We start from the raw sequence: 144179 nt of genomic DNA on the forward strand, positions 1-144179 counted from the left end.
CCATTATGCCCTTGCTTAAAACCCCTCCATGGCTCTCCATTGTGTTCAAGATTGAATCCAAACTCTTAACCTGGTTTCCAAAATCCTTCTCAGTCTAACCCCAACCCAGTTTCCCAGGCTCATGTCTCCTTTCTTTGCCTCATGTCCTTTGCTCTCCTTGTCACTTAAGCCTCCTAACTGATCCCTGAAAGGGCCAGGTCGTTTCATGGACACCCACACCCCCTCCCCTGCCACCCTCCTCTTCTCAGCCTAGGAAAAACCCTTTCCATCCCTCTGGAGTCAGCTGTCCGTCATCCTCTACCAGGCAGAGCACATCTAGCTCTTCTCTGCGTTTTCTTAGGACCGTGCCACGCTTCCCTTCTCATTCTGCACATCACCTCACTCGGCAGGGCACAGATCTCCTCTGTTAGAGCATGAACTGCTTGAGGCGGTGGCTGTGTTGTCTTTGTCTCCTGCAGTCTCTGGCGTAGCGCCTGGTACGTGGTGGATACTTCCAAGGGTTGAATGGATGAATGATGTTAAGCAGAGTAAGCTTGTGCATCACCTTAAAGAGGAATCTTCTAACCAACGCTAGGATCATCTGTAATTTCCAGCACCGACTCAGACCAGTTGTTAGTGTCTCCCCTAAATGCTTTGTTTTGAAGCAGTCTAAGGTTGCTTCTCACAAAAGAAAGAAGAGTCAGGATGTTTCAGTTATTTATTGCAGTACAACAAATCACCCTCAAATTTAGAAATCTAAAACAATGATAGTTATTTATTTTGCTCGTGAATTTGAAGTTGCAGCAGGACTTGGTGGAAACGGCTTGTGTCTGCATCATGTGGCATCGACTGGGCAGACCCGCTGGAATATCCACTTCCAAGATGGCGCACTCCCATGGCTGGCAAGCTGGTGCTAGCTGGCTGTCAGCCAGGAACTCTGCTGGCACTGTTGGCTGGAGCCCTGGTTCCTCTCCACATGGGCATCTCACAGGGCTTCTGGGGCTTTCTTGCAGGTGATGGCTGGGTTCCAAGAGTGCTTCAGGAGGCCTGGGTGGAAGCCACTTCTGCTGCCTTGAACTGATCAAGCAAGTTACTCAGGCCAGCCCAGATCCAAGGGGAGGGGAATTAGATTCCACCTTTCAACGGGAGGAGTAGCAAAAAAATTTTCCTGGGCATAAAAGAGGATGGGGATGTCACAAATAATGGCATATTTTCCAATTTTATTCTAGCCAAAAGAAGTAATTCCACAGTGGGATAACATGGATGCTCTTGGGATTGCAGAAATACAAAAGCACTAGATCCAAATTGCTGGATATGGCAGTTGGAACAAGCTCCCTGGTAGTCAGCCACCCACCAGGACGGGTGTTCAAACACGGGTTGGCAACTGCTTCGTAGAGATGTTGTAGAGGGAAGTCAGGCTTCCAGTGAGGAGTGGGATTGGATTGAGGCAAAAGAAATGTATTTAGTTATATTTGTTAGTTTGCTGTGATTAGCTATTGTCACACCATCAGCCTGGCGTTCCCAGCTACAATCATCAGACTCTGGGATTGAGCAGAGGCTGGATGATGATGATGATGGTGGTGGTAGTGGTGTTGGTGATGATGGTGATGGCGATGGTGATCATGGTAATGATGATGATGGTGATGGTGATGGTGTTGATGGTGATGGTGATGATAATGGTGATGGTGGTGGTGATGATGATAATGACAGTGGTAATAGGTACTACATGTACGGTGTTCACTGTTTGCAGGCACTGTTCTATGTACTCTCTCTATATTAACTCTTTTAATCCTTCAAATGGCCCTATAAATTAGGGATTACTACTATGTCCCTTTTGCAGCTGAAGAAACTGAGGTAGATAAGGGTTACATAACTGATCCAAAGTTGCTCAGCCAGTAGGTGATGGAGCTGGCTGGCCATCTGGTAGGTGTGCTGGGAAGACTTCCTGCCCAGTATAGACCGTTTGCCCCATGGTCCCTGGTTTTCATTCACGGTCCTGCTCCCGTCTCCTTTTTGTGGAGGCCCCCGCAGCGTGTATCTGGCCTTCTGAATGCAGAAGTGCTTAGGGACTAGCCGGCATGGTGAGTTTTGCAGGCATCCCTGTGGAACTTTCCATTAAGACAGCTGGTTCCACTTGTACAAGCCCAGCCTTCACCCTAAGCATCGAACGGTTAACTGCACAGAGATCAAGGAATTTGGCACCAGAGGGAGAATTTGCATTAAGATCTTGCCCCATGTATCAACCTGAAATCCTGAAACCCCAATGTCAACTTAAAACAACACATTTAAAAAAAAATACGTTTAAAACCAACTTTACTGAGGTTTCATTTGCACACAGTAACATGTACCCACTTAAAGCATACGGTTTGATGAGTTTTCGCAAACGTATGAACCTGTGTAAACACAACCACAATCAAGATTTTGAACATTTCCGTCACCCCCAAATGTCCTGTGCTCCATCCCAGGCCTCAGGCAACAGCTGCTCTGGTTTCTTTTCACTCGTTCTAGAATCTCATGTAAGTGAATCACTGCACGTGCTGTCCTCTGTGTGTGGTCACCCTGGTGCATCACAGCGACTTTGAGACTCACCCGCGTTGTGGAGTGGAGTGTACCAGAGTTCGTTCCTTTGTTACTGCTGTGAAGTGTTCCAGTGTATGTTCTAGTGCATGGGCTCGCTCACCTGCTCGTGGACATTTGGGTTGGAAACAGCAGATTTTGAAGAGACACACAGAAGGCAGTTCTAGGTATAGGGGATGGAGATTACAGAAAATGACCTTTCTGGGAGTCTGTTCTAAGACGGGATGGGTTGCCTTGGGAGGCAGTGAGCACCCCAGCTCCGAAGGTGGAAAATGACCAGAGGAATATAATAAGAGAAAATTTCAGCATCTGATAAAGAGCTGACTCTTTAAAATCCTTCCTGGGCAGGTGGCGGGTGAGGTTGTCGCTGAGCTGCGTACTGGTTTCAGGGTGTAACTCCGAACCCTCTGGCGTACGTTTTCCACACAGCTGGTAGCCTCGCTCTACCTGGAGCATGATCTTAAAGCAACTGAAACCTCCCACGAGCATCCCAGAGCTCCCTGGGCATGGCCAGGTCCTCTAATGACCTTGCCCTTGTCACGTGCAGCCTCCTTGCCCAGCGGGAAGGTCTCGTGTCTTCCTCCACAACACCTCCTGCTCTTTCAAGCCAAGTTCAAGGGCTTCCTCCCCTGCGGATACTTCTGTTATTACCCCAGTCAGAGCAAGACCTCCACTGTGCGCATCCCACATTTGGCCCATGTCTGCGCGTTAACACCTGTGACATGTACTTATCCTTATGTTTCCAGCTCTCTCTCACAAAACCATAGACAGTGACTATCTCTTATTCAGCCCCAGATCCTGACTTCCTGGCACTTTGTAGGGACTTCCTCAATGATTTTAAATGAATGACCCTAACAGACCGCAACAGGGTTAGGGTTTCACTGCTATCAGGTAACTTCTGCTTGAGGTTATCTGTCTCTCTTCAGAGAATGTAACTTTTTTTTTAATCTCTACTTGATATGCCTTCCTTAAGCAATAATGTAGTGCCACTTATATCTAGAACTCTTTGATTCTCAAACTTGAGCACTCATCAGAATTCCCTGCGGGGCTTGTTAAGACGCAGACTTCAGTGAGCCTGAGCCTGTAAGCGTGGGATGGGGCTCGAGAATGTTCACTTCCCACAAGTTCCCAGGAGACACTGCCGTGGCTGGGGCCCACGCGGAGAACCGCTGTTGGAGACTTCACGTACCAGGATGCAACCCTCACGCTGCCTTTGAGAGCTTCCCTTGTTTCTTTTGTTTTTAGAATCTGCAGAACGTATGTGCTGTATTTCAGTCCACCAATGTATGGTTCGAATTCTGTTTTTGAATAATAACTCTTGGAAACAGAAACGTATCTTGTTGTGAAAATGTTACCCCCATCCAACGAATGCCTACCTCCACAGCACTGGAATTGCACTCTGAGCTCTTTGTTTGCTCAAAACAGCATTAAGTGATTTGATTTACTCTCTGGCAGCCCAGAGAGGAGGAAGAGGCTCTGACAGTCAGACAACCAGTGAGCATGCGCGCAGTGGGCTTTCCAGTGTGCTCGGAGTAAGTGGAGGGATTTCTTTTGGGGAATGTACTTTATCTAGAATGTAGAAGGTATATGAAATATGAATGAATATAAAGCTTGCTGTTAAAAAATTCCTTTTCATGAGCTGCGACATAGATAAATTGTAGATTTAAATGAGAGGAACCTCAGACTCCAGGCAGCTGGTGAGGGAAGAAGATGGGAAGAAGGAAATGATTTTCGAATATCCTTGACTAGCGGCCTTTCTCTGAGCGGGTGCTGATAGCTTTTCTTCTGGAATACGCTGCTGCTCTCCCTGGTGAAGATGGTGAAGAATGGAGGGTGGAGGAGATACAGACAGATGAGTTTGCTTAAAAGGGATGGGAAGTTCATGCAGGGATTAGACAATCCAAAGTATGGGATCCCTTCAGCCACTCAGCACTGAGTCAAAATTCCCTAATCTGGGGAAAACTCAGGCCCTTACCAAACCAGTTTCCCAGTGTTGCAGGCCACTGTCTTTCTTAGCCTTAACCTTATGGGTCTATATGCCAAAACATTACAAATACATTTCATTAAAGACGAGGCTGGCCAGTCCCCCCAGCAGTACCAGATAATGCGCACTTGCTCTTCAGGTCCCCAAACAGTTAGGACCAGTGTCCCTACATGAATGATACTCCCTGGAGATGTGCAGCACAGAGATACCAATGATCTTGGACTCAGTCAGTCAGTCAGCCAAGGGACTAGGAAGCCAATATAATGGTCTTTGTTCCTGAGCTTGTTTTTCGTCAAATCTCATTTGCTGGAAAGAAACAGAAACCTATTGTGCTAGCTCATGGAAAAGGATTACATAAAGGTATAATAGGCAATGTCTTTGACATCTGGTCACGGAAGTGAAATATAGCTAGGGAAAGGACTGCCATGTTCAGTTGCATAAGCTGTGCACTGCACAATCCTAAAGGCCTGCGATGTGCATGGTGACCTCTGGGATTACGCAACGTGCCGGCATTGAATATAGAGATCTGGAGAGCCAGGGACTGAGGCCTTCTTCTCCATCTATCATATTTAGGGTGGTCGCTCTCATTTCTGCTCACCTATGTATGTTTGCCCCATTCCTCTTTCTCAGCCATCTTCTGTGTATTCCTCCTGTGTGTGGCCCACATGGCTGCCCTTCACATTCGCTCTCTACTTGGTGACTTTGCCATCCCAGTACCTGCTACTGACAGTCAAATGTCTCTGCCTCTTATTTCAAATTCTTGGGAGGGAGGATTTGATTGGCCCTTGACATTGCCTGATTTGTAGACCTTATGTCAGGTATCCACCGCACTTCCGGTTCACTTGGCTGTACCCAGTGGAGAGTAGATGGGATGGAGGTGGGGGTACCTTAGGCCTCTGGGAATAACACCTGTTTAGGGCGTCAGGAGTTTTGGGTGAAGCAAGATCCCCTGAGAAGCAGGCAGAGGTGGGGCAGGCTCTCCAAAGTGTGTGTAACACAGGCCTGGTCCAAGGTGCTCCTCGAACTGACTCTGCTTTGCCTTTGGGTCCTGGGTGGCTCCCATTCTCTCCTGGGGGACCACGGGGTGTTCCTGAAGCTGCTCCTGGTCTTGCCTTCCTGGCCTGGTCTCCTGCTGTGTCTCTGAACTTGCTGACATCGGACGTGCCTTCTCCCCCTCGGAGCTCCAGCTCCTGGCAGGCTCCGCACGGTGGCCTGTTGTCTCAGCTCTTCCGGCTCCCTGTCTCGAAGCACAAGGCACCATATCCCCCGTGCTGGTGTTTGTGTAGCACCTGGATGGAACAAATGCTCCAACCAAGTGGTTATGCAAGAGTTAAATTGGCATCTGCTGCAGATTTTAACACTTCAGTGCAGGACTTTTTATCTTCCTCCCAAACCTGCTCCTTCTGCAGCTGCTCTCATTCACTTAATGGCAACTCAGTACTCGCAGCTGCTCAGTCTAAAAACCCCCGGAGTCCTCCTCCTCTCTCTCTGCTTGCACCACATCTGACCACTCAGTGACGGCAGGACTCGGCTGCACCCTTACGGCATGCAGTAGTCCTCCCTTATCCACCAGGGATGTGTTCCAAGGCCCGGTGGATGCCTGAAACCTTGGACAGTAACAAACCATATACATACACTATGCTTTTTCCTACATACCCATGATAAAGTTTAATTTATAAATTAGGTACAGTAAGAGATCAACAAAAATAACTAATGATAAAATAGAACAATTATAACAATCTACTATCATACAAGCTATGTGAGAGTGGTTTTTCTCTTTCTCTAAAAATATCTTATTGCACTGGGCTCACCCTTCTTCTTGTGATAATGTGGGGAGATAAAACGCCCACATGGTGAGATGCAGCGAGGTGAATGATGTCGGTATCACGACGCAGTGTTAGGCTGACATTGACCTTGAATACAACCACTGCGACACTGTGACAGTCGATTTTGATAACCAAACCTTCAGCCACTAAGTGACCAATGGAAAGGTGGTGTAGATAGCATGGATATGCTAGATAAAGGGATAATTCACATCCCACGTGGACAAAGCATGAGATTTTATCATGCTACTCAGAATGGTGCGCAATTTAAAACTTATGAAATGTTTTTTTCCATTTAATACTTTCAGACGTCGGTCGGCTTCAGATAACTAAACCACAGAAAGCAAAACCGCGGATAAGGGGGGGACTACTGTATCCCGAATCCAGCCACTTCTCACCACACACGCTGCTACCACCCTGGTGCAAGCCACACTCTTCTTTTGCCTGGGTTATTGCAGTAGCCTCCTAACTATGCTGCTGTTTCTATGACTGTGCCCTTCCTTTCATCCTTAACGTGCAGCGGCATGTGTGTAGAGGTAAACATGTAGGTCAGACCGTGTCCTCAAAACCCTGCAAGAGTCCCCTTTCATCAGAGTCCACACAATGGCCTTCAAATTCCTGCAGAATTTGGACTAAGATCTCTCTGCATTTTCCTCGTCCACTCTCCTCACTCTCTTCTGGCCATCGTGGCTCCCCGGTGGCCCCCAAACACTGCAGGCACACCCCCCTCTCCGCCTGTCCCTCTGCCTGGAATTCTCTCCCTCCCAAAGCTAACGGTTCACTGACTCAACATCTGCAGGCCTTCCCTGGATGGCACCGCGCCCACCTCCCCTCGTCACCTTCTGTGGCTGTGCTCCTTTTCCTGAGCACCTTCTAACACCCTATGCCGTTTACTTACATATTTTATTTAGTCTCTGTCTCTCCTACCAGAAAGCCAGCTTCAGGAAGGCGGCACTTTTGCGTATTTGGTGTTCTTAGCACCGAGAGCACTGCCTGGCACTGAAAAATACGTGTTGAAGGAATGAGTCTAGAAAATCTAGAAACATGAATAAGTGCATCTGGAAACGCATGACTCTCCTAACACAATAATGAAATTTACTTATGGAGAAAACATCAGACACAAACATATATTACACGTACATGTCAACATCTGTTGTTTTCTTAATTCTTTTTTAATTTTTTTCCCTTGGGCAGAAAGCTTGAATGCAGACTGAGTTCCAGGCTGGGTAGTGGCCACACTCCTTGTTCCTCTAAGCCTGGCTGCCCTGCCAGGGAACCCGACTCGGCAGAGAGGGTCCCGGCCGCCGCTCTCTCGCAGGGCGGGGGAAACCCCTGCTGACCGAGAGAGGACACAGAGTTTCGCTCCAGGCTGCAGCCGAAGGAAGGGGCTTTTTCCTTTGAGGACCCCGGCTTCCTGGTGGCTTGGCCTCCGTGCCTAGAAGACTCGCATGGGACACAGGTCCAAGCTGCCGCTCGCAGGCAGAGCCTGATCCCCCGAGAGGCACGAAAAGCTGTCCCCAGCCCAGACTGAAGTTTGCAGAGGGTGGAGTGCCCGACTGTCGCCGGCAGATGGCACTGTGGTTGTTTCCAAGAGGGAGCTGAGGCCTTGGAAACGCAGCTCCAAATGGCAGGAACAGCTGCGCTGCAAACCCTGCGGGGAGCGTTAGGAAATGTTAACCCCTGATGGTGGGGAAGCCGGGACTGGAGGGATCGTGGCCGTGGAGGCCGGGCCTGGGGAAGAGGAGCCAGCAAGGAACGAGGAAAGGGCACTGCAGGGCCCCCCAGCGGCCGGGGCTGGCATTCTTCTCTGGCGCTCCGGGGGCTTCGCTGGCCTGGGCTTTCTGAGCAGGACGGCGGCCCTCGTGGGGGGGGGGGTCGGTTTTCCAGAGTCTGATTCACCCTGGGAGAAATGGCAGTGGCGGCGGGAGCGGTGTGAGTGTGCGATTTGCCGCTTTCTCCGTCTGCATCCACTTGGGGCGGTTATTTGAAGTGTGTGCTTCCTCCGCCCTTGAGAGCCAAGACCCAGCCTTGCTCATCTTTCAGTTTTCCACGGTGCCTGGCGCGCACAAGCCCTCCAAAACAGTTGTTGGATAAATACGTGATTGATTGAGGGGATGAATGCATCTTGGATTTGGGATGGGGAAGAGATTTTTTTTTTCAAGAGAAAAAACAAAAACAAAAACAAAATTCAAGAGTCTTCCTACATTTCCTTCCAGATTACAGTTGCCGTGACGGGTATCACCAAAATATCAGCCCTAGACTGTTTGCAAAGGGCTGTCCCCCAGGTGTCCCTGTCTGTCCGTCTGTCCACCCCTTCTCTCCTAATTTCCTCACATCCTTACTTCTCTCTCCCCTCTAGCAACTCTTCTCTGCCACATTCCTTCTCGAATTAGGATGCGCTAATCCCAACTAGATGCGGGCATTTGAGGGCATCACTTCATATCACCTGAGCGATGCTGCAGCCATCACGGCGCTTAACCCTCCCCTGGGCTCTTTCGGGAAGACAGTATTGGGGCAGAGTGTATTCAAATGACCACACCAATACACACTCCATCCCACGCTCTTCTCACAGTGTGACGTTGACAGTCCTCCACTGAGCGGTGGGGTCTATGTTCCCTCCCCTTGAAGCTGGGTGGACTTTTTAATGGCAGAATCAATAGAATATTGCAAAAGGGAGGCAGTGTGACTTCTGAGGCTGGGTCATCCAACGCAGTAAAGCTTCTCTCTCCCTCTGTTTCTCTCTCTCTCTCTTTCTCTGGGCACGTGTTTTAGTAACCCCGAGAAGCCTGGATGCAGAAGAGGTCACAAGGAGAGACCACACAGGGACAGAGAGATCTGCCGGAGGAGCCCCAGCTGTTCAGCTCCAGCTGTTTGATCTTCCAGCTGGGGCCTCAGACAGTACAGGACAGGACTAGTCATCCCCCATGCTCTGTCTTAATTCTTAACCCACAGCATCTGTGAGCATAACAGATGGGTGTCGGATGCTGCTAAGTTTTGGGGTGATTCATAATGCAGCATAGTAGCTGCAACACTTTATTATCCTCTCCCTGCTGTAGGTGAGAAAACTGAGGTCTTATGAGCAGTTGAGCTGGCTCTGGGACCCTGCTCTTCCAGCCCAGCTGTCTTCCAGAATCCCAGGCGCCTCCTGACGTTGGCTTTAACTGCCAGGCTGGCACTGAAGAAAGACAATGGTGGATCCCATTTGAGGTCGCTCGAGGGTGGGGGACATCTTTGGTTTTGTGTATACATCAGCAAAGCAGGAATGCAGGGTTTGGGGTCTATCTGGGCTTTAGTGGACGGGAGTGGCACTTATAGTTCAGGGTTACTGGCCCAGGGCAACTTCCAATTACTGTTCTGAGACTAGTGACCTCATGAGCCTCGGCCAGTGCCAGGACCCCTGAAAGCTGCCCACCCAGTCCTGCAAACCTGCCAGGGGCCAGCTCACAAGGAGTCCTGGTCTCATCACAACTATAATGCAGGCGTTAATTGATGCTGTTATCTTCTCCGTGGGTCATATCTGAGAGTGCAGCCAAGAGGCCACAGGAGCAGGGAAAACCGAACAAACCACAACATAGCCTCTACTTTATTAGTCGCCCTGTAAAAAACATCATTGCTATCTATTCATCTTGGCCATTAACACCCCTTCCAAGAGCCTCCCTGAGACCAACTAATAATCTTGTGGTGTGGCAGTCTCGACATGGTCTTGTCAGTGGATGTTCTCATCAGAGCCAAGTTCAGGGGTGATCAGCGCTTCCTGGTCAGAGGGCCACAGCCTCTCAGTGGGTCTGGATGACAAGTTGGTGGGTGCCCCTTCTCTGAGACAAATAGTGAAGTCCCAGTTTGGGCTTGGGGGTTGTTGTCAAGGACACTTTCCATGGCAACACTGGGATCCTGATTCTGTATGTCAATTGCGGCATTCTTGGGCACCAGACATCATGGGCAGACTTCACAAACCCCACAGCCACTGAGAGCTCCGTGGCAATGAATCCTGTGGCACAGGTTTCTGGAAAAACCCCCTTTCCTAAGTCCCTTGCGGACCCCAATCATGGAGTATCAGACAAGAGGATGTTAGGATATATAGAGCGGTAATGTAATTCTGGCAACTACAGATACAGTGGTGCCTTGCAGGTAGCCGTGACCTTGTTTGTGTGGTCATAGCAACGTGGTTGTCACTTATGGAGGCCATGATGCCTGTGACTTATGTTGACTGTGACGCTGAGCTGTTTGGAAGCCCTCGTGTTGTTTGGGTGTGCAGTCATTGTAATGTTGGGTTTCATGGCAGCTGTGATGTTGTGTCCTAACAACATCACTGGTGGGCTCTGATAACATTTCTGATAACATTTCTTGGGAAATGTTATGCTGTTGTACTCTGGGTTAGCAGCATTAGGGCAGCCATCCCAGTTCTGTTCTGGACTGTTCCACCCACTGCTGCTTGGACATTAAGGTTCATTCCAATTGGTGGGGATCTTGTTAAGTTGTAGGTTCTGACTCAGGAGGTCCAGTGCAGGGTGGGAGATTCTGCATTTCCACCAAGCTCCTGGTGAAGCCAAGGCTGTTAGTTTACAGACCCCACTCTGCGAAGCAAGGCTTGTCCAGACCAGTGCTACCCAAGAGAACTTTCTGCAATGATAGAAATACTTACTCCATTTCTGCACGGTGCAATATGGCAGCCACTTGCCATGTGGGGCTGATGAGCACTGAGGAATTGACTTCCAAGTTTTGTTTACTTTCTACTAATTTGAATTTAAATAGCCACACACAGTGGCCATCGTATTGGGTAGCACAGCTCACAGTGGTTCTCAAACTTGAGCGGATATCAGAGTGACCTGGAAGGCGATTGCTAAAACACAGATTCCTGGGCTCCATCCTCAGCATGTCACCTGGTAATCTCCCCCATCCCTGAACACCCCTGAGTACTGGCTCCAGCGGGACAAAATCATGTTTGATCTGCACTTACCTCTAACAACAGGGTATGCACTGGAGTCGTAGAGGATGACTTCCTGGGAGGTTCACGAGGGACCATTATTTGGAAACAAAACAGAGGGAGTGCTGATTTATGGCTGGTCTCTGTAAACTCATAGACACAAAGGATCCTAGAAGGAAAGGGCCTTAGAGACCATCTGGTCTGCATTTCCAGTTTACGGACTGGGAAGCTGAGGCCCAGACAAGAGCAGTAGACTGTGAATGGTACCACCTACCCGCAGCATAGAACTTGGGTTTGCAGATTCCGAGCCCAGGGTGGGCGGTGGGCGCCTCCACTCTACTCTGCCTCTGTGCTGGGGCTGGGGGTGGGGGGAGACAGGAGCTGAGGCTCAGACTTTGCAAGTGTCACATGCAGAGAGCAAGGACCCTCTTCAGGGATGAGACAGGACCTCTGATCCCAACTCTTCACCCGAAAAGAGGAGGCTTCCCTGGAGGCCATCCTGGGTCCAGAGGCTACAGTCCTGTGATTTTTTTCTGTCTTTCCTACCTCTGTGGGTGATTTGATTGATATTTAGCAGCTCTGGTTAAAAAAGAAAAAAGAAAACACAAAGATATGGAAGAAGATGAAAACTATTGATAGAAATGCTCTTTGGAGGACCTTACATACGTGTCTCAGTAATCCATAGTGTCCCTGTTCCCTGTGCTGATCACGCGAGGACAGGCATACCATGGCGACATAAAATTGCTGCCATTTATCAAACACCTGCTGTGTACCAGACACTGGATCAAGTCCTTTATATTCCCGAGCTCGTTAAAACTTCACAAAAAGCCTACGAGGTAGATGTTATTATTACGTTTTTTTTTAAGATGGGGAAACGAAAGCCTGGAGTGATTAAATAAGCAGTTGAGGTCACGCAGCTGGTGAACGGAAGGATGCATGCCTCAGCATAGTCTGCTTCATGCCAAATTCTGGGTGTTTTTCCTTGTGCCAAGAGGGTGTAACCTGGGAGGTGCTGGGAGCTTCTCATCCCAATTTTGTGGGGCTGGTGCTTCTCTGCAGTGCTGCTTAGCACCCAGGGAGGAAGGCAAGACACCCGAAGACTGAACCTCAGCCTGGCCCTGAGCCAATGAGCCAGGTGTGGCGTATGTTGGAAGGATTTGGTTGTAAGTAACAGAAAACTGAATTAAAAGAAAAACAACAGTTAACGGCTCATGACCCCGGAAAGTTCAAGGGAGATGAACATGGTCTTCAGGTACGGTGGGATCCAGGCTTTCACTGACTAGTCGTCAGGAATTTCTTTTTCACTTCCTGGTTCTTTTCCTCTGGGTGGTTTTCATTCTCTGGCAGACTCTCCCTGTGTGTTGGCAAGGATGGCCTCCAACAGCTATGGGCCAACATTGTCCTTAACACATTAACTGCCACGAGAGTTCTATGTAATCCATTCTAGTTTTGACCCTGGGACCATGCGAAGTTTATATAAAATTTTAGTTGTTGATGTTCTTATTGTTATAATAAATATTGACAATTTAATTCTAAAAACCTGGATTAAATGAATAGAACTCAATACATTTTGTTTTTCTATTTATGTCTACCTTTAAATTACGCTCAAAGTTTTTATTCTATTTTCATAATAAAACATTGTGGCCCCAAGGAAAAGTTTTTGTTTTTTGTTTTTTGTACGTGGCAGTCAATGTGTTAAAGCTGGGGGATCCCAGTGAAAAGGGAGCATCTTTCCTCCTCCAATGGCTCCAGCCAAAGTCCCAGGGTTGACTCCCATTGATTCAGCTTGGTTCATGTGACCCTCTGCCAACCAATCACTGCAGCAAGGGGGATGGAGTAGTCTAATTAGATAAACTCAAGTCTCATAACTACTCCTGAAGATGAGGATGGGCCCTGTCCCATCTGGGTATTTCTATACCCAGATATATATTCTTCTGACATATGCTATTATCAGAAGATAGCATAATTTTGAAAAAAGACCCTAAGTCTGCCATCTGCTAAGCTGGTCTACACAGTAAATTGCAGGCACCTTCCCTGCTGGTGTAGTCTGAAGTTTGGCTGTTCTATGCACTGTGCTAATTCTGGATTGTTTCTTGGACATAGGCTCCCCATTTAACCTTTGTTATGGACTGCATCTTTGTGTTCCCCCAAATTTCCCCCCAAAGCCCTAAGTCCTGGCATTTGGAGGTGCGGCCTTTGGGAGGTAATTAGGTTTAGACGAGGCCATGAGGGTGGGGCCCTCATTGTGGGATAGTGTCCTTATAAGAAGAGGAAGAGACCAGAGCCCTCTCTGTCTCTGCCACGTGAGGACACAATGAGAAGGTGGCTGTCTGCAAGCCAGGAAGAGAGCCCTCACCCAAACCCAACCGTGCTGGCATCCTAATCTTGAACTTCTCAGCCTCCAGAACTGTGGGAAATAAATGTCTGCTGTTTCAGCCACCAAGTCCGGTAATTTATAAATTGTGCAGTCTTTGATATTTTGTTGTGGCAACCCGAGCTGACTAAGACAAGTCCCCTAACTACATTGTGCCTCCTCTGGGTGCCGACAGCAGCCTCACCCCATGGAGTTTAAGCTCTCTTCGCCCCATGGAGCTGGTCACATGGACAGCTGGCTCCTGGTGGGGTGGAGGGTGTCCTAACCGCCTTGGCTTACTGGCTCCTCCTTGAGGTGCCCTCAGTGGCTCTCTCGTGCCCTGCAGCCCTCCCAAGTCCCCACTATGCCCTGCATCTTTCTAGCAAGTGAGACCACTTCCAGCCACACAGGATCAGGGAGACATTCATTTAAGAAACTTGACCTTCACATTTCAAAGTGCCTGGGTAATATCTGGTTTGTTGAATATGGCTCTGTGTTGTTCAGAAGCAGGAAGTGGCTACCCTGCTCTGGGAGATCCGGAACTTGGCAATCCATTCATCTGTTCATTTGTTTGCTTGTTTTCCCAAGCAGGGATTATCCCTGGGCCCTACCAGCCTGCCAGATGGCATGGCCCCACTGGGGACAAGCCAGACTGCTTGACGATCTTTTGGATCCTAGCTCTCAAGCTGCTCCGCTACTGGGACCAAGCTCTCTTGTGAGGTTCCTGAACCCTGGGCCTGCCCTAATCCCCACCGACACCATGACTTTCTTGCTTCTCCCCTCTGATCAGTGTGGCCTCGGTCCCGTGTGCCCTGCTGACAAACTGCCCTGATTTATGGTAGGGTTTATTAGCCCCTGGGAGATGCAAAAGGACTGAAGACTTGCCCAGGGGAAGACTGCAGAGAGAGCATAGCAGGCCCCTGGCTCGGCAGTCTCCGTAGGAAGAAAGGAAGAGGTAGGAAAACATCAGGTGAGTTAGGATGGGAGAAGAGGTTAATTGGAAATCTTACAAATATGTGTATTGTTTGTATTTAAGCACTTTTACTGAAAGGAAGAGGCCTTCAGTAAATGCACCTACACCTCCAGCACTTTGCCTCTCCCCTGGTGCGTAGATGGATGTGCTTGGGTGTCTTCAGCCAGTCATGTAAAACGTCTCCTCCGTGCCAGGCGTGACACTGCATGCGTTTCACCCTATTGGTTTTAGTTCTCGTCATCACTTTATCCAAATGGTTTGAGCAACCACTAAAGTGCCAGAGGTGAGGTTTGAAGTCAGATCTCCCTGATTCCCAAGCCAAAGACATCATTTTCGCAAACACCATGGAAGAGGAGGCTCTCAAATGATCTGGCACAAGGAAGGCTTGGGGGGGGTTGCGTCAGCCACTGAGCATGACAGGTGAAGGAAGCACTTAGGCGGAGGCACAGAGGACAGGTGAGATGGGACCCTCGTGGTGGGTGCTGCTGCAGTGGGTGGGTGCTCGGGCCTGTGGTCAGGGAGATTTGATTTGATACAACGGTCTAAAGAGCCCAGGAAGGTTCTTGAAAAGTGAGTGCTGGGTCGGAAATGCCATTTGAGAAAGATTATTTGTCATTTGCTATTGGGCGCAAGACAGTGCTCAAGGAAAGGAGGGGTAGGGAGGTGCGTTCAGAGGAAATTCTGCGTGCTGCCTTGATTGTCGTATACATTGGCCCTTGCTGACCACGGGGAAGGGAGAGAGGCTTCGTCCTCCGGAGAGGCCTGGAAGCCCCGCAGACAGTGTGTTTCTCTCTCCCCCGACCCAGGGTCACACAGCTGCTTTGATTTCTCCTGGAAAATGGAGAAAAGTCCCTCCAGGCCTGGCTACCACTTCTGCACGAGTATTTATGAGCTGCGAGACTTCAGATCATAAGGCTCCCATATTTTGCTTTTGAAAAAAGCCAATAACTTAAGAAAATGTTTTCTCCATAAGAGAAACTTCAAAGATCCTAGAAAATAGCACACTAAAAATTATTGAAAGGCGGCATCGCACACATCTTGAATATGGTCATGAAAGAATGTGCCGAAGCCAGGCAGACCCCTGCGCGGTTTAGGGATGACTTTGTTTCTCTTCATCACTTGCGATCAAGTCGGGGACTGGAGCCGTTAAGCATTTGGCCGCGGCCATCTGTGGGGCAGGCTTGCCAAGCGGATACTTTTTCATCCAGAGGAGAAGGCTTACAGCGGCAGGGAGTATTGTAAACATCTCCTCACTTAAAAAAACAAAAATCTCCCTGCTGCTGAGGGGCAAGGTGTCCTCGATCCTCTGAACCGAGCACAGGGAGCTATTTAGGGTAATTATGCTGCAGTGCAGAGAGTTGACATCCCAAGAGCCTGGGCCTGCAGTTCCTAGTTGGGTTGAGTTTGGCCAAGTTATTTGAAATTGCTGAGCCTCAGTTTTGTCATCCATTCGTTGGGATAATATTTGCCCCGTCTGTTTCATGGTTGAGAAGATCAAATGAGATTATGTTTAAGTGTGTGTATGTGTGTGTGTGTGTGTGTGTGTGTGTGTGTACCTACACATTCCTGCTTTAAAGAGAGGGGATTTCTGCTTTCCCTATGTATTTACGCCCTCCCAAGAAAAAGGAGAGGTTTGTCTCCTGGGTCAGTGCTTGGCAGCCGTGGGTGGAGGTTTACCAGCAAGGCCATGAGTGCTGAGTGGGCACTCTCTGCTCCAGCCCCACCAGCCTGCCTGATGGATCCGGTGGCCCTAGTGGACATCATCACACAGCCGGCTGTGGGCAGCCCTGGGTGTGTGGTCTGCAGGCCACAGCACAACCACGGGCAAGCCTCATTGTGATGGTCCCCAGGTGAAAGGTAGAAGCCTCCACTCTGCCCCTGTGTTACGGAGGGGACTGGGCATTTGCCCAGCGTGAATCCAGCAGCTATCTTTGTCTCCCAATAGGCTGGTGATCTCTGGGTGGGGAAGACCAGTGAGTCTCCAGACAGGAAAATGCTAGAAGGATAGAACACGTTTTTCAGAGATTATTATTGACCAATATTGAAGACCAACTACTGGCAAGATTGAGAACCGTGCAAAGTATGTCACTGGTTTGTGGCCGCCTCTTCCTGCACTCACATTTTCTACCTCGCTCCACTGCACTGAAACTCTGTTTTCCAGAAAGACCCTGATACCAGTCATCTATACTTTAAAGAAAATGTGGGCTCAGGCATCGTCTGTCCCCGGTGGATTTGCATTTGAAGCTCAATGCTTATTATGGAAAGAAAGCTTCAATCATCTGTTAGAAAGATTTTATTGAGAAGGGACTACAGGGAGGGATTCTCTGATGCCTCTGATATTCTGCCCCCTAAATTGCCCTCTCTGCTTCTTAAATGGAAAAGCAACCCAGTCTACTGGCCCCAAGAACACAGGGGCCTGATCCTGACACCCCTTTTGGGACCCACTTAAAGCCCTTTTGAAGACCTGTCTCTGCTCTTAATTTTAAGGAAGGGGCAACAGCTGACAGTTGCAGAGTCTCTCTAAGTGAGTCTTTAGAGAATCATTCATGTGACCCACTGACCTTCAAACATGAATATCATGGCTGCACAAAAGCCCCTAAATAGTTGAAAAGTGAAAAAAAGAAAAGATATAATTAGTTTATCCATCATTGTTTCTTCAAGGAAAATGGAGCATAGACCTTGTTGAAACAACCAGTTTAACAGAAATACCCTGAATTTACTGTGCCAGGTCCTGGGCTGAGTATTGCGTTTCAGTCTGATGTTCATTCTTTGAAGTGGGTACTAGTATCATATTCATTTTTCAGATAAAGGGACTAAGAGGTTAGAAAGATAAGTCACTTGCCTGAGCTCACTCTGTTTGTAAGAAGTCAGGGGTGGGCTGCAGATTCAGGTCTGTCTGATGCTAAAGACTATGTTTTTGATCAGCCATCAATGGGGTTCTTCTCTAGCTTTGCTGATGTGTCAGTTAGGAAGATGTTTACCTGTGCGTGAATCAACTGCAGTGGCTTAACCGAGCAAGAGTATATTTCCCCCACATAACCAGAAGTTCACAGGAGGGACATTCAATGCTGGTTCAGGACCTTCTCTCATTCTCTTCCATCATCCTTAGCATATGTCTTCCATCTTCAGGGTCACAGCGTGGCTGCTGCACTTCACTGCTTTGCACCTGCATTCCAGGTAGGAAGAAGGAGGAAGAGAAAAGGAATTTTTCTTCCTGGGCTTTGTCTTTTCAACCTGGAGGGGATGATTTCCCTAGTAAATTTCTCTTTATATTCTCCTTGTCCAATACTATGTCATGGTGTCATTCCTAACTGAAAAGATTGCATATTTTAGCTTTCTCACCTCTAAAATGAGAGAAAGGCAAGAAACACAGGGCTGAGAATAGTTAGGGAAGAAAATCTACAGTTTCTGCTCAGCTTGCAACTTGTATGCTCTGCTCCAAAGGTTACTGGTAGGCATGGCTGGGGCAGTGCCAACATTTTCCCTAGAGGGAAAATTTCTTTACATAAACATGTTGTACCAAACCCTCTGCTTTCTTTAGCCCCTCCCAGGTGGCAACATTTGTGCTTTTACTTGTAGGTTCAGCCCTGCAGTTGCCTGAGTCAGGCTTAGAGCACCAGAGGGTAGACTCTGGCACTGGTCTTATTAGAGTTCAAGGTTTCATGTAGCTTCTCAAGTTTAGTCATTTCTGACTTCTCGTTCATGGCAGCCCAGCTAGGACCACTGATTTATTTGACTGTGGGAGTCAAATTATCCTCCCTGGGGCTTGTCAGCTATTGTGGTCACCCTGCAAAGATGAGATGGATCCACCTACTCCCAAAATTTGGCTCAGATAATGTCAAGACTGATGATCCTACATGTGCACTAAGAGAGTATGAAAGGATTTATTACTCACATAATGAGGCTTTCCTGGGGAAGCAGGGTCTGCTCCTGAGCTGGTCTGACCATGGCATGAGAGAGCAGGGAAAGAAGACTGATGTGAGGTCTTACGGTGGTGTCATAGTCAGCCCAGGCAGCCATAATAGAATACCATAGACTGTGTGGCTTAAACAACCAAAATTTATTTCTCATAGTTCTGGAGGTTGGGAAGTCCAAGATCAGGGTGCCAGCATGGCCAGGTTCTGGTGAGGGCTCTCTTCCTGGCTTGCAGACAGCCACCTTCTTGCTGTGTCCTCACGTGGTGGAGAGAGAGAACAAGCCCTCTGTTGTCTTCTTACAAAGATACTAATCCCATCATGGGGACCACATCCTCAGGACCTCATTTAAATGTAATTATCTCCCAAAGGCCCCATCTCCAAATACCATCATATTGAGGGGGGGTTAGAGCTTCAACATGTGGATTCTGGGGGGAACATGATTCGTCCATAGCAGGTGGCGCAGTGGTGGGGGCTAGGGTGAGTTCCCATGCACACGCGAGCGAAGGCTTGTGTGATTTAAACTTTCCACCTGTGCCAAATCGGAGGGTGCCCAGGCTTTTTTAGCATTGTGCCCAGAGGTGGGCAGTTGGGGAAGGAGGAGTAGGAGGTCTTGAAAGCTCTCAGCAGCAGAATGTCAGCACTGACAGTGGAGTCAACTCTTTTACCCCAGCCTCTCCCTTGGGCTTCCCTCGTGTACCTGGGCTGTGGCCTGTGGCCTGATGCCTGGGGCTGTGAAGTTGCTCCCTCCTGAGTTGGAGCATCACCTGCTGCTTCGCGGTATCCTGCCCCCTGCACGGGTTTCCTTGGATCCCTGTGCACTCTGTTCACCGTGGCCCCGGACCCTGTCTACAGGACCCGGCTAACTCTCCCAGGGCCGGCTGGTCTACAGCTGGTCGACTTGACTCTTCTCCTTTACTGCAAGCCGTGTTGCTGAGATCCGAAGCGTAACACAGAACCATGCAGTCACAGCTGTTGGGGTGAATGCCTGCACGAAGGACTATAGTCATGAGATAATGTGCCACATCTGTGACTTTCAGCCCTGGCCTCTCCACAAGACCTACAGCTGTTTATGTCCAGAGAGAAATGAAAACACTTCATTACTGTCATCCTCATCCTCATCCAAGATTTCCTGGGCATCTCTTGGTGGCCCTAATCCATAGCGTAGAGTCTGGACACTCAAGGATACGGGGCGGGGGGGCCCTCCCTGAGGGGACTTACGGTCAGATTTCAAGGCAGGATTTACATATGGAAAGGCACGTGGGAGAGAGTGGGACATAGGTTCCACGTAAATGGTACAAGGCAATGATTTTTGAGAGATCATTGAGCATTGGCAGAATGAGGGAGGCTCCGTGGGGGAGATGGCATGTGAGCCACGCTGGGGGGTGAGGTGTGGCTAAGTGTGGGGGTGTGGGAGCCATGAGATGTCCCTTTCCTTACACGCGTGCTTCTGTCAGTGACCATGGAGGCGGATTTGACAGCGTGAGCCTGTAATATTCGGAATTCTCTAGAATGATTCTGAGCTTATGAGAACCACCAGGAAGGGCAGAGAAGAGGCCAAGACTACTGATCCTACTGTGCGCACGTCCCCAACGTCTCCAAACATCTTCCTTAGCAGAAAGATGTGAATGACTTCTCAGATCCTCATTCCAAAATGCATAATGCACAAGTAAGTGTTTCACAAACTTAAAATAAACGTTAGTTATTCCTCTTGGTTTTCACATAAACTATTAGTTTTAGGCAAGTCCTTCTCTGGGGCTCAGTTTACCCATTTGCCTCATGGGTAAGTGGCTATACCAGTGTCAGTAACCAATCATTATATCTCACTGCAAATTGACAAGGCATTTCTCCACGTACAACCTTATTTCTTGACTCATTGTAACTCTATGGTGCATTCTACTTTCCACATTTTATGGAAAATAGAGAAAAATGAGGTTCAGCGAAATTGAGTACTTTTTCTAATATGGTATATACGAGTATAAGTAAGAGTCAGAACCTGAACTCGGATCTTTTGGTACTTCTTGGAATCTTGTTGCCTCTCAAACTACAAAACAAGGATTCGAACAATGCAAGCAAAGTGCATCCCAAACCAAAAGCAAACTGAAACCCTTCAGTGCTATTAATTGGGACAACTACCTGAAAATTCCTCGATAATAAAGTGCTCTGCAAAGGTGGAGGGGTATTATTACCTTGCTTTGTTTTGCACTAACTCAGCACAGGCAGGAGCGCTCTGCTGAGGAGAGCGGGCACCAGGCTCCAGGAAAGTCTTCTCATTTTCAAGGTGACGAATTCTCATTTCCAGCCTCTCGTTGGATAGAACATCTCCACCCTCTGGATGCTGGGTCTTCTGCCAGCTGGAGGAGCCTTGGCAGGGTCTTTGTATGTTGCTATGTTTTTGGATAAACACGCATGTGTGTGTGCACACACGTGGTCCTGTCTCTCATTGCTGTTGCCGTATTGGCCTCCAAGTCCTTCTCGGTCGCATTACAAGAAGGTAAGCTGGAACTCTTGATAAAGGAGCTCTGTGCAGTGATGACAAGAATTGATTTCCAATTTCCTACAGAATGAGTCTATCATTGCTAGTGACTCAGGCAATTTAGCTCATATTCCAGGCCTGTCTGGGGGTTATAGATCACACTGACAGCTTCCCAGTCATGCAGGAGCTGGATTTCGACAAGATGAAGAGGGGGACATTTTCAAAGAGTCTTGCATTGGGGGTGGCCAGAAGGGAATGGCCGGCCCAGGGCTTCAGGCCTCGTGAGTGTCGTGTTGAGAGCAGACATGCCTTTGCCATGCTGGGCAAGCCGGCTCCTGGTCACTCTTCCAGTGGCTGCCAGGACAGCCCTTCTCCCCGCCCCACAAACTGTCCCGCTCTGCCCAGCATGAGAACATTCAATCCCCAGCCAAACGGTACCAGGGATCAATTTCCATTAGTTTCCTCCTTACAAAATACTCTTAGGGGGCACCTGTGCAGGGGAAACAAGTGTTTCAGTAAGCGTGATGTAAACAAGGCTGCTGGCCTGGCAGATGGCGCGTGGGAGAACTAAGTTGGTTTTGTTTTTGTTTTTCTCATAGGTTTTCCCACTTTCTGGCTGTGTGACCTTGGGCACATGGTTTGAGCTGACCTTCAGTTGACTCCTCTGTTCATGAAGGTGATCATATTACTTATGAGGTGGCTAGAGGGAGGAGATTAGATGAAATAATTTGCAAGGGCTCAAAATTAGTTCAATCAGAATCTCTTTTGTTGTTGAATTCTTCCCTCCATCAAATGACAGACACTGAGCCCTTGCTTTGCACCTGCCTCGCATCAGGCCTCGCTGAGGTGACAGAGGTGTCTTAGTCCATTGGTCCCACTGTGACAAAATAGCACAGACTGGGTAATGTAGGAAGAACGGAAATTGATTTCTCACAGTTCGGGAGGCCGGGATGTCCAGAGTCAAGATGCTGGCAGGGTTAGTCTGGTGAGGGCTGCTCTCCGCGTCCAGGATGGCACCTTGTCGCTGCATCCTCTGACAGGGAGGAACATTGTGTCCTTGTATGATGGAAGGGACGGAGGGGCAAGAGAGCGCTCACTTCAGCCTTGAGTCTTTTTATAAGGGTGCTAATCCCACTGGCGAGGGCAGGGCCCTTGTGACTTAATCACTTCCCCAAAAGGCCCCACCTCTTAGCACCAAAGTGGGGGATTAAGCTTCAACACGTGGATATTGGAGGGGACACACTCAAGCCATGGAGAGAAGTGATGGAGAGACAAAGGCTGCACACAGACAATTCAGGGTGCATAATGGTGCTTCCCTGCGACCTGGTTGGCTGGACGCTGCCTCCAGGGTCCCATGGCCCTATCCCCGTGCTGCCTCGTGTTCTGTTGCACTGCTCTGTGCTCTGCCGGTTGGGTCTGGACCAAGCAGTCTGTGGAAAGAGGGAGGACTATTTCTCATTGATCTTGCACCCATGGCATCTGGCACACGGTGGTTCTCCATCTGTGTGTGCTCATCTGCCATTGAGGGTGGTTCGCAGGCCTGAGGCGGGGAGGGGGGTGGCCAAACCAATTCTAGAATTCCTGGCTACCTTCGCTGCTCCCTGAGCTTCCCAACTTGGTGAGACTCTAATTTCTCACCCAGGCAAGGCCTTGGTGTTACACCCAAGGTTGAAGAGACTCAAGAGGTCTTAAGCCTCTTTCTTCTATGTTTGGACTTTTGCTGTCAGCCCAGTTCTGCTTTGGGAGGAAAAGGCAATGCACCCCAGCGGTCCCCACTGGAGTGGCAGTTGTTTGACATCACATCTGTGCACAGGTCCTATTTATCGTCCCTATTGGGTGTACACATTTCGGCTCACATCACTTTACCACCAAGGTAGCCCTTGAGATCTGACGCCCTGGTCAGTGCCTGCCTTCATCGTGCCTGGAACAGTCTTAATTTCTATGGTTTGTTTCTTTGTCTGCAAAATAAAGATAATAATTCCTGACAGGCTGTGATCCTGAACTAAGCCTAATTCATTCAGTCCTCACAACAACCCTAGGAGGTGGGCCCATCACTCTCGCTAGTCCACAGCTGCGGAAACTGAGGCACGGAGCCGGGAAGTAACTTGCCCAGGGTCACGTGAGAGTGGTAGAGCAGAGGTTTAAACTCAGGCTCTGTGGAAACAGTGTCTGTTCTTAAACGTTACACTGTATCCTACATGAGGGGTAGGTGTATGTGGATGGTTTTCTATGTGGTGGGCTAAATGCAACCCCCAGAAATTGACTTATCATCACTCTGCTTTTATTAGGACTTAATGCATACCCATTACCAAAGTCTTTTTTATTGATACACGATTGTACATATTTATGGGATACGTATGGTATTTTGATACACAATGTGTAATGATCAAATCACGGTAATGAGGATATCCATCGCCTCAAACATTGATCATTTCTTTGTGTTGGGGAATGTTCCAAATCTTCTCTTTTAGCTATTTTGAAATATACAATCAATCATTGTTAACTATAGTCACCCTGTTGTGCTATCAAACACTGGGACTTATTCCTTCTGTGTTTTTGCACCTGTTAACCAACCCCTGTCATCCCCAGCCTCCGGTAGCCACCGTTCTACTCTCTGCCTCCAAAATATCCACTTTTTTAGCTCCCACATATGAGCGAGAACATGTGATGATCAAAGTCAATGACAGCACAAGTAACGGCTGGAGACCCAGCAATTGAGCACACATATGCGCATGTACAAGTGTGAATGTGTACACATACACATATGCACACACACATGCACACAAGCACACATGTGTATGCACACATGCACGACAAAAGGACAAAGTCAAGAAGCCACCCAAAGCAGGGTTAATGACACAGCTCTGCAGAAAAGACACACTGGTTTCTCCCTAGACGTTAAGCCAACAAAATTATCGTGTGGAAACCCTTGTCAAACTACTTCCCAAAGGGAGGCCCTGCATGACGGAGGCAACAGGAAGCTGATTGTCCACACGTGTCTTGAGAACTGCCTACGGGCTGGGCTCTGTGCTGGGCCCCTTCACATACGTTATACTGTGTGAATGTCCACGATACCATTATTCCCGCTTTATAGTGGGAGAGACTGAGGCACAGGCGGCTCTCTTTAGGTCCTAGAGCTAGCAAGGGACAGGGGCAGGATCAAACACACACCACCGGAGTCCAATCCACTACTGACGTCACTTCCCATGTGTGCTCTGTGGATTCTTATTTTGACAAATTGGCCCCCGGCATTAATCTGCCATGTTTCACGTGAGTGTGGCGGGCGGGCCGATCCATTGCCTGATTTCCCTTCGAAGAACAAGGTCCCGATGAAGGCTCCGGCCTCAGCTCCCATTCTCCTGTGAGGAGCCCCAGTCGGGCTCCCTGCACAGCCAGCTCCGCTCCGACCTGCTCCTTCCCCGCCCCATTCCAGACGCTGCCAGTCACGTGGCTGTCATTCATCACTTCTGGGGATGGAACAGCAATATAATTGCTCCCTCTACACCTGTCAGGTAAGGCTGCATTAGGCAGCGTGTTTGAGGTTGTTTTTAGTTCTGATCAAAATGATTGAAACAGATGTACCTCGTGGGTCTTACTAAACGGCAGGGAGAATTACTCATCAGACATCTGACTTTGTTCCGCAAATTCTTTGTATGCAGACGATGCCGCCTTTCCCCCTTAAATAAACAAGTGTTTAGTTGGCTGATCAATAGTGAAGATTGGGCTGGCTGGAGAGAATCCATTTCATCACAGACACACAATGGCGATGGCCTATTGTGATCTTCTCCTGATACAGGTTTTACAAGTAATTGCTCCTTTTGACGGAGAGAAACAGTATCTGCTTCTCATTCATCCACTTACTTATTCATTTATTCAATAAATATTGACTGGGCGCCTATCATACCGTGTGGCAGGTCCAGGGTAAGGTGCTACAAATGTTCCAGTGGTGAATCTGATGCTCCGGGAAGCCCACAGTCTGGAGGGAGGGGAGAAATAAATTTCCAAACAATTGCAGCTCTTGAAGCTACAGTGGTAGTGTGGAGTGTTGTCGAAGAAAGAACATCAAGTTTGTTGGTTGACAGATCTACGTATTAATCTTGGCACTGGTGCCTACTAATTGTGCGACCTTGGGCAGTGACTTTACTTTTTAAAGCCTCAGTTTCTCTTCCGTAAAATGGGAGTAATACATACAGCACAGATTACTGCCTAATGTAAGTGAAGTGCCCAGTCTAGGAGCTGACGTAACAAAACAGGCACTCAACAAGAGGTGGTCTGTGTGTCTTTGTCCTTCCATCAGAATTTACAGGAAACACAGAAGAGCATCTCACTTAGATAGATTAACCATAGGCGGGGTGACCTATATATTGCCACAGCCTGCCACAACAAACCGATCCGTAAAGCCAAAGACGGTTCTGAGGCTCCTCTCTCTCTGTAGTGTGGCCAGAAATCCTTCTAGGCAATTGCCTGAAGATGTTTTCTCCCAGGGCTGACTGTTCATCTGTTTCCCTTGGGAAGTCTGCCCAGCGTCCTGCCTTCCCACGGGGAGGCGTCATTTGCAGGAATGGTTGGTTTGACAGTAGACTCCCTAGGAAACGCATCTTTAAATCCTGTGCCTACAGCCTGGGTCACAATCACTCAGGCTCCCAGGAGATCCCTTTCATTCCCTAACCCAGACCCAAACAGATGGCACCAGGGAGAGAGAGAGAGAGAGAGAGAGAGAGAGAGAGAGAGAGAGAGAGAGAAAGAGAGAGAGAGAGAGAGATATCTTTGAAGTAGGAGGCACTTGGACTAATGGCATAATTACTCCACAGAACCGTTTGAGAAGTAATTACAGGCTATTGTTAGGATCCTCCAGCATTTTTTTAAATAGGTAATAAGACTTTGCTTTGAGTAAGCGATTAGGGAGAGAAAAAGGCAATACTATGTGTGCACATTTAAAAAGGAGAGAACCAATCTGCCCTCTCCCAACTCCCTAATACAACACCAGAAACTTCACAGAAACCCCCCCCATGGGCCTGAGTGGGCATCGCTGTATTCTCAGCCCGGCGTGGAACGTTTCTGGTATGAAAACGCCATTTTGAGAAACACTGGCTGCGGAGCAATCTGCTGGGAAATGCATTTCTCCCGAGGACGGGAGGACTGGAAGCCGCGCTGTTAACGTCATGAAGCCGGGAGTCTTCCACGCAGGAAGAGCTCTCGCCGGCACTTCGGGCCACAGCTGGGGTTCCTCGACTCCTGCCCACCTCCTAGGATGTCCATGGGGTCCCGTCCCTTGTCGTGGCCCTGACAGTCCGCTTGTACCCAGCCCGCTGCCTCTGCTGGAGAGGGGCCTGGGGCAAGCTAATGGAGATACATATTACAATATTAACTTTTTAAATATCGTATTAGCTCTCCATTAGGGTGAACAAGGTACGTAGAAGAGCCATAACAGAGCATTAGTCTCTGCCTACATACACTTAGCACGCTGATTCTGTCCAGGTGACATCCTCAGAGCCGACTCCAGGGACACATGGGAGGGGGAGGCGGAGGCCGGAAGCGCTCTTTCTAGATGGAAATTCAGTCTGAAGGTGCAGGTGATGGAGGAGAGCGAGTGTGGAAGGGCTGAGACCTGGGTGAGGGGGTGGATCCATCCGGGTCCTTCCTGATGTGGGCCCTGGATCCCAGAGGAAGCCTGGCACAAGGGCCACTAGCAATTGGGACTAATTGTAGCTCCTGTTTCCTGAGTTTCCAGAAAGGACAAGCCCCTCACATACATTCTCATGGAATCCTCATCTCAGTGGCAAAGGAACAGGGAGCCAGAGAGGGGAGGAATTTGCCCAGGGTCTCCCTACCTCTTAAGACAGAACTTCTGCCTGGGGAGGGCCAGCGACGTAGGCTTGCACGGGGAAAGCCTGAAGTCCTGTAGTCTTGCTGAGTCCAGACCCGGGTGCGGGCGGGGCAATCTGCAAATTCCTGGGAAGCGTTAGGGTGGAAAGCTCACTAGGTGCTCACAGCACAGGCGGAGAAAGATTTCTCATGCAGAGATTAGGATATATAAAAGTAAAAAGTTTATTTTATCTTAGAGGAGAGAGAGAGAGAGAGTGAAAGAGGGAGGGGGAGGTGGCGGGGAAGAGAGCACAGAGACGGTGCGGCAGATTTTAAGTGCAACAAAGAGAAAAAAAAATAGTGATGGCCCTCAGCTGTCAGGTGATAACAAAAGGCAGCAGGATGTCAAAGTCCAAGTGTTGGTTTCCTGCCTTTCTTCAGAGACGGGATTATCACAGGAGATGTGACTCTGTCCTGGAGGTATGGTCCAGGCCTGGAGCTCGTACCCTGCTGTCCACTCAGGAACTCCTTAGAGTGTAAAAAAGCAGATTCTTAAATAAACCATTTTGAAAGAGAGAGATTTACTCTCTTTTGCTTCCTTTCAGCTCTTTTCAGAAGTTGTGCAGAACAGAACTCCTGCAGGGCGCCTGTTAGTGAGAGAGCTCATAGGATTGATCTTTGACCGTTATGGGGGAAATTGTGGGATTAAGTACTTCCTGCTATTTTCGCAAGGCAGCCCCTTTCAGGAAGGGCTTTGGGAGCATCTTCCTTTGGCTCTGTCCGCGGCTGGCCTTCGTGGCTGTGTGGCTCACTAGCCGCAGACGTGGACTCTTCACCAGAGCAGCACGGTCACTTCCTGTGAAAACAGAAGGTGCTGTGGACAAGGCTGGTGGCTGGTCAGGATCTTACTCTGGGTCACAGGCGCCTCTATTAAAAGAGGAAGCTCTGCCAGCGTCTGGCTTCTGGATAGCTGAGCTGAAGGTGTCACTGCATGTGAATTAAGCATGTCGTCTCTGGCCTTAGGCTGCCTGGGATTTGAATCTACTTAGTTGTGATATTTTGATCAAGCTAAGCTCTCTAAGACTCAATGTTCATCTGTAAAATGGGCCCAATTTGGGGGGATTAATGAGACAATCCAGGTGATATACCTGGCACAGTGCCCATATATTATGCTCAGAAACATCAGCTGCTATTCTAAGGATAATTATTGTTATTGAGAGCTGGGCCTCTGGAATGAGACCCATCAGGGTTTAACTATTGGCTCTTCTACTTATTGGTCATGTGATCTCGGAGTCATCATCACCTCCCCAAGGTTCAAGTTTCCTTATCTGTAAAATGGGCACAATAGGCGTGGCTACTTCATAGAGTCAAGAAGATTAAGTGTGTGAATCCATTTAACGTGTTCGGCACGTAGTATATTTATTATTTTTTATCTCTGTGTTCAGCTATAAGTTTCTCATACCTAGAGGAGGTAACTGTCCTTTGGTGCTAAAACAGGAAGGCGTTCAGACCTATTTAAGGCCTGTTGGACAGAGAGTAGCTTTTTAAGCTAGCATGTGGCAGGACATGTGTCCTAGATCTGCTGACTGCAACGCTGGGGCTTTTCTGCCTGGCGCTCCTCCTTGGGCCAGGTGTTGGGGGACCCTTGTGAAGACAGTGACGGCCTGTTTTGTTGCACGGCCATGGTGGGTGTGGCTCCAACATCAGCTCCTTCAGGACTGGAGCGGGGCTGGGGGGATCAGGGAGGGGCCTGTTCCTTGAAGCAGCACTCATGTGTTAGAGGGGAGAAGGTGATGAAGCCTCTTGAGGAAGGGGCGGGAGTCTGAATTCAACGCAGCAGACCACAGAGAGATGCAGAAAGTTTCCGAGGTGGAATGACTTCCTGGGAGTATTTTTTTTAGAAGGCTGACCTGGTGGCTGTTGGAGGTGTGGGCAGGACATGACGTCTGGAAGCAGCTGCATTGGCTTGTGCACACCAGGGTTGAGTGTGCAATCTGGTGCCAAGCAGAGCCACCCTCAGCCTCTCGTCTGACTTAAGCATCGGGCAGATTATGCAGTCTGCATTGTGTTGCCAAGCGGTGCAGTCACTTAACCATGACCTACAGATTGAGTCACCTATTGTGCTGAGTAATGAGGCATTCTCAGAGGCTTTTGTGCAAGCAAGTAGAATATTTACCCAGGTCCCAGGGAACCTGGGGACACCTTGGGAGCATGAGATGGCTTTGAAGTGGAGTCAAATGAAATCCTTAAGCCTCTGAGTAGGATGGATCTGTTCAGAATCACAGCCTGTCGATCTTGAGGGCAGAATATTTTCAGTGCGAATAAATTTTCAGCAAGATGACTTGACGGGTGAGCCTGCCGGGACACAGGGCTCTTTCTCAGCCTCATTTTCTAGGGCAGGGTGCACAGGGCAAGACCAAGCAGCGAGGGAAAGTGGCTGGAAAGCAGGGGGCCTGGGTCCAGGGACCTGCAGGGTCACAGTCCCACCGTGAGACGTTGGGGAAGCCTCAATCCACCGACAATGAGCCCATGTTAGGCTTTCATGCACTAGCTTATTTAGTCCTTGAGCCACCCTGGGAAATAATTTGCTGATGGAGAAATCAAGACTCCGAGAGGGGAATTCACTGGCTGAGGTCACACTGTGCTGGGCGCTGTGCTGTGTGACCCAGACCCCTTCCTTGAAGACGCTATTGCCCGGCTGCTGGGAGAGCTTCAGCAGAGAGCCCCGCTGGCTACCTCCAGGGATACGCCGCATCAGAGAGCCTCCTCGGCCAAAGTCACACCCTGCCCTGGTGACCCACATCCAGGACTGATTAAGTTGGGGGTGTAAGGGCTGAGCCATCTCATCCCACTTGGAGCACCTCTGAAAGCCGTTCTAGCTTCGGATGATTGGCCTATCGGTCCCGGCACCTGCCTCAGAGCTCGACTCCTCCCAGCCTCTATTGCTTCCTTCCTTGCTCTTACAGGGGTCCATGTGCAAAGCAGACACCCTGCTACTCCCTTAAAAATCTCCTGCACACTACACTCCATCTCAGAGTCTGCTTCCTGGGAACCCAACCTGTGACAATGCAGTGAGAAAATGCTAAAGGCTGGAGTCCGTTATTCCCTCTCTTGGCCCTGGTTTCTTCATTTGCAAAATGCAAATGATAGATCAGTGGTTCTCAAAGTATGGCCTGTGGACCCCCAAGGGTGCCTGAGACACTGTCAGGACATCCAGGAGGTCCAAACAATTTTCGGGAGAATACTAAGACGTTGTTTGCTGTGCTCACTGAGTTGATATTTGCACTAATGGTGTAAACAGTGGAGCCTTAGCAGTGGCATCAAACTGTGCTAGTCTCATCATGTTCTTTACCACTATGTACTTGTAGTTTTTTTTTTTTTAAGCCAGTTTCACTTAAGAATGTCCTTGATAAAGCAGTAGAAGTTATTGATTTTATTAAATCTCAGCCCTTGAGTACACTTGTTTGTACTATTCCACGCGTCCAAATGCAGACCGAGGTGCGGTGGTTGCCCCGAGAAGCGGCTCAGGTGCGATTGTTGGAGGCGTAAGCTGAACTAGTTGCTTTTTCCATGGGACACATTTTTAATTGAAAGAACAAGTGACAGACAAGCTATGGCACACACTTCCTTGGAAACGAACAAAGTGAGCCTGTCACTGCAAGTCAAACAACTCACAATATTCATTACCGATGATAAAATTCAAGCTTTTAAGTGAATATTAGAAGTTTGGAAAAATTGTATCTGCTGCCATCAGCTTGACAGCTTCCCAATACTTAACTACTCTTCTGAGATCAGTGGTGATTTTAACAAGTAAGATATTTTAGATACTGCATCATAAAATATGTCAACATTTGGAAGACCTGTGTCACTCAGTGAACTAACATATTCCAAAGGACCAAAGTATGAGGTTACAAGCTCATGTGCCAATAAAAGATCCATTCAAAGTGCAGGTAGATCAATGGGTGTTAATGTAACTGAGGATACAGCATTTGTATGTTTCAGATTCCACTTTGCATCTAACCTTTTAAAAACTATCTTATGTTGTATTTTGGAGTCCTATCAAAGAATATCCACAATTATCTACAAAGGCTATTATTAAAATGTCCCTGCTTTTTCCAACTATATTTTTGTGTGAGGCTGGATTTTCTTTACATATTTTGACCAAAACGACACGTCTCAAGACTGAATGCAGAAGCAAGTGTCAGAATGCAGGTGTCTTATATCAAACCTGATAATACAGAGATTTACAAAAACGTAAGGCAATGCCGCTCTTCTTACTACATTTGTTTTGAAAATACTTGCATTTTAAATAAAAATATATTATTAATGTGAGTACATAATCGATTGGTTATTCTTATCTTAAATAAATAAATATTTAACGATATTCAGAGCATAATTTCTAATATGGGAAATATCAGTAGATAGACATACGTCCTCCTCGAGGTCTGTATTAGTTTTCTATTGCTGCTGTAACGAATGACCATAGTCTAGTGACTTAGAACAACACAAATATATTCTTTTAAAGTTCTGTAGGTTAGATGGCAGACATGGGTTTCCCTGGGCTGAAAATCAAGGAGCGGAGAGAGCTGGATTCCTTCCTGAGGATCCGGGGGAGAATCTGTTTCCTTGCTTTTCTCTGGCTTCTATAGGTCACCTACATTCTTTGGTTCATGGCGCCTTCCTCCTTTTCCAAAGTCAGCAACGTTGCATTTCTCTGACCATTTTCCTGCCGTCACAACTTCCTCTCTGACCCTAGCTGGGAGAGAGTCTCCTCTTTTAAGGATTCGTGTGATTAGATTGGGCTCACCTGGATAATCCAAGATACTCTCCCCATTTCCGTACCCTGAAGCACATGTACAACTTCCCTTTGACATGTAAGGTAACATATCCACAGGCTCAGGCCGCAAGGGTGTGGACATCTTTGAAGGGTCATTACCTAGAGCCCTTAGTTTTGATTATAACTTTGGTTAAGGTTTTCAGGAGAAGTGCATCAGTAGCAGAATTTTCTGTGGTATAACCTATCTCAGACTATCTTTTTTTGCCTTGACTCTTAAACAGCATCTGGACTAGGACTAGGGTTAGGGTTAGGGTTACAAACGTCCTCTCTAGACATTGCTTTGTTTCTTCTATGTTTGTTTTGAAAGACTCTGGGGTCAGCTGAATTTTGATTCTTTTGTAAGCGGCCTGTTGTTATACTTCAATTTTTGCGTAGTTTAGTAGCATTTTTCTCCAACCTTGTTATTGAAAAATGTCACTAAAATATATCTACTTTGTCTCTTTTCATAACTTGACTTAAATCAGTGAGTCTTTTTGGTTTGCACACTCAGATGTTTTATTCCAGCCCAAGAAAATTGTCTCCTACTAAATCATTGATTTTTGCTTTTCCTCTATTTATTCTGGTTTCTTCTTTAGGAATATTGCTAAACTAAAGATCAGATATTGGACTGTTAGCCTACATGTGTATCAGCTTCTCTCATTATATTCATGTCTTTGTATTTCCTCTCACCTCCTTCAATTGTACTGCATTTCCCTATTTCATCCTCTTTACCACTAGTCTATTTTCTCCCCATTGTTGACTTTTGCTTTTTTGCGCCTCCCATGTAGCTTTTAATTCTGCTGTTTTTAGCTTTCTTACATTCTTCTTTGTCATCTGCACTTACATTTCTGATTTTTCATTTTATTATTCAAAACTTGCTTGATGAAGTTTCTTTTTTAGATTTTTCAATTAAGAACATGAAACAGATGCATTCTAAACATTTCTTCTGTTTCCTGTAATAAATTGATTTCCCCAGTTAACTTCTCCCTTGCACATCTAGGGCAAAGGTTTTTATGTATGTATTTGTACAATCTTTTTATTTATAGATGCAATGTTGGATTTTTTTTTTTCCTGTCTATACTTGTCCTTGAGGAAAGAGAGATTTTTTTCCAGGTCATGTTTGCTAGCTGATAGGATGTGTGTGTTCGCTTTTATCCCCTTCACAGGCTGCTTGTGTTCTTCCAGAATTAACCTTGTGGATCTTAGGCCAGAGGCAAATTGATGTGCACAGTCCAGAGCCGCATTTCTGGTGAGTGGCAAGCATTTATCTACTGTAGCTCTTTACAACTAACAGAATTTTATCTTGCTCTGATTGTCTGGTCCCCTAAGTGAGAGAAATTGATTGTATTTCCAGATAATTGAAATAGCCAATAGTTTTTCTTCTGCTACAAGGATCCTATGAAAACCTACAGTCCACAGAGTCTGTTCTTCCCAGTTCAGACACATGAAATAAATTTGCACAGATATGTCTCATTTTTGGCTGTGTTGTATTTGGGGGGGTTGTTTTCTCTATAGGACAGCATTACCACAGGGTGTGTTTCACGGAAGAGGATAGAAATTCTAAGGGAGAATGATAGAAGAGATAATTTAATTAACGAATTGAGTGGTTAATATGAAAAAGGGCTCAGGGATCAAATATGCTTGGAAATGTTGGGATCGTCAAAGCTAAATTGGCTTCTTTACTGCAGCGAATTATCTGACCCCTTTTGGTTGCGAGTGGAGAAATCACACTTGTGAAGGGGACATTTATCTGAAGGACTTAGGGTGTCTATAGCTCTTAGGATGACAATACAGCTGGGCTTGCAAAGGCACTTGGACCCGGCTCAAATGCTCCCCAGACTCTTCCATCTCCACCCCCTCCTGTGCACCTGTTTCATTGTCCCTCCTCATCCTCACAGCCCTGCCTCCTTTGCCTCCCTAGTCATCATGGCAAAAAATGTAGCTATTGCAGATTTCAGAGCTTTATATCTAGCACCTTCAGGCACTAGAAAAACACTGACTATCTCAGTTTCCTTCACAAATTTCCAGGGAACAATTCTAGCGTGACTTGAATCAATTACCCATCTTTGGAGCGGTCAAATACAGCTAGTAGGTGGGGGCTGGGGAGAGAATTGTGATTGGTCAAGCTTGGGTCAGGTGCTTACTCGTGGACCAATCAACTACAGCCAAGACTGCAGCTGATCACATTGAACAAAATGGCTGCTCGCTGAGCAACCACATTAAGGGGCAAAATGGGAAAAGACACTTTCCAGAAGCGCCAAAGGGACCAGGGAGACATACAGAGCAAAGGTGCTATGGTTTTCTAAAAGGGGGTACATCATATGTAGCTTTTCCCCAGACATATTTGGCTGTAGGTATTTATTTTGGAGGAGCATCTTGGGAAGTAATGTGAGGAACACCTTTTGGAGGTGATGCTCTAAGGCAGTGGTCCCCAACCTTCTTGGCACCAGGGACTGGTTTCATGGAAGACAGTTTTTCCGCGGGATGGGGCAGGGATGGAGCTCAGGTGGTGGTGCGCAGCCGGTTTCTGACAGGGGGTTGGGGACCACAGCTCTAAGGGATGTAGACAGTTGGGGAAAGTAGCAGGGTTGGGTGTGGGGAAGAGTAGAGGCACCCTGGCTGGCCAAGGTAGTAGATATTAGGTGTGAGAGCCTCTTCCACTATGCCACCTCCCACCTTGCTCGCCAAATGTCTGCTATAGAAGTCTAACCTGTGAGGACCTATTTGTGTTTCCAAATTTTCAATTTCCTTAGCAGGTCTCTTCCATTTGGAGACAGGATTCCAGGAACTTCCTTCTTACATAAGGATCCACACATTTGGCTGCAGCTCTTGGCTCTGAATTATGTCTTTCTCATTGCCCCAATAAATAGTAGAAACAATTTATAGTCATTAGATTTATCATGTAGATATATGACTGTCATTTGTTAATGATGAGATTTATTACAATAAAATTTATCTGCTCCAGTGTCCTTTTTAATCAGGCAAAGGAGATAGAGCAACTCTAGTTTTATGTATTTTGCATGACTTAAGTCAGGATTTCGGCTGAACTGCAGTTGGATGGTGTCTGTGCTCAGCTCACAGAATAAGCAGACTTTGTTCTACTGTTAGCAAAGTCCTTACTGGTAAACTTGATCATTGGGAAGAGCTGAGGGCAGCTCACTGAGGGGAGATCACCAAGAAAGCCAGAGATTAGTGGTTTTCAAGGTTCTTTTCAGTTGTATGTTTTCTTCAGCTGAAATCTTTCTAGGAGACTCAAAGAGCTGAGCTGTCTGGTTAAAGAAAGTATCCCACCATTCATCTCTCCAGTATGTGCACTTCCAGTATCCCACTAAGGTGACCTGGCAGGGTAGGGCTCCAAGAAGTCCCCAGGATTCTGCCAGGCATAGTTTGAAAGCCACTGCTGATTATAAAAGGCTGCAGGGCAGGGCCAGGCTCAGATTGTGCCCAGAAGATGCCCAACCAGCTTGAGTCTCCTTGCCCTGATGCCAATTCCTTAGAACCATCATGACATTTTATGCATTTCTCTCTGGAACTCTTCCTACTCTTTCCCTTTGTCTTATAATAATTCAGATATATGACTTACCTCCTTACATCTGCTTTCTCGGCTGTGATGTACTCCAAGAGAGGATTCAGTAGTTCATCAAATATCTAGTCAGCCTCCCTGTTTCCCAGATTATTTTGTGTGTGCATGCATGCATGTGTTTTAGTTTGTTTGAATCAGAATATAATCAAAGTCCATACATTACATTTGGTATCTTTTTTCTTTTTTTTTTTTTGAGGCAGAGTCTCACTCTATCACCGGGCTAGAGTGCAGTGGCAGCATCATAGCTCACTGCAGCCTCAAACTCCTGGGCTCAAGTGATCCTCTTGCCTCAGCCTCCCAAGTAGCTGGGACTACAGGTGCGCACCATGATGCCTGGCTAATTTTTCTCTTTTTTGTAGAGATGGGATCTTGCTCTTGCTCAGGCTGGTCTCGAACTCTTGGGCTCAAGCAATCCTCCCATCTTGGCCTCTCATATTTGGTATTTTTTCTACAATTTCTCCACCTTCTTTTCATGCATGCTGTATAATTTCACATCTTGTGGTTTTTGCAGTTTATGTCATTTAACATAACACCCTTAGATAGGATTCACGGGGGTTTTTAACGGAGACACACATTTGTTTCCCTACCTTATACCATGCAGACTCTTAGGTCTGCTGGCACTGGGGCCCTGCATACGTGAGGCCCTGTACCCTAGCTAGGCCTGCCTGCATGTTGTCCCCATGAAGCAGCATCTTCTTCACAGAGTCATAGACTTTTCAGGCACAAAGGACCTACAGTCAACTTCTCATATCCCCGGCTCCCAGCCATGTGGTGCCTCCTTCCTTAAACAACTGCTTATCCATATTCGTCACCTCCTTTAAGACATACTGGGTCCCAGTATGAGAGACTGGGAAGAAAGCTGGACTTGGGAGTTAGACTGTTGGGTTGGCTGCACCATTTTCTGACCTTCTGCAAGTTCTCGAACCTCTCTGAGCCTCTGTAAAATGAGGATGTTGCAAGATCCAACAACAAGACAAAATGAAGCAGAAAGAAGCATTCTTCCAGTTGCTCAGGCCCAAACATTGGAGTTATTTTTTACTTCTCTCTCTCACAACTTACATTGGAGAAAGGACCCTGAAGAGAAGCTGAGTGCTGCCTGATTCGGTCATGCCTCCTCTCTGAGTCTTTTATAGGAAATCCTTAAATGATAGGAATAGCTAAACATCTGTTGATCATGAACTCTGTATCAGGCAATATTCTAAGGGCTTTTTATTAATATCTAATAAAGCCTTGTAACAATCCCATGAGGCAGGTATTATTGTCACCACTTTCATTTTTGCAAATGAGGAAACTGAGGCCCAGAAAAATTAAGTAACACGCCCAAGGTTACACAGCTAGTGAGTGGTGATACATGAATTTGGACTCATGTTGTCACTCTCCCTCCCATACAACTCAATCTACTATGAGCTATTAAAAAGTATTGAATTCCAAACCCTGCCTCAGACCAATAGAATCAGAATCTCCAGGGGTTAGAACCAGGCTCGGATACTCGTTAAAATCTCCTAGAGCATTCTAGTGCATGGCCGGAGTTGAGAACGACCAATGTTGGCATGATGTAACTGAATGTGAGACCTCCTCCGCGATCACTGTTAATTGTGTCTTCAAAATTACGGCTTCTACTTTTAAATGTCCTGAAGTGTTACTTATCCTTTCTGGGGTTGGGTTAAAGTGTATCTAAGGGTCCCTTTAGATCTCATGTCCCATGCTTCTGTGACTCAGGGCAGCTCGCAGATCTCCTCAAGTGCCCTGGGAGCCAGAGGCAAGCTCGATCGGTGACAACTCTGGCGGCTTCATCAGTGACAGCAGGAAGGCTCTTCAAAAGCCTCCGCCCAGCCTGTCACGTCCCGAGTGAAATACATACGCGTGTCAGTTACCTTCACATATTTCTCAGGCCAGTCGAGGTGAAAAATCTGTAGGCTTTGAACCTTCCAAGGAAAGCGCTCTCAGCTGTCAGCGGCTGAACACAGCAACGATCAGATTCATAGTGACCCTTAGAGTTGTCAGTCACTGCAGTTCCTCACCCATCTGGGAGACTGACAGCCCTGTCTTGTCAGTCTGTCAAACCCAATGACAGTCTCTCCAGATTTGGTTATGTGTGGACGAGAGAAGTTGTCACAGAAACGTTGTGGATGTCGATAAGCCAGGGGCAACTCGGCACAGTCACATTATACGAGGAAGGAGGACAGGGCAATTAGGTGTTCTACGTTGTTAATACCAGAAGGTTTACAAATTAAAGCTTGTCAGCTTCCTGAAGGCCACTCAAAGATGACAAAATTTTGAATGCTGACACATGAAGGCAGAAGTCTGCAACAGGAGTTACGGCTCCAATTTTCTAGTGCCTTCCTTCTTTCAGTTTATCGAACTTACCTCAACAAAGCAGGACCAGCTAGAGAAATAGCAAGGTCTCTTGCTGTCTTGCAGAACTTATGCTGGTTGTTGGTTGCACCAAGTGGAAAAAAGAAAAGGTGTTGAATTGGGGCGCCAGGGTTGAAGTCTTAACTAGGTCACCGCCAGGGTATGCAATAGAATGAAAAGGAATATATCTGAATGCATCACACATAGTGAGGTGGAGTTTTGCTTGTGAAATATTTATTTTAGTTGGGGAAATGTATTAATCTTTGGGCGTACTGGGTCATGATGTAAAGTGTATTTTTTTTTTACTCTGGATAAGGCTCAAGAACATTTGAAAACCACTATCCTAAGGAATCCAGGAGTAGGGGAGGGAAACCTAACCATTTGTTCAGATGGGCAGATAGAGCCACAATTTTGAGGTTTGAGTTTTTACCAGGCACTGTGCTAAGCCCTTGAGAAGTAGCAAGTCATTCAATCCTCATGACAACTGTATGCGGTAGGTGCCACATTATCAAACCCATCTTACAGGTGAGGAAATGGAGCATGGTTGATTAAGAATTATGGTAGCAGAATAATGACCTCCAAAGACACCTGCATCCTAATGCCAGAACCTGTGATTATCACCTTCAATGGCAAGAGGGATTTTGCCAGGTGTGACTAGCTAAGGATCCTAAGGTGGGGGGGCCTAATTTGGTGGAAAAAAGGGAACCCCAAGGAAACAAGAAAACCCCTAAAAAAAAGAAGAAGGAAACAAAAAAGCAAGGATCCGAGAGAGATGTGAAGCTCTGTACCTCTGACTTTGAAGGTGGGGATGGAAGCCGCAAGCCCAGGAATCTAGCAATTTCTCTGGCCTCTACCATCTTCCACTTGACCTTTGGGCCTCCTTCTCTCCTTCGAGTCCATAACCACCTTTGGGCCCTATTTAAAGCCTGCCTTTTCCCACAGGTCTTCCTTGAATGAAGACCACTCCAGTGACCATTCGCTGTTGTGGGTATGCCAACTTAATACTTTGGTTAGCAGTATATGAGTGTGTCCATTCGAACACACTCTGAATAGCACAGTATATTATTATTAAAAAAACCTTTTTGGAACATTTGAAGGCAGAGTTGATGCACATCTACTGAAATAAGTCAATGTTCTTGTCTTGATTAACTTAAAAATTCTACATGTCTATTTTTGAACACCCAGACAGCCCCTCTGATGAAAATTTTGTGTGTTTTTGAGCTAAGATTCATTGAGAAATGATGAGCTTTCTTTTTCCTCTTTTTTGTTGTGGTTATATCGGCTGAATTTCAACCAGTGTTCTATCTAACACACATAAGCCAGAAGTTGCAAGAATAAAATTATAGAGAAATGGGAAGGAACAATTTATTAAGGTATGAAGACATAGGTTTTAGTGAAATGTAAAATCATATAAACCATTTACATTTTGTTACATATTCCTGGTAGCTAAGATTTTATAAAAATTAAAAGTGTTATATGCTTCCATCCATACTTGGGATATTTTTTAAATTCTTTTTTTCTGATATTTTCTTTACTGCAGAAAGCCCATGACCATTATAAATTCTTGAGAGTCACAGCTGTATAGCTTGTGATGTGGCCACCTATTGGCAAACTTGTGTTTGCATTCAATTATAAGATGATTGCATCAGATCAAACAGTGATCCAGCAACCAAGGCTCAGGTCTCCAGGCCCTGTTCTTGGGAACGATACAGGCCCAGAAATCAGGGACATCGGACTCCTCTCCCACAGACCTTAGGAAAAGAAGAGAACCTCTCCAGGCCCCCACTTCCTTATCTATAAAAATCAAGGGAGTGAATTTTACAGCCTCTAAAGTCTCTTCCATTCCAAAATTCCATGTTCCCGTGATTCTGATTACAGTCCTGATGCAGTCATGCATGCAAAGTGCTGAACATTTAAATAATTGCCCACAGGTTGAACATTTCATCACTGTCAAGAGCCCAGAATCGTGAGGAGGTGCAGCACTTCTTCCTCTGGTTTACATGCGGAATGTAATTATACTTTAAGCGACTTAATAAAGGAGGTGGGTGTCCTCCTCTGCCAGGGCTTGCCCTTGGGCTGTGCCCACTCTGTATGTAGGAGTTACTTCCCTATCTTGCCCAAATAAGCCCAGACTTTGCTTGACAGTGACCTCATGCTAGTCATCTGGTCTACCTGGTCTCACCTGGTAGTTTGTGTTCCAGATTAATCTCACTTATTGTCTCCTCTTACACACTCTTGGGGAGTGTTTACCCCAAGATTCTAGAGAGGCAAGAAGAAGCATTGTTTTGTGAATCATGATCTATAAACCCCACCCCACATACACACACGCACATACACAAAAAAATATGTTGATTTAATTTTTTAAGGGAGATATGAGAGTTGCAGATTTAGTGTCAGACATACTTCGGTTCAAATGTTGTTTTCAACATTTTCTATTTGTGGGACTTTGGGCAAATTCTTTAACCTTGCTACACCCCAGTTACTTTACCTGTATAGGGACAATGATAACTGATGCCCTGCAGGGTGATGTGTGGGTACCATATGAGCAGCAGGGCAGCTTGGTGCTCGGCACCTGGTAAGCGCTCAGTACCAGCTGGTTCTTACTGTGTCTAGGTCAGCTGGAAAATGCTGCATAGAAATGCTTCTTTTTAAGCAATCTCTGGTCATTTTCATTTAATTTTTTCCAGCTGCAAAAGTGCAGACTGAAAGGTAGTGGATGATTTCTTTGCTCCCCAAACACTGCTTGGCTCTGCTGACACACTTGCTGGTTAGAAAGTTGGGAGATTCAGACTCCAGCAAGGCATGAGTGTTGGTGGCCCATTATGACTTCCAATTTTGCTCGTCTCACCTCCGTGCTGGAATAGCGTGATCCATGTGTGCAGGTCAGTTCCAGGAAGGCCCCACTGAGTTGCTGATGAACTGGATGGAGGAGCCCTAAGGGTTCTGCTTTTCCTTTTCCAACAGGAATGACAGTGGACTGCCTCTTCCTTAGAGGCTGTGCACATGGAGGTGTGGCCCTCACCGATGGACACCTGGCCATCCTACTAGAGCTTGGATCTGGTTGGACTATTCTGTCCACTTTGTGTCCCTGGGGATAGGCTTTTTCTGAAGCTTTGGGGAAACTTGGGGATAGGCTTCAATCATAATAAGATCAGTGGTCCTCAGATTGGGGTGTGTATCAGAATGTCCCAGAAGGCTTGTTAAAACACTAATTGCTAATCCCCTACCTCCAGAGTTTCTGATTCAGTTGTTCTAGGTGGGACTGGAGAATTTGCATTGTTTACCTGTTCCCAGTTGATTCTGGTCTTGTTACTCTGAGGATCACACTTTAAGAACCACTGATCAAGACCAAAGTAGCTTTCAGGCCATCTCATAGGTTCATGGACCAAGCCCTACTCTTGCAAGATGATCTGCCCAGATGAACCAAGGCCTTGCTAGTATGAATTAATGGCACCTCCAATGGGGAGGAATCTGTGACCCACAAGATTACTGCTAATGAGCTACATGTGAGAGGGAACAAGCTGAGACGTTGGTGCCCTCTGTCACCATGTCGTTGTCACAATGGGGCAGTGACACGTTTGATGGAAAGATGTCAACAAACACGATCAGAGTATGTGACATTTCTTTAATGGCAAAGAATGTGGGAACTTATGGAGATGATTTCCTAAAGCAGGAGACCCACAGCAAGCTCCCAAATGGAGCTCCAAGCTTCCCAGCCCTCTCAGCCCCCACGAAGACACACAGCTGCTGCTGGTTCCATCTGCACAGCACGGAGACTTTGCAAGGCACAAGAACATTGTCTCTGTCACAGGGACTCAGAGAGGTCTTGGTATCATCTTGGCACACCTTCCAACTGTCCACCCACCCTTCTCCTCTGCTCCCTTCACATTCTGGTGACTCTGGCCAAGCGCTTGCCTGCTCAGTTGGTGCAAAAATGGATACAAAGCAACGGCAGCACATGCACATTCATGAATATTTGTGTGAGATGGGTGACTAGAAGGTCAACTTCTGAGATATACATGTGTCACTTGGTCCACCCCTGTTCTCCACTGCCTGTAGTGTCTACTGGCGTACTGGTAGAGCCATTTATCTTAGACTTTTGGGCTGTTATAACAAAATACCTTAGACTGGGTAATTTATAAACCACGAGACTAAGAGAAAAGACAAAGAAATTTATTGCTCATAGTTTTGGAGACTGGAAAGTTCGAGATCAAGGTGCCAGCAGATGCAATTGTTGGGGAGGGCCTGTTCCTCATAGATGATACCTTCTATGTGTCTCACATGGCAGAAGGAGCAAACGGACTCCCTCAAGCTCTTTTATGAGGACATTATAAAACTTCCCCAAATCCCCACCTCCTAATACCAACACCTTGGAGTTAGGTTTCAGCACATAAATTTTGGAGGGACTCAAACATTCAGATGCTAGCACCATTTGATAGAATATTACTCAGCAATAAAAAGGAACAAACTGTGGGAAGTTCATGTACCAACACGAATGAATCTCAAAATAATTGTGCCAAATAAAAGAAGCCACACAAAAAAGAACTCTGTTTATGTAAAACTCAAGATGCAAACTAACTGGTAGGGACAGAAAGCAGGTTGATGGTTGCCTGGGGTGGGGGTGGGGACAGGAGCAAGGGATGAACAAAGAAGCACAAAGAAACTTTTGGGGTGATTGATGTGTTCATTTTGTTGAAGGTGGTGAGGGTTTCATGAGCATATCCATATGTCAAAACTTATCAAATTGTGCAATTTAAATAAATGCACCTTACTGAGTATACATTATGCCTCAATAAAGGTGTTAAAAATCAATTAGTGACACATTCATTAGTCATTAGTCACACATTCATGGGGAAGGGCAATTCTTGAAGAAAGAAGAGATCTAGAAGATGAACAGAAATTTATTTTCTCACAGTTCTGGAGGCTGGAGGCTGAGACTAAGGTGTTGGCAGGGTTGGTTTCTTCTGAGGCCTCTCTCCTTGGCTTGCCGATGGCCATCCTTTCCCTGTGTCCTCACGTGGTCGTCCCTCTGTGTGTGTCTGTGTCCCCATCTCCTCTTCTCATAAAGACACCAGTCATATAGGATTAGGGCCCACCCTAATGGCCTCATTTTATCTCTTTAAAGACCCTGTCTCCTAAGGTTCTGGAAGTTAGAATTTCAACACATGAATTTTGGGGGATACTCAGTTTAGCCCATAACATTGTAAACTAAAAATAAAATCTTAAGCCCCTCTGACTGAATAGACCTTCTCTTGACTAAGGGGAACCCGCAAAAACCTTAAAACTGAGTTCCCAACCATGAAGGGAAGGGAGGTCAGACATGCCTTATTACACCCCCTCGCTTTTGAAGTTCAGACTAATTGCAAACTGAACCTAAAATCATATGTGGCAAAAGTTAACTTATGCTTGCAGGCCATAAATTTATTTAAGATATCACTTGGAGTATATTGTGGCTTGCTCTATGATTAACAGACTTTCGTATCTTAAAACATTCATTTCTACTGACGCCAAGCCTTTAGACAAAGCTTTATTTCTTTAACCAATTACAAATCAAAGAATCTTTGAACTCACCTATAACCTGTGCACTCCCCCTGCTTGGAGATGTCCCACTTTTTTGGGCCAAACCAATTTATGCTTTTCACGTATTGATTTATGATTTTACCTGCGATTCCCATCTCCCTAAAACGTATAAAACCAAACTGTAACGCGACTGCTTCGGGACCACTTACTCAAGGCTTCCTGGTTGTGGCTCCCCAGGCCTCAGTCACACGTATTCAGCTCAGAATAAACCTCTTTAAATTATTTTACAGGGTTTGGGGTTTTCCCATTAGCAACATTGTGTTTCTGATAAGCCAATGGTGTTGTGTGTGGCAAGAAAACTCATCTTGAAACCCAGCAGATAGGGATTCTGGCTTCTTTGCTCCTTTCTAGAACCTTGGGTAAGTGACTTAAGTTACTCACGCTCTCTCAGATGCCCTCATCTGGAAGTGGCAGGCATTGGCGGGCGGCTTGCCTGGCAGCTGTCTTGACTTTTTCCCCTGTGGGAAAAGTCAAAAGGATGGCAGAGATGCCGACTCAGAGCCCTAAAATCAATGAGCAGCGCTGCCCACCCTGGAATCTACCATGAGACTTCTGCTAAGGGAGAAACAAATGTCCATGACGATTAGCTACTTTTTCTCTGGTATTCTGTGTCTTGCTTCCCAGAGTGGTGACACATGCATTACAGGATTGCTGGGAAGAGTAAATAAGATAAAGTTTAGAAAATAAAAATGCCCAGCACATACTAGGTCCCCGGTCAATGCCAGCTTTTCCTCCTATCAACGAGAACCTCAGCCCTTAGACATTTGGAGCAAGTATCTCCTGTTTTCCGAGAGGCCTGCAAATCCCTAAATTGGAACATCGAGGCAGCTTCCCAACGTCCTTGTGGCAGGATGGTTATTTTTCTTCCCTAACTAGTAGCAGGTGTTTGGCTGTGTCCATTAAAAGCCATTTTGTGTTCCCTCTGACAAACGAGTTTTTTATTTAGTGGTGTAGGATCAATAATGTGGTATCTCATGCGAACTATTAAAATGGAAAATGTCTGCTGGGCTGACAATCGTATTATCGATACGTACTGAGCAATAAATTATGTGAAACAAAATGGAGCAACTGGCCTTATAAAAGCCTTATCTGGGGCACAGCTGGCTTTGTTACAGCCGCAGCCGTGACTTCCCAGGGCTGCATTTGGAACAAGCGCTCGATGGAGTATGGGCAACTATCTCAAATGCGAATGCGGCAGCCGGCTGTCTTGGCTCTTCAACGTTGGCCAAGACCTGTTTGGAATAAGCTCTTCTCCCCTTCTCAGTCAGGCCCCGATGGAGTAGAGTCTGTCCTGACCTTTTTGACAAGGCCGACCATTCCCTGCCCCACACTCAGTGCCATGTGAAAGGACATTTCAGATGCTCTAGTCCTGTCGACATAAGGAGTTGTCACCTAATGTCAACCCCTACCTCTGCTCCCCACTTCCCACTCAACCTGGCACTTACCTGGCTCCTAACCTACGGGTTTCATCTTCTATTTCTGGCCTCTGACACTTGGTGTAACTTTCCCAGGATTTTCCGTTGGATGCAGTTACACTCATTTTCTGTCTGTCAACTGCTGATCTCTTTGCCTCATCGCTTTGCTCCCCACCCATCGTCAGCCTCCACCCTGGGAGTTGAGACGTCTCAGTCGCACTGATGACTCCCTTGTTGGGAGTTCTATTTTAATCATCATGATTTCCATAGAGCCTTGGGGACCACTGTTCCTGGGTATTGCGTTGCAAGGCATGCTGGGACCTGAGCTCCTTAGGAGGAAATGAAGAGGAAGAAGCTTGGAGACTGGCAGAGTGGGGGCTGGGAACCTGATTTGGCTGCGGGGCTGACACCCAAAGGAAGTGGTCCAAAGTTCAATGCACAATGCAACAGGACTTGGTAAATGTGGGTTGATATGGGATGTGGGGAGTGGTCGTGCAGTAGAATGTCATGGACCCTGTCCCATTCATGTGGGCTCAGCATGGACACTGTCTTCCAGTGGGAGGAACCGGACGTGACACAGGAACCCCAGGCATCCCTTTGAGCTCAGATGCAGTAGTCCTAAAATCTGGGATCCGATCTGCATTGGCACTCAGGTTGAAGTCTGTTGCTACATCTGGCCTGAAAGAATGACTCTCAATCAGGAAAGTGCGTGCATTGGAAGCAGTGACCAGGTGAATGAGAATATCTTAGAGGAAAGGACTATTTGAAAGGCATATTAAATATTACAATGTAATCTTACAGTTGGAAACACAAAATGACTATTACTTTCTTAATAGAAACTACAGATAATTAAATCCCACCAAAATGTCTTGGATAGGGATATAGGATGTGCAGAGATTCTCTAGGAGGTGGAGCAGCTCCTTCGGGGACCTTGGAGGGAATATCAGATGTCTGATTTTCACGATTATTTAGAAGGGGATGGACTTAGCCAAAGAGCGCCAGTGGACTCTCTGGAGTCAGTATTTCCTGCGTCCTTTGAAACACAAGCCCCTGAATTTTCACCTCGAACTTGGTGGCCCATTTCCTGGCTTCCCTTCCAGCTGAGGCTGACCATGTGACTGGGTTCTGGCCAATGGGATGTGAGCAGAAGTGTTGCGTGACAATTATAGGAACTTGCTGCGACAGAAGCTGGCCTTAGCCCTTGAATCCTTCACCCTTTTTCCATCTTGCTGCTTGGCATACAGATGCCACTCTCTTGGACCTTGAAGACGAGGGCCATGGCCTAGGGATGGCCGAGGGTTGAACTAGAAGGATCCAGGATCCTTGAGGACTTTGTGCACAGAGCTCATAAAAACCTGCCCAGGGCTTTTGTCCCTGGACAGATTTTACATGAGAAAGCAACTTTTATTGGGTTAACGGCACTATTATTTGGGTTTTTCTTTGACTGGAGATCACCACCAATTATTTCCTTTTCTAGAAGCACGTGGTTGCCCTCCTCTTGAACCTGGGCTGGACTTCATGACCTGTTTGAGCTATAGAATGTGGGAAAACAATGTTCTGGGATTTCTGAAGCTTGGTCACAAGAAGCCTGTGGATTTTGCCTGGGTCTTTTGGAATATTTGTTCTTGGGAGATTGCTGCTCAGAACCTAGCTGCCAGGCTGTGACAAACCCAAGCTGAATGGAGAGGCCCCATGTAGGGACCCTGGTCCCCAGCCCAGGCTGAGCTCCCCCCAACGGCCATCATCCACTGCCAGCCACGTGAATGAACCCCCCAGACACGAGCCCAGGTGAGCTCACAGGTAACTGCGCTCCCAGCTGCTGTCTGACTGCAGCCACCTGAGACACCAACGCAGACCCATCCAGCCACTCCCAGCCAATCTACAGAACCGTGAGATAAAATAAAAAGTTGCTGTTGGCAGCCCCTAAGTTTGTTATGCAGCAGTAAATAACCACATCAGCCAATATTATCGCAGAAGAGATAATTTAGATTAAAAACAATCTTTGCTAATTGGATGAAAAAGAACAAGGGGGAATTTAAGAAGTAAAGGCGATGTCTTGGATACTGGTTTGCTTGCAGCCACTGATCAAGTCCTGGTTGATAAAGAGTGACCTCTTGTGTGATATCAGCAAGATACGGATACTCGAGAAGCTGGCACAGGGATGGTCTCAATGCCCTGACTCCCACTGTCTCTTTAAGCCATCTCCAAGCCCCCGTATCATGCTTTGGCCCAAGAGGAATGCTAGAATCCTCCAGATGGGCTCGGTTGTCAATGCTTGTCCCCATGTCTCTTTGCCTTGGGTCCTTCCCTTTGGCTTCAAAATTAGACCTTTTTCAGGTCTCCCCTGTTTTTCAGGGCCCCTGTTTGGGGGTATAGCCCAATCTGGACAGGATATGCACCCTATTCACCCCAGCCCCAAATTAATGACTGGCCAAAATCTAATGGATGGCTCATCTCCAAAGTCTTAGCTAACCCCAGATATGCCCTTCTGCAGGACATTGTTCCTGACTAAACAGAGAGTTCTACACTAGGCCATTGCTGAGCAGAGGGTCTTAATTAAATAGAAATGGCATACTGGCTACCTCAGCCCACCTTCTGCACAGTACAGCAACCAGAAGAGTTTGAAAGGAATCTAATACCAGTAGGAATAATTCCAGTAAGGAGTCACCGGTGTTCCCTGGCATTCTTTACCCACAGCAGCCTTATTTATTTTTTTCTCTGTCCCTCCTGCCCCTCCCCACCTCCTTCTCACCTCTGACAACCAGGGACTCTACTGCAGAATTGGGCTTAATGCTTCCTATTCATTCCCTAAGCCTCGAAAGGGATAATTGGAAGGTAATTGCATTACCGCACAGTTTGTAGTTAACCTTCTATTTTGGCTCTTAACGTGCATATCTTTGCTCCAGGAGTACATTAAGGGTAATTATAGGCAATTCCCTGCCAGATCCAGAAAAGGGGTTTGCAGTGAGTAATGGGAGCCCACCAGGAAGGAAGAGTTAGTGTAGCTGAGCTTGAAACAGGTCCAAGAAGGTAAATGAATTAAGGTCAACTTGACATGAACTTTGGCCAAGCAGAGCTAGAAAAATTACAGTCAGATTCGAGTCCTTTCTTGAGAATTACTGCCTTATCACAAAGCCCAGAGAAATTGTCACATAGTCATTCATTCAACCAAAAACCTGAGCTCCTTCTTTCTCCTGAGCTTTGAGTTGGGGGCAGGCGATGTTGAAAAGTTTCTCTGGTGCTTGCCATGGACTGACATGTGTCAAGATCCCTCCATAAAAGAGTCTGTAAGATAGGTCTTTGGGTTTCAGTGTGATGTGTTTTAACCTTCGGCAGCATTTAAAGAAATAAAACTTTGTCATCTCCACGGTGGGCATTTAGGGAAAGTCAGTTATTTTCTGTAATTGCTCACAACAAGCCCCTGGAAAAATGAACACTTACGTGCAATACTATTTCCCTGCATCTCAAATGCAAAATAACTGAAAGAAAATTCGAGAATAGAAGCTAAACTCAAATAATGCACCGCAGTGGGCTTCCCTTCCCCAATCCCAACTTGATCCTAATTACAACAGAATCTTGGGTCACATGGCTCCATTGCTTTGTACCTATTTCCTCACTAGTGTCATGAGTGAACTGTAACAGGCCACTTCTGTCACTAGTGTTTTCTGATCTATTGAGTCTATCTTTTTGCCTTCCTCCTGCTTAATAGTAGGTCAAAATATCTTTAAAGTACACCATCCTGATATGAATATTGTTGAGAGTTACTAAATATTTTGGAAACAGTGTCTTACTGTTCTGTCTACATATGGCTATTCAAAAAAAAAAAAAACAAACAAAAAAAGAATCTGACCAGAGGCAAATGAAGAATGGATATTTCTCTATTGGCCAACAAGATGCACATCTATTGCCCATCGCGGGTCCAGCTAAGAGGGCTTTTCTCTTCACCCCTCATCCCCCAGAAGGAAACGGTGGTGAGTAGGGTAGAGGGTTTAGTGTTGAGTTTCATTGACTGTGTGGTTTTCTTTTGCAGAAACAGCTCTGGCAGCTGCTCGAAGGTTCCAGACAATATTGATGAGGATTAATGATCCTGTAAATAGGTGTTTAAAATAAATAAAACGATGAAAACAGGGATTAGGGAGAAACTACGGCGGGTTAATAAATGAGATGTTCAACTGCAAGTTCCTACAAGATTATTTTAGCAATTAGTGGGAAACATTTTGTCACAAACAAAATAAATCTGCAATCAGAAAATAATTCGCAATCAGCTTTGCAAGTAAAATCGCATACTTTCCCGTCAGTCGAAGACGTTTTGAGAATTAAATGATCAAGTCAAGAGTGATGCTTTCAGAAGGTAAATGGTTAGAACCGATTATCCTGGCAATTAGTCAACTATGAAGCATCAACTGGGGAGGCATTTCACAGAAAGCGTTTCCCTTGAAGAGGCTGTCCAACCGCACCGAGAGCAGAAATGCCTTGGTGTGGGAGGCTGATGGTCCTTTCCTGGAATCCAGCAAATGCACTCATATAAAATGCTCTGCAAGCCACCAAGGCACCTGTCATGCTTATAACGGATGTGGCCCCCTGCCACCCCACATGTGTCGCTCTGCGTGGACAAGCACCTCAGCTATTTCCAACAAACGTGGTGCACATTTAGATTTCTTTGCAGATCAAAACAAGGGTTGAAAGTGGTTTCTGCAGGTGACCAGTCGTTCAAGCAATTAAAGGCCCACCCTGGAGACATCATCAATGGGCAAGGTATCAATATTTTGCCTAATTTTTACTGCTGACCATAAAGACTCGATTCAGAGGGAACTTAATGAGCATATTTCAAGCAGTGACTTTCCCTCCTTAATTTGGCAATAAAATGGAAAATGCAAATGAGGAAGAACATGCAGGCCCTCTAATCTTCCCACAAAGAATGTGCAGAATTTGTGTTGTAAAGGCAGGAAGATTCTAAAGCTAGTTCTCAATGTAGCTCTATCTCAGTCAACTGGTTGCTATTCATGCATTATCCAGCATTTTCCCTCCTAATTTTTCTCTTAAATATTTATAAAACTTGCTTAGGCCGCAAAAGATCCAAGAAATAAAATAGAATTATCTTAATAAAGAAAAGGTTGGGATGTGTCATTTTGATTTAGGAAGCCCATCTCATGGTGTGTGTTGGAACAAGAAATAATTAATCTGAAAAGTCCTTGATCTCTGACTATAGACGCATTAATGATATTATAGTATTAAATATAATAGTATTTCACATTCATTATCCTTGTGTTCATTCTGACCCTTGTCTTCATGATAAGAACTGTGTCCATGGCTGGAGATGATTAAAGCACAAGAGATTAAAACTGAAAGGGGTAATTTTGTGAAACTCACTGTTTACTCTGGATCTTAGCCATTTCTCAACTCAGATATCTTTTTCTCTCTCTTTTCAATTTGAAAGAGTTTGGCTAATTCATTGTCTTCATTCACTCACTAACCTTAGTTCTGAGTTTGTGCTCTACTCAAAGTCAATAAAAGGGGGTTCGTTAATGTCCACTCATTTCCACTAAGTTGCTGGTGGGCTGCATTTCTTTATCCCACCTATTTTTGTGTTTGTTTTTTTTGTTTTTGAGATAGGGTCTCACTCTGTTGCCGAGGCTGGAGTGCAGTGGCATCATCATAGCTCCCTGTAACCTCACACACCCGGGCTCAAGTGATCCTCCTGCCTCAGCCTCATGAGTAGCTGGGACTACAGGTGCTCACCACGTGTCATCTTACCTCAGTCTCACAACAATAACTGTGGCGTTATTGTCTTCATTATAAAGAGGAAGAAACTGAGGCTAATCCACTTGCCCAAAGCAACATAGCTAGTAAGTGAGGAAGCCAGGATCCGAACCCACATGAGGCAGCATTTGAGTTGTATCTTGAAGAATGAATGGTGATGTATCAGCTAGCTATCGACACAAAACTGCTGTGTAACAGGATGCCCAAAGTCTCTCATTAGAGCAAACATTTATTCATATAAATCTGTGGGTTGGCTGGGGGTTGGTTGACCTGGACTGATCTTGGCTGGGCTCAGTTATGCTCCCAGGGGTCGGCTGGGGACTGGCTGACCTAGGCTGGGCTCCAGTGAAGTGGCTCTGCTCTGCTGGGACCAGCAGGTTGGCCTGGGGCATGTTCTCCGTCTGGTGATGACAGAGACTCAGGAGGGCACATGGAAACTTGTGAGGCCTCTTAAGGCCCAGGATTGTAGCCGGGATCCTACCACTTCCATCTCATTCTGTTGGCCAAACCAGGTCACATGTCCAAACCCAAAGTCAAGGGAGAGGGAAACCTACTCCAGCATTTTAGCGAGGGGAAGTGCAAAGTCCCAAGGCAAAGGGTGTGGATATAAATAAGGAAGAGAGAACACTGGAGCTGATAATACAGCCTTGCACTGGTGGATTTCCAAGAAGTTTAGAGGGGAAAAAGGAAAGTGAATCAAGGAGAGGGCAGAGTAAAGGGAAGAGAAAGGGAAATGTTTCTGGAGCACCTACCATTTGCTGGCTGCTTCCCTAGATATTTTTCATACATTCCATTCTGTCTTTATAATCATCTTGTCAAACAGGTTTTAGTATCTCCTTTCTGGAGCCGAAAAGACCACAATTCAGAGGGGTGAAGAGACTCTCCCGTGGCTACTTGCTGATTGTCGTAGAGCCAGGACACAACGTGGATGGAAATGGAGGTCACTGTGTTCCGTGGAAACAGCCAGCCACAGAAAGACACATGTTACATATTCTCACTCGTAGGTGGAAGCTAAAAAGGTTGATTTCATGGGGGTAGAGAGTGGAGTGATAGATACTGGAAGCTGGGAAGAGTGGGAATGGGGATGAGAGGCTGGTTAATGGGGACAAAAACACAGTTAGATAGAAGGAATAAGTTCTAATGTTTGGCAGCAGAGTAGGGGGCCGACAGTGAACCGCAATACATTGTATGTTTTACAAATGGCTAGAAGAGAGGACATCAAATGTTCCCAACACATAGAAATGATAAATACTCGAGGTGACGGATATCCAAAGTAGCCTGATTTGATTATTACACATTCTATGCGTATAACAAAATATCACATGTACCCCACAAATATGTACAAATATTATATATTAAAACATAAATAAAAATAAAGCAAAACAAAACAACAAAACACAAAATTGAAGTCTGTCTCACTCTTCAGCCTGTGCTTTTGCCTTTAAAACAGGGGTTACCGTTTTTTTTTTTTGCAAAGGGCCAGAAAGTGAATGTTTTATGCTTGGTAGGCCATACAATCTCTGCAGTCACTACTCAACCTTGCCATCATAGCGCGGAAGCAGTCATCACCAATACATAAACAAATGGACATAGGTGTCTTCCAGTAAAATGGTATTTATAAAAACAGTGGGCCGTGGTCACGGGCTGGAGTTTCGATGGCTCCTGCTCTGCAATATTTGCCTCTTTTAGGGTCTGGCCCCTTCCTGACGAGGACTCTAGACAGAGAGAAACACGTATAGGAAGACATGGGTGTGTGGGAATGTGTAATGGCTTCCAGAGATGGGAGCAGATGGTGTTCATGTGAGGTATGGGAATTGAGGGGACAGGAAGTGCAGAGGATGTAACTGGGGCCCGGTCACATGGATCTACTTTCTGAGCAAAGCTCTATCATGGGACAGGCTCTTTGCTAGGCCCAGAGAGCACCCAATGGATGGAACAAAGACCAGTCCTTGTCTTTGAAAGAGGTGACAACTTGAAAGGGAGAGAGAGATTGGAAAGGAACGACTTATGGGCGGGAGTCGGCCGAGAGTGGAAGCGTGAGCTTCCGAGTCCCACACGGGAACACTAAGTTGGATAGTGTCATCGCTGGTCCTCGCTGGCCCAGAAGCCCAATCATAAGACAGGACCAAACATTACTTATTGAGCAAAGAATCAGAATCAATGACACAAATGCCCCAGTATCTCTCTTAAGAATTTCCTAAATGTGGACATGGGATTTTGGAGGCTGAAGCTGGTACTACAATTTGAAAGAGTTAACACATTCCACTTGGAAGGAAAAAACAACCATGTGGTGACAAAGAATTTGTTCTCTTCTTTGGGTGGCAGCCACAGGATTCCTTGCCAATTAGTAGCATCTGGTCCTCATAGAAGATTCATCCCTGGTTGAGCTGGCAGCTACCTCTGGATGTGACACTCTGTGAAGTTCCTGATGGCCCATCTGTGATGTCTTCCCTTCCCAGATACCACAATCCTCCCTCCCCCTCTCCAACCAGTCTGCCTTTCATTTGAAATATTTTTAAACACTTAGAACTAAAAGCAAGACTATCTCCAGCTTTTTTCTTTTTTTTAGAGACTAGGGTGAGATTCTGAGTTGGTTTTTCCAAATTTAATAAAAAAAGATGGCAATGACATTAATAGCTATGATTTATTGAGCACTTATGTATGGAGGGACCTATGTTCAACATTTTACATGCATCATCTCATTTAATTATCAAAACAACCGTGGGAGGATGCAGGTAGGTGCCATTGTTATTCCAATTTACAAAGGAGGAACTTGAACCTCAAAAAGATTCTTCCCTTGGCCAAGGTCACACAGTTCCTTTGTGTCTGAGCCAGGATTCCAACCCAGTTGTCTGAATCTACAGCTTGGACTCTGATATCTAACACACTGGGAGATCTAAAATGCATGTTGTGGAGAAGTAGATGTTTACATGGTGACATATCAGAGAGGGAAATCCTTTTTTTTCCTGTTTCTGGGTTTAATTAAGGCACTGTTATTCTGAGGGGCCCCTTTCTGAGTCTCCATAATGATACAGTATACCTAACAATCATGTTTACATTCATAAACAATTTCCTAGTTTGCAAGATGCTCTTACAGATATCACGGGACATTAAGAGGCTATTCTTTGCCCAAGGATCTCTGAGTCTAGCGCTTCCTTAGTCTTCCAGATACGCTATTTTCCTTCTTTAGGCAGGGCAGGGCTGTCTTCTGGAACTCTCCTATACCCACTGTTCTCAGAAACTCCAGCCCTTCCCTCTCCGCAACCCAAACCCCATCTAAACCTAATTTCCCAGCCTGTTTCTAAATGGACTCTGCCGAGTGGATAGAAAGCGAATGAGGCTTAGCCTGCTATTCGGACACATCATCTTCATTCACTGGGAAAGAAAAGGCCCGGGTCTTAATGAGAAATAAGGAATTCTACAGATGCATCCTTCAGTTTCCTGTCAAAGGCTCAGATTGAGAAATTTAGAGTTGCCCAGCTTGTGGTCTTTTATTTTAAGTAACAGTAGGATGAAACAGGCCCTGGTAGCAATCGAACACACCAGTTATCTTCCTAAATTGATGATACATCTGGCTACTTCACCCCTTTTCAATTTCAAATGCAATTTGTCCGAAGCCTCCAATTTAAACCACAGAGACCTTCTCTAAACTAAATAATAGGCTACACAGCTCTCTGGCTTTCCACAAAAAGACAAAGGCTGTGTGTGTGTGTGTGTGTGTGTGTGTGTGTGTGTGTGTGTGGTGTGTGCAGCGGTGATAATGGATTGGAACTGATGAGAAGAGATGCATTCCGAGTGATGATTGAATTTAAAGCTCTTGCGTTTCTACTGGGGATTTGGGATCTGATGAAAGTATCAGCTTTTCTACTGGGCTCAGCACGCCGTGATCTCAGATACAGACAGAGACATGAATAAAGCCTGGGGTCTCGGAGAGTTGAGCAATCCTGGGCGAACCTCCACTGCCCTCTCTCCATCCCAGCCATGCCTCAGGATGCAGGACTCATTGCATACCTGTGAGTTCTCGCTTTGGCCTCCTAGCTGGTTCCCCACCCCACTTCTGAGCATCTTCCAATAGGTCTTTTGCAACCTGCAAATCTGCACAGGTCACTTCCTGCTCAGACACCTTCACTAGCTTCTTGTTGCCACTGAATTGAGTAGAGACTCCTCAAGTGTGTCCTCTTCTCTGTTCCCTGTGGTCACCTCCTGTTTCCGGGACTTGGCTTCTCTCCACTCCCCTTGCTACCCAGTGATCTGTCGCCTCCACCCTGTCCCTTGCATTCCCACAGCCAGAACCGTCTTATTCCCTTCTCCTCCTACCTGCTCGCGCTTCGCAGAAGTACTTTTCTGTTTCTGGAATGGCAACACATAGCACTTTTAAGAATTGGAAGGATTCTTTGAAGTCGGGATATCCAATTTCTATGGAAATGCTATTTTCTCATTTCCAAGTCTCCTGCAAGATCCTGCTCAAATTTTGCTTCCCCTGGAAACCTCTGAGTCTCCTGACAAGTTAAAGGTGCTCAACAAATGTGCAATAAATGAATGCACGAATAAACGTATGCGTGGAAGAGCAAAAGGTCTTTTTATTTTACTTTGTCCATGACCATGGAGTCACAAACTCAGGTTTTTTCTTTTCCAAAACTAGGATGAACTGGTCCAATTTCAGACCGAGAGAGAGATTCGGTGGCCTACTCAGCGTCATGTGGCAAGTCCGAGGGCTTGAACACAGGGTTCCCAGCTCTGAGCCCACAGCTTTTTCTTGGTGTCTGTCTCCGCTGTTCTATTTGTCTGTATCTGTCACATCGGTGGGGCTGTTTCGGGCACTGATGACTGCTTGGCCACCTGGCGGGTTCCTCTTTCTCACTCTACGACTCCTTTGTAAGATAGTGGTGTTAACTAATGAATCCCCTCATCCCACAGGCCCTTCCTGAGTGACTACCGTGTGTGGGAGTTCGAAGTTGAGGAAGACGTAGTCCGGACCCCAGAGGGGCTGGGTCGGAGGCACGAAGAGAACGTGAGTGGTAGGTACACAGCAGGAAGCAGTGAATTCTAGGGACAGGTCTGGGGATGTCCTTTCTGAGGACAAGGTGTTTCAATCGAGTCTGGAAGGTGGACAGGGCCTTCCACGAGGACAGTAGGGATGGGGAGCGTGGTCCCTATAGAGAGAGGGTCATGTGCTAAAGTCTGGTGGTGTGAAAGGTCATGCTGTGTTTGGGGTGACTGCAACAAGAGGGTCACACCTGGAGGAGGGGCCTGGGGAGGGGCGGTGGAGGGACCTGAGAGGTGTCAGGTGGAGCCAGCCAGCCCAGGGCACTGTGTGCCAAGCCGAGAGACGGGGCTGTGTCCTGTGAGACCGGGGGTGTGTTAGTTGGCTCTTGCTGCCATAACAACACACCGCAGACTGGGTGGTGTAAGCAACAGATACTGGTTTTCTCACAATTCTGGAGACTAGAAGTTCGACATCAAGGTGTCAGCAGGGTTGGTTTCCCTCAAGGCCTCTCTCCTTGGCTTGTCGATGGCCGTCCTCTTTCTGTGTCTCCCCATGGTCACCCTTCCATGTGTGTCTGTGTCCTAATCCTCTTCTTATAAAGACACCAATCAGATTGGATTTGGGCCCTCCCCTACGACCTCATTTTACCTTAATCACCTCTTTAAAGACCCTGTCTCCAAATATAGTCACATTCTGAGGTACTCGGAGTTAGGACTTCAACACAGGAATTTTTCGGGGCGAGAGGACACAATTCAGCCCATACCAGGCAACATGGGAGGTTTTGTTTTTTTATTTTCAGGAGTCATTTGGAACACTCGACTCTCATTTTCCGGGCCCGTGATGTGTTTTTAACAGCATTAATCCTTTCTCTGAAGGGCCTCTAAATATAGACACCATCTGCTGCCAGACAATATGTTATCACTGATCACCCACTTAACAATTGCTTCCTACGTGCAAGGAGGAGAGGCTGCAGGAACCCGACCGGAGGCACGCCCTCCCCAGGGCCTGCAGAGAAAATCCCGCCATCAGATCGGACTCCAGAACCTCCAAGAGGAGGGAAAGGTGCCAGGATTCCAGAATTTTGTGATTCTTGGCTAGCCGGGCACTTGCATCTCTCTTATTAACTCAGAAAGAGGGGTTTGTTCCTCCCGCCCCTCCTCTAAATGCTGAAGCATCACCAGGATGGAAATGTCTGCTCATTAAAAAAAAAAAAAAAAAAAAGGTTCCTTCTTACAGAGCAAAGTGGCACCTGCCAGCCTGGTTGATGGCATCTCCACATTGATTAAGGGGAACACTCATCATTCGGACGTGAGTGCACTGCCCTCCGCCGTGGTTTGCTCGGGTGACACCTCCCTCTAGCCGCTGTCGTGCCGACCTACCGCCAGCTGGTTTATTCTAGCACTCTTGCTGTGAAGGACAATTTGGCCTCCCATTAATTACTTTCAAAGTTCTAGATTTCAATTAGGAAGTTAATTACTTTTTGCCATATTGCCCCCATTAAAGACATTTTCATTATTAAGTCAATTTGTTAGAATTGAAGAGCTTTGCCAAGACAGAAGAGTTATCGTCCAAGGAGCCTCCTGCTGTCACTATCGTCTCTTCCTGCGTTAAGATGATACAGCTGAAAGCTTTATTTTGGATTTTTTTTTGTTGTTGTTCATTTAGCAAATATTTGCAAACCACTTGCTTCATGCTCAGTGCTGTGCTGGGCTGTGGAGGATGGAAAGGTGAGGCAGACCTGGGACCTGTCTTCAAAGAGATCAAGAACTAGTAGGAAAGGAATAAGTTAAATCAGATGCATAAGTACTTACAGGCTGGGCAAGCACAAAAGATTATTGGAACGCAGAAGAGGCAGGGGTGATGGATTTGGGAAGTCTTTGCAGAGGTGATGAAATGTTACCTGGATCTTGTAGGATATCCGCATAGGAGCTCACCAGGTAGGCAAGAGGGAGAGGATGCTAGTTTCCTAGGGTTACCATATAACAAAGTACCACAAATGGAATGGCTTAACACAAATGGATCATCTCTCAGTTCTGGAGGCTGGAGGTCCAACATCTAGCATGTTGGCACGGTGATGCTCCCTTTGAAGGTGCTGGAGAAGGATCCGGTCCAGGCCTGTTTCCAAGCTTCTGGTAGTTTCTTAGCTTGTGGGAGTAGAATTTCCATCTTTGTGTGACCTTCTCCCAGGATCTTCACATCCTCTTCCCTCAATTTGCACCTGTGCCTGAGTCCACCTGTCCTGTTTCTGTTGGGACACGAGTCATATTGCATTAGGACCCACCCTAGTGATCTCATTTTATCTTGATCACCTCAGTAAGACTCTGTTTCCAAATTAAATCACATTCTAAGATACTGTGGGTTAGGACTTCAACATCTGCATTTTGGAGGACACGATTCAACTGATAACAGCATCCAAGGCAGAGGAAACAGGACACGGAAGGCAGGGAGGTCTGAAAAGATCAGCCTATTCGGGGACAGAGAGATAGCGATGTGACTTTAAGTTAGTGACATGTGGAATTTTTCTAAAGAAATGTTCAAGGCTGTGAAGTGAGCCCTTACAAATTTTAAAGTAAATCTTACTTTTATTTATAGTCTTTATTATATATTCACATATATACACAGTTTCATACAGTACATTCTCCCCCATCCAATCGCATCAGTTCCTCAACACCCCTACTCTGTGCCCACCACACACCTCTCCCATACCCCCATGTCACTAACCCGTGTGTCTGTGTTTATGTAATTCTATACAGATGTTTATACACACACACACACACACACACACACACACACACAGACACACACGTATAGAGGTTTTTCAGGTCATTGTTTATTTTACAAATAATGGTCTCCTTTTATAAGTGATTTTCTCTATCACTCTGCAAGCCCTTGTGGAAATCTCTCGAAATCACACATTCTTAATGGGGCACTATTGACTCCCAGGGGGTGAAAATTGGGTTTAGGGAGGTGAAAGAAATCTTAGATATTACAATGGTCTATGGGCCTCCGAAGCTCGATTCTATTTGACGAAATAAACTGATGTGCAGTGCATCTGTGCTATTAAATCTCCCAGAGAGGAAGATCCGAATACAAAAGAGATTGAGAAGCACTGCTCTGAGCCATCTGCCATGACTCCAGTCTTCTCCTTTTAACAGCTGTGTACTATTTTGCAGTGTGGATGGACCGTCATTTCTTCAGCTGTCCCTCCATTGCCGGACATCCTTTCTGTGTCCAGATTTTTGCTGTATGAAGAAGGCTGCAGGTGACTTGATTGTAACTTCCATTCCTCAGAGTAGAAATCTTGGTCTCAGGATATCTGATTTTTAATTTTGTGATAAATGCTACCAGATTGTTTTTCCCAAAGGCAGAAACACTTGATGTTGAAGGAGACGCCCCTCACCAGCAGGTGCCATCACCCTTCTAGTATTTTCTACTCTGACAGGTGTAAAGTGACATCTCATGGCGACTTTCATTTGCATTTCTCCGACTAGCAGGCAGTATGAGCATCTTTTCATACATTCATCAGCCACGTGGGTTTGCTGTTATATGAATTGTCTATGCAGTTAAAATATAGGGTTGACTCCATTTTTACATTGTAGTGTTTATCTTGTAAATTCCCAGTAACTCTTTGTATAACATAGATAATCACCCTTTGTTCTAGCATCTGGAAAATACTCTTTCCAGATCTATCATTTGTCTCTTGATTTCATTTATGGTTCTCCTTACACGTCAAAGTTTTAAATTTTACATAGTTAAATATGTATGTCTTTATTTGATAGCTTTTGGATTTCCAGTCTTGGTTAGGAGGTTTATGTAAACTCCAAATTTGTACATGTGGTCTCCTAGATTTTCTTGTAAGGTTTTGGTTTTACTTTTTACATTTGTGTCTTTTAATATTAATACATCAAGAAAGGTTTTTTTTTTTTTTGTACAAGAGGTACTATGGGATGTCTGTTTTAGTTTTTCTTTCAGATTAATAATGAGTTTGCCAATAAATTTTATCAACAATCCATCCCTTTCCATTTGAATTAAACTCCCATCCTTCCTTGTCATATATTGACTTCTCATATACAAAAGCATCTAATTCTGGGTTCTTCACTGTGTTTTACTGATTTATCCATTCCTCAACCCAAACTATATTGATTGGCCATTCTTTAGAGCAGGCATGCAATTTCAAAAACTAAAACAAACAGATATAGAACCCCTTGTCAGGATTCTATGCAGAATTCTATTAGAATTATATATTAAATTTTAGAAACATTGAATATATTATATTTTTCCATTTGTTCAGAATTTGTTTTATGTATTTTAATAAACATTTATAGTTTTCCTCATGTGTCTTCCACCTTTCTTCATAAATGTATTCATAAATATTTTATAGCTTTTGACACTACTGTGAAAGGAATATTGTAAGAATGAAGACAATGTACTGATTTTTGTTCCTTTACCTTGACTAAAACCACCTCTAGACAATTGCAAGAATAGAGTGATGTTCAGTGCCAGTGGGACGTAGGATACTTGTGAATTTGATAACACTCTAGGGGACTGGTATCTGGAAATTCTCTTAGTGAACATGTAGGACCATTAGGAAAGTGCGAGGTTACTCTTCTGTTTGTCACAACAGGGTGGTGATGTGTCTGACAGAATTTCAGTTTCTTTAATGCACATGCTCAAGGCCACGTTAGCTACTCGGGGGACCCAAAGTCACTCCTGTGAAGGTCCTGGCCACTGCCATTACTGTCTGGGTGGGGCAACCCCTGGAGAGGCTCCCTTTGCCTTTTCTTATGGTTATTTTATAACAGATTGGCCCTTCTTAGCTTTTGTGGAGGCTGGTTTAGGGCCTGCCAGCCCGTCAGATTCAAGTAACTGGAAATTGCACTCATTCCTGAGTGCATTAGTTTGCTAGAGCTGCCATAACAAAAGACAACACAGTAGGTGGTGTAAACAATAGACATGGATTTTCTCACACTTCCGGGGGCTGGAAGTCCAAGATCAAGGTGTTGGCAGGGCCGCTGTCTCCTGACGCCTCTCTCCTTGGCCAGCAGGTGTTTGTCCTCATGGGGCCTTTCCTCTGTGTGCACGTTTAGTGTTTCTTTATGTGCCCAGATTTCCTCTTCTTAAAAGGACACCCGTGAGATTGGATTAGGGCCCACTCGAATGGCCTCATTTTAACTTAATCACCTGTGTGAAGACCCTTCTCCAAATACAGTCACACTCTGTGCTGTGAGGGGTTAGAGATTCAACAGCTAAATTTCGAGGGGAGGCACACTTCAGCCCGTGACACTGAGGGCCAGGTGGGAGGTGTGGGTGGAAGTTCTCGGGTTTCAGGACTCCCTGCTTTCTCTGCCTGCACCTTCAGTTCACAGGCAGTCCCCGAGAGATAATCCCAAGGTAGCTAATTCATGGAGGGTGGACACGTGGACTTCATATTCAGGCCTGCAGTCCTCTGCCGTGGACGCTAACTCAAATTAGACACCTGGAGACACCTGGGCCAGGCGGTGGCTGGTGGTGACAGGGCCCCTCTTGGGCTTCAGTCCCCAGCCCCGTTCACTTCCAACTCCCCCCCCATCACCCACCAAGGGGTGTCTGCTGGGCAAGACTAATGCCCATGGGACAGGGTGGTCTACAGCGCCTGGGAGGGTTATTCCAGTTTCCTGGAATTGCCTATAAATGTCACAGTCGAGAACAAAAGTGCTTAGTTAGTCCCCCGAGTTCTGAGTTCAGCGAACTTCAGGGACAAGGTGGCCACCACGCCCTGGTGTCTGAGTTGCCACCTCGGCAGCACCGGCTCTACCTGTCTTCTCCACCTCCGGTCACTGAAGGAGGCACGCTGGAGCCACGAGGATGGAGCCTGCAGGGGAACAGAAGTCTGTGGGGAAGGGGCAGTCACTGTCCCATGGCTTGTCCTCTATCCGCCTTCCTGTGTGGTTGGGGTGTGTGAGCTATTTCCTACCACCAAGGCAGCGATGAGAATGTGGCTCTTACCTGCCCGGTGAGGAGAGACAGGAAGTCAATGAGTGGGGTGGGGACACCCAAGGGGAGGGTGGGGAGCACCCAGATGAGGGGTGGGGAGTGTCTGGAGAGTGGTAAGGGGCACCCAGACAGGGGTGGGGGAACCTGGAGGAGGGTTGGGGAGGGCAGCAGCAGCCTTGCTGTTTGGCCTCGTAGGGGTGAGATCCCCCATGGGCAAGGGGACACCCCCACTTAAGCCATCATGGTGATACCAACACTCGCCAGGCCACCCAAGGACTAGGGGAGCCAGCAGCAGGAGGCTGAGTGGGGGCTCGCAGGAGAGAACAGAACCCCTCCAGCCCCAGACCTTGTGCGTCTCCACTCTCAGCGCCGAGAAGGGAGGGAAAGAGTTCAGCATGAAACACAAGGTTAAAGTTGCAGAATGAATAGGACTACCCTTAAGAACAGGAACAAGGTTGTATTCTTAAACGGAGCTGCTTCCGAAATTACGAAATTGAATGGCACGGTGTGGAAAGAGCAGCCTACACCCAGGGGAAAAGGAATCTTGACAGAACAGCTGTAATACTAATGAAAAAAAATTTTGTTTATATGTGTAATAGTTCAAGTGGCCATGAAATATACACAGATTGGGCAGCTTGAACAATAGAAATTGATCTTCTCAATTTGTTACCAAATCAAACTTGGGTCTACTGGCCCCGGGCACAGAAAGAGCCAAACACTGACACTGAGATTTGCAGCAAGAGAAAATGAGGTGTCTATGCAGGCACCAAGCAAGGAGGACGGACTGCTAATGCGTAAGAGCTAAACTCCCTGATGGCGTACAAACAAGGGTTTCTAAAGGCAGGGGTGAGGGGTCTCCAAAGTGAGTTAGGGTCTGGGGAATTCCTGGAACTTCCTTCTCTCTTTTCTGGTTTCAGCCTATCTGAGGTCCACTGTGACAGTGGTCCCCATTTTTTATTGGGTGGGGGTCCTGGTTTCTGAAAAACACCTCAAGGACGTATGTCAAGGTGTCATCTTTAGTTTCTACAGGGAAACAATCATCTTGTGACTCTGACTTATGTGGGTGGCTATTGTTTAAGCTATTATTGTCTTTTCGTTTAGCTGGTTATTCATTCACTTCTCTAATGGCTGGACGCAGGGCTAGCTAAGTGCCTGGAATTTCCCTTGAAGGGACGCAAAATTTTTTCTTTATTTTTGTGCTCTTGGGGAGTGGGAGCCTGGCAGGCCCCTGAGAGGGGTCCCTGTGTTGTCTCAAATTCTAGATCAGGGAACCAACATGGCTGGGTTCTGGTGAGGGCTCTCTTCCCGGCTTGCGGACAGCTGCCTTCTCGCTGTGTCCTCACATAGTGGAGAGAACAGAGCGCTCTCTCTTTCTCTTTTGATAAGGCCACCAACCCTATAGGATTAGGACCTTGCCGTTATGACCTCATTTAACCTTAATTACTTACTAAAAGCCCCATCTCCATATACAGTTGCATTGGGTGTTAGAGCTTCAATATATGATTTTTTGGGGGGTGGTGGGACCATGTTCAAGACACAGAGGTAGTCCTTTGTGAACTTGATTTTTAGTCCTTTTACCAGCCCTGGAAGGAGGTGCTATAATTGCACCCACAGCTAACCTGAGCCTCTGTGATTGGTACCTGAGAATGGCTGAAGCTGGAATTCAAATACTGATTTAATTCAATTCCCCCAATCCTCCTAGCTTCGGAAGATTGCCCAGGCATCCACTTTGGCTTCTAAAGTTATGCAACATGTTTAAACAGTTGAGCGTGGTAGGAGGAATGCATTTGGATGTTGGCGTCAATCTGCTTACAACACCCCCCACCTCTCTGGGGACCCTAAGAATTACTTTGGAAAGATTGTTGGGGGTCAAATATGGGATTCCATCTAAGCCAATGGAGAGTAACAGCAGTCTTAATTTGGCATTAACATTCAAGTGACTTCCTTGAACTCAGAGGTTGGAGAATCCTGAGAGGGTTCTGTTACATGAGGAATGACTCAGAAGGTGACCTGGGGAGTGTGGGCTCTAGAAACGCAATCATGTGGGCTCTTGGTCCTGCCACCTAGTAACCCTGTGACTTTGGACAAGTACCACAACCTCAATGAAACTCAGCTCAACTGTCACGTGGGAGTGAGGATCTCTGCTTCTTGAGAATCCTGTGAAGAGAAATGACTCAGGGTACAGACGGTGCCTGGTTGGGTGTCTGTTCATGGGGGTCTGACATAAATATGGGCCTCCTGTCTCCACAGGGCCACTGATAGACCTGAAGGGAATTCTTGGTTCCCATTTAGGCAGGGAGGAAAGAAAAGAGGAGAGAGAGACAGAAAGAGAGAGATGCTTCTGTTTAAAGTGCTCCAGGGAAGAAGGACTTGTAGTTTCTGCCTCTTGGCTTCCCTTCAGGGCTGCTCCCCTAGACCAGCTGAGCTAGAGCAAACAAGCCATTCTGCAGGTGTCCCTAGAGGAACACTTTCTGCTACGTTTTCCTCTCCAATCCCTTCCCAGCCCACAACAGTGTCCAGGAACAAGAACAATTAGACAAAAGTTAAAAATAAGGGAGAATCAGCACAGGTTACTGGAATCGGAGGCGACACAAGTGACCTCACTTCTGCTTGTGAGTCTTCATGGCGAGCTCCCCTTTGCACTACGGGATGTGTGTGTGATTTCTTGTGCTTATGTTCCCTTCTTTCATACCTCTGACCCTCGCTGGACATCTGTGAGTGTAACACTGTGCACTAGTTGTGTCTGCCCTCAGGGATCTCAGTCTCCCTCGGGAGATGCGTATCTAAGTGGATAGCTTTCAGCATAACCAAGCCAGGACAGAGGACATGCAGACAGCCTGGATGCTGGTCAAGGAAGTCTTCCTGGAGGAGGTGCTCTCTTTGTTACATGTCTGAGAAAATGAGTAAGAACAGAGCAAGTGGAGGCAAGGGGAGGAGGTGAAGGAAGACATTTCAGGCAGAAGCTACTGCAGGAGGGAAGGAGGAGTGGACACACTGAGCAATTAGCGAGGGATCAGTCCAGCAGAGGCCAAGCTGGAGAGGTGGGGTGAGGGTGGGGACAAAGGTGAGGCTGGAGAGACATTCAGGATCCAGGTCATGGAGATTTTGGAATTTTTCCCCAAAGCTGTCCTGCAGCCATCGATGGATTGAAGCTGGGAGTGGCATGGTCATATTGGCCTTTTAGAAAGAGATCCCCGGCACTGGTGGGAAGAGAACCTGCTGAGGCAGAGACAAGTAAGGAGGTTTTTATAGGATTCTGGCCCCAAAGATGAGAAGGCGTGGGGGCAAAGGTGGTGGCCGTGAAGATGGAACCTGGAGGCCAGATTCCAGAGAGAGCGAGTAGCATTGGCTGGACTTGGTACCTAGTGGGATGAGAGCGAAAGGGTGGAGTTAAGGACTCTGGCTGGGGCAGTTGGATAGATTTTGGGGCATTCCCAGAGATAGGGGACAAGTGTTGGGGACAAGTGTTGACTTTCAGAGTACTTAGTGCATGGCTATCTGGACTTGGAGCTTAGCAGAGTGATCAGGGCGGGGGTGTGCAGTTGCGCGGCGCCAGCACCCAGGAGGTGGGAAGGGAGCGTGCATGAACTAAGAAGAGAGGCCGAGGGGTTGGTACTTAGAACAGGGCCTTTGGGGTTGAGCAAAGGAAGAGGGATGGAGACAGAGAGAGAGAGGTGAACGCGAGGTGGGAGTGTCATGTCCCATCATCGGTCAAGGGAGGAGTTTGGAGAAGGACAGACGGTCATCACTGCTTGCCAATTATAGAAAGACAAGGATGGAGAAACATCTACTGGATTTAGCAATAAGCAGCCATTGGTGACTTGACAAGAATGGCTTCAGTGATGTGGAAAGGGACAGGCTGAAGTGGACTTAGGAGTAAATAGAAGGCTGGGAGCTAGAGACAATGAGCCTGGAGAACGCTTCCAAAATTTTAGCTGGGAAGGGAGAGACACAGGCTATGCAGTTGAGGGAAGAGACAGCAAGGTGGGAGAGACTGCAGGAGACTCAGAAATCAAGAAGGATGAGCCATGGAGAGGGAAAGGGGGAAACCCCAAAAGAGGAAGAAGCAATTGGCAGAATGAGGCGAATGTCAGAACCTCTGTGGTGGGTCATCCAGTGGGGTGGGGCTTGGGAGTTATGCGTGTGCAGCTCAGAAATGCTTCAGCAATTTCCCCTCCCTTGCAGCATGCTGAGACTAGGCTGGGTAGCCGGGTTGGCTGGGCTGGAGTGACCGGGGTGGTAGCGAGAGGTCGGCTGTGGTTGGGGCAGACTCAGAGATCGGTCTGAATGTTGGGAGATCTCAAGCAGCAGGTGGCATGCCAGGGCTCCAGGCATCATTGTAGGTTTGTGAGCACCTTGTCCTCTGAGCCCGAGTGGACCCCACCCAGAGACCCCACCTGGGAGGATGCTGTGGAGAGCTGGGCAGGAAGGCTGGAGGTCAGTGGAGTCTCCAGTCTGAGAATTGGAACCCAAGGGCTAAGGGGGACCCTAAAGCTGATGCCAGACCCGTAGATGAGGCAGTGGGCAGGGCGTGTGTTGTAAGGCCATGGAAACGTGCTCCAGGCATACTGGCTGCCAGGGCCAGCCATGAAATGGTGGCAGCTGCCTTCACTGCAGGAAACCAGCAGCAGGTGTCCCCAGAACAATGGCCAGCAGGGAGGAGGGATGGGGAGGGGCCAAAGAGTAGCCCTGACACCTGCAGTGTGGACCAAGCCACCTGTCAGAGATGGCTTGAATGGATGGCCCTGGGTGGAGAGCCCCAGCGTGAACCAAACAGATGGTCTGGCTCAGGTGAGATTTATGAAGTCCCAGACAGAGTAGGACACACAGATCCTTGGGAGCCAAGCAGACCTGTGTTCAAATCCTAACTCCACCCTTTCCTAGCTGTGTGACTTTGGAAATTTCTTAACTTCTCTGAGCTCAGTCTTCTTCTCTGTAAAATGGGAGAGCAAATCTCTCCCTCCAGGGTCACTGTGAGAAATAAAGGAGAGGATGCTTCAAAAGACCCACTCATGGTGAATGGTCCATAGTGGGATCTTCACAAATGATAGCTCCCCCTTCCTCCCTTCTGAGACATGGGGATTTGTGCTAAGGACCAACAACACAGCTTTTGTGTGTACCAGCTCCTATGGACCAAAACAAGAGTTTTTCATAAATCGCCCAAGAGTGTCAAGCACTGAAGTAAATTAAAGATGACCACACATATTTTTCGACACTCTTCCCATGGAAAGTCGGGGTCTATGGCACCTCCCCTTGTATCCGGGAGGGCTCCATGACCAATGGGACAATGGAGTCAACATGTGGAAGTGATGCTGTGCCAGTTCCCAGGCCCAGGGCTTAAGAGAATGGCAGTTGTTATTCTTTGCCCTTGGGATGCTTGGACTGCTTTGAGCTGCCATGCAGGGGGGAAGCCCAAACAGCCCATGGAGGGGCCCAAGTGGGACCTCAGGTGAAGGTCCTAGCTTAGCGACCAGCCAACAGCCAGTGCTGTCTTGCCAGCCAAGTGAGTGCACCACCTTGGAATTGGATCCTCCAGCCCCAGGGAAGCAGCCCCAGCTTACACTGCCTGGAGCTGGGATATGCCACCTGCTTTGAGTCCTGCCCCCATGGAACACATGTGAGCAAAGTAAATGATTGTTGTTTAAGCCTCTATGTCTTGGGATGGTTTGTTATGGAGTAACCGTTAGCTAGAACCAGTGCACATGGTGGCATCCCCAGTGTGCTAGACACCAGGAAGGTGCTGAAGAAGTCAGCATGCCCCATGATGGGGGCCAGCCATGAACATGGCTTATGAATCTGGGGTAGCTCTTCCTCCATCCCAGTCAACTGGTCCGTCCATCCCCCCTTCCCTCATAGGCCAAGTCTGTTGCTTTTAGCTTTGTTGGCAGGTTGGTGCTATTAGGGAGGAGCTTTGGGCCTCTCTCGGTCCCAGGCAGGGCCCCTGGGCTCCCTTCAGACCAGAGGGGAGACAGACGGGGGGTTCAGATAGCAGGAGCTGCCACTGGCACTTGGCCGAAGAGGGAGGAAGCCTCGTCTGTGGGTCTCTTCCCTGGGACCAGGTGGAAATCACGCTGTCCTTATAATTAGAGGCACGCGGAGCACCCTTGGGCTTCAGTGTCCCTGTAAAGTGCTCCACAAGCAGAGGAGCTGTTCGCGATGACAGAACAGATGGGACTTCGGTGATCGGACATACGCACCTGAGGGGTCACGTTACCCCTAAGAACAAGGCCATCAACAATACAGTGTCACTTGATACCTCCCAAATTAGCTGGAAAAATAAAAGAAAATTGAGTGTTACTGTTAGCAGTGGGCTCTTGAGGAGGTGGCTTCGGTGATGTGTCACTGGCAGCCTCTCCTACAGCCTGTCTCGAGGAGCCCTGGCTGATGAGACGCGCGGAACATTATTAATGCCACTTTGCTGAAAATGCTGCACGCTCAGACTAATGCCTTATGGCATTTGCTGCTTTCCTGGGGCTCCAAAGATGGAGAGAAAGTCCTGAAATAGCAACTCGGAGCTGGTCGTCAAGGCAACAGAACCCATCAGGACACACTGTCAGGTGCTGCACTTGGCACTGGGAAAGGATGGGACAAAAAGAAATTGCAAATGCAGACCCTACCCTCCATGAGCCTACATTCTTCTCGGGAAGACAAGGTTTCGTTGAATCTAGCAGGGCAGCATTTCCCTGCCTAAGGAGCAGGTGCACACGCGGACAGCAAGATATTAAATAGTGTTAATCAGAAAGAGTTGAGTCGTGTGGACAAGGACAAATAATTTCACAAAGCACACTGGGCAAAACAAAGTTAAACGTAGCTGGGCTTCTCATAGTCTTTAATGAGCTTTAGTGCGCATTGTGATGTTTAAAAGGGAGATATTGTTGGCTACATTTTCCGAAATTATTGGACCATGGAAACTCTTGCTCACAGAGCATTTCAGGGGATTAGTAAACCACCGAATGGCTTTGGGGACCCGGAATTAGGAAGTAATACAAAGCTGTGTGTAATTAAGTTCTTAGAATGTGTGGAACAGCTTGGGAGAATTCAGAATTCAGCCACAGAATTCAGAGCAGGGAGAGTTGGTGTTGGCTGGGAAAATGGGGGAGCTTCCTGGAGATCGCTGAACTGAGTCTTGCAGGTTCCAAGTGGAAGGTGAGAGCGGAGAGGAGACTCCTAGTGGTTGTGGATTGTCCTTCTCCTGGAACCCAGAGAGGGAGAGCCTCTGTGGGGTGATATCCTGATGCTTAGGGCTGAGCAGGTCACATATAGCTCGTTTGATTCTACCAAGAATTGGAGGAGGCAAAACATTTCATGTGCTATTCCTGCTCTTGGAATGACCTCCTGTTTGCACAGACCGATGGCTTTGGTAGAATATTCAGTTACCACCTCCTACCAGAAGTCCTCCCTGATGGCTGGAGTGAATGAACTCTTGTCCACTCTGGTCTATTTTTTTCTTCTGTTTGTTTGTTTGATACCCAGCACCTAGACTCTACAATTGTCAGCATCATCCATTCACCAATCCTTGATGACTTTTTTCTTTTTTGCCATTTTTCCATTGTGATAAAATATATGTAACATAACATTTGCCCTGTTAACCATTTTCAGTGTACAATTGAGTGGTATTTAGTACATTCACAGTGCGGTGCAATCATCACCGCGAATCCAGTTCCAAAAGTTTTCATCACCCCGAACTGTACCTGTTAAGAAATTATTTCCCAAGCTCCCTTCCCACAGCCCCTGGTAATTTCTAATCTACTTTCTGTCTCTATGAATTTGCCTTTTCTAGTTATTTCATGGAAGTGGAATTATACAATAGCTGTCCTTTTGTGACTGGCTTATTTTGTTCAGCATAATGTTTTTAAGGTTCATCCATCTGTGTCGTGGCATGTATCAGAATTTCATCCCTTCTCGTAGCTGAATCATATTCCATTGTATGGACAAGCCACTTTTTGTTACTCCACTCCTCCCTTGGTGGCACTTGGGTTGTGTCCACATTTGGCTCTTGTGCAGGAAGCTGCTGTGGACATGGGTGTACAAGCACCTGTCTAGCCCACTCTTTTCCTTTGTCCCTGATTCTTTCACGGTGGTGACTCTGCTGCGCCGAAACCTATTTGCTTCCATGCTAGGTCTCCCTTCTCGAATGTGATCTTTTCAGTTAATGCATATTTGTTGAGCATCTACTATGTGTGTGGTGCTCTGCTGGGCACTGTGGGTAGAGTGACATACAGCCTGGGATCCCTGTCCTTTGGGAGCACACTTAGAATTGTTCTGTCTACCTGATATGCCAATGTAGATGTGCACGGTGTGCTATGACCCTAGCTAGAATACAGTCGGAGCTGTAACCATGACACAACGCACTGTGAGAATTGGAAAGGGTAGCCCCGTACTGGGGAGACCAATCACAATTGTTTCTGAGATGCTGCAGGATTTTGCTGCTCAGAGCTTAGTGTGTTCATCCTAACCGAAGAAGTTGTGTTGTGATTTTTAAAAGCAGGTCCCCAATATTACTTTGTAACTGGAGATGACTTCTGTCTCTCTTGATTAGTCCAGGGCTCTCTCTGTCTCTCTGTCTGCCTCTCTCTCTCTCTCTCTCTCTCTCTCTCTCTCTCTCTCTTTCTCACACACACACACACACACACACACACACACACACGCACTGCTCCTCTGAGTGCATAAAGAACTTCCAGATAGGGAAGGTTATTGGACTTTGAAGAAGGTTGTTTAATAATCTTCTCCTTGGAGGCCTGGGTGGGTTGGCTCAGCTCTGCTTCAAAGCACTCACAGGGCTGGTATTTCCCTGCAGGTCCTCCCAGCCAGGTGTGTATTCATCAGGAGCTCTTGCAGACCACACCGGAGATGTGGCTGTGTAACCCTGCTGTCTGAGAGTTGGCAGTGATGTATTTAGCAATCATCACCTAATTGCTTATTCTTTGGGAGACAATGTTGAGTCTCAGCTCTCCTAGTTATTTGCTCTGACTCCTGGGAAGTCACCTCTCTCAGCCCCAGTTTTCTCTTCTGTTAAATGGGAATAACAATAATGCCTACCTTGTTTAAAATGCTTAGCACAGCGCCCTAATTAACGCTAGATGTTACTATTGTGATTATTAGTAGAGTAATTATCCATACAATGGCAACACGCTAAATGCTGAGCACTAAACTAAGTGGGGCAGAGACAAGTCTGTAATGGACAGGGAGGTGGGCTAGGGAGGCTCCTATGGTCCTGACTACAAAGATTCTGACTTGAACAGGTGCCAACTGTTCACCCAGGAGCCGGATCACCTGAGGGAACATGCACAAAAGTGCTTCAAGAGCCTAAGGTGGTGCCCGAATGCAGAGTAATATTGCCATTGTTTTAATTATCATCTCCCCATCCCACCCTCATTGGGAGGATGGCGGGTGTAGCTCTATCGAGTGTGGGAGGATTGTGAAGTGCAAGGGCAGCGTTTTAGAGGCATTACTGAGTCCTGCTAAATGGATAACTCTAGGCGGACAAATCACAAAATGGCTGACGTCACCGACAACATGGCTTTACAGACGGTGCTGATGGGGGCTGAGAGGTTGTGACAGGTTAAGTTGCCCCTGCAAGCCAATAGCCAGCACCGCCCTGCAGGTGCATCCCAGGAGCCGGACTCATGCTCGTTCCCATATCATGTTTCCAGACAGTAGCGAGGTCCGAGTAATTGGCCCCTGGAACTTGTACGGTGTTTGCACCTTCTCTGCCTACAAGGGTGTAGCGAGTTCACAAAGACCTCATGCCTGGAGAACCATGTTCCCCTCTGTGCCGCCTCCCTCACTGTGCTCCTGTTCCCCAAGCCATGTCCATAGGCTTTTCTTGGATTGTGGGGGAAGGGCCGGCAGCTGTGCTGGTCGGAGGAACACAGGGTGCACCTGCCAGCTGGGGTCCAGGGGAGGCTAGCCCCGATCTGTCTTCTGCCCACCTCTCCACCCTTGTCTTTCATGGAACCTCCTTTTGCTCCTAACACTCTGGCTTCACTGAATTGCTGTCATAGCTCCCCAGACTGCTGTACTATTTCACACATCAGTGCCTTTACTTGCATGGGTCCCTCTGCCCAAACACCGTGTTCCCCACGACTGCTTCATGAATGCCCACTCAGCTTATAGATGCATTTCTTAGGGAGCTTCCCTCATGAGGTGGGTTGAATGCAGCCCCCACTGGCCCTACTGTGTCCTCAGCAGGCCCTGTCTAGATAATGTGTTGGCGCCTGTAATATCTTGTTGCTCTGATCTGCTTACACGTCTGTCTCCTTGACCTACTTCTTCTCCCAAGTTGAGCTCCTGGATGGCAGGGACCTTGCCATGTATATCCCTTGTTCCCTGTTCCCAACTCTGTGCCTGGGACCTGGGCACGGACCAAATGCTCACTGAGTAATGAGCAAATGAAAGAAATGAATTATGTGTGCTGAGCAGTAGGCCCTGTCTTATGTTTATTAACCCTCTTCCACCCATTATTATGTCCGCTTTTGCTTGGTGAGGGAGAGGCGGGGGCAATATCCCGAGAGAGGCATTAGACAGAAGAAACGCTCCATGGGAATGCGTTGCTTTTTTTCAGACTTGCCCAGGCTGGCTTTGCTATAGGGTAGACAGGCTTAAGTTTCCTGTGCCAGGTGGAGGACTTGCTTCCTGGGGAGCGGGGCTCCACCTGCTGCATCGGAGAGTCTTTCTAACATGTTTGTCTGCCTGATGGGTCTTTGCCTGTTGAAATTCTGCCCATGTCCTCAGTGCAGTTCTGCCTGGCATTTGGAATCCACACGATAAACAACAGTTGGCTGTGAATCAGTGGAGCTGACTGGCTAACTACCGAACGCTTTCGGAAGGAGGGTTTTGGTTGGGTTTGAGCCAATCAAGGGGAAGGTGGGTAAGTCAGATGCTGTTTTGCCTCCAACTTGGCTCTGAGGTTAGGGGAGACAGCACAGGCAGGACTTGGTCCAGATGAGACACATTGTTCTGGTTCAGAGTCAGATTCAACTCATGTTCCCCTAGTGATGGTGAAATGGCTCCCGGGCGGGAGGCGCCATCACACATTCTAGCCCATTGAACTCTTCCAGGAAAGCCATGAAATAGAGGCCTAGTTCCCATTTTACAATTGAAGAAACTAAATTTGAGATGTGAAGTGATAGGACTGAGATTAGAATTAGATATTTTCACTCAAATTCCAGTACACTTTCTACCAATGTGTTTTGTGTGCATTTTCCTTTTCTTTTTTCCCAAAATATCTGGCAGATATTAGTGACTTCTAGGCTGGGAAAACCTCTTGTTCTAGCTGTCAGCATTGTCTTTCTTGTGTATCTGAAATGGCCCAGGTCTCAGGAGCCTGTTGGTAAAGATGAAGATATATTCACATGAGTGCCCCGACTATGCTACCTTCTCTCCCCAACCCATGAAATACGAGGTCTGCAACCTCTAACCCACCCCTATTTCTCCCTATCAAAGGCTCTGTGCCCAGGGATGCGTCCATGTGTTTCCTGCCATCTCCTCCTTCCCTGTCTGCAGTCTGCCATGCACAGGTGATCTAGAGGAGGAGCCACTCCCACCTCTGTTGCTGGCATCTCCCATGAGAGTCTGCTCCCAATGGGCTCTGCATGTGCTCTGCTGCGTCCAGCTGTTCATCACTGGGGCCCCCTCCGATCTGCAGGGTGCTGAAGCTGTACTGAGTTATGGCACAGTAACTCTAAGGTTAATGACATCATGTTGGTAGCTTGAAATCGGCCATGGTGGGAGTATTTACACCACAGAAAGTGGCAAATGCTACATATCAAGGATCCCTCTCCACGAGCCTGCTGTTAAACATGTACACATCATTGTCTCCTCTCTGTGGGACACTGTGGGCCTTGAAGCAGTACCAGGGTGTCTGGAGTCTTGTGTGGCCTTCTGTTAACCCTACTCCTTCAGCTGCGGTGCTCGGTCCATGTCATCAGATTCTCTGCATGACAGCATTTCTATCTTTCCCCTCTCTCTCCCTCAGGCTCCACTCCGCAAAACAACTTGTACCAACAAGCTCCTTTATCCTCCTTCTGTCAAAATGCCCCCTGCCCAAAAGAAAACAAACAAAATCACAACACAACAAAACAATGGTGCTGGTGCATTTTTAAATATTAATAGATACATGGGGGAGGGGAGTTACTTTTATAAATCTCACCTCAGGACCAGTCTTGACACCTAGTTAGATGTATCCATCTCTTATTTCGATTTCTTTAAAAAACCCCAAGGAACTTTGAATGGAGTAGAAGTCACTGGGCCCCCAATCTTGTAGCCTGGGCTCCAGTTCTTACTCTTTCACTGACTCACTGTGTGCCCTTGGGTTTATTGGTCTAGGGTGGACCACTGACCTACTATATGCCCTTGGGTATATTAGATCCACTGTGTGTTCTTGAGTATATTAGACCCACTGTGTGTTCTTGAGCATATTAGACCCACTGTGTGTTCTTGGGTATGTTAGAACCACTGTATATTCTTGGGTATATTGCTCAAGGTGGGCCAACTGACCCACTGTGTGCTCTTGGGGTATGTTGCTTAAGGATGGGCCAGATGACCTCCTGGGTGCACAGGGGAAGGCTTTCTGATCTACATTGTGCCCTTGGATGCATTAGTCAGAGTAGTTTAATTGCTAAAGCAACTCTCAAACTTGGTGGCTTCACTCACATGTTTATTTCTCACTCACATGCTGTCCATTCAGTTGATGGGGAAGTTGAATGAGCACTGGGTATGGATAAATTTGATGAGCCAGCCTGCAGGTGATGGTCATTACTTTCTTTAATCCTCCAGTGGCCTGAATTTGGTCACATGGTCACACTACAAGGTAGCAGTGTGAGGGAGGAAGAAGAGATGTGTGAGCACCTACATCCCTGTCATGTTGGGGAAGTCCTTTCCCTTCTGGATACCAGACCTGTGGCTGGAACATAGAGGCTTTGATCTATGAGATCTGTGAGGCTTCTCGTTCTAAGAGTCTGTGAGTCCCTTGTTTTATTATTGCCAGGCTAAACGGGTGGAGTTTTCAAAGCAGAATGGGTTCGCTTCTCATTCCTGTCTTGTCTCCCCCATGTCTTCCGTCGCGGGGTAGAGCCCACCCTTCACCCAGGAGTCTGTTGAAAATGCTAATCAAAGTATTAATGCTCTCTCCGAACAATGTCCAGACCTGTCTCTCTCCTTCTAAGTCTTCGGAGACACCAAAGTTGAACTCATTTCATCAAGGCCAAATGTCAATCATAAGAAGAAATCTATATGAAATTTTAATTGCAAGATGTTCAGTGCAAATTTAATGAGTGAAATAAGAGATCTGAGAATTCCCGCATTCTCGGTTCATGCATAATGTTGACTTAAATTGGCTCTCCGGAGGTGGAAGGAATTGCATTTTTAGAATTTACACACCGAGAGAGCAAATGGAGTGGACCCTGAAGGTTAAGGTCGTAAATCAGAATCATTTAACTGGCTTTGAGTGATTGCTGTGGACTGTAATGGCGAAGAGAGCTGGCTATAGCCACAAGTGATTACCCTGCCTCCGATTATTGAAATGCTACTCAATATTCATAAATCAGTGGTCATTAATCCCCCAAATAGTACCTGTCGGCTTTCTAAATAAATTTCCAACCTGCTAATGGAGATTGAAAGAGGCTGATAGGCGCTAGCTCAGAATTGAAACCAATGAGGATGTCACTCCCACAGACTTGGAAACACGTCCTTTTGGAACGTGAAGTCACTTTGGGGTAAAGATGTCCCAGCAGAAACGGCTCTTTGCAAAAGAGGGATGTTTCAGGCAGTTTCTCCCAACCCTTGTCATTTCGGTCGACGATCGTCTTGATGTTTATATCTCAATCTCTGAAATTGTGCTTGGGCCCAAATCGAATGAGTTAAAAGCTCCAATTCAATTGCTTGCTCATCTCTGTTTACCCACAGTAATTGGAAAATAAGTGTACAGGGCGGCGAAAGGCCACGGCATTTATTGGATAGCACGGGAGCAAGCGGGGGGAAGGAAATTGTAATTGGAGCGTCAGTCACTGGGGTAACAAATTTGGGATGAAATTGAGAAACGAAAATGAGCATGAACTCGTAGGGACATCAAACTGAAAAGCGATTTCATTACTGCAGACACTTCGAGTCCATGTTGATTTTCTCTTTGCCTTGTTTCTGGGTTGGATCCATAAATTATGTATAATGGTGACCAGACTTCTGGGTAAGGGCATCGTGTTGACTTGGATAATAGGCAACACTCCGTAACTCTAGCATTTGAAATCTGGCAGAAAATGAGATTTGTGTGTGGGAGACAAGCTGTATAGATTTGTCTTCTGCCTGGTTTCACCTTGAAAAAATGGAGCCAGAGAAGGGAGGCGGAAAAGAAATCCTGTTTTCAAGTGTAATAGCTCTAAATAATGGCATAGACTCTTTTAAGCCCAAATTTATTAGTGAAAGAGCATAGCAACAAACATTTCAGCTGCAAAACCACCTCCCACCTCAAAACTAGGGGACAGAGAAGAAAGGGAACTTGCCCCAGGTTGACATATCTAGAACTGGAACCCAGGCCAGTTGTCACGATAAAGAGCGACAGTTAAAAACCATATTCCCTGGGGGGTGTAAATTGAAACACCTCGTGCACAAAAGTAATTTGGCACGAGGTATGAAGAGAGTTGAAAATGTTCATTCTCCAGCTCCTTTGGGATTGATGTCACGCATCCTTAGCACGAATTCTCATGTTTACTAACTGATTCCAAAGAAACAAGCTGACGTAGAAAGAGGTTCAGAAAGCCTTATTTTTAGTAAGTTTGGAGCAAACTGCAAGTCCAACATGGGGGATGTTCATGTGAGCTATGGATCACCTGCCCATGGGCCAGCAGGAAGCCATCCGAAGCAGTGCTTTGGAGAACTGGGGCCAACTCAAGGGAAATGTTTATGGCAAGTGAAAAAAGCAGGCTCCAGATACGTACACTCAGGGTGTTCACACCTACCTGAAAGGTGCATGGCTGGACAACAGGAAGCAAATTTAGAAGGAATTATATCCTCTAGAAAATGAGCTTTTATCGCTCTGGCTGATGGAAATGTTTTGCTGGGAAAAGGTATTTCCAACCTGACTTATATTATTCAATCGCAAGAAAAGATCACATCTGAAGTGGAAAAGTTTTGTTGAGCAGCCATAAAAATCTATGCCCCCAAAATATTTTACATTACAAAACGATTTGAGCAACAGGGTAGCATATGTCAAAAGAGGAGAATAGGAAAAGAGAAAATCACTCATTATCTCACTATCCTAAACAAACAAACAAACATCAAACACTATCAAAGATGAATGATTGTTAAACAATGATTTGGCCAAATGAGTTTTCTCTGATGGAAGCCATCCTCAATATCACCTGCTGAAGTGATCATTCCAAAATCTATCTTGGGTTCCTCGTGTCCCCCACAGGAGAGAGTCCAGAGTTGTTAGTGACCACACAGAACTTTCCCTCTTTAGTTCCAGATACCACACACCGCTTCTTGTCCCCTAACTCTGACCTTGCCTCACTGAAGCTCTTTCTCTTAAAGGTGTTTGCTCCTTTCCCCGTGTTCATGCTGCTTCAGCTATGGGGAATGCCCTACCTTGATCCTGGTCTCCTGACAAACTCCTCTTTTCTCATCAAAACCCAGCTCAAATAGCCCCTCCTCTGTGATGCTGTTTCTGAGCACCCCCAGGCACAGCGAGTGCTTTTCCCTTTGCATTCCTGAAGCCCTCTTATTTATTGTTCCATGCAATACTTAGCCATTTTGCATTGTACTTATCTGCCTAATTTGTCTCCTCTACTGAACTATGGGCTCAAGGACTTAGGAACCATATGTGACTCTTCCCCATGTCCTGGCAAATAGCACAGTGCCTACCTCATTGTAGGTGCTCAAAAAAGGTTAATTTTATGTTTCTTGACATTTTTCTGACCAGTCCAAACAGTACCTCTTTTGGAGTATGTTTTGTGACTATTCTGATTATAGAAGTACTGTGTCTCTACAATTTGGGAAATACAGAAATGTAAGGAACAAAAGGAAGATCACCTATAATTCTAGTACCCAGAAATAATCACAGCCAGTGTTGACCTGGAGGGTGTCTCAGTCCTATTTCTGGGCATAGGAATACGTACACACAGAGACAGTTTTAAAAACAAAATTCACATGGTGTTGCGTTCACATTTTGCTTCGTTGCATCATATACATAGACACAAACAGTCTATAACAGGACAGTTACATACACCAGTTGGATCAATCTTTAATTATTAGACATTTAGCTATTTTAGGCAAATTCCAATCTTTTTTAATTTCCCTACCTCTTCCCATCCTTATTTCCTTCAACAAAAATGGGTCCCCAGGCACCCTGTTGTGTCCCTTCCCAACCTCCAGGCACATCTCTGATTATTTGCATAGGATAAGTACCCAGATGGGCTTTTTAAAAGTTTTCTGAGACCTATTGCCAAGTTCTCCTGGTGAAGATACTGACATCACAGCTACTGGTGTTTCGTTTTGTTTTGTTTTACTTTCTTAAAGAACCATATACACTTTTTATTTGAAGAACCAGTAAGGTGTCTTATTTTAGAAAGAAGGCAACTAGAAGCCGAAGAATCTATCTTCGATTGTAAAGCGGCTAAGGTCCAAGTGGAGATAAATATGTCCACAAATTTCGGCTTCCTGGCTGCCCCTCACGGTTGCTGGGAACCCGTTCCTGACACTTTTCCTTGTAACATTAAATCACTTCCAGGGCAAGTCTGTTGTGAGCCGTAGCCAATGGCTGTAGGGGACCAAAGTACTAAGAAGACTAATTTTTTTCCCTTATAAATGCGTACTTTTTGGTTGTAGAAGTAATAATGCTCATTGTGAGACCTTTTGGCAAATACAGAAAAGTACAGAAATGTAATAAAATCACTCATAATCGTGCCACTCAGAGATACCACAGTTTATATTTGGGGGAATAACTTTCCTGCCCAACCATATACTCATAATCAGGGGCCTCCCCTGTAGGGTCTACATGTGTTTCTCCTGCATGAATTCTGACTTCGTAGCCACAAACTCGAGGTCACTGCCTCCATCCTAAATTGCCGCATGATCTCTTGGCAAGCCACTTACCCGCTCCGTTCCCAAATTTCCTACTCTGTAAATTGCATGGGTTGTTCTGATTATATCAAAAGATTCTTATAGCTCTAAAAATGCTATATATTCATAACAGCGTGGTTCTGATAAGAATCAGATTCATGGCTAGTCCGACATGTAGGCAGGATTGACAACTGCCTGGGTGACCCATGAGGTCTCTCAACCACACAATATGCCCACCCTTAAAAAATCTCTATCTGTCCTCTTCCTTCTTCCACCATCTAGCCACACAGGAACCCCTTGTATCTGATATTTTCCCATGAACCTCATGCTGTCATGCCTCTGTGCCATTGTCTCAGCTGCGTCCTTTTCCCGGAACCCCCTCTTCCCACTCTTGTCCACAGCAGGACACTGCTCAGATGTCACCGCCTCCAGGGAGCCTTCTCTGCCTTCCCCCAAGGCAGAGTCAGTTGTTAACTCTCCTACATGCCCTCAACACTATATAAAAGTCGTTACGCCAACTCCTTTGGAGTGGTGCTGCAATTTTTGTGAGCATATCTGTCTCCAAACTCTGGAGACAACTTGGTTGACCTTTGTGATCCCAGGACCAAGGTCACAGAAGACCTGAGGGAAGACCTGAGTGCTTCCTTTCTGTCGGGTTGCAATTCCTTATTGAGAGAGTTGGTAGAAATAAGACGTGGTGATTTAACACACTATTCTTCAAATGAAACCATCTTAAATTAGCTAAAGCCCCTGGGTTTCAGTCAGGACAATTGATCTCTGTACAGTCATAGTCCAAACTCTTCCACTTCTGCCCTAATTTGAAAAAGACATGGCGAAATCTTCCGGCTTCGTGGACAGGATTGATCTGACATTGACTTCCTGGATTTCAACTCTGTTTCATAAAAACCATGTTGAATCAATACTGTTGCTTTTAGCAATATTTTCTGAGAAAAGTAGCACATTATTAGATAGACTTTATTCTAGGAAAGACATATTCTGAGCCTCTGGAAGGCACTATCTTTCCGGGAAAGAAGCAGGAAGATTAAAGAAAACGAAGCCCCATTTCTCATGAGTAACAACATCCAGTCCTGTACTTTGCAATGCACTTGGCTTTGTTCGCCTCCACGCCTGGGCCCCATGGCTCCACCTGCCTGTCCAGGGACCCTTCCAACAACCCCAGGAACACACAGATTCCCAGCAGGAGAACAGCTTTGGGTCCCGGGGCCTCAACTCTGGCGTCCCAGAGTGGATGAGCCCAGTCGATGCCATCCGTAAGGCAGCGGTCTCCACCTGTCCCTCTCCCACATTTCCTTGTTTGGTATTGTGCACACCTGAGTCTAGGCTGTAAATCCTCACTGCTGGCTTAATCAGCCCCTTTAGCTCTGGGGGTCCCAGGCAGAGCTGAGCTTCTCTGCCATTTGCCTTAGAATTCATTCATTCATTTATTCATTCATTCATTCCATAAATACTTATTGATGACTTGCTATGTAAACAGCACCATAGGAGACATGGAAAATCAGCAGTGAGTAAGAGGTTGTTGACCATGAAGGAGAGGAGGGAAGGAGAGACACTGAACCGTTTACTGTACAATTAATTGCTTAACTCCAAGGGGGCAATGGGAGCCCACTCCAGGGGGCTGAGTGCAGTGGCTTGAGAGCACAGACCGGGTCAGACTGCTGGGCTCAGCCTCGAATTAGCTGTAGAAGCCCTTGGAATGTTCTCTGGCCTCTCTAAGACTTAATGTCTTCATTTGCAAAGGAGTTTGCAGCAAATCATCTCTATCTAGAAGGCCATGCTGAGAACTGAATGGGGAATCTTTGCAAAATACTCTGCACGGGGCATTCAGTTAGCAGACACGCCATGAATGTGAGCAATTATTAATAGCAACAGGCCTGAAGAGAAGCGCTGGAGCCGCCCCTGGAGGAGCTGGGAGGGGGTGGCCCAGGTGGGTCCTGAGGCTCTGAGACCATTGCCCATCTTGGGGTACAGTGCTCTCCTGCTGGCATTTTCCAACTATTGGGGGTGTACTCCTCTCTTCCCACCTCTAAATTTAAGACCTCTGAGGGTCCCTAAAAGAACCCCACATAGGGAGTGGGGTACTCACACCTGCCTCTCTGGCTGAGTGGGTCTCCTGCTGCCTCAAGAACAGAGCAGGAAGGTGTGGGGAGACTTGGCGTCCCCCCAGAGTTTGAGGGAGGTGGAGATGCAGTGAGGTGCAAAGGCTGCAGTTGGATCAAGCTGCCTTTCCACCAGCTGCTGGACGGGGCTGTGTGCTCCCCACGGGCCAAGTGCACTCGGAGAGTATGGCTGGGCTGGCACTGTCTTGAAAGGGTCTGAGGTAAGAGGACCCCCTTCTTGGGCCAAGAGATTCCAGAGAAAAGAGCACAGGAGCCCCGTCAGAGCGCATGCAGAGGGGCAGAAAAGGGAGGCTGGCCGGGAAGCGCACGGCCTCCACCAGTGCAGGGAGAAACCTGGGAGGTCTCCATGGAATTGGGAGTCTCTGCAGAATCCACACAAGTGGCCACCAGAGAACCACCAGCTGGACCCCGGTCAAGACAGAAGGCATGGCCAAGAGCATTGCCGCAGCGCCCGACTGGCTTTAGTGTCTTCACTTCTCCCCCATCCTCCCAGCCCCATAGCAGTGGCCCAGGAGCAGAACAGGCTCTGCTGTTCACCCACCCTGCTCTCCCCCGCTCTGTCCACTCACCGTGCTCCTCAGGGTGCCTCCAGGGAGGGCACAATGCTGCCTGCAGACCCAGGAGTTGATTTCCTGTGTCTCAAAGGGTCTGGAGCTTCAGGGTGCCATCTTCGACATTTCCTAAGTCTCTCTGCAGTCCTGGCGACTGGCTGGGGCTGGCTGTGCCATTTGAGCAGTGAGCCTTGAGCCCAGACCTGGTCCCAGTGATCCCAGCCACAGGAAGCATCTTACTGAACATTTTCTAACCCTCCTTCCTGTGGCTGGGCCTGGCCAACAGTGCCATCCAGGTGGGATGTTCAGGTTCAGACTGGGTCCTGCATGGGTCGCAGGCCCTATCTGTCCCCTTTAGGGTGCTTTCCGGCCCTCTAGCTCTCACATGGGGTTGAGCAGATGCCTGGAGGGGCCCTGAGACTCGTGCCTATGATGTCACCCTGGGAGCCCCTGGCCAGGCCCCAGGCGCAGGGGGACAGGCTGACAAGCAATTGCTCTTGCTGGCTGGTGCAGAATTGCTTTCGGGAGACTGCACCTGATCGGGATGTCAGACTGGTACTGGCATGTTGATTTGGAGCGACTCTCCCTCACATTCAGCACAGGGCTCTGGGCCACCAAAGGTCCACCACCACCCCTGGCCTGAGCCATATGTGTGGGCTCAAGCTGTGTTACTTGTCAGTCTCCGTTCTGACCACGATTCTACTTTTGGTCTTCAGCACCCAAGGGTGGCAGGGCAGCGGCAGGGCCCTTTAAGACAGGTGTGCTCTTGTTTCTGGCACCCAGGGCTCTGCACTAGGTATCAGGCAGGGTCCCCCATGCCCCGAGGGCACTGGGACTGGGTCACCATTGCAGTGGTCCGTGGGGTCCTGCAGACGCCGCCCCTCCCCGCTCCACCGTTCTGATCCTGGAGGGATGAGAAGCCAGCCAGGGGAGGAGGAGGTGGAAAGAGGAAATAAGAAACTGCCCCTCACTGCCACCCCGAACACACACCACCCACTCCGGAAAGCCGGCTTGGGTGGACAGAGGGGAGGGGTCCCAAGCGGATAAATACGTGGAGTGCTGTGGTTACCCTAGACCTGACCATAATTACATAATTGCACATCAGACATTTTAATTCCTAAGATGAGACTTCCTGTTACTGGAAGTGACTTGCAAGATGATGGCGTAGACTGCAGTCATACCCAGAATTGGCAAGGACCCACGCCGCAGCCACAAGCCACCTGGGGCTATTTAAATCTAAATTAGTGAAAATGAAATACAATTAAAAACTCAATTTCTCTGTCTCATTAGCCACGTTTCAAGTGCTCGAAGGTCACACATGGCTAGTGGCTACCCTCCTGGCCAGTGTGGACAGAACATTTCCACTGTCACAGAAAATTCTATTACACAGAGCTGCTCTAGAGGGTGGCTGGAGGGGCCACAGGAGACTCTATGAAGCTGGTTTCTGCTCCCACTCTGCTGAGTCCGGCTTGTTTCGTGTTAATTGAACTTAACAGTTACTTAGGATTAAGGGAGGCATTAGTTATTTTTTTAAGATGAGAGAGTTGGGAGCAGGTTAATATGCTGAATAAGAAAGAGCCTGCAGAGAAGGAGACAGGAGCGACAGGGAAGAGAGAGGGTGACCCCAGGGCAAGAACCCTGAGTGTCTGTCCTTCCAGAGGGACATGGAGTTGGGGGTGCGTCCCTCCTCAACCCTTAGCTGCTCTGTAAGTGGAATGGGTAGTAACCGGGAACTGCATTCTCAACACCTCCGCTGTATTGACAGGATCTCAGGCAGGATGTTCTACCGATCATTGTCAGAATACATCGAGTCCACGTCGCAAACCATTAATTTGAGGTTCCCCACCCCATCATTGTTTCTTCACTGTAAAATCTATATGGCACATGGAAACTGTACTAATTTGAACACTTGGTGCGTGTCTCTGCAGACACAGCCAGAGAAAGGCCACACAGCAGACACGGGCTTGACTCTCCTGCGCTCTCGACCACAGGAGCTACGACAGGCTGTCCGTGCGCCAGTGCGTGGGGACGGGCTGTGGCCGTCCACAGAGCGGAGGCAGGACGTGAGAGGCTGGGGAGAGACAGGGGGCAATAATATTAAACACCCCATGTTCACCTTTCTACCTGATGCAGAAAATCCGTTCTGACCTCCCAGTCGGATGTCGGGTGGAAGTGCCCCTCGTGGCACATTTGGGGCAGGGCGCGGAGCTGCAGGCGGCAGAGAGCAAGGGCAGGCAGGCTCCGCACTCAGAGAAAAGCCACCCCTGCAGAAAAAGCGACGAGTGGAGGGCCTTTCTGAGACGCCTTGGGCAGAAGCAGTTTCCTCAGCAATCCTTCGGGTGAAGAGTCAGTCCTCAGAGGGTATTTTGAGCCCAGAGATAAGCCAAGATGTGAGATGATGCCTCAAATCATCGCACAGTCCTAGTACAAGGAAGGAGCTCACAGGCCGGACTGACTTGGAACAAGGACAGCATGGCTGGAAAGGGGAAGAGTGAGCGGGTAAGATGGGTCTGGACACCTGTGCGCATGTCTTTAACTTGATGGTAATGTGTTTCTGCCTTGAACTTGGCGTTCAATGTAGCTGTCGTGCCGCATGTGGTCCAACCATTCTCCGCCAACCTTACCTTTGAAAATGCCCTAAGGCAAAGGACCCCTGGGGTTGTGAAGAACAGCTCTGCTGTAGTCCCGAGTATGTGGTAGGAAGTAGACAAATTGATAAATGTCCCCATTCCACTCCCCTTCGTTTCTGCCCTAGGGCAGGTGCCAGGTTCTGTAGTGTCCCCGGAGGTGGGCTGTGGGGGCCCAAGGGCTCTGCTGCTTAGCAATTACATAGCCTCAGGCAAGTGTTTCCACCTCTCTGCCTCAGTTTCTTCAGATGAGGAGTGGGCTACCGATCATACCTACTGCTGGGGTGGTTGCGAGCATCTATAGGCATCAGTTTGTGTAACGTGCCCGGCACAAGGCCACCACTCTCTAACTAGTAGCCATCATTTCTTCTATTTTTGTTACAGCCTCAACCCACGGGCCTCGAGCCTCACACTTGGACTGGTCTCTCTCCGCACCCTGGGTGTGGAGCTGTCTAACAATGTTGGCAGTTGTCTTGTGAACAAAGGCAGAAGTGGGAGCCTTTGGTTTACTGACGGGTGCTTGAGGACCAACTCCCGTCTTTGTCTGGAATCTCATCTGGAGCTGCAAGAAGGGCGGCAGCATGTTGTGGTGGGAAAAGACCCAAGCTATTGTCCTTGCTCCATCTTGATCAAACGACCTTGCAGGGGCCAGCTTCCAAATTGGTAACATGGGTTGATCGGACCAGGTGGCCTACCCCCACGCTGCCTGCTCTGTGATCCTGTCACTCCGTGGGATGAAGAGCATAGTCCCCCAATCCTCTTCAGGGTGAGTGATGAGCTAGATTTCTTTATGGGGGAGGGGGAAGTGTGTGTTTCTCTCACTTAAAGAATAATGGAATACTGGGATATAAAAACTGCTAGTCTCAGTCTCCTTGGAAACAAAGAGAAGATGAAACTTTGGATTTTTCATTTTTTACCACTTTGAGATAATATATAAATGTGTGTAACCTTTTCTAAATTTTGACACTCTTTCCTAGCACTTATGGATCACGTAAAGCAAAGATCTATGCCCCAGAGTCTTGTATCTATAATACGAAAAATGCGCCGGAACAGCCACTCACGGCAGAAACACATTACCGCTTTTTATGGGTACCTTTCATTTAAAAGATTGACTGGAATTTGGACTTTCTTAGAGTCTCTAACACAATTTAGTAAGGGTTAAGTGCAGGTGGAGGATTGAAGAATTGTTTCAGGCTCAGATGCACATTTTTGGGGCATGACAAAGGAGTGCTGTCTGGCTGGCATAGCGCCTGAAGCAGCGCACTCCCCTCTGGGAGTCTCAGACACCCCAAAAAGTAGCAGCATCTTGGGGAATCTGTCCAGTTTCTGACAGGTGGTTCTGGTGTCTCCCACGTTCTCCTCTCTGTCTCTTCTTCGCTTCTTGCCGCTGGATCCAGCTGAGAGTGTCCCGCACTGTGGCGGAGGGTTCATTCAGTCCATCCTTTCGGCTTTTTCTCCTCCTTTGGTCCCACATTCTTATAGTTTTGCCCTCCGCAGCCCTCACTCTGACTCCTCAAATCTCTGCCAGGGTCCACCTACCCGTGAGGGCTTGGAGCATCTACTCATCTGCCTCAAGTTTTCCTTTCTTGTCTGCGGTGTTCTCTTTCCAATACCCGGGAAGGTGGGGCAGACAGTCTAGCTTGCAGGACGCTGGTTCCAGAGGAGCAGGGACCACTGGTCAAGATAGTGGCCTGTGGTCAACCCCGAGCTTGAAGCTGAAGTTCTGGGTGGACCACTTGTGCATTGGGCACAGATGGATCCAGCTGTATAGCACACACAGCCCTCGTTCAGACTGGTCCCTGGGGAGCAGAGTCCTGGTCCCTGCGATGGCATTCAGGGGATGTGCTCCAGGATTATAAGGAAAAGAGCTACCAAGAGTTAGGCTGCATTTCCTCAAACGGACAGACATAGAATTACCACACGACTCAGCAATTCCAGTCCCAGGTATATACCCAAAATAACTGGAAGGAGATCTTTGACAAAAACTTGTATGCAAATGTTTATAGCAACACCATTCACAATAGCCAAAAAGTGGCAACAACCCAATGTCCATCAACTAATGAACAGACAAATACGATGTGGAATATCCATACAATGGAATATTACTCAGCCATTAAAAGGAATGAGGTACTGATGCAGGCTGCGACGTGGATGCACCCTGAAACGTTATGCTAAGTGAAAGAAGCCAGGCACAAAAAGCCACCACCATTTATGTAAAATGTCCAGAATAGGCAAATCCATAGAAACAGAAAGCCAACTAGTGATTGTCAGGGGTTGGGGATAGGGGGACTTTGGGAGTGACTAATGGGTACAGGATTTCCTTGTGGAGTGGTAAAAATATCTTGGAACTAGATAGAGATAATAATTGCACAACTTTGTGAATATAGTAAATGATACGAAATTATGCATTTTAAAATGGATAATGTTAATTTTATGCTATTGTAATCTTAATTAAAAAAATAAGTAGACCAGATCCCAGTCTGCACTGGGAGATGGGAAGCTATGCTGAGAAACCAGTCATCTTACTGAAATGAGAACCCAGAATGAGGATCATATCAGGAACGGGTTTGGCTGCACAAATAATCACAAGGAGGCTGATGCAGCCCCAGCCATCGAATCCATTGTTCCAGGCAGGAAGAAGAGAAAGCTGTAAAGAGACATAGGGGCATTCCAGTTGCCTCAGAACTTTTAAACAAGCTTTCCTGGAGCCCCCGTCATTTACAACAGAATTGGGTCACAGGATCTCACACAGATCCATCCAAGGAAAGTGACTTGGGCCAGAAGTGCAGCGGGTTGGTTCAGTCAACTAATGGTGTCTGTACAAGCACCAAAGGAGAAACTGAACTACATGGAGTGACCTGGAGGTCCTCAGCTGCAGGACCCTGGATCTTGGCATGGCAGGGTTTTCAACGGGGAACTTTGACCTCAGGCAGGTCAGCACTGTTGAGAGCTGCAGCCTTCAGGAAAGGGGCACTCTATGTCCCTGGGGAAGGTCATAGGGAACGTTACTTAACAGCAGACCCACAGGAGGAAAGGATGGCCTGCTTAGGTAACTCTCGCCTCATCAGAGGTCAAGGCAGGACTGAGCCCAGGCTGGTGGTCCCAGCTGAGAGTTGCTGGGGAGGGCAGCTGCCACTGAGATTAGGTCATGGGCGACAGACACAGATGTGGGACACTGAACTTGTCTCAACAACTGCACAAGACCAAGCCAAGGATTGGCATTGCTTGGCATGGGCTGACTTGCGTGGCATTGCTGCAAAGAAACTGACGTCCGCATTAGGACAAAGCATTCTTGCTGCTGCTGCCTGGATAGGCACCGAATGCACAGATACACGTGTGTCTGATTTCGTACATATGTCACTTGTCTGTGACCTTCGCGAAATCACATACGGTGTCTCATTCATCTTCACGTCTCCAGTGCCTAGCATGGTTCTTAGCACAGAGCAGTCTTCCATTAATTTCCATTAATATTGTTAACATGGAATGAATCTTCTGTCTCTCTGCACACAGAGCCTCAGTGTGGTATCTGCCGTTCATCGAGTCTCCTGTTCATTTCACTTTCCTAGGCAGGACTGGCTCTGGAGACATGTTTCTGTAAGAGCGTGTCTCCACAGCCCCATCATGGTACCAGTCCCCTCCCCAAATGCCCAGATGGGTTGCAGGGGAAAAACACAGCCTGTGGGGTCAGGAAGAAGCAGCCTCCGGTGACCACATAGGAAAACACACCATAAACCTACGATGACTCAAGCCGGTGACTCTGGCTCAGAGGCCAGGAAACCAGAGGAAGAGTAGAAAGTGCACAAACGGATCTAAGCATATGTAACAACCCAGTGTATAGTAAAGTGAGGGAAATGATGTTAGTTAATAAATTACTATTTGATAATTAAATTTCAGAATGCATTAAAGATTTTAAAAAACCCCATAAGAGCACGAGGATAATCCATGTGTTGATTTTTATGTTCCAGTCAAAGGCAGAAATTTAAAGATGGGTACATTTCACAAACTAAACATTTCAAATTGTAGTTTGGAAAATTATCACCATAAACTAGAAAATAGCTTAACGTGATCTGGGACATCTACTTGCAGCACATATTATTTTAAAAAAGTGTGCTACTCTTAATATATCAAGAGCGTTTACAAATCAATGAAACTGAGGATGCTCGCCCTGGTTAAAAAATGGGCAAAAGACATAAATGGCAATTCACCAAAGAAAGTATGCAAACAGCCAAGAAACATGAAAACAGCACATTATCACCACTAAATAAAGAGTGCAATGCGCACCACGCGAAGGATGGACATATTTGAAACACGGACTTGCGGGGGGGACCAAGGGCAACACACGTAACCTAAACATCTGTACCCCCATAATATGCTGAAATAAAAGAAAAAAAATGTAAACAAGATGTAATTTTTTGCTATAAAATTGGCATTTTAAAAAAGACAAGGCCAGTGTTAGTAAGAATTTGAAGAATTGGGCACTTGTATACACTAATTTAACCTGGCACAACATTTTTGAAGTATAATCTTACTATATCTATCATCTATATCTATATCTATATATATCTCAAAAGCCTTAAAATGTACTTATTCTTTGATCTAGAAATTCCATTTATAGGAATTTATTCTAAGGAGCAACTCTGGGTGTGGGCAAAGATTTATTTATAAAGATATTCATTACATTGTTGTTTATAATGGAAATTAGAAACAACCTAATTATCCAATAGAGGAATGGTTAAAAACAATTTGGTACAACAATGCAATAGAGTATGATGGGGTGATGAAAAAAACATGGAAGACAAGGAATCATGACTAGAACATGTAAAATGAAAACACAGATTATATAATGGTATGATTCCATTTTGAACGTGCACACATATACACACCAAAAAAAGGCAGTTCTCTTTGAGTATTGTGAGGAAATTTTATTTCCTTCTCAGTGAGTTTCAGTGTTTTTGAATATATATTACTTTATATACAACATGAAGTATTATATGAAATATAATATAATGTATATATTATACATTTACTGCCTAATGGATAGAGGGTTTCCTTTTCTACCACATTACTCATGCAAGCAGATTTTCTATCTTATTACTCGTGTAAGCAGATTTAGCAAAGGTTATTTAATTAAAAAGCTCTCTGAATGTAACTATTCCTAGCTGTATTATCTTAGGCAAGTTACTTAAACTCTCTGAGCCTCAGTTTTCACATCTGCAAAATTTGCATAATAATATCAGCCTCTCAGAATCCTGGTGCAGATGAAATGGGATAATACGTGTGAAAGCTCCTGATCCATATTAATCACTCAATAAATGCAATGCCTTTTATTTCCTCTGGTACACTCTCTCTCCCTTATCAAATTTGCACATAGGAGAGGTTCAAATATTAAACTGTTATATTTTACAGTGAATTTAAATGAATGTCTTTTTTCCCAGATGGGTTTTATTCTAAGCCTGTGGGGTTTTCGTTATGAAATAAAAGATTTGTTTCTATAACTTTCTATTTAAAGAATAATTGTAGTCTTTTTCCAATTTATAGCAAAATTGAAGTCAACAGCTAGGAATTTTGTCAATTTTAATTTTTCTACTCCAAAACTGCATCAGAAGCTTGTTCTTAAGTATTTGTCGCCTGCTACCACAACGACCACGGCAGAAACTCTGATGAGCTAGAATCTGAATTAGCAAAGTCACGTTTGGTTGTTTGTCTATACCAGGGTTTCTGGAAAGCTGGTGCTGACTGCCTGTTGGAGGTGTTTGGCAGACAGGAGGCTTTTCACAGGTGGAGGTGTGAGGGCTCCTGGTTCCCCCGAAGCTATAACAGAATGCAGCAGGTGCTAACCTGAGCGAGTCAATTACCTGGGGCGACAGTTGAGCTGCTTAGCAGCAACCTGTCTGCACAGTGTCTCAAGGAGCCATAGGTTTGCGTTCCAGGAGTGGAAATGCATGGTCGTACCCCAGATGGTGCGCTCTGGGCCCCAAACAATACACAGAAAAATCCCTGGCAGAAATTAGACTAAATCAACAATTCCTGTTGATGATGCTTTTGGAAACATTGAACTTTGTCCTAGAAAACAAGACATTTCTCCTCCAGACTATTTTTAAATTGCCCGTCGCTGGCTTTCTCCCAGGAGTTGGTTAATAACCTCAGCCTGGGATTGGTCAGGTCTGAGACTTCAGGCCCAGCTCAGCCACGAACCTCATTAGAATCCAGGTCTGTGTTCCTGGCAAACAGCTGCCTCTTGCGCTTGAACACTGGTGGGGAGAAAAGTGGGCCCTGCACTTCCATCAGCCTTAAACAGAAACATCTGCTCGCTAGGAAGGAGCCTTTTGCTGGCTTGGTTTGTGGGGAACGCGTCTGGGCAGGTGACGGTGTGGCCTCCCCGCATGGTGACATCAGCCGGAGAGAACTGCTGCAGGGGACGGGCCCTGGGGAATAAGCAACAGTCTGCCTGCCAAGGAGACGAAGCCCGAACTGCACATTTCATAAAGCTCTAAAAGCACAAATCCTTGCTTAAAAGGAGAAATATTGCCAGGTGGTGAAAAGTGCTTCTGAAGAAAAAGAAAATAGTATAAAAGAGAAAGCTGATTAAATCCAGGAGTTCTGTGTCTTTTGTTCTTCCTTCCCTATCAGTAGAGCAGCAAATGAAGATTTCTAGTCTGGAGGCATCCATGGAGACAGATGCTTCTCTTGCATCCGGCTGTATTTGGCTTCCAACGGCATTTCTCTGTGTTTAGGCACAGATTAACCACGAGGGCGTTTCTCTGTGTTCAGGTGCAGGTTAACTATGATGGCATACGAAAGAGCCCAGCCCAGAGCCCACAATATGAATATCACTTCTTTATTATCTTCTTAAAGCTCTCAGAAACAGCCGGATCCTAAACTCTTCCTTGCTTTCTGCTTTCAGATTAGGACACTGAGGCTCCAGGAAATGAAAGGGTTTGTTTAAAGTTTCCCCCTCTGGCTCTGAGGCTGGTCTTTGTTCATGCAGCGTTTGTTTAAGCCACTGCAAACCATGGGCTGTAATGGCAAAGCCATCGTGTGGCCTCGAGCCATCTCCTGAAGTCTGTGCTGTAGGGGCGGCTCTTCCCACGCCCCTGGAAAAGCCCCAGGGCTCCTCTGGTCACTCCCAGGGGAGAAGGACTCCGATGGCCACTCTAAGTTACAACACAGAATCCCAGTCCCATGGGATAGTCAAATTCTCAGCCTGGTTTAAAGTCCGTCAAGCCCAACGCTTCCCTGTTGCGCTTGTGCAGACAGGAAATTCAGGACTGGGGTGGGTGTCCTCCCCTCTGTCCCTTCTTCTTGCTCTCCTTCTCTTCTTCCCTGATCCTTCTCCCTGGAGCTTCTGCGATCCCTGCAGGGTTGGGGTCTGGGGCAGGAGACGAGATGAGGGGAAGCAACCTTCTGTGTGCCTGGTACTTGAGGACTATGGCGCCACACTCTCTGCTCCAGACGTCCCCTCTTAGGGCACTTTGTGGGCTCTTTGATTCTTCAGAGACCCTCCCCCCATTTCTGAGGAACTCCTGCCTGTAGTTCCCTTGGAATGAGTGAGTGGTGCATTTTCCTTGGACTCATTGCTCACTCTGGCCCTAAACTTCCAGGGTGGAAGATTCTAGCTTCCCTCTGTGGATGTCCATTGCCCTCCACCCCACCATGCGGCCTTCTTGGACGGGGTCTAAAACCACACCTGGTCTGTGGGAGATACACTATCACCTCTGTCCTGACACACTCCGGGAGAGGAAGGTGCCAGATTCAACCACCCCTCCTGGGGTTTTGTCTATCAGCGATTAGTTTGCCTATCTCTCACCCTTTGTATTTCTCAGATAGGAAATGGACACCAGCCCTTTATGTCTTCCAGTATGGGGGACATATATTGAGTGTTTTTTGGCATTCCATTGAAGCCCCAAAGCCCTGCTCTCTAAGCTCAAGGGGAAGAGCAGGCACTCCACATCCCTTGCTCTGGGTAGAGGGTGGGATTCACAACACATCAACAGCTAGTCCTAAAAACCCTTTCCCATTGCCTTCCTGGAAGTCTCTGAGGCTAGGCGCAGATGAGTAGGAAGTGCCCCTTCTATCTCGGGGTTTGGGGTTTGGGTGAGGCTGGAACTAAGCATAGCTTTCTCCAAAGAAGAAATCATCCCCAATCTGTCCAACTCTTAACCCTTAGTGTGGGTGGCAGGTTCAGGAGTTCTTAAACTGAAATTCAGACAGCTCTTTGGTAACATCTGGGCACATCTTGCATCCCCTTTGGAATGTGATATCTACTGTCTTTGGTGCCTTTGTTTCAGCCTCATGCTGGGCTCTGACTGCATTCGACTTGCCCGTCTTTCTACTTGCTCTGAGCTCTTGGAGAGCGGATCAGGCTTCATGAATCTCTACCTCCAACAACCAGCACAGGGCCTCCTTGCACATGGGAGGTGCTTGCTGCATTTTTGTCAAACCAATAAGCACAGGCCACAAATTCTCTCTCATTCAACAATGAGTAATTTACAGAGCAAATAAATTATCCAATGCTGGGCCCTGTGCTGGTGCAGAGGGAGCAATGATCACACACTCAACAGGGTGTGTTTTCAGAGGCTTCCACACTAGTTGTGACGACTGGGTTATCGGATGTCAAAGCATCTGTGAACGTCTGGGGCAGAGAAAACACAGGGTGAGCCTAGAAGATTTCACGGTGCCAAAGAGTAAGAAACTACGTAAAAAAAAAGATGGAGGAATATCAGAAGGACATAGGAACCAGCTTGAAGGAGCTCCTGGTGACCAAATCTGGGACAAGATTTGGGACAAGGTGAGCAACAAAATAAAATAATGATAGTCATGGATTGTAACACATAGAATAAAAATCAATCTTCAGAAGTCCACATGGGCACACAAGAATAAATAATTAAATACATAAATTTCAGAGCTGGGAGAGTGCTTCCTTGCAGTAGAATTCTGATTATTGAATGCAGAAGGGATGATCCGAATATCCCACAGTAATAATTGTTTCAAGCAAAAATCATCAGTGGATGCTGAACTGAGTGGGCAAAAGCATGTGAGAAACACGATATTCACATAGTCTCAAGTGTATCCCCCAAGACACTTATTAATTACAAAGAGAAAAGTGGTAACTTTACAGTGAAGAACCCAGCCATCTCACTCCTATCAAGTGATCAAAGTTAAGATCACTACTGGTTGAGTATCCCTTATCTGAATGAAGTGCTTGGGACCAGACGTGTTTTGGATTTTGCATTTTTCTTTTCTGGAATTTGGAATATTTTCATATACATAATGAGATATCTTGGGGATGGGACCCAAGTCTAAACACGAAATTCATTCATTTTTCATGCACACCTTATACACATAGGCTGAAGGTGATTTTATTCAATATTTTCAATAATTCTGTGCATGAAACAAAGTTTTGACTGCAATCCCTTACGTGAGGTCAGGTGTGGAATTTTCCACATGTGGCGTCGTGTTGGTGCTCAAAAAATTTTGGATTTTGGAGTGCTTAGGATTTGGCATTTCGGATTAGGGATTCTCAGCCTGTGGTGTGGAGACAGTAATGTCATGACCCTCTCTGCTCGATGCATTAAGAAGGGCACAACTTCATGTCCATTCTGTTCTTGCCAAAAATACTAATACTGATACTAATAATAAGACTGAATTAAGATATGAGGGGACCTGAGACTGATCCACATTTGGGGACATTCTACAAAACGACTGGCCAGTACTCCTTGAAAATGTCAAGACTGTGAAAGAGCAGACTGAGAATCATCCTACAGGGGAGACTTAAGGAAAGCTAACCACTAAAAGCAACGTTGTATCCTACGTGAAACCCGGGACCAGAAAAAGGCTACTCGTAGAACAAAAGAAGCAGTGTGAATAAGGTCTGTAGATCAATTTCTAGTATCACATCAATCTTGATCCCCTCATTTGGATGATGGGATTGTGGTTGTGTAAGGTGTTCACATTTAAGGAAGGTGGCTAAGGGTTCCGTGGGAATTATTTGTGTTATTGGTGCAATGTTTTTTTGTGTGTCTGAATTTATCTCAAAGTTGAAGGTTAAAAAAAAAATTAAAATGTAAAAGTTAAACTCTACCTGGTGACATCACTGCCCTTTGCCAACTGGCCCTCCACTCCAGGCCCCTGCACCTGGCTAACCAGCGTGAACAGTTCCCGAAACGCCAAGTGCACGTAAAGACATAGGTCTCATTTTCCCAAGCAATTGCTTCAGAGCCTTCAGTCCTCTTATTTTCTGGAATATGAACATGCCTTATTTTCAGGAAGCTAGTGACTCCTTCTTGAAGCTTGCATCTTTCTCGGCTTTTTCAAGGATCACAAGGCAGCAGAAGAGTTGGTTTACTCTCCCCACGCTCTGCTCAGATCCGATCAGAGCCTGCGGTGGCTCCTCGTGGCCACATGGTGTCGCTGTTGGCACTCGGTCCTGCCAGCTCTTCCACGCGCAGCAGGTGCAGATCCCTGCAGAGGCCCCTGGGAATTTCTAAGGATGGGCCACTACCCCCCCCGTCTCCAGCTTGGCTGAAGCCACTCCAGGCTTGGTTCCCCGAACTTGTCATTCTCAGAACTCAGTCCTTTCAGTTCACATCCACCGCCTCCTCCTAGGACCCTGCTTGCCCCGAATTGGCTGGGGACCGGTGTGGCCCCTCTAGGCTGGTGAATCCTGTACCCTCTCTCCCCGAATGGCATTCCTCCGAAACCCGCCACATGAAGGGAGCTCTTTCTCCCCTTCTTCACTCCGAGAGGAAACTGTTGGGATGCAGCCCTTGAGGGGCTGTCCCCAAGGAAGTCCAATGTGTCTACATCAGCCTTTCTGGGAGCGGGTAGCAATTCCAGCATGATTTTCTGGCCCCTGTCTCATTAGACAAGAGAAAAAAAAATCAAGCCCTGCAGCACTTCATTTATTGACTTTTTCCAACAAATATTTATCACATGCCCGCTCTGTGCTGGTTTCTGTTCTGGGGATTAATGAAAAAGAAAGGCACAGTTCCTGGCTGCAAATCTAAAGGCAGAGGCCACAAATCAAATCAAGGGAGATAAAGCTCTGTATGAGAGGGTGCCGTGGGCGAGGAGTCTGGCCAAGGAAACCGGCGCTTAGCTTGAGTCCTGGAAGGCACAGTGTACCGGCTGGTATTGGAGAGGAGGAAGGGCATTTCTCTCAGAGTGGGCAGCAGATATGCAGTCCCCAAGTCTGGACAAGGGCACCTGCACGTGTCCCCACAACTGTCTCCTTTAATGCTCCTCTATTGCTTTTGACCTCATTATACTTTATTTTCTATTTTGTTCTTCTGCTTCTCCACGCTGGTCTGTGAGCCCGGAGGGGCAAGTACCTTGTCTGCAACGTCGACTGTATTCTCAGTGCCTGCGACATGGTCAAGTCTGGTTTTTAAAAATGTGATAAATTAATGGAACAGCTTAATATGTGTATAGTGGCAACCCAAGCAGGGGTTGCGTCCGGCTGGAGTGACGCTGTTTGGGCATGCAGCCACTGCTGAGGCTGCAGAATCTGGCAAAAAGTGGGTCTCCTAGAGCCTTGTGTGCAAAACTGAGGAGCTTTCACTTCGTCTTGAAGCCAATGGGAGCCGTAGAATATATTGAGCAGAATAATGCAATCTCGTTTGTGTCCAGGGCTAGCTCTGCAGCAGCCTGGGGCCACCCAGGAGAGCCAAGGGGAGAGGCAGTGAGGATGGTGGGAGGCTCTTGTGGTTTGGGTAAAGAGCAAAGAGGTCCTGGACCGTGGCTGGGGGGGCCTGAACCATGGAGGAGGCTGAGGGGACCAGCTGGCTTCTGGCAGGATGTGGCCTCCAGCTGGGTGGTACCCGCGTGTGGGACACCCCAGATGAAATGCGAGGCAGAGCACAGGACGTGTGGGTTTAGAGATGGGCTGGTGAAGGAGATTTGGGGCTTTTCAGGACAAAGATGGAAGTGACGCCACGAGTCTGAATGGCAGCATCTGCAGGGACAGTGTAGAGTTGGTGGAGTATTCCGGATGGAGCAAGGGATTGTCAACAGAGGAAAGAAAGAGAAACCCAGAGAAGGAGACAGAGCAGTAGGGAAAAGCAAGAGACTGTGGATTACAGGAGTCAAGGAAGAAGATGTTTCTAGAAGCAAGTGGTCCACAGGGTCAAATGCAGCAGTGAGATGCAACCAAAGACAGACCGGGCACTGTCTGCAGCATCGGTGGCGAGGTGGGTTGGGGGACATCATGGTGGGGGGGCGGAAGGGGAGGCAGTCACTGCTCCAGCCCCCATCCCTCACTCCCACCCCACCTCAGAGCCCTGCGCATGGCTCTGCCTTGAGCCGCCCTGCATTTCCCGCCCCTGCGTCCTCCCAGGGCCAGCTCCGAGCTCACCTCTTCCCTGCATCCCACCTCCTGCCTTCCTAACACATTTCATTGGACCCCTTACGTCCCCATGTTCTTTGCCAACACAGCCTGTAAGGTGAGCCATGTTTGTATGCAACCTGTAATCTGTAAATTTATATCTGGATGTCCTTGGTGCTTTTTCCTCCTTTTGTCCCTCTCACTGTGAGCCCTAGGGCTCCTCGCCCCATCCCCATACAGTGAAGCAGAAGCAGAGGCCCTAAGAAAATGCCTTCTTGGGTGTGGGAGAAAGATTCCCGAGAGAGTTTGCAGGGCTGTTTTCTGTTGTCTTCCCTGGGTCACACTGGTTCTTGGAGAGAAAGAGAGAGAGAGAGGAGAGAAAGGGTTAGTTCTGGCCACTTCTAAGAGCCCTGGACAGTGGGCGGAGGTGTGGCTGTCTTGGATGGGACAGAGCTGTCAGAGGGGACCCTCCCTTCCCACCCGGATGGAGCCAAACGAGTCACTGGGAATTTCCTCTGGAGAGGGGCTCTAAGGGACCCCATCAACAGGACTCTATCAGGGCAGAGTCTCCAGAGGCCAGAGGGCCTGCGCTGGCTTCTGCTCCTGGGGGGCACCTGGTGGATGCTGTCGCACTGGACCGGGGGCAGAATGGAGACTCGGGCACCTGCTGCATCGGCTTGTTCCCCCACCAACGAATCCTGTTCTCTTCTTTCTATCATTTCCTCCAACAAAGACATCAGAAGCTCAAAGAGAGGGTATCAGAGAACTCAGAAAACCTCCGCCGACCCCCTGGCTTCCTCGGACAGGAGTGGGCCAACCCCCGGGGTCTGGGCTGAGCAGGAGGCCTGGCGCGGCCCGTCCCTGGAGAGGTTCCGGCTCTCCTCTGAGAGCTGTCAGTCAGTGTAACGCTGCATGCTGGCATTGATTTTTATGTCTTTCTACACTAATTAGACGTGTTATTACTAATCTTCGGTAATCACCACAAGGGGCCTGTGGAAAGTCTCTGGGATTTCAATCGAGATTAAAAATAAGAAACATTATCACCTCTGGGAAAATGCAAAGAAAGCGCATGTTATTTTAATGTTTAAATCAATAAAGCTGTCCTGCCTCTGTTTCATGCTAGTATTGATGAAATTTATAAAAATCCCATTTAAACTTCCTTCCGTCCATCTCATCACTGCCGGGGCACAGGATTGATTTCTCGGAGGGCATCCGATGGGGGCCGCGGGGGGAAGCCGCCGAAGACCCACGTGCGTTGGGGCTGGTGGCCCAGACCTGGGGGCAGAGGGGGCTGCAAGGACCTCGTTCTTGCTCTTTTATTTTGATTTCCACTGCTTCCTCTTAGTAAAGAGGCCTTTGAACCCGCAAGAAAGAAAGAGGGAAAACCCTTTCTCGTTTAATTAATCTCTCTTCCTGTTGCTAGATTGCAAACTTCGATTGCACAACAACCTGCCTGCCCCAGGCAGATGAAATCATGTTGGGGCGTGGGGGACGGAGGTGGCGGTGGGGGGTGGGCATCTTATTCAGGAATTCTGTCTTTGGAGAGCAGAGAAAAGAAATTATCTTCAAACGTTGAGAACACCATCTAGCACATTCTCTCAAACAATTGAAACTAATGTGTTGACACAGAAAGAGAAACGAGCCTACTTTAATGTTCTGTAGAGACAGACTGTAATTTGTAGCATCTCTGATCAGAAATTGAGGCGGCATATGGACGCAAAGTGAAATAAAGCACAGTTAACTTTTTGCCAGGCGTAGCGAGGGGGGCGGAGGGGGAACCAAACACGTTCCCATCGCCACCGCGATGCTGGCATCAGCGACGGGGACAGCTTGTGCACCCAGAAGGGTGCCATCGTGTACCACAACTCGGGAGGCGGCCTGTGTCTGCGCGTCTCCTGTGTGTATGGAGACTGGCGCGTAGCTAGCGGTGAGGCTGGAGGGGTCGGGTACGGTCCTCAGCTGCCGCCGCCTTCCCCGGGCAGGAGGCCCCGCTCCAGGCTTGGCTGCGCCTCCGGGCTGCCTGGTGCAGCAGACGGGTTTCACTGGCTTTCGGCGTGAGCTCTGCTTTGTTCCAAGAGGAAGATACTTTTATTTCTGAACCTCTCGGGGCTGCAGAAGTACCTGGCATGCTTCTAACCCCACGCCCCAAACATCGGTTTCTTTGTCCGTTTCCCCTACAGACTGAGAGCATGTTGAGGACAGGGGTTACCTAAAAGTGATGATAGAAATAATCATGGTGACGGCAATGGTTAGTATCTGGTGAGCACCTACTAGGTGCCGGTTCTGACTTAGGCACCTTACTTGCCTTTTCAGCAACCTGCCTGATATCCCAGCAAGGTAATATTTTATTAATAAACAAATCAAAGCGACCCACTGGCTTTCCCAAGGCCACTCAACCACTGAGTGGCAGAGTCGGAATTGAATCCCCCCACCCCAAAGCCAGCCCTTTTCCCTGAAGGCCATGTGTCTCCTTGAGCTGTGCCCAGGTCCAGCGCTGCCCGGCACTCGGCGCTGTTGGCTGAAACAGTGTCTGCTTCTGTGACTTCTGACTGCTTTTGATTTTGACCTTCTTCCAGCTTCTGTGATACTCCCCAAGAAAGAAAGGCTCCAGTGCCCCCCCCAAACCATTCGAATGAACTTTAGTCTCACTCACGAATTCCATTTCAATCTCCATGATTTGCAAGGAAGGGAAGGCAGCATTCATTAGGCTTACTAAAGCCAGGCACTTTACATGATTTATTTTATTTTATTGTATTTATATTTCCATTATCATCACAACCTCTTTTTTACAGATAGGCAAATAGTCTCAGAGAGGTTGAGTGAGTAACTTGTCCAAAGTCTTGCCCTAAGAAGCAGCCAGACTGGGATTGGAACCCAAGGCCGCCTTGTCATTAGTCTACACCATGGTCTACGGACCTCGCCAGGCAATGTGGCATTTTGAGAGAAGACCAGGGATTCCAGCTCAGTCAATTCAAGAGAGTCACCCCCAACCCCTGCATGTTCTTGAACTCAAGTCCTAAATTTCTTGCTGTCTCTTGGACAGTCTGGCGGCACCTCAAACTCGACGTACATGTGATCGTGTAACTAAGTGTTGGCAAAGACGCTGGGCGTGGAATTACTAATACCTCCTCCCTAAGGCAGTTGCCCTGAACGTCCTCTGTTTCTCTCTCCTGTGGCTCAAATACAGATGTGGACATGCACCAGCTCCAAGCCCAAGAATGCAGATAAAGCCTGGGTCCCTCCTGGACTTCATGGCAGAGATCCTGCCTTGGACAGGTACAGAGAAGAGCAATGTGCTTCTGTCTTGTGGGAGCCACAGTGCTGAGGGGTTCCTTTGCAGAGATGCTTGCCTGGTGTCCTCCCCCCATCCCTCCTCTGTCCTGATGGTGGCTCCATTCAAGCTGAGACTCTACGGTCATCTTTGGCACGACCCCTCTCTCGACCCCTGACTCCCACAGATGATATCAGGGCATGAAAGCCCTAGGTACCTATTTGGAAGAAGGAAATATCAAGAAAATGGAATGACTCCAATCTCAGTGCATAGAAGGAAACCAAGGTCTGTTGAGTACCTACTAATTCCAGACACTTTAACAACTCTTATGATGAATCATGTTCTTTCTTTAAGTTAAGCTTCTCAATGACTTTTTGGTGAAGTTCTGACTTGGCTCCTTCACAGCCTTTTCGGACCAGGGTAGGATGCAGGTGAAGCATCACATTGGCACAGGGAAGCACGAACGCCTCAGTTCATTCTGTGAGACCCTCCCGAGTGGGGCCTCCACCTGCCCCTTCACCTGCACTGTCCCCCTCCTGCCGTGTTTGCCATTTCACCTTCCCCTGCCATGCATGTGCCTTGCCCTGGCAAGCCCCTCTGCCTGGAACGCTGGTGACGTCTTGTCTACGGGAAAGCCCTAACTCATCCTCTGGGACAGCTCAACACATTTCCCCTGAGAACTCTTCCCTCACCTCTGGCACTGTTATCCAGCCCTGTGTTTTTGATTCTACTTCACACAGGTAGGTACGACCACCCCGACAGGCTGTGGCTCTTGGCTGTCCGTCTGCTGCTAGACTGTGAGCTCTTTGAAGGAAAGTCCTCGTCTTACTCATTGTCCCGTGTGGGTCCCCAGCATAGCTCCTGGCACCTGAAAGCGTCTCGGTGAATACTGCATGAACTTGTAACCCTGACAACAGTCACGTGCGGTCAACATGATTGTCCCCATTTGTAATAAGAAATCTGACTCCTAGAGACTGCCCAGGACGATGGGCAGTCCTGTGTTGCCCAGAACAAAGGTATCTGCTAAGCGTCAGACTGGGATTTTGAGCATAAATCTGCCCGATGCCCAAATCCATGCTTTTTATATCTCTTTACAATTGCCTCTTGGTATCCCTACCAAGTAGAGAGTGATTTCCTTTCTGAAAGAGGGATTTTTCTGGATTAAATGTGTCTAGACATCTCTCTCATCTTAATGCGGATTTTCTCAGAGCGGAGCGACATCTCCCTGACTGGTGGTAAAACTGAAATAAAAGGCAGCAGCTGCCACCACTGGCGGCCCCTGTCTCAGCAGCTCCGTTGGTGAGGGGTCCTCGCAGTTTCTGGGAAGAGCCCTGAGTCTTTCTTCCCTCCCTTCCTTCCTCCCTTCTTTCCTTCCATCTTTCCTTTCTTCCTTCCATCAGAGCACAGAACTGGGCTTCCCCTTCTGCAGTTCCCACCTGGGGACATGGGTTTATTTTGGGCCATTGGCAGAGGAGAGCGCCCCTTGCTGTGGCCTCCATTTGGCGATATTCGAGCAGCATCCTCTGCAGGTGGGGCCCGAGGCTGGCTTGGCTGCCATCAGCCTTGTATGTGGAGCGCCTGGCATTCGGGAATGGCTTCCCTTCCAGCTCCGACTTTCACTGCCTTGGGAAATGTGGATTTCAGTTTGCCCAGGGTCTGGTCTATCCAGATCCCGGGGTTTCCAGAATGCTGTCTGGTTCCAAACCCAGCCTGCTCCATGGTTTCTCTGAAGCTCTGTCTAGTTTTCCCCACCCTCTGTACCGTCACTCCAGCTCTCTCCTACGGCCCCTCTGGACTGGAATGTCGGGCACAGGGCATCATTGAGGAGGTGGCCTTCAGTGGAGGAAGCGGCTCTGGGTTTCCCGACAGGCGCTACCGCACAGATTCATCTGGCTGCGGGTCTTCACCCTGCTGTTAGTTTCCTGTGCCACGTTAGACTGTGAGCTCTTTGAAGGCAGGAAGCCCGTCTTACTCATTGCTTTGTGTGTTCCTGGTATCTGGAAGGGCATCAGTGCATACTCAGTGATAACTGTAATCCTAACTACAGTCGTGGGAGGTCCATGTGACTAGTCCTATTTATATGTTGGCCTCTGGGGAGGAGAGGAAGGTGGCACTAGCTCTAAAATTGCGCAAAGATTTTGCATTTTGTTCCAGTGTGTATTTATGTAGATTATAATATTAAGAAAACATTTTAAATGGATAACAGTGCTTTTTATATGCCAAGCACTGTGCCCATGCTTTGCCTGTAATTAACTCTAAAGTCTCACGGCTGCTCCTTGAGAAGGTAATATGCTTATCCATGTTTTAAAAATCAGGAAACCAAGGGTTAAAGAGGTGAAAAGTCACTCAGCTATAGGTGGCCAAGCTGCAGTTTGAACCCAGCTCTGCCTGATGCCAGAACAGTGCCCTTCTCTGGGCTGCGTCCCTGCTCTGCTACCAGAGCAGATCATTCCAGAGCCTCGGATGTGTATCTGGCTCCGGGCCCCGGACTGAGCACGCTCACGAGGATGCGCATCCAAGCACAAAGCAGAGGCTTTAGGAGAATGAACTGTTGCGAAATTTATTCAGATGCCAAAAGGGGGTTTGAGAGAGACTTAAAGAGCAATTGCACCAGCTCTTATGCTCGACTGATACGCTCGCCTGTGAACTGTAACATATGCAGCCCGTAATGAATAAGAGAGAGATTTATTAGAGAATGTCATATTTGGTTAAGTACTTTCAATGTAAGACGAGTATTTCCCTTGTACATATTACATTTTCAATGGGTTTCCAACCATTTCCAATCCATTATTTTTAACTCCTTGCATTATATTGATGGTAAATTAATTACAACAATTACAAGTCAAAAACCCATATTGTCCAATTATAATTTAATTCATTTCAGCTCCTCTCTCTGAGTTTGGATAAAAAGCTAAAGTGCTTTAGAAAATGCTGTAATTTCCTCTAAAATCCTGTCATTATGTTCCATATTGAAGATGGGTTAGAGATTCAGCAGGGGCGTGGCTGCCTTCCCCAGGCAGCAACCATCAGCACAGTCGGTCTGGGTTCAAATCCAGACTCAATCATCTACTAGTTGCTGTGACCTTGGACAGTTACTTCATCTCTCTGTGCCTCTGTCTCCTCATCTGTGAAATGGGGCTAGTGACAGGATCCCTACTTCATGGGGCTGTGCTGAGGATGAAATGAGTTAGTGCAGCTAATGCCCCTCCCTGGAACGCACAGTGAGAGCCCACGGTGTTGGCTGTACGTTTCATTGCGAAGCTCCAGGGGAAGGATGGCAGGCAGGTTTCTCTCTTGAGCCAATTTTAACCAATGGGTAGTACTTTTCAGGAGCACGGTGGGAAGACAGATCTGAAGGCCTGGCTGAACTCAGCATAGAGCGTGCAGGGATCGATTAGCGATGTCTGCATGGGCACAGCTAATGAGAGAGGTGACAAGGAAGAACAAAGCTCTGGCAGAGCTGAGACTGTGCTTCTTTTAACTCCTCTTGTGTCCCCAGGCTCCCAGCACAGCAGGTGGCCCCTACTCAGCCAGGTCCTGACAACAGTGCTGTGCCCTTGCGTCTAGCCATGCCCGAGGCCAGCCCTGCCCTGGACCCCTCGGTCATTCAGCCAGCAAATCCCCCTTTTCTGCTTCTTGGGCTGGGTTTTCTGTCATGGGGATAAGAAATTCCTAACTGACCAAAACAGGAGGCTGTCTTCTTTTGAGGGACTTGGTCAGACCACCTCTGTGGCTAACACTGTCAGGGCATGACAGCCAGAGGCATCCAGCTCTAGTCTTGGAAACAATATCCCTCAAACCATCTCATCCTATTAATTACCTCTTTGGTTCTGAGAATTCCTCCCGGTGGACATCCCGGTGAGCAAAGTCTTCGTGGTTCCACACCACTCACTGCTTCTCAGCGACACCTTCCTTCTCAGGGTATTGCTGATGTCATTGATTGGGCTCCAGGTAAGGCAGCTTTTCCTGCCTTCTGCCTGAGCATGTCTCTCGAGGTGATTTTATAAGTATCCGATCTCATCTACCATGTCTTAATTTTATTGACGGAGCTCTTCAAGTCCTGGGAGGGCCTTGCCGTCATCTCATACTGTGCACGAGTGGGAGGGCTTCCCATGCTGACTCGTCTGCTGTCTGAAGCCTCTGAAACCTGCACAAGGGTGAGGGATGGGGCCAATGTCACTCTACTCTGGCCAAAGACTTTCCCTTATGCCACTTTAATCTCTTCAAGGTCATAGATTGGCATGTGAGGCCCAGCTTGTCTTACCACTGAGTTCTTAGTGCTCTTCTTCTGGGCTCTGTGTCATTCCTCTCACTGTCCCTCCCCCTGGAGGGTCCCCTTTCACAGTCAGTGAGCACCCAGTCTGCAGGGCTCTCTCTCTGCTTTGAATCTCTGGAGCAACACCAGTCTCAAGTCCTCATGTTGCACGTGCCACGTGACATCACCTACCATCGGGTATTTTTGCATGAGCACCGGGTCTCCCTTACTAGACAAGCACCCTCGACGATAAGGGCCATGTCTTGGTCATTGTTCTATGCCCAGCTCCTGCAAGACCTGCATAAAACAAAACCCCTGGTCAAAGGCAATTAAATACCTAGCAGTGAGGTATTGTAAAGACACAAGGTCTGCTCCACTGTCTCCCAGGCTGACTGGGTCTATTTCAGGCTGACCGGGTCAGCGATCATCTTGAATCTTCTAACTTTTTGCCAGCACATCATATTGTCTTCACGCCTTTCTCCTTTCTCATGCTGCTCAGTTTGCTGGGAATCCCTTCTCTCCCTCCTCACCTGCTGCACCTCGAAGGGCCTTCCAACCTGACTTTAGTCTGTCAGGGTGTGTTCTGCCTGCCTTGTGCATATTCGCAGGTGCCCTGTCTGCAAGGTTGTTTCCAGACCTGAAGCATCTCCAAAGCCTGCGGTGTGTCTTGTTCACGTCTATGCAGATGCCAGTGAACCGTTGGAGACCACCTGGCCATGAGCAGAGTGCTGTGCTGGTGCAATAGAGGTGCCCCCCATTGCAGGGAGCAGTGATTTCCAGAACCACTCCTCCTTCTTTTCTCTCTGGGTGAGATTTGTTGAGATCCCTGGTCGTGCTCAGTGTGCACTGGGTTGTTTTCCTGCAGTGTGACACTAATGAGAGCCGTCAGACTGCCAGAGCAGCTCTGTCCCCAGCTGGGCTTCTAATCTCCCTATTATGCCTGGCTCGGTGTGGCCAGGACACAGAACTCACTGGCCTGGGGCCAGGAAGACTTGTCAGCATCAAGACTGACCCCAGAATAAAATTAAACCACATGATTTTTTTTTTCATCTTTTCTTCCCTCTGGTGTCCCCAGCAGATGGAGAATGCTTCCATTGTTTTCCTTTCCCTCTTTTTTGGCAGGAGGCTGCTTTCCCACTAGACCCCCAACTAAGACTGAGCAAGAGAAAAACAGAAAAGCAGAGAAAGAAAGACTGGGAAACAGAGGAAATGTGGAAGAGGAATAACTTGAGAGCAGAGCAGCATGGACTGATGGGATTCTGGGATGGGCCAAGATAAGGATGCTTATTTATGGGACGCCTGCATCCGAAGTCAATTGAGTCACAATGTATGTTGACTTAAAAAAAACATCCTGCACTGTCCTATCCTGGGATGCGAGGGGAGGACCTGTTGTCTGTCTCCCACTTCCACGGTCCCCTTGCGGTGCCACCAACCACAGCATTTCCTTCCACCTGCTGCAATGCCATTTCACTCTGTGCTTTAGCTTAATTGGTGGAGTGTGGAGGAACACCTCAAATATTTGTGCAGCTCGAATGCTGCTCTCGTAACTAGGAGGCAACATTTCTCAGTGTCCATGTCTGAATGGTGATACACAGGCAGGGGAGTCCATTTGCTTTGGGATCAATAGATGTGGTCTCAATTGGCAGAGAACACAAGGCTTCCTTTTGAGAACAGGAGGATGGAGGACAGCTCTGTCTCTCAATGCCTGGCTCAATTTCACGTGGCAACTGAGTAGTGGTGGTGTTTCCAGGCTGATCGTTTTTCGGCCCAACAATGATAAAAACCTACCCAATGTCAGTCAGCCCAGAAACACAAGAATCTAAAATGTGGCCCCTACTGCCTTCCATGCTGGATAATTCCTGGACACCCTGCAAAGTCCAGGAGAATGGCCACCTCTAGGGAAAGCCTCCTTCCACTGTCAGATTGAGGAAGCCCCTTCCTTGGCGCACCCTTGGCGCCTGCTCTCTGTCCGCCATGTCTTGGGGGTAACACCTGCACACCTACAGCACTGAGACATGATGGCTATTTTGTTCTTGTTTTGTCGTTGTTGCATTTTTTAGGTCTCTTTGGTTGCAACCCACTTGAGCTAGATTAAAACCTAAAGAAAATTTATTGTAGGGACAGGGTAGAAATTCAGTCACCTCTCAAGAGCAGACCAAACAGGGATCCAAAAGGCAAATAAGTTGGCTTTCTCTAGCTCTTGCATTTTCTATGTCTCTGTTTTCTTCCTGCTCTTTTTGCTGCTTGGCTTTTTCTGCTTCCATGTCCCCATGACTAGGGGTCCAGAGTCCAGGCAGCTCTGGCCAAGAGTCAAGGCCACTCTCAGGGTCAAGAATCTGCATAAGTTTCCTAGGATGGCTGTTCCAAAGAACCCCAAACTGAAATGTATTTTCTCAGAGTCCTGGAGGTGGGAAGTCTGAAATCAAGGTGTAGGCAGGGTCATGCTCTCTCTGATGGCTCTAGGAGAGAATCCTTCCTTGCCTTTTCCTAGCATCTGGCGATTGCCAGCAATCCTTGGGGTCCTTGGCTTGCAGAAACATCATTCCAGTCAGATGGCCATCTTATCCCCGTGTGTGTTCACATCGCCCTCCCTCAACAAGTGTGTCTCTCTCTGTGTCCAAATTTCCCCCTTTGATAAGGACGCCAGTCATATGTAATTAGGGGCCATCCTAATGACCTCATTTTAACTTGGTTATCTCTGTAAAGACCCTATTTCCAAATAAGTTCATATGCTGATGTACTGATGGTCAGGACTTCAGTGTATCTTTTCAGGGGGCACACAATTCCAAATATAACAGAAGCCAACTGTGGCTACCTATAGGGAGCAGTCATCAGCCCACAGGCTGGGCAGACACAACACCTGTTATGCGGCTTCTATGCGGGGACTGCTGCTACACATTATGGGGCCCCCACTAGCCTTTGGGCTATGCCCGGTCAAGGATTATTTCTGTTGCAAAATTTGCCTGGAAAATGGAAAATAGTAAGTACTTAATAGGCAAGCTAGCATTTATTAACCTTTACAGCTCCAGTCTCTGATGACCACAGCCCACCCCAGGTGGGGCCCAGAAAGTGCGGTGATGCCCAAACATGGCATTCACCTGCTTTCTCTTCCTGAGGTCCAGTTCCGGTCCCCTGTGCCCCAGTTCCAAATGGAGATGGTGGTCCTGTTTGGTTGGATCCTGACAGCTCATCTTTCCTCTCTCCCAGAGAGGGGGTGAGAGAAAGGATGCCTCTTGTTACCTGGACATTGGTAGGGTTTCCTGATGGACACAATGCTTGTCCACAAGATTTAGGGTCTCACCCACTGGCTCTGGACATTAGATGCCACCACTGGATGGGACACTCTAGTCCCAGGGCCTTCAGTGCCCAAGTGAGGCTTGTCATGAATTTGAGCATCGTGCCTGGAGCTCTGGAGGCTTCTCAGGCACAATCCACAGAACTCAACCAGCTTCACCACTTCTGGTCCCTGCCTCAGTGCTGATGGCCAATTTTGTATCCACTTGGCTTCTGTTTCTGCTACTTTGGAGGTTTGTGGCCTTTGGAAAGTATTTAATCTCTCTTCACTGGCTGGAGTTGAGTCTGGGAAGCAGAACTAGATATATTTTGAGGAAGGGATGTATCAGAAGAATTAGACTTTAGATCCAGAAGGGGAGTTGTAGAATCTGAGAAGTCGTTAATTGGCCTTTTGCAAGCCCTGGGGATGCAGAGGCCAGGCACAGCTAGCTGCCGAAATGGGACAGCAAAGTGTAGCCCACAGAGAGGTTTACAGGAAGCTAGCACATCTGCAGGTCTGCAGCAAACATCTGGTGGTGGGCAGGGCCCCTGGTGGTCAGCAGGGTCAGTGTTTTTAGAGAAGAACTGGGTGTAGAAAGGAGGAAAGGAAGAATAACCTAGAGCATCTCTGCATCTGTCTGTCACTGTCTCTGGCCCTGGCATCCTTCAGAGAGCAGTGGTCCCTGTTTCACTTCACTTCTGTGCTTCCCACCCCCTGCATGACTTCCTGTTTTGGCCACCTCTAACTCTTCCTATAGGCAAGGAGATGATGTTAACGTAATTGACAATAGAATGATCCAGAATACTCTTTGCACATTATTTTCTCACCTGTGAAACAGGTGACAATGCAGAGTTGTTTTGAGATTAAATGAGACAGTAAACATAAAGTACACAAAAACAACAGCAACAACAGAAGGCTTGTGTGTTTGTAGGGGGATTTCTCTACCCACCATTTCTCTGGATCACCCCCACCCAAGGTTATGTTAGTAACAGTGTGATGGTTAATTTCACATGTCAACTTGACTGGGTGAAGGGTTACCCAGATAGCTGGGTAAAGGATTATTTCTGGGTATGTCTGTGATGGTCTTTCCAGAAGAGATTGGCATTTGAATCAGTGGCTGAGTAGAGAAGTGTGGGTGGGCATGATCCAATAGGCCAAGGACCTCAATAGAACAAAAAGACAGAGGAAAGGCAAGTCCGCTCTTTCTCCAGGTGCTGGGACACCCATCTTCTCTTCCCCTCAGACATAAGAACTCCAGGTTCTCTGGACTTTGGATTTCAGGACTTACACCAGAGCCCCACACCTCTACCCCTGGCTCTAAGGCCTTCAGACTTGGACTGAGCTACTACACTGACTTCCTTTGTTCTCCAGCTTGCAGATGGTCTGTCACAGGACTTCTCAGCCTCCATAATCACATGTGCTAGTTCCCTTAATAAATGCTCTCTCATGTATTTATCTCTCTCTCTCTCTCTCTCTCCCTCCCTAATCTATCCATCATCTATTAGTTCTGTTTCTCTGGAGGACCCTGACTAATACAGGGTCCTTTACAGGATAATTCATCTGGCTGAGTATTTTTTTTTAAAAAGATATTCAACCCAAAGTTCTCACCAGAAGAGACCTCTCAGGTTCTTCTCTTCCCTCCTCTTCCCTCTCCCAGGGCTTCCATGTTCTTCTTCCTCTATCTAGCAAAACCAAAATGATGGCATCCATGGAAGAAAAAGAAATGGGGGATTTGGGGGAAGCAGAGAGAAGGTAGAGGAAGCACAGTGTGGGGCATGGAGGGCTTTTGCTGCTGGTCCATGTGGCCGTTTGGGGCACCCTGGGAGTCCAGAGGTGTGCAAAGGAGGGGCCCTGGGAGCAAGTTAACTAGAGTTATACCACACCTGATTTCTTGTTGCGCAGGGACTCTGCATAAATCATACTTCATTGCTTGAAAGGGCAGTGGAGAAGAGCTGAACATAATTCATCTCTCAGATTCATACTGGTAATGTGCCAGTGAGGGATGCTACCTCCCCTCCTCCTCACCCTTAACTGTGCCCTTCAGCCCAGACCATGAGCAGATGCTGGACACTGGACACCTGATTCTTCCAGTGTTGAAGACATGCAGGTAGACAGAACCACCACAGAGCCAGCGGCCAGCATTCTGCTGTTCCATTCGTAGACTCATCCATGGGGTGATCTCTGGTCTTTGGGTGACATTTACTGTGTGTGGGCACTGTCTTAAGTTTCTTATATATGTAATATGGTTCTTGACCCAGAATAAATATTTGATTAATGGTGATAGCCTGTGACCATCCTGTCAACCCTTTTGCTGAGGTTATGAAAGGGTGATGTCTGACAGATACAGGATGGAATGTTGTTGTATAAGCTCTGGACCTGGCAGAGGAAATATATTTGGGATAATACGGTATCAACTGCTGGCATATTTTGGTTGTCATATCCTAATAGTGTCTACCAGTAACTGGGGGTTATCCTAGCTCCAAAGGCAACATGGAATACTCTTTTATGGAACATCAAAGGCCTTTAAGATGTAGATAGGGCTGCACTCAGCACAGGTAGTAGCTACTGGCCTGAAGTGTTTCAAGGATTTGGGGTCATCTCAGAGAAAACCTCAGAGATGTGTCACACAAAGGAAATCTTTCATGAAGGCTTGTGGATCCTCCGGGCTTTTAATGGGATACAAGAGGCTGAGGAATGGATGTTGTATATACGCACACATGCGTGCGTGTGTGTGTGTGTATGTGTGTGTGTGTGTATGTGAGAGAGTGAGAGAGAAAGAATGCATGCCATCCCAGCTGCTCTCAACATTGTGGATAATGTTAACTGAGGCAAGTTAAAACAAAAACAAAACACAGGAAATCTAGACTCTTTCCCCTTTTTTAGATAAATTCAGCTCCAAATGAGGACTTTAATAAGTGTGTGGTGGAGGTCTCTAGCAAAGATCTCTTTTAAATACCATAGGTTTTGAACACATGACAGATTCAGACAAAATAGTTCAGTGTTTAATGTCAAAGGTTAATGAAAAATGGAATTGAAGGTAAGAACCCTACTGGATAATTTCTGCAGGAGTGAGGAGTTTTAATTCTAGACGACTCTGCCTCCAACTTGTTGACTTCACTCCTTCATACATTTATTCATTCCTAGGACAAGTATTGAGTGGTTTTGTGTGTGTTAGCATCTCTTGGTCTCTAATGACTTGAGATTATATAAAAATCAAGCATTTCCATCAAGAAAAATAGAGTCCAGTGGAGAAGATGAATAAGTACATTCTGTACTCCCTTGGGGGTAATACTCAGCTTCTCTTTTGGTAGCCAAATGGACTTGGGGTCAGAAGAAAAGTATTCTTAGAGCATCTTCTCTAGGAGGTCCTTGCCGAGGCACAGAGAGGGGATGCACATATAAGTTAGAATTAAGATGTAGTCTTTGTCTTATAGAAGCTAAAGAGTTGGATAGAGGAGTTAGAAGCCATGTTTTCAGAGTCCTGTATGAAGGAACCCTGTGAGATACGGCACTAGCAGAGGTCAAGCGACATGATGTGGAACTTCAGCGAAACCTGGCTGTTGAACACATACCTGGCACATAGGTATAGAGTCTAAACCAGTTTGTCAGGAGTGAGATGGATGGAGGGAAGGCTTGTGGAAGAGGGGGTATTAATAATCCATCTTGAAGGAAAGATATGGTTTTTTTCCCTTGTAAAACTAACAATCATGTTTAAAATAAAGTAGTTCAGAAGGATATAAAAGGAGGAGTGTTTAGAAATCAAAAGTGAAAGTCTTTCCACCTCCGTCCTCACACTCAACTTTCACTTTTTAGTTCTTCTATTGAGTTCTTCTATTCATAAACCTGAATGAAATACTCCACAGCTAACTTTTGATCCATAGATTTACATGGTTAATCTTTCTGCCTTTTCCCCTATCACATTTGTATTTTTGGGTTTATAATGCTTACAATCTCTTCTTAAAGCATAAAAAAGTCTTCTAGGCTTTGATTATGGGTTGATGAGAAAAATCTAGAACTAACAGGCAGCGTTTACAATAGTATGATTATGTAAATATTATTCATTGCAGAATTTTGAGCAATGTGATTAGACCCAAGAGAAGCACATGAAACCCTGCCATTAGGGTTGTTAGTTGCTGTGATAAAAAGCAAAAATCAATGGGAAATGGGAAATAAAAGTGGCTGGGTCCAACCCAATTCCAAGCTTTGAGCAGTTGTGCAGTGCACAACTCACTAGCACACATCCCACTAGTATGGAATTGTGTTATTTAAAAATGACACAAAAATATTTTTTTCTTTCAATTTATGTGTGCTGGTTTTTCAAATAGCTACTAAATCGTTAAGACATAACTATGTATTGTTTGGATCTAAGCAAACAGGATTTTTAGGTATTCCTTTTGGCCTAGAGACACTATAAAAAAATTACTGAGTTACTAAAAGTGACATGAACTGAGAGAGTTCAGGAATTTCTGATATAACCTCAATTCTAGAAAATTCCTCTGGCTACCGTGTGGAGGAATAGCTGGGAAGGGCATAAGAGTGGAAGCAGGGAGATGAGTTGGAAGACTATTGAAGTACACTCTGAGACATGACCGAAGCATGAACTAGGGAGGGGACTAAGGAAAAGTGAAGAAATGGATGGACTCAGGGCACCTCGGATAGAGAGAACTGACAGAATTCACTGCTGTGGGAGGTGGGATGCTCTTGGCTGCAAGTAACAGAAAGCCCTCATTCAATTTGGTTTAAACCATAACTTGTTCCCTCATTTTATATGCAAAGGTGGCTACAGAGTTGATCAATTCAGCAGCTCAATAATATTATTAAAATTTTGCTTTGCTTTCTGCTCTGCCTTCCTCAGGCCAGATCCCTTTCTGGCCTTAAGGTGAGGGTAACTAAAATGTCCTGGCTGCCTGGGCAGTCCTGGTTTATGTGTGCTGTATCAGGGTAACAGGAACAGTGGCTCTTCCTTCTTCCTCTAATGTGACCCTGTATTATGTGGTCACCCTGTCAAAATGGACCTAAAATTTCGGGCTTCATTTGCAAACAACATCACACAGTAGAATTAGGGTGATCATGTCTTCCTGAGTATCTCTATTAAGGAACCCTTTCCCAGCAGCCTCTTGTCTTTCCCAGCAGCCTCTAGCCCTTCCCAGCAGCTATCAGTCTGCCTCTCATATCTCATTGGCTAGGATTGGGTCATGTGCCTCTTTCTAAGCCAATCATTATCAAGGGGGGATGTGCTTACCTAGTCTGGATTTATTTCTGAATCACTTGAGGGAAGAGTGGACAACCCAATAAAATCAGAGCTCTGTCTGCATGGGGTGCCGGTAATGATGTTGGTTAGGCAACAATAGTGTCTGCTATAGAGGGAAAATCAAGAGTTCTGTTTTGGATATGGTAAGCTTGGGGTCCTATGAGCTTCCACATGAATTCCTTCCCAAGGTGGAGCTTCAGGTGGCATTGCCAAGGCCATCTTTTAGGGATGGTAGCTGATAAATACAGTGAGGACCTAGTTTCACCACCAGAAGATACACCAGTTCTCCCACTCCTTCCTTGCTTAAACCTTATTCTGGACTAGCAAACCCCATCCCCAACCCAGGAGAAAAGAGGGGGGCCCTGTGTGTTATATGAGAGTGTTGAGGGGCACATTAAGACTTTGCATTTATATGCTGTATTGGTTTTCTCTTGCTGGGTAACAAATTATGCCAACACTTAGTGGCTTAAAATGACAAACCTTTATTCTCTCACGGTTTCTGTGGTTCTGAAATTCAGGAGGAGCTTAACTGGGTGATTCTGGCTCAAGGTCTCTCATGAGGTTGCAGTCAAGGTGCAGACTGGGGCTATGAGCATCTGAAGGGTTAACTGGGATGAAGGATCCATTTCGAAACATACTCATGTGGCTGTTAGCAGGAGGCAGAGCTCTTTGCTGCCTATTGGATAGAGGCCTTGAATTCTCGCCGTGCACAACTCTTCACAGGGCTGCTTCCGTGTCTTCATGACACGGCAGTTGGCTTCTTCCAGAGTGACTGATTCAAGAGAGAGCAAGGCAGAAGCCATGAAGTCTTGGAAGTCACCCACCAGCAGGTCTGCCTTATGCTATTGGTTACACAGACCAACCTGACACAGTGTGGGAGGGGACTACACAAGGGCGTGAACATCAGGAAGGGGGAATCACCTGGGCCATCTTGGAAGCTGCATTCCACCCACACATCTCTAGTTAGGCCATGGGTTCAAGGGCAGGGTACAGTTTCCAGGAAGGTGAATACTTGGAGGCATCAGCAGTAACGAGCAGATGCATCCAAGAGAATTTTGCTCTCAGCATGAGGAATGTTCACTTTTCATGCTGCAGTTTTATTGCTGGGTGCATTCCCCTAGGATCCTCTGGGGCGTCAGTACAGATGTTGGGAGATCCTGCTGATCTATCTTGCTTATTAGAGCACTGATGCCAGGAACTGGAAAGGTCATGTTCTTCAGCAATTTTTTGACCACCTTAGTGGTGCTTGTAGATGCTTTAGGAGTCATCCAGAACAGTGGCTCTCAACCCTGAGTGCACATCGGAACCTCCTGGGAGCTTTAAAATATACTGAAGCTGGTGTCCCATAAACAGTGATTCTGAATTGATTGGCCTGGGGAGTTCTTTGGGCAATGGAATTTTAAAAGCTTCCAAAAGCTTCAGAATCACTGAACTGAGAGAGCCATTCAGAATCTCTTGCTTCCGTGCATGAGAGGCTGTCAGGATGGAGCATTTCCCATCTCCCAAGTGCACAGACCTACAGAGGGCTGCTGCCTTCTGAAGACTAGAGTCTGTGCATCTCAGCCCTGATCACTGGCTTATTTGACGGGTTCCCTTTTTGCTTCTGAATTGCACTTTGGAAATCCAGCCAGTCGAGTACAAAATATAAATCAGAATCTGTTCTTCCTTGTATTAAAGTTTGATTTTTTTTCGCTTTAGCTCCAAAGAAATTGGTTCTACATCACTTTTAGACTATACTGACTCAGTTAAATGCAATTTCAACTAATGCTAAATTGCTTAATTAGACAATAATATCAGAGAAATTGACCATTATATCTGGTTATTGACTTTTCAGATGGCCTGTATTACCATTTATATTCTTTCCAGTTGGGTTTTTAAGCATGAAAATAATTTATTGAGAGATTGTTCTTAGAAGCTATTTTTAATAGCCTAATGGCTTTTTAATTTTCAAATCGTTTATATTCATCAGCTGCAGCCAAGAAAGGATTCATATTGCCTCTCCCTGCATGGATATTCCATCCTCTTCAATTATTAATTGGTTGTACTTGGATGTAAAGCCATTGGAAGCAGGATTCCCCCCATTTATGATGTCAGAAGGGGCACACCATGAAGGAAATGCACTTTGGGCTGTAAGCCAGGAAAATAATATTACAAAAACTGATGTTTATTGAATGACTACTCTGTCCTAGGCAATCTATATAGATTAGATTGCCTCTAATCCTCTCAATAATCCAATAATGTCAGTATATTATCGTCCTTTAGTAGAATGGGAAATGAGGACTCAGGTATGTAGCATGTCATCATCATCATCATCACCATCATCATTATCATAATGGCTGATGCATGTTGATGGGAGGCCATACATCCCAGTTTATGCTGTGTCTCTATATAATTTTAATAGTATTCCTTTTTACTTTTGAAATTTCCCCAATTAGAGCAACAGATTAAATGATCACTCTGCTTATTGGACACTCGCCAGATGTCAGGGTTGGTGCTGAGCACTTCATATGCATCACTGCATTCAAACGTCACAACAGCCAATGAGTACTTTTATTTTCCTTCTTTTATAGATGAGAAAACTGTGGTACTGAGAGTTGAGGTCAAGGTGCTTGCAAAAGTCACAGAGCTTGTTAATGATGGAGCCAGGCAGCCTCATTCGCTCTCTGTTCTCTTTTGGTACATGAAACTGCATACCAATCAATATCACGATTTCAAAAATCTGGACCAAGGAGAAAGTTTCATGAGACTACTTATTGGATGAAAATAGCAAAAACGCTATTATAACCACAGGAACATTGAATTGTTTTGTTGTGGTGGAACTTTGTTATCATGAATAAGTGGCAGGAAATCACATTTTCTGTTGTTAGGATCTGTAGAGGAAACACAGACTCTTTATATTGAATTAGCAAGAAGAACTCGTGCTTTGAAAGCCATGGGGCAGCTGGACAGGATGTGCATAAGCCTTGCAATTCCTACAAGCTTAATTAGGCAAACTAGATGATCGTCAACAACCACAATTATTCCTGGGAACTCAGAGTGTCTTAATACAAAATAGCATTGCAAGCAAGGGTGACTGAGGCTCCTGGATCCTGCGTACAGCCACCCACACCTGGAGCTCTATGTTCAAGTTGAGGTACTCCCCGCTCCACCCCGTAAAAGAACCATGGATAAAGTGGAGTGTGTTTGGATCAGTGTGGCCAGCTGGTGAGGGGAAATAAAAGCCATGTCCTCGAGGAAAGCTTGGGGAATGATTTGTGGCTGTTAGGCCAGGGGAGGAGAAGATTCAGGGCAGGGGGCAGAGAGTAGGAGCTCAGAATTCAGAGGGGATATCCTATAAGACTTGTTTTGCATGACCTCAGGGCTATAACTGATGTGGAGATGGCAGTTGCAGAGAACAGCATCATCTCCCTCCCTGCAGATATGCATGGTGGTGTCTGGACAGCTCCTGAGAGAAGATCGTGAGGTAACTGGCTGGATCTGTGACACATCATTCTGTCCTTGTGACCTAATTGTGACACTCCTCACCAACAGGCAGTGTGAATATTCATGGAAGACTTTGACACTGGCTGGGGTCTCCAGCCCTTTGAGACCTAGAGACAATTAGCTCAAACTCTCATTTTCCCCCTGTGACTGTATAAAGTCGTTGCTAAGACTTTTGCAAATCCCTAGAGGCTTGCTTTGTTTTGCTCTCCTCTGGCTGTGAGCCCCTCTTCCCTCATGTAGTGGTTAGACCATCTTGTAAGCTGTCTTGCTGTCTCTGTTCCACATATAATTAGAATGAATCAATGGTAATGCTGCCTAAACACATAGATTATGTCATTTGCAGAGGAGGTTAATGTGTATGTTTTGGTCAAGGAAGGACAGGTTATATGTTAGTAGACTTCAGAAGTCTTTCTTGTTTCTATGAAACAGCCTCTAATTGAACATTAGCCTTCTTATTCTTAGGATATCTTTGACAATCCATCACCGGGGAACTTTTTGTAATCTTTGATCATAGATTACTTGCTATTTTACTCTTTTTTCCCCCTGTCTTCTCCACTCTTTTTGGGATCAAATTTCTTATATAAGGCACTTTGGCTAGCTCTCTCATTGCCTCATCCCTATTGATCTTCAAGTTTTAAGACAGTAGTTTTGGCCATGACCTTTAGTAAGAAATATAGCATACCATGACTCAAAACATTCATGCAATACTTACTCTTGCTGCCTCTGATACACTAGATCTGTTTTCTATTCTCTGCAATGCTGCGCTATGCCAGCCTATCTTGTCTCATCCATCACATTCCACTCCATTTCATTTAAAAATTTTAGTCATGATTCACCAAACTGATTACAATCCACTGATGTATCAGGAGTTGAAAATTTCAAACCACTGCTCCTACCTTTTTTTAACTCAAGTGATTTGCCAAGTACTTTTCTGTCACTGTTTTGCTTATGCGAGTCTCAAAATGCAAATCTGTCAAAGGCAAGGTCTTGCTTTTGAATTTTCCACTAATCCTTATCACGTAGCAGGGTAAACTATTAATAGATACAACATTTGTTGATCAATGCCATGATTTGGGTCCTCTAAACCTCATTGAAACCTGAAAGTAACTGTCTTAGAATTGGAAACAGGAGGACAGGTGCCCTCTGTAACCATGTTAGAGGTTGAGTGGGGAAGGCCTTCGTAAGGGATAATGTGCTCCTCAAAGCCAGTTCATTCAAAGGTATTTCTTTACTGGATTTGCACTGAAGCTTGTTTCTGTAGGCTTTCCCACAGAAATTGGAAACACAAGACATACTCTTGCCCTTGAGGACCTCAGGAACTGACAAAGAATGAATTTATAACACAGTAGACTGAATTTATAACAGTGTTGTCTCGGTCCCTTTTGTGTTGTATAAAGGAATACCTGAAGCTGGGTAATTTATAAAGAAAAGGTTTATCTGGATCATGGTTCTGCAGACTATTCAAGAAGCGTGGCACCAGCATCAGTCTGCTTCCACTTGTGGCAGAAGGCAAAGGGGAACTGGTGTGTGCAGAGATCACACAGTGAGAGAGGAAGCAAAGGTGGGGGAGGTGCCAGGCTCTTTTTAACAAACAGCCCCCACCCACCAGGGGAGGGCATTAATCTGTTCACGGGGGATCTTCCTCCATGACCCAAACATCCTCCATTAGGCCCCACCTCCAGCACTGGAGAGCAAGTTTCAACATGAGGTTTGGAAGGAACAAACATCCAAGCCATAGCAAGTGAGATTAGTGTTAGAAGCACAGATGTTGTGAAATTGGAACTCCGAGGGAAGGACGCATGGAGGAGGTGATACGTGGACTTGGTCTTGTAGGTGAATCAGTGTTGGTCAAAGGGAAGAGCATTTAGGCAGCAGGGACAGCATGTGCAAAGGCATCAGACCCATGAGTGGGTGTGTTTGAGGGAACTGAGCTAAGTTCCAGATGGCTGGAATAAAGGATGTAATGCAGACAGTGGTGGGATATGAAAGATTGGGGTCAAGTTGTAAAGGATTTTCAGCTTGGAGGGAAAGCCATCCAGTGGTTGTCAGAAGGGAGTGCAGGGGATGGACCAAGGCACGGAGGCCCAGGGAGGGTAGCTGGTTAGGAGACCAGGGAACTTTGCTTTCAACATCTGCACCAGCTAGGCAGTGACATCAGGGCATGACTGCCTTGTGTGTGGAGTTATTAGATAGCCTGTGCTGTGACAGTCAGAGATGTACCCTTCAACCAATGAAACTTTGATCAGGCAGTTTCCTTGGAGAGTCTCAGCCGAGAGTGGAGGGGCCCTGTGTAGCCTGCATCAATTCTCTTAGAAGGGAGGGGAGGAGAAGAAGGTGAGGTCTGCAGGGTACTTCGGCTGAAATTGTGTAAATATTCAACTGCAGTCCCACGTTGAATGGGCGGCTGATGATCCCGTTTGTGGTGTAAACTCTCTTGATGATTAGGCAGTGGCTATAAACAGCCAGCCTCAACTGGCTTAATCACATGCAATCTTGATCTTGCCAAGGGAGGGAGTCACGTGATCACAGTGTGACCTCGGGAGAGAACAAGAGGAATCATTAGTTCAATTGTTCCTAAGTGTCCATCACTGGCATTTTTTAAAAAACCAGTTCATGCAAAATGAAAATATTTAACACATATGAGACATAATAGCGCATGGCATTATGGAATACACTATGTATTACACTGTGCACTAACAGTGGGCTTTCCCTTTCCCTCCTGTCTCCATCTTGTCATTCATTAGTGTGTCTCAATCCATCCCCAGAGTTTGAGGCTCAGGCTTCCAGTCTCTGATTTCCATAGCAACCAGAGAGAGTAGTGAGGGGTGTGTATCATGCTGCAGCTGAGCTCATGACACTGTATTTGGAGATGTGGTGCTGGCCTGGGTTCCCTATGGCTGCGGTCCCCAACCCCTAGGCCACAGACCAGTATGGATCTGGGTTAGGAACTGGGTCACACAGCAGGAGGTAAGTGGCAGGTGAGTGAGTGAAGCTTCATCTGTATTTACAGTTGCTCCTTACCGTTTCTATCACTGCCTGAGCTCTGCCTCCCCACCCAACCCCAGTCCACGAAAAAATTGTCTTCCATGAAACTGGTCCCTGGTGCCAAAAAGGTTGGGGACCGCTGCCCTATGGACAGCGCTGCCTTAGGCCCCGGTGTGATGCTTATTTGCGTCATTACCTCCCATGGTCTGAGCTGATCTAGAAAACAGGGAGAGGATGGGATGGGGACAGTCCACCATGTTATGACCCAGAGCCTTGGCCACCTTCCCCACCCCTTGTCTACCTGGGGCTTTGGGAGTTATTTTAGGTCCTCAACAAATGGGCCTATTGCATACCTCTTCTCTGGCCAGAGGGAACTGCTGTCCACCCTACAGCAAACATTACTGGCCCCAGGAAGCTGTATCTTGGGGGGAGGGGAGTAAGTGGTAAAGGAAAAGGGGGTGAACTGGGCATGAGAAGACTCTCCTTTCATGCAGAACCCCCTTTGGTGGCTGGGATCCGCTTGGGTTTCCTCTGGCAACTAAGGTCATTTCCTGGCACCCTTTTCACTGGAATAGTAGTGTCTCCCTCAGCCTCCTGCCCCTACCCCCCGGCTCCTGCCACCTGCCTCTTGCAGACTCAAGCCCCAAAAGACCACAGACCTCCCCTCCATCACAGAGTCCTACAACATCCTGCACCCGACCTTGTACATTTGCTGAGGGCTCTTTTGGGAAGGGCTCTCCCTTATTCAGGGACTTTATCTTCCCTACCATTTAAGGGCTAAAAAACTTTACTTTTATAAAATGGTGGTGATATTGCCTGTTACTTGGCCAAAGGAAGAGTTGAAGTGATATGTAGGCTCCAGAAAACACTGTAGATTTTATTTGGGTATGAAATCTAAAGTTCTGCCTTGCTGCTTACTTAGGAAGGAGGGGTTGAGACCTATAGTTATGTGGTTGGTCAACCACCTGAGAGTGACAGATTGTTGATCTTGCCAGGAATTAAAAAAAAAAAAAAGACAAGGAGATTAGAGGCTTGACTTCATTTGGATCTTAAAGTGTCCTTTCTTGGGCTACCTCAGCCAGGAATTATGAAGCAGGCGATGCTAACAATAATCCTCAAACAGTCATTCTTTGCCACCACCCAGCCCCATGCAGGAAATCCAGCCACTCTCAAGTTGCTCCCAATTAGAAAGGTGAAACTGCAGAGGGTGTCTTTTGTGTGCGTGAGGACCACGAGCCGCCTGCTAGTTTCCTTCTCCCTGCTCCAGTGGGCTGTGCTCACCTCGCCAGGATGTGCTCACGTCAAAGACGGCAGGTGTATGGCTGATGCTGGCCAAAGGCTCCTCTCTGGCTACCTTCCAGTGGTGAGTATGTCCACATTGGAGTTTAGGGTACAAGTACTCACCCCTCACCCACTGTAGTCGGCTGAAAATAGCATGCCAAATAAATCAGGTCCCTGGAACCCATAAATTTACCTTACTTGGAGGAAGGGTCTTTGCAGATGTGATTAAGTAAAGGATTTTGAAATGAGGAGATGATTATCTGGGGGGACATTAAATGCAATCACATGTATCCTTGTAAGAAGGAAGCAGAGGGAGATTTAACCCACATGGAAGGGAAGGTTACGAGAAGATGGGGCAGAGAGAGAGACTCGAAGATGCTGGACTTAAAGGTTAGAGTGATGCAGCCACAAGCCAAGGAGTGCTGGCAGCCTCCAGAAGCTGGAAGAGGTGAGGAATGGATTCTCCATTAGAGCCTTTGGAGGGAGTGTGGCCCTGCTGACACCTGGATTCTGGTTTGGTAATACTGATTTTGGATTTCTGGCCTCCAGAACTATAAGAGAATAAATTTCTGTTATTTTTAGCCATCCACTTTGTGGTAATTTGTTAGAGTGGTCATTGCAAACCAATGGGCCTATCCTAAGAGCCACTATTGATGGCTGCTGACATCTGCACCGGGGCTGCCAGGGCCACAGTGGAGGGTCTGGTATTTCAATGCCCACACCAGCTCCTGCGTCCAGGCAGCCATGGCTCTTTTCTCTTTTGAGGGAACTTCACAGAGGATGCAGACCATTCTGGCTAACAGATTATTAGTGGATTTGACTAATCGAGAAAGCTGGACCACACATCATGAAAGGCAGGGCCTGAGCACAGCTACATTCTGAAAAGAGATCATGAAAGAAAGGGAAAAACTCTGCCTTCTATATGCAACTGCACTCCACTTTCAGCTCCTTGCAACACTCTGATGACCTGCCTCCTACGTCAGGGATGCAACATAATCAGGAAAGAGAGGAGGAATTAGCTTGGATGGTGAGACCCTCAGTTTGACAGTAGCATACTTGTGACCTTCCCCAGCAGCTATAGTGCTAGGACTGTGGCCATCAAATACCTACAGTCATGTAGATCTTGCATGTTAACTCCGGGAAGGGTGGAATGGCTTTGTTGAATACATAATGGCAAATAGGTGGAGAGGGGAACATGACTTGGTCAGGGGCAAGTGGTGTTTTCTGATGCTAAACAAATGGAGGCTGGCCAATATTCATTGGCCTTTTGTTTGCAACATCCACCTTAGGACAGAGGCAATAGCCACTGGGGCAAAGGCCCATCAGACTGACAGACACCTGGCCCTGCTCAAAATATCTCCTCCTCTGAGCTGAAATTAGAATTAGATTTTGCAATTTTTTTCCCAGATAGCTTCTCCATTCAATTGACCATTAGAAGGCACACCCACCAACCCTCCACATGTTGGGTGTCTAGGGGCTGAGGCTCCAGCTGAGATCCTCCTTTTACATTTTGGAGACAATTTGAAATTCTGCCTATGAATGTCTCTTCTGCCTCATTGCTCAGGAAAGAACAGGCTGATGTGATAGACAGGTCACAGCAAGAGTGTGGACAATTTCAGAATTGGGTGTCTAATGCCACACATTAGAACAGTTTGTGTAGCCTTTGGCTAGAGTGTCTATTGTTAACCTTGACTAAATCCCTGAGGCCTTGGGAGTAAAATGCTCCTCTCCTTGCAGTCCTTGGCCTACTTTAAATTTGTGAAACCCAGGATTCGTCATCAAAACGGAGAACAGCATTGGCTTCCTGCCTTCATTCTTCTTTAGATGATTAAAACTGGCCTCCGCGAGCAGACTTCCCATCCTCCTCCTCTATCACCTTTTTTTTTGGCTGTGTCTGTACAAGGTTGAGTTTATTCATTCCATGAATGTTTTTAAACTTTATTTTTAAATTTGAAACAATCAAACTTACAGAAAAGGCTGAAAGTACAATTAAAATTATTTTTTTCTGAACCAACTGACAGTAAATTATTGACCTTATGCTCCATTATTCCTGAATATTCTTGTGTATAATTACTACAAACAAATGCATTCTCCTGCAAAAGCACAATACAATTATTAAAATCAGAATGTTAACCCTGATGCATCACCATCATCTACTCCTCAGACCACATTCAAATTTTGCCGACTGTCCCTATCATGTCCCTCCAAGCCAGAATCCTGGGCGACATTGAAATGTCAGCTCCTTCAGTTTGGAAGGTTCTTCCTCAGCCCTTCCTTGATGATCATGTCTTTGACACTGGGCTGAATCTTTAACCCCACTCCATCCTCAGACTTTGTCTGCTCATTGTGAGAAAAATCATCGTCCTTAAAGAAATATTTCTCTTGTCTTGTTTCATCCCATCATAGCCTGTTGGCAACTTGGGAAAAACACTGGACTGGGAGTCCAGAAACTTCTCTTTCTACTTTCGGGTTACCGACCTCACCATGTTGCCCCCACGAACTGCATTTGCTCCGGGCGAGATCCAAGGGCCTGAATGGGTTGTCAGGAGAATAAAGTGCCCCATAGATCTCCTTGGAGTGCCCACTATAGAGAAGCTGTTGAGGATGTTTTATTACATAACGTGGTGTTCACTTCACTTTCCTGTAAAGAAATATATCCTTGTCTCCAGTAATTGGGTTTTTTTTCATCTCATGGACATGGTTAACTGCTTAGGCTTCCTCCTTCACAGTATTTATGAAATTCGTCAGCTCGTTATAGTCAGTGTTGCGGACGTTTTGATGTTTTCAACCTTATATCCACGGCATCCCTCATTTGTATTTGTTATTTTTTATCATTTTTTCTCTTTGGCATTACTTTTATATTCTTTTTAGTATGTCTTACAGACTAGCAAGAAAAAGGGTGGTGTAAATAACAAATAAATAAGTAAACAAGTCCCAATGTACAATATTTCATACCTTAGCTTCCGCGTCTGCAATGAGTGAACCCAGGGTTTGTTCCTCACAAGATGGCGCCACCCGCGCATGCGCAGTCAGCGTCCTGAGAGCGGGTCTGCACGCTGTGAAAGCAGCCGCCTGGGCCGGTGGCCCCATTTGCCAGACACACAAAATAAACTTTGGTTTGGGATTCAGTCAGTGATTTCCCTAGCCATGACTCAAATTGTGATTCGTTTCGCCTTCCCGTGGGGGCTGTGGGCATCTCTGCGGCATCTTTTCCTTGCAGGCATCTGCTGTCAGGGAATGCTGTCACCAGACTGCTCTGCTTGGAGCATTTGTGTGTATCGGTCTTGCCGGAGGCCCGAGTTTTACACTCTGCTCAAGAGAGAATGGGCTGAGATAGACAGACAGCACCGTCACCCAAGTAGAGCCAATATTTTCTTCTACAGGACCCAAGCGGCAGGAGTCCTGGCACCTGGAGTCTCTGCCATCACATTAGAAATCCAAGGTCTGGGCGCCACCAATTCAGGCTTTTTGCCTTGGCTTGAAAGTGTCTGGAGGCAACAAGCATATGCAGGTTTGGGGACAGGATGTGTTAGGGTGGATGCAAGGGTTTGACAGGCCAACAAGTCAGAGCAGCACGCTGGACCCCGCCCAGAGACTGTAAGTGCTGGGACAGCTGCCCGTGACCTGCAGACAAGACCGACAAGACTTCCAGCCAAGCAGCTGGGCACACAGAGGGAGAAGCAGGTTAGTGAAAGGAGGATATAGTAGTTTCCTGCGGCTGCTGTGACAAATGACCATAAATGGGGGGCTTAAACAACAGGAATTTATTCTCTCACAGTTCTGAAGGCTGGAGGTCCGAAATTAAGGTGTCAGCAGCGCCATGTTCCCACCAAAGGCTCTGGGAGAGAATTCTTCCTGCCTCTGCCAGTTTCTGGTGGCTCCCAGCATTCCTTGGCTTGTGGCCACATCACTCCACTCTCTTCCTCTATGGTCACATTGCCTCCTGTTCTGTGTGCGTATCAAAACTGACTGCCTTGGCCTCTTTCTTTATTAAGGATACAAGTGATAGCTTTTAGGACCCACCCTACAATCCAGGATAAGCTTCTCCTCTCAAGAGCCTTACATCTTAATTACATCTTTTGCCACATAAGGCAATATTCACAGGTACCGTGAATTGGACATGAATATATCTATTTTGGAGGCCCCCATTCAGCCTGGTATAGAGAGGAAGTCTCTAATCGCATTGACCAAATACCAACATGAAGTTAGAGGAGGCTGCAGATGGGGACATAACTGATTTAACATGGTTCTTTTTCAAGTGTACATTTTGTGTAGTGCCTTCTAATCTCAAATATAACTTAATTTTCAGGAAATAATCACTGCATTGTATTTGGTAAGTACAATAGGTGGGGGAAAAAACTGTTGTGGTGCTTTATTGAAGGTTCTGACATCCTTAGCCATCTTTTAAATCATTCTCTGCATCAGTATGCATTCCCGAATTGTAAGATTTATTGGATTTTATCAGTAGCTACAGAGCACCTTTATTTAATAACAACCCAACCAGTTACACGTTTAAGCAATTCCATGTATTTGTGGCTTGTTAAAAATGGGTGTCAGTGTTTCAGTTTTGTTCTTAGTTGTAACAGCTTGGACTTTTTTAGTTAGCCAGTAAAGATCACAACTTGTCAAAAACCAGGTTCAAGAAGATGGTGATTTGCTTTTGTGTAAACTTTATCTCCCAAGCCATGCCAATTTCTTCTTTGAAAAAAGCATTTGATCATAGATGTATGACTTGGTTAGTCAGATAGCTTATATTTAAAAGTATTATTTTTTTGAGAAAACATTCTGTGTCTTTGTTTTTGCTTCAACCTTCCCAAATTTTAAAGCAAGATAAACGTGTTTCATTGGTGTTTAGTTTTCAAAAAAATATTTATTGCACTGTATTAGCTTCAGATTTTTTTAAAAGCCCTTTAATACATATGTTGGCTAAAAGTTCCCAAAGCACACTAGCAAAGTCAGAATGGGTATTATCCCATTTTACTGGTGAGAAGACAGAGTCCCGGAGGCCACAGGTTAGGGACCTCCCTTATTAGTGGCAGAGCTGGGACTAGAATTCAGGTTTCCTAAGTCCTAAGCCAGTGACACAGATGGCACAGGGCTTCTGCTATGTCATTTCAACCTTATGTAAGAGTCTGAGGTTTTGGAAACACCGCAGAGACTTCACTGTTGGCCATTTGCAGGGGTTAAAAAAAAAAGCAGAGAAATCTTCCTAAGTATTGACTTTATTATTTTTATTTTTTTAAAAAAACAACTTTTCTATTTGGTTCCAACAGTGACAGGATCTTTCCTCTCTGGATCTCAATTAATGACATTTCCCAGCCCCAGGTAAATGTCTTCTCTGGGCCTGTTTCCTCTTCCAGTGTCCCCCTGGGTGTGCGTGTGAGAGAGGACACACGAAATGTGGGACTGATGTCCTCTGGGGATCTTTGAGAAGTCCACACTGTCGCAGAGCATGCATTTCCCTGCACAGGTCGATCAGGGGTGAATTATTAGCTCCATGCTGACTTGTAAGTGGAAATCTATATCTTGTCTAGTTCTGCTCTATGCAACCCTTGTCGTCTTACCTTGTGAATATTGATTGCATTTAAACAGGCTTTTTGCCCAAGGTCTGGTCAAGGCACCAGTTAGATGTTAACTCTAATGCCGCTTGCGTAAGACTATATATGATTATGATTATGGAATTGGTTCCAACATGCAGCCCTTTTTGGGAAAAAAAGATGCTTTATCCTGGATAATTTACTGCAGACCCCTTTCTAGCACAAAAACAAGAGCAGAGTGAGCTCATCGAGATGAAACAGCAATTCATCAGGACAACATAACTTGTCATTCCCCTGGTCCCATTCTGTCTCCTCTTATATGCTCAATTTTTGCCTAGTGAAATAAATCGCTTTTGGTGGGGGGGGCAGTGGTGGGGAGGTTTCTCAGGCAATGTTCTGAATTTCCAACAAGGAAGGTTGAGCCACATGATTTATTTTGATAAAACAGATGGCTGAACAGATATAGGATGGGTATGGGACAACTTCACTCATTTGGCATCTTTGTACCTATTCTGTGTTTGTGAACCCTAAAAAGCAAACTCTTTTTTAAAAAGTTCATTTAAAAAATAGCTAAATGTGTTTTTACAACTTTCCGATTTATTTTTAATTTGGAAAGATTAAAGATTAAGAAAATATATAGAATAATTTGACAAATAATAATGTACCTACCACCCATAATGAACAAATACACATCTTATCGTAATGGTTTTAGATATTTACAAAACAAAACAAAACAAAAAGTAAGTTTGAAGTCCCATCTATATCTATCCCCAATATCATTCCTCTTTCTCCAGGAGCAAACATCGTCACACTTTAGAGAGTGTCCTTGCACTTCATGTTTATATAATCACTATATAGATTGCTTTGCATGTTTTTAAATTTACACAGATGTTATTACAATGTACCTACTGGATATACCTTTCTGCAACTCTTTTTTTTTAACTCATGGTTTCAATTTTGGTGGCTATCCATGTTTACGTATGTCAATTTAGTTAATTTGTTTTAACGGTTTTATGTACGGATATATCCAAATTTATTTAAACACCCATTTATAATAAAAATTAAGTTCTTTCTAATTTATTACTGTTATTAACAAGGCTCCTAAAAAAATCCTTATGCATATCTCCTTGAGTGACCGTGAGAAAATTTCGTTAGGACAAACCTAGAAGTAATTACTAGGTTTAAGTTTTACCAGACGTGGCCAAATTGCTCTCCCAAGGGGCTGTGTTATATCGCGGCGCCATACCCTGCCCCCAAGCAAGGCTTAAAATTTCCACTTAATGTTTCATCACATTCTCACCAACATTTGATGTTGTATAATTTTATCTCATTGTTTTACTTTGCACTTCTCTTATCACCAGTGAGGATGAGGATGAGCTGTGTTTCGTATGTTCACTGTGCATTTGGGGATATCCCTCCTTTGTGAATTGCATTTTCCTGTCCTTTGCCTCTGTTTGTATCTGTTTTGTCTTTACCTTCATGATTTACAGAAACTCTGGATACTAATTTCCATTGGTTATATGCACTGCACACATTTCCTCCAAATCTTTTGCTTTTAATTTTGCCCAAAGTATCATTCAAAAAATTTAAATTTCGATCTGTTTAACCCATGATTTTTTTTCTGTTTAAAAAAATTGGTAGAAATCTCTACTGTAAGTCATAAAATTATTTTCCAATATTTTCTTCTAATGATTTAAAAGTTATTTCTTATGTTTATATCTTGGATCTACTAGAATTAATTTGCTCACTTGTTTATTTATTTTTGGCATGACGTGAGCTGCTGCTCTAGCTCTGGACAGCCTCTTCTCTCGGACTTTTTGCTGTGGGTCAGAAATAATCTTCTTGTTTAAGTCACTATTGGTTGGACTTTCTATTACTTGTAGCCTAATACATTCCAACTGCTATACTTATTCTCTCTTTACTCCCTTTAGAACTCCCCTTACATGTATCTTGGCGCTTATAGGTTTTTTTTTTTCATTTTTCTTTTCTTTTCTATTATTTATTTATTTTTTTTGCTTCTTGCTTCATTTTGGAATATTGCCCTAGCTGTATATTCATTTCATTTCACCTATTCTCTCTTTTTTTTTGAGACACAGTCTTGCTCTGTTGCCCAGGCTAGAGTGCTGTGGCGTCAGCCTAGCTCACAGCAGCCTCAAACAACTGAGCTCAAGTGATCCTCCTGCCTCAGCCTCCCAAGTAGCTGGGACTATAGGCACATGCCTCTATTTTTAGTAAAGATGGGGTCTCACTCTTGCTCAGGCCAGTCTTGAACTCCTGACCTCAAGCGATCCTCCCACTTTGGCCTCCCAGAGTGCTAGGATTGCAGGCATGAGCCACCATGCCCAGCCCACCAATTCTCTTTAGCTGGCTCTAATCCTCTGTTTAATCTACCCCTAGAATAGTTTTCCCTGATCATTTTTTTTTTACTTTTATAATTTCTATTAGCATCTTTTTGAAATTTGCCCTTTTTTTGGTTTTCATTATGTCTTTTTCATGCCTGATAGACTCTATTTCTTTCTTCATGTGGGTACTTCAAGTAAACTTACTTTAAAGTTCCACTCATATTGGTTATTGTTTATGGTCCTTTGGGTGTGGCTGTTTATCGTGGTTGCCGATGTCTTAGATCATATGATTTCTCCAACTGCTGTCTGGACTGTATCTTCAGCATGAACTATTTTTCACACTGGTGGCACGTATTTGGGCTTGCAGATGCTTTCCTCTGGGAATTTTCACAGTTGCTTCTGTTGGGGCCATAAAAGAATTCTCAGAACCAAATTTTTACATTTGTATCTAGCCTCAAGGCTTTTGCCTCTTGGAGGCAGTTTAAGAATTCTGATCTCATAATCTCAGGCAGGGCGTGTTGAGGGGTTCTGTTTCTTAAGGGCCATGGACTTGGGCCAGTGGAAAAGTTTTTCTGATTCCACTTTAAAATCAGGAAAGACATTTACTGGTTCCTGGCTCCTGTTAAGGGGTTCAGTTCCAGCTCCTGCGCCGAATGAGGAGCCTTGGCCTGATCTCTATCCTCCATGGAGGCTTTTAAACCTCTACCTGCAAGGCACATATGCAAGACACGTTTCTTCTTCAGTAACTCTTATGGCTGCACAGTTTCGACTTCTACTCATTGCAACGTTTCTGGGAAGTGGGAGGTTTTCATTAGCTATGTACTTTGAATTTTGTGAAAACCATGTACATTATGCAGTATTTCTGTGTGCTTTGAAAGGGAAGAAAGCTTCCTGCGTGAGTGCAGTCTGCCATCCTGACCTGGAATCTCTTCCATTTCCTTATCAGCGGCTTCCAAGTTACACATGGGTTGTGCCCTAAATATTCATTTGTAAGTTACCAATTTTGAAGTCAGAATATATTTGCCCCAGATAAAGAATATGGTATGGTGATTAAATAAGTGATAGTGCAAGCTTCAGTGCTTGAGAGGTTTGGGTTCCATTAGGAGAAATTCAGGTAGCTTCAGGATGTTCTCGTCCCCATCAAAATCTAGCTTGCAGGCTGGCAGGTTCAGAAATGTGATTTATCTACACACCGGTTGTAGATCCATCTCTCAGAAAAGGACCCATTCAGATAGCAGAGTCTGATGTGTGAAACCAGAATGCCAATTTAAAAATTTATCACGAGCGCTATAACTGTTAAGGGAATTGACACTTGAGAGACCCCTACATCACATTCTCTCCTTGGAGGCGAGCTCTGTGGGAAGCCTCCAATCAGGAGGTCTCCTGTTGAGCACAGAATCTAAGCAAAGAGGTTTTTAATTATGTGATCTTGAAAGTTGAATGGCCTCAGGATCTGACAACTTGCTGAGTCCATGTCTGTCATAGAGGGCTCTTTTGCCTGTGGGACCATCACAGTCAAAGCCCATTTGACAAGGCATCCCACCCTCTGGACAGAGCTTGGGCAGACTCCACCAACATTTGTTTCTCTGCACGTCTTGGATCAAGGCTGGGAGTATTGCAGGGTGCCTGGGTTGGCACTTGTCTTCGGGATGCCAGACCTGTCTTCAGGCAACTGGAGGATGGTTTTCCCTGAGAGAACTCCCTGCACTCTCTGTACATCTTTAGGTCCAGTGTCTTCAAAGCCTGGCGAATATGAAGGACTTCTCGACAAGTCTTGTGCTTTCAGGACACACGGAAGCTCCCATTCGCCACTGGGGTAGGGCTGTACTCTGGTTTAGTGTTGAGGATTGAGACCACCTGCATACACAGAGCTCAACGATCTGTACTGAGAACTGACACCACCTGCGTGTCAATATGACTTTATTACATTGGTCCAGGAAATCCTTGCTCAGAAAAATAAGACTGTAAATCAATAAATATCTTTACTGCCTGGATCAGAAAATTTGTGAAAATGAATTTATTCAAGCAAAAGTTTGTTCCTCTGGGAAAATATTAATAGATCACTGATCAAACAACTGTAGACTTACCCAGACTGTGTCCATCAATCCTAACTATTATGGCTTGAATTTCGCCCAACGCTGATAGCTCACCATAGTGAGACACCCACCTTAAGTCACTTGAGCCCAGACCTCAAATCTTATAAATACTTCCTTCTGCGATGCTTCTAAGTCTCTGTTAAGTGATGCTGTCTTTGACTGCAGTAGATTAGTAAACCTAGTTTTACTTCTTCAGTTGGTAATTGTGGTGGTCTTTCAGGGGAGTCTGCCCTTAGCAAGGTGGCTGCAGGAAGGCAGAGTGCTGTGTCTTCCTTTACTTTCCCGCTATCCATTGATCAGTTGGTTTCTTTGGACTTGTGGGCAACTGTTGCCTGGGGCCTGGGGGATGCTGTGTTTGCTAATGGTCCTGCCCCTCTGGTTATGTTGGACCATCTTTGTGACTTCCATTTTCTTTCACCCACAGGACTTTTGGTTGATCCTTAGCCCTCACATTTCTAGTCATCTGGTTCACAGAGGCTGCATAGTAAGCACCTGTAAATCACAAGCATGTCTGTGACTCCTGGCTTGTGAGGGGGAAGGGTGAAAACCATTGGCTCAGAGGTTCTAAAGCATTGAAACTTGAGGATCTGGATTCGGCTGTGTTGGGTAACTCAGAGGAGTGTCTGAAAACTGGGATAATGGAGCATGAGATGAGGGGGGAAGCAGTGGGCAAGACTGGGGCAACCCTAAGGCTTTTGAACCCCTGATGAAGATAGCTTGAAAAGGAAGTAGACTGAGCCTGCCGTAGCCTCTTGCTGCTCTCCGCACTCAGATTTTGAGAATAGGACTGATGTAACATCGTGGTGTGACTATCTCGCCAGGGCCTTAGGGTCAGACCATTCCACTGTGGATGGGGGTCGAACTTCCTTTGAAGGGAATAAGTGGTCCTACCTTCAATCATCCTGGGAAGAGATGAGCTCTGGGGCAGGAAGTGAGGACTCCGAAGGTGGACCCAGATTTCTCCAGAAGGGAGAAAGTGTCCTCCTTGCTATAGGGATAGAAGTGAGCTTGGCCTGAACGCCAGGGTATGGGGCCTCCAGTGAGTGCATTTCCACTGATGGGGGCGAGTGCCCCGGGCTCACATGATAGCAGGCTGGGGACAGGTCGGGATGGCTCTGGATGCTCATAGTAAGCCACTCTGTGTCGCTTTCCCTTTATATTGTCCCCAAGCCTTCCCTGAAGTCTCATAAAGGCCTAGTCTAAGCTTTGCTGTGGAAGGTTCCCCAAGAGCCTCTCCCATACGCTAGAGGAAGTGGCAAAATGGAAGGGGCAGTGTCCCCCAACCCAAGGCCACAATGCAGACAGCAGCCACTGTACTGGGAGGTCAACTGTGTCCAGCCATCTCAGAAGGGTCGTTGGCAGCACAGGCAGGAGTGAAGGGCTTTGTGCACTCACAGCCGGGTCATTGCAGAGTGGTGAGGTCTGAGACGTGAGTAGCTGGGTGAAGGGGACTGAGGAGGGAACTGGGAGTTGTTGGCATGCTGAACATGGGACTAGAAGCCAAGAGAGATAGCTCTTCTCTCTCCTTTCTTTTCCTTTTTATGTCCCTACATCCCTCCACCATACTCTTTCCACTGCTAACAACAGCTGGACTGATGGCAAGTCACGAACTTGGCAGGTGTTGGCCACCCCTTTTGTAGATATAATACAGTGCATGGGATTTTCCTTCTCAGTCTTGAAGAAAAGCTCTCAAGACCATCTTTGCTGTTGGTATCAAGCCAGGCCAATTCAGAATTGGCTATCTGCCAAATATTCTCTTCTGCTGTTCCCTGTTGGCTGAACCCTGACTGCTCAGGGTGGCATCGTCCCTAGGCAAATGCTTAATTTCTCAGCCTCCCTTGTCTGACCGATGAGACAGAGGTGGAAATCTGCTGGGAGTGTCACTCTTTCTCTTTGCCCTTGGCCTTCTTTCTGTCTTGAAATGATTAAGATAAAGTGTTTGACTTCAAGTCTGTATTTTCACTGCTCTTGCAGGCACACTCATATATTCAAGAAATGTTTATTAAGTGCCTATGAATGTCAAGTACAGTGCAAGGTGCCAGTGAATGAAGCTTATACCATCCCTGCTCTTCTGAAATTTATGTTTCTAGTTAGAGAAGCAAACCAGCCAAGTAATTAAACAAACAATAAGAGAATATTAGCTAGTATACGAGTTTGCTAGACTTGCCTTAACAACGTACCACAGACTGGGTGGCTTAAACAAGAAAAATTTATTTTCTCACATTTCTAGAGGCTAGAAGTTTAAGATCAAGGTGTCAGCAGGGCTGGTGTCATATGACCTTGGCTTACAGATGGCTGTCTCCTCTCTGTAAATTCACATGGTCTTCCCTCTGTACGTGTCTGTGTCCAAATTTCCTCTTCTTGTAAGGACACTAGTCATGTTAGATTAGGGCCCACACTAATGACCTCGTTTTAACTTAATTACCTCTTTAAAGACCCTATCTCCAAATACAGTCATTCTGAGGTCCTAGGGGTTAAGGACTTCAGCATATAAATTTTGCGGGGACGTGACAGCTAGCAATAAACAATCTGATGGCAATAAGCCAGGGAGGGGTCGGTGGATACTGGCCGTGGGTGGTCAGTGAAGGCTTTTCTAAAAAGACATGTATTTGAGTGTCTGGAAAGAAAAGAAGAGGGTAGCTGTAGAAACACAGTTGACACTCTAGGGCAGGGCAGATTCTTAAGGCCAGAATTCCTTCTGTGTGTTCAAGGATCAGAGAAATGGCTGTTGAGACTGGGGGTGCTGAGGACAGTTGTGGTTTTGTGAGCCAGGCACCATGACGGAGAAGGTACAAGGGGCTTTGACAAAATGGATCAGAGAGTGGATACGTCTGCCTGAGTCATTGATTTTGCAGATCATTTAGGTCTCTTGGGGACGCTCCTGAACCACATTTAAAAGTTCAGGCCATGCTGGCTGCGTCTGTCTCTTTTCTGCACTGCACCCCAAGATCTACTTGCCAGGTGGGTCCTACGCCAGACCAGGTCCCTGCTGGCCCTTTCTCAACATGGGTTAGAGAAGAGCTCTCCCTGCTTTCTCAAAATTCCTTAAGGACTCACTGTCTTTATCAACATGTGGCAATTAGTGTCTTCCTGTCCAGCCTGTCTCTTGTATTATGATTGGTCCACATTTTAACATTTTGTGTTATTAACTCTTCTCAAGTTAAATTTAATTCCTTTAACCTCTACATTTCTATGCACTCTTGACCTGTCTATATAAAACGCTTAGCTATATTTTCTCATGATTTTCATTGTATTTCCACATGGATCAGCTGTATTTACCTTTCATGCGGTCACTTTTGTGGAAGCTTCTAGTAAGCATGTGGTCTGGCGAGGATGTGAGTCCACAGTCAGTTGGGCCTTTGGGACACATGTCTAAGGGTTACATATCTGTGTAGTCATTTGGATAAAGACAGAGCTACAGAGACATAAAGACACGGAAGGTTCATAGTTCCCTACTGTGGGCTGTGCACGGTGCTAAGCATTTACTCAGGGGACAGTAAACTAAGGTCCATGGACCAAATTGGTTTTGGTAAGTAGTTTTACAGGACCATAGCCATTCCCATTCATTTGCATATTGTCTATGGCTGCTTCATGGCTACTGAGGCAGAACTGAGTAGTTGAGACCAACTCAACTAACAAAGTCTAAAAATTGACTACTTGACTCTCTACAGAAAAGTTTGCTGATGCGTGGTTTATAGGACTGAGCTTCCTGGATCCCCTTGGCAGCCTTATGAGGTGATAGTGTCAGGATATCTACTTTATAGATGAAGACTGGAACTTGGAGACATGTGTGACCTGCCCAAGGTTGCACAGGCAGGCTGTCTGAGTCCAGAGCCAACTGTCCCTGGTGATGTGCAAGCTGGTCCATGCAACAGTCTGGAGGTTGCTGAGGGCTGCTGGAAGCCAGAGAGATTTAGCTGTAGACTCGCTGCGAGGTCATGGAGCTTGGGGTTGTTGGGCAGGTTGGATTTGCTCTCCTAGTCCCTACAGGGTGGATCTCCACTGTGGTTGGCCCCACGCCCTGTCCTTGCCTGCAAGCACTGCCAATGCTTAGTCAGACACATACCTACAGCCCCACTGCCAGTCCCTGGTTGGCTCGGTTGGGCATCCTTGCTAATATTTTGAGCATCAATCCTGCCTGGGGTGCTAACCTAGAAGAGAGTGGGGTGAGGGGCAAATTCAAGGATACATTCTCCTTCCCAAGAGATTTATTAAAGGAGTGAATGATCAGGTTGAAGGGATCTTTCTGGGGGTGGTGGGACCCCCAGCAGGACCCTCTGAGGTTTTCCTTCCTCACCGCACCCCTCCCCTCTTTGGTCATGGTCATTCTTGAGCAAATCAGAGGACAGGACTCCATTCTGGCCATGCAGGGAAAAATGCATGCTAATCCTCAGGCAGGAATATCACTGGCCAGGGCAAGATGGTTACTCCCAGAGCACTGGCCATCTGCACATACCCAGCAAACTGAAGGCCCAGATGTACAGATGACTCTGGACACATCACTCTCCCGGGAAGCTGCTATGGAAATCCTGAGCACCCAAGGCCACCAGTCAGGCCATAAACTCACCAACATCGACCCAACCCCCTCACCATCTTCCCTGCAGCACTGCGCCCCCAAGTCCCTATCGAGCCATACAAACTGATTGTATGTACTTCCCCAAGGCTCCATTGGGAGTGATTTTTATGTGACCTCTCTGGCAAGCACCAGCATCTGTGATTGTGGAGAAGCCATGCCAACACAGAGATGCAACTGTGTGTAAGAATTGCGTGTGTTCTTAGTCTTTGAAAACTAAAAAATAATTCATAGTATCGCTAACCTTACAGATACATCCATCCAATTCTTTTTTTTAAATGCATTTTTTATGGTGGGAAAATGTATATAACATAACATTTTCCATTTTAGCCATTTTTAAGTATAAAATTCAAGGGCATTAAGTATGTTCATAATGTTGCACAGGCATCACCAGTATCCATTTACAGAATTTTTTTGTCATATCAAACAAACTCTCTGTACCCATTAAGCAGTAACTCCCCTCTTTTCCATTCCAAAAAAAAACCAAACTGACTAAAATCTTACAATTTTCACAGGGCATAAAATTAAATAGGTGTCATCTCTTTTGAACTCAACATGAGGCACAAAGTGTTTATAAGAATCGTGCAAGCAGGGATATACTTTTGACAAAATCTGCTTAATTTTTTTCAGAATTGGTATTTAGATAGGGATAACATTTTTTTTCACCTAAAAGCTCTATTATTACTCTCTTTAGGTATTTTCTTATAGCAGAATGAGAATATGTTTACAAAGAAAGATGTATATAAGCAAATAAAATTATTTAAGATTAAGATTTTTCTTTCTAATGGTTAATTTCTGTGGGAAAAAGTAGGTTACATCAGGTATAGCTAGTTATAATGTAAATTTCTTCAGGGTAGTGTGGTAGATTACAAAAATGGCTACAAATTGTTCTCATCCTTTGCATCCAAACTATCCCCGCATGGACTCTGTGATTGGCTTTTGGCCAATGGGATGTTGGCAAATGAGATACAAACAAATGAGATGCTTGAAAACTGCTTGCACATTGGGGATTGCCCTCTCTTGGAAAACTGTGACTACTACTGTGTTAAAGAGCCCAGGCTAGCCTGTTGGATGATAAGAGACACATAGTTCTCTTACCCTCATCACCCCCGCTGATGGCCGGCCAACCATCAGACATGGGAGTGGGGCCATCATTGGCCAGTTGAGCTCAGAGGCATGAATTAGCTCCCTTGAGACCAGCACAGGAACCTCGTTATGCCTTTCTGAAACTTAGATGTGATGTGGGAGTTAGAGCAACCATATTGTGTCCATGAGGCAAGGAGCACTCACTAAGGGATGATTGTGCAGAAAGATAAGCAGAAACTAAGGTCTCCGATGGCATCATGGAGCTATAGTGGCAGTCCTGGAAAGCGTACCTTTAGATTTCTTGTTGTATGAGAAAAAGAAATGCTATTTTGTTCAGCCAGTATAGGTTGGATCTCTGTAACATGCAACCAATATTATTCCTAACTGAAAAAAATGTTTAATTAAAAAAACACAGTTTTCCCTGAAGAAGCTTCTGTAAGAGTTCCTTCCCCCATCTCCCCACTAATTATGAAAAAGAAAAAATGCCTGGGGACCTGAGAACCTACAAAATACAGAGAGACTTTCTGGGTTCATCAATAAAATCAACAGGGCTTTTAGGGTTGAGTTGGAAGCCAATTAGTGGAAAATGAGTTACTTAATTCTGGTAACCAAATGAAAGGAGACCAGAAGCTTCTAAGGCAAACTAGGTATGTAGCCAGGAAGCAGGACTAAGAGAACAAGGAGTGAAAGTGTGAGGGAAAGAAGGCCACCTTGGGGAACACCTGGAACCATATATTATTGGTCAAGTTAACCACAGCTGTAGGAATGACAGCATAGTAAACGGGGGTCCCACAGACTGAAATGGCCAGGAGTCAGCTAGATTCTTCTCTATGGTTTGTGGAGTCAAAGCTTCTCTTCTCCAGCTGGAGAGTTCCTGGCCTGGGAAAGCCCCACTCAGTTGCCCCAGGACTGTTGCTGAGAAAACACAGAGGCTGAAATTCCCCTTCTTCATTCTGTCAGCCTGGGTTCCAGAAAGCACATCTTGCAAACACCTGAACTTCTGGGCTTTGCCTTCTGTCCCCTCCTCCCCACCTGTCTCTGCTGTGCCAGGTCCTTCCCTTCACATTTGCTTCCTGAAATATAGTCTTGTTTCACTGCCGTGCCTCTGTGATTTACTGCGTGTGAGCATCGCAGTGGAGCAAGTAAGACATTCTTCATTTTCATACCTGACACTTGAAGAGACATAAAGGTAAGTCTCTGAAGTCAGACTCAAGCATCTCTTGATTAAGAGTTCAACTGCACATGTGATTTACTCAATTTGTGCTTGAGGAAACAAGGGATGTTGAAGATAATGGGATTGGCAAACTCTCATTTCCGCCTCTCTCAAGTGCCCGGATATCCGAGGAACCAGGGTGGAGCTGATGAAAAATCTGAGCTTGAGCGTGGACTGCGGAGAAGAAGAAGATGCCGGTGGTTGGCTCACCTGGGTCTGCTCGGGGAAATGTGCGTTGGGAAGCTCTTCTGATGTCAGCTTTGATTAAGCGAAGTCAGCAGGCTAGGGGGTGAGATCAAACATGTTGTGGGGGGGGAGGTGCAGATATTCTGAAAGAACAGGAGTCCAGATTCAGGAGTTCTGGTCTTGGCTTTGCCACTGATGAGCTGTGAGATCTTGCACAAGGACATGTGAATGGGTTTTAGTCTCTTGACCTAAAAAATAGGATGGAGGGCCTGATGCGGTGGCCCACGCCTGTCATCCCAGCACTTTAGGAGCCTCAGGTGGGAGGATCACTTGAGGTGAAGAGTTCAAGGCTGCAGTGAGCTGTGATTGCCCAACTGTACTCCAGCCTGGGCTGGGCCACAGAGCAAGACCATGCCTCTAAAAAAAAAAAAAAGTGTGAGAGATCAAGTTATTACATGAAGATCCTTTTGACTTACTTATGAAAGAATGAGAGGTGAGGAAGAAGAGGCAGTAAGTATAGAAATACTTTTGATGAATTTTATCATGAAGGGTAACTGCGAATGGACCACGAATTGGTGGGCTATCTTTAAAATGGGAGGTAACGAAACATCATTCTATGATTCAAGACAGAGGAATCGATGGAAGATACAGAAAGATAGGGGATCAGTGTAGTAATATAGTCCTTGAGCGGGTGAAAGGGGAGGGAAGGTAGCACTCAACTGGCCTGTGACAGGATCAGGGACAATTCATCCCCTGTAACTGAATGGGAGGCGAGTACATGGACACGAATGTCAGGAGACACCTGGATGTGATAATGGGAAAGGGATGCCATTCTTATCTGATAGTTCCTGTATCCTCAAAGAGCACAAGGGGATGCTGTCAGCCCAGGTGGTGAGAGGTGTTTTGGAGGTTTGACAAGAAAGAAGTTGTGGTGGCATCTCAGAAAGCGAGAAGGTGACATCGCTAGGATAACAGGGCAGGATTGTTGGCCAGTGGTGAGCACTGACTTGAGACACATGGTCACAAATTTAAGGTGAGACCAGTCAGCATACCTGTGGGATTTTTTTTCCAGCAGCATCCAGCTGCCTGAGTACAGACACAGAGGAGGTGGATGGAGGGCTTCAGTGAGCCAGTGGATAGCTGGCAGAGAGAGGTGGACAGATGAGGTGTTTGTAAAGGGATGTGTGGAATCTAGACTGTGCCAAGAGGGAAGTGAGGACCTGAGAAAGGTGATAGACAGTGAAGAAGCAGCAGACTGAATGGATGGGAAGTCTCCAAAGGTATCAAAGAATTGGTGGCCTGTGGTTCTAGAGCAAGTGGGCTGGAAGGTGGTGATAGAAAAGCACAGATTGATGGGAATTTGAGCCTTTTTCTTTGTGGTTCGTTTTGTAGGTTGAAGATGGGTGCTTGGGAGTCTAAGGATGCAGGTCCAGTCCTGTTGCAGTGCAATCAGCTATGCCTTTCTTTCTTCTCAGTTTTATAATATTTACATTCTTCTGGTGAATAAGTAGACAAAGTGAAGGATCAGTGCAGCCCATTCCTACTATTGCAAAACAAAGTCAAATCACATGTGCTATTCACCGAATCTAGCAATAGTACATGCTGTCGTGTGTGTGTGTGTACGTGTGTACGTGTGTACGTGTGTGTGTTTTGAAACAAAATCTCCCTCTGTCACTCTGGGTAGAGTGCAGTGGCATCATCATAGCTCACTCTAACCTCCAACTCCTGGGCTGAAGTGATCCTCTCGCCTCGGCCTCCCAAGTAGCTGGGACTACAGGTACATACCACCACACCCAGCTAATTTTTTCTATTTTTGGTAGAAATACCTTGATATTACTTTGATAATACTTTGTAAGTTATTAATATTTAAAGAGCGTGAATTCATGGACAACACATTAGCCATTATATGAGTACATTTGGGGTCGATTATCCACACATCTATCAATGCTTCATATTCAAAATACTGCCTACATGTATTAATGTCCAATTACTATAAATTTATATATCAAAACATTATCAATACAAACGTATGTGATTAACCAGTACAGGTTTAAGAATTAACCTATAGCAAACTAAATTGATAACTGTGGACTTACACTAATGTGGGTAATATGTAAAATTATAATTTAGAATTAAAAAAAACACAGCAGCAATGGAAAACCATGATTAACTCAAGACAATATTGTGCTCACACATGCACACATACACACAGAAGTATTTTCATGAGATTGTTGAGGTGGACGAGACACACTCTGTGTGTCTGTGTGTGCTGCATTTTCCAAAAATGGACACTGCAATCTTTCTGTCCCTGAACTTTGTGACTGCCTTGACCAATAGAATGTGGGGGAAATGATGTTATGGGATTTCCAAGACTAGTCATGAAAGGTGGCGTGGGCCTGGCTCTTTCTCTCGGGATTCTTGCGGTGGGAACCTAGCCACCACGTTAGGAGGAAGCCCGGGCGACAAGGAGAAGCCTTGTGTAGATGTTCCGGCCAGAAGCCCCAGGTGAAGTCTCAGCTGCTGCCCAGCATCAGCCACCGGATGTATGAGTGAAAGAGCCTTCAGATCATTCCAGCCTCTAGTCTCCAAGCCTTCCCAGCAGATTCTGAGTGGAGCAGAGACAAGCTAATCCCACTTAGTCCTGTGCAAATTGCAGAGTTGTGAGCAAAATAAGGATTGTTATTGCTTTAAACTACTAGGTTTGGGAGTAAATTGCAACACGTGTACGTTAGAAGCTTTATAGTCTTGCCCTGGTTTGAATGGCGAACAAATTTTCTAATAGAGTACTGAATTAGAATCCTTGGAAAATGTCAATATTATGCACTAATTTTAGTTTGTGACTTACTTGTGTCAATCATAACAATTCTCTTCCTAGATTAGTACCCAGAAAATAGGCTTCCTGTGTACATAAATAGGAACGTCTGTGGAATTGACAGCCATTTTCCATTAAAAACTTCAGAAAGGACTTACAACTTTTGGATCTGCTCATGGTTCCTTGAGAGAACTCCATGGGCCACGGATAGGCTGTGGACAGTTCATTGAGAAACAACAATCGCTATGGCAAACTCTCAAATCAAAATCCCTCTTTGGCATCTATTAAGATCTCCATTCATAAATCTCCACAATTGCTCCCTCCCCCACTTTCCTTCCTACTTACTTGTGTTTACCACAAAATAATCTCAAGTATACAGAAAAGTGCAGAGAATAAGACTAGAAACTCTAGGCAGGCATTGCCTTGGTTACGCTGATTGGCATTTAACTGACTTTACTACGTATCTGGAATATCTTTCAAAAGCTCACATCGCAGAGACAGTTCAAGCCCACTTTGGACTCTTCTGACTCCATTCCCCTCTCTCTCCCACCAAAGGTATTCACTATTCTGAACTTGGTGTGTTTCCTTCTTATCCATGTTCTTATGTTAGTGTTTATAAAAAAAATGTTAGTACTGATTTTTGTGTTATAAATTTTACATTAGTGTTATTATAATATACTATCCTTCATCCAATGTTACGTTTTTGAGATTTTTCCACCTTGGTTTCGGTAGTTCTAGCTTATATTTTAACCTCTGTATAAACCTCTGTATATTCCATTCTAGAATATATTTTAGTTAGTTCACTTTTCCCCCTATTGGTGAGTGTTTAGATTATTTCCAATGTCTCATTTTATATAAGTCGATATACAAACATACTTCAATTTCTTTCTGCATAATTGTGAAAGTTCCTCCGAAAAACGCACTGGAGAGTGATGTTCTTGTATAATATTTATTGAAAATCTTCAACGTCAGTGGATATTGCCAAAGTGGCTGTACCAGTTAACACTCTGCTAGAGGTTTGGGGAGTTCCTATTTTGCAGTTGTACGTTCATTTTTTTCAAATCGCTAGGTGTGAGGTTGTATAGTATTACTGTTTTCATTTACATTTCTCTGATTACTAACAGTTTTAAGTATTTTACTCTTTTCATATTTACGGCCATGTGTTTTTTCTTCTTCTGTGAATTGTCCATACACATTTTGCCATTTTTTTCCTATTGGGTTACTTACATTTTTCTATTGATTTTTGAAAATCGTTGACATAATCTTGATGACACTCCTTTGTATCTATATTGCTAATATCTTTGTCTGCTTTGCTGGTTAACTTCTTACTTTGTTTATGATGGCTTGGGAGGAAGTTTGAAATATTCATGAAGTCAAAATCTATCAAAGATTTCAGTTGTGATTTTACTCTTTGGAACTAATTAAGAAATCCTTTCCCACTCTAAAGACACAGAATTTTAAAAGAAAAAAAATTTAATTTCACTTTCATATGGGTAACCATTGTAGTTCTTTTCCTTGTTTTATACTGCAAATTGTGTCCTATGTCAAGGTCTTCTTCATGCAGGGGTGTGTTCATGAGCTATTTGCCTTATTTATGTATTAATATGTTATATCCCAAAAAGTACTCTTCTTTAACATTTCAATATCTTGACTAGGACCTCTGTATTACCAAATCTAGTGGCCAGTTTCCATCACGCCCTTTCTTAACCTGTCAGGAAGAAGTGACACAGTCGATGGCTGCCTCAGTTGGATTCCATGACCCAGGACTCAACTGGGTTTCTCCATGTCGCTGGCTCCTCCTCTTTAGTCTACACTGCATGATTGGATTCCTTTGTCCAGCCTCTTACTACTTCAGAGCCCCAGGACTCCCTCTCCAGATCTCCTCCCTTTTCCATACACACTTATTTACAGCCTGCCTGATCACATCCTGTCAAGGGCTCAGAAATCATGTAAGTTAGTGGCTCCACAGTCATCCTCTTGGACATGGCCTTGGTGGGTGTCTAACAGGCATCTCCTGTCCTGCTATTGCTATGGAAATTGTGTTTCCTTTTCCTAATCTGGTAGAAGTTACTCCAGATGTTTTTAACATGCATTCCTGATGGAGTTTAAAGTTTATCCTTATTTTTGTTCTGAAAAGTACACGATCTTTAGAACACTTTAACTACATTCTCCCTCACTTTTACTTTGTTATCAAGTATTTTAGTTCCACATTGCTTTAACCCCTCCCCTATTTCAAACTTGATTATTATTTTTTACTGTAAGTGCCTTGACATCAACATACCTACTTTTGTGTGTGTGTGCACATGTGTGAGAACACTCATTATTTCTTCTTGCACCCCATACCCTCCTTCTGAGTTCAATTTCAATTTTACTAACGTACATTTTTTGTAGTGCTTCCGAAGTGAGTGTTAAAAAAAACCTTTAGACAAATTTAACAGAGTGTTACCTAAAAAAAAAAAAATAACAAAACGAAAAAAGCCCATGAGGTTTATACTTTGGAAAAAGGAGTGCTTTATTTCTGGTGCAGGGCTCTCAGCTTGCAGGGGCCATTCTGGCAAGCTGGCAAGCACAGCTCTGTCCACAAGCCAGGAGCACGTGTTTCAAGGGAGAGATAAAAGGGAACAGGATTTTGTACTGAGCGACTAAATATACATATCTAAAAAGCTATAGGAGGAGTCATGAATATTTATGAAAAGAAACGCGAATGTGTAATTGTGCTTTATACCTCCCATCCCTTCATGGCTGGGAACTCAATTTTAAGGTTTTTTCCTGTGGTCCCCACAGCCGAGATGGTGTCTTTTTAGTTGGTGGAGCGTAGGGTTTTATTTTTGGTTCACAAGAGTTTAACTGAGCCAAGAACCATTCCCGAATTGGGCAGCCCCGGAACCAGAATAGGTGCAGGGCAACTCTAACACTGCCATCTGGTCAAAGATTTACAACAGGAAAAGGAAAGTGATGTATAGAAAACAAAAAGTGAGGTACAGAAATAGCCGATTGGCTACAGCCGGCGTTTGCCTTATGTGAGCACAGTTTGAATAGTTGGCCGCCTTTGATTGGCTGAAACTCGGTAACTGGCACAAGAGTAGGTGATAGTCTGTTTATACATCCAGTGAGGCTGCAGTTCTCTATGTACGGAGAGACCTTAGGGCCAAACGTAAAATATGTAAGGAGACAGCTGTAGGCTAAACTTAATTTAACAAAGGTATGTGAGTGAAAATATTAATCTGATTTTATCTGAAAATGTCTTTCTGTTCCCTTCATTCTTAAAAATAGTTCATCTGGATATAGAATTCTAGGCCAACAGTTATTTTCCCTAAGTGCTTTGAAACTATTATTCCATGTTTTTCTGGTATCTGCTTTTATTGATGAGAAGACTGAGCTATTTCTAATTCAGCTTTAGTTTTCCTTTTAAAAATTACTTTTAAGGTTTTCTTTTCTTTCTTTTTGATGCATTTGCTTTTCATTTCAATCTATTTGGATTTTGAAATTTGTGATTCTGGCATTTAAAGACTCACACCTTGGTTCGATTCTAGAAATTTTTCAATTGTAAATCCTTTGATTATTGCCAATCCTCCCCTCATTTTTGCCTCTAGAGCTCCAAATATGTGTTTGTCAGCTGTTAGTTCTTTTATGCTATTCTCCATGGCTCTTGATCCGTCTTTCATATTTTTCATTTCTCTATCTTGTTGGTACAGTCTGGTGATTTCCCCAAATCTATCTTCCAGTTCGTGCTACACTTTTAAAATTTTTCCTGATCCCGTATTTAACCTAACCACAGAGTTTTAAATGTTTATTGTTTCCCCTTTCATTTCTAGAAGTCCTAATAGCTCCTTTCCAAATCTGCTTCTTCCTTTTTCATACAGATCTGTTCTTCATTATACCTTCTTTTTAAACTAGTAATTTCAAACCTACCTATTTCACACTTTCTTTCGTATCATTCCTTTATATGGCAGTTCTTGGGAGCCAAATGTCTTTATTGAATTTTCTCACAGTCCCTCAGTGTGGTTCATTTTTCTTATTTTTTGGTAGTTTTGTACTGAAAATTCATGTTAATCAGGGATTATCTACTTCTGGGGGAAGTTTTGGTGCTTGGTTGTATACTTTTCCCTTTGGAGCAGTTAATGCTTTTTGTTGATACCATTTTGGGGCTCCATTGACCTACAGAAGTTTTTTTTTTTATGTTGAATAGTTGGTTTTATGAACTAAAATAAAACCTTAAGTCCCCCAGCTGACTGAATGGACCCTCTCTTGGCCAAGGGGACCCCAGAAATACCCTAAAGCTGAGTTACTGGACATGAAAAGGGAGGTCAGACATGCCTGGTCATGCCCTTCTTGAAGCTATCCTTTGTAACTCATTAGCAGACCTAAGGCCATACAAGAAAAAGCTTAAGCCACACCAGCAGGTCGTCAATTTACTTAACAGGTCATTTGAGTCTTGGTATATGTCCAAGTGGCTTATCTTTGATTAACAGACTTCCTTATCTTAACTTAAAACATTCCAAGCCCTTAGACAAAACTTCATTTCTTTAACCAATTACAATTGAAGAGTCTTTAAACCCACCTATAA

This window comes from Propithecus coquereli, unplaced genomic scaffold (genome assembly GCF_000956105.1).
Source record: "Propithecus coquereli isolate 6110/MARCELLA unplaced genomic scaffold, Pcoq_1.0 Scaffold150, whole genome shotgun sequence".
Taxonomy (NCBI): Eukaryota; Metazoa; Chordata; class Mammalia; order Primates; family Indriidae; genus Propithecus; species Propithecus coquereli.